The sequence below is a fragment of the Agelaius tricolor genome, unplaced genomic scaffold (genome assembly GCF_023055355.1).
Source record: "Agelaius tricolor isolate 1412-34295 unplaced genomic scaffold, bAgeTri1.0.p SCAF_9, whole genome shotgun sequence".
NCBI classification, from domain to species: Eukaryota; Metazoa; Chordata; class Aves; order Passeriformes; family Icteridae; genus Agelaius; species Agelaius tricolor.
Window position 1 is genome coordinate 5,649,562 of NW_027269269.1, and position 144,179 is coordinate 5,793,740.

The 144,179-nt window shown below is 43.5% G+C and overlaps 2 protein-coding genes across 2 annotated transcripts in view; one reads left to right on the forward strand and one right to left on the reverse strand.

Annotated features, from left to right (window-relative positions):
• The first annotated feature begins 48,451 nt into the window (after nucleotides 1–48,451).
• Nucleotides 48,452–105,154, forward strand: ARHGAP20 (Rho GTPase activating protein 20). The gene is made up of 15 exons (XM_071434118.1): nucleotides 48,452–48,767; nucleotides 58,702–58,787; nucleotides 74,539–74,709; nucleotides 79,786–79,935; nucleotides 81,765–81,806; nucleotides 82,703–82,787; nucleotides 85,406–85,483; nucleotides 88,950–89,016; nucleotides 90,941–91,123; nucleotides 95,286–95,464; nucleotides 98,390–98,551; nucleotides 99,545–99,654; nucleotides 99,894–100,083; nucleotides 100,534–100,645; nucleotides 102,244–105,154. Exons 1-15 carry the CDS (start codon nucleotides 48,468–48,470, stop codon nucleotides 103,341–103,343), a joined length of 3,015 nt encoding a protein of 1,004 aa, XP_071290219.1. The 5' UTR covers nucleotides 48,452–48,467; the 3' UTR covers nucleotides 103,344–105,154.
• Nucleotides 105,155–128,905: 23,751 nt separating this feature from the next.
• Nucleotides 128,906–144,179, reverse strand: part of FDX1 (ferredoxin 1) — a 16,118-nt gene continuing 844 nt past the window's right edge. The window contains exons 2-4 of the mRNA XM_071434120.1: nucleotides 138,568–138,692; nucleotides 135,657–135,786; nucleotides 128,906–132,123 (exon numbers count right to left, since the gene is read on the reverse strand). Coding sequence (XP_071290221.1) covers nucleotides 132,009–132,123; nucleotides 135,657–135,786; nucleotides 138,568–138,692 — 370 coding nt within the window. The 3' untranslated portion in view covers nucleotides 128,906–132,008. The remainder of the gene's footprint in view (nucleotides 132,124–135,656; nucleotides 135,787–138,567; nucleotides 138,693–144,179) is intronic.

The window sequence follows — 144,179 nt, forward strand, 5'->3', positions numbered from 1 at the left end:
AGCATGCTCTCAGCTGTCACCGCCCTGCCTCCTGCCCTCGGCTCCAAAATTCAATTGACAAATCACCACAACGAAACATATGCGGCCCGACTTGCAAAATGGAAATAATTAAGTGTCTGGATGAAGGATTGCATTAACTCTGTGATGTTCAGGGGTGTCTGAGAGTCTGTCTGCTGCACTGTGAATTTCCTGGGGACATTGGTGCTGAGTGCCGTGGTGCAAGGCTCTAATCCATCAGGCTGAACATCAGCTTGAGCATGGCTGGACTCTGGACCACCAGGTAACCAATGCAGCCTTTTATTTCAGCAACAGCTGAACACAGTCTTGGTTTCCTATTGTACCCTGCCCAAAGAAGAAGGGACAAACAACTTGGAAAAAAGGGTGGATTTCCCAAAGCTGATAATATTTATCAGAAAAATTGACTGTAAGGAAAAGTGACACAGATAAATGTGAGCAATATTTGGAAGTTAAAACCACTTTACCATGTGGTAAAAAAACCTCACGTTATCATGAGGTCCTAAAACCATTATGCCACAAACACATTAGGAACCTATAGATGTAGGTTAAAAAGCCGTGTGGTGTAAAAAAGAGGAGAAAGGGAATAAACACAGAAGGATGGAAGTTGATATACCTAATTTAGACACCTGACTCCTGGCAAATAACAGTAAAGCATCCCTTGAATCAACCTATTTCTCACTGCTAACTGAGGGAGACACATAGACACCTTTTTCAGGAGGGTTTATCCATCCACTGCAAATTAGGGGCCCCAGCTGGGCACCCAGCTGGCTCTTACAACTGGAAAAATATTCAGTGGTTAAGTAGGGAGGTTATAGAAGTGAAGATATCAGCAGTGAGGAAAACAATAAGAGAAGCAGAAGAGACCAGTGAGAAATTAGTGTCTAGTGAGGATAACAAGGAGGATGACCTCCCTTCCCACCTGAGTGGTCCTGGCATCTATCTTAAACTTAAAAATGCCTCAGTGCAGAGCTGGACATCTGGAACACAAGATCAGTAACAACTCAGGCAGGATGCACATGGTAAATAAACTCTGCTGGGCTGCATTTAGATTATATTTAGCACCATGTAGTGATAAGGAATTATTTAAACAGTAACTGCTAACAGATTAAAAATCTGTTCAGTATAGTTTATATCCAAAGGATTGAGGTGCCCTGGCACTGGTAGAGCAGATGTCACTCTTGAGTAAATCCTTGACACTAAGGCAGGTTCCAGCATACAGCCCTAAGGATGAGGCTGGAGCAGTTTTCAGAAGGGGGAGATAAATAGCCAGCCAGCTTTGCTAACACCACATGCCTCTTGTACAAAATGATGGAATACCCACCTCCTCCCTGCAGCCTTCAAGCACACAGTAAGGAACACAGAAATACCAGGGAAAATCACACAGGCAAAATAGTTTCTGTCCCAAATCATCAGCCCTATCAATCACCCAGGAGCTGTCCCCTTACTTAGCAAAACAAGGGTATATGAAATTATTACATTTTTCAGGATCTGTAGTGGATCCAAGGAATCCATAACTATTTCAGTCCTCTTGATTTCATTTGTGTTTGCTAACATGCACTATGCTATGCTGGTAGTACCATATTAGCTAAAGTGGCCTGAGTTCTGTATTTTGGAGGGTGTTCTTTCCTGGATGACCCTGATACTGACTTCTTTCCAAACATTTGTTACATCCTCCATTGTTTCTTGACTGCCTTTGTGTACGTGTGCATTTTCCACATGTTCGTATATTTGGATTCTCTTTTGTTCTTTGCATCCATTTTTAGAAAGTAAATATAATGATTAATCCAAACATTTCCATATTCTCAACAGAGACATTTTGATAGTGATTTGAACAATTTTCTCAAGAGAAAGAGCAGAGTTGAGGCTGTTTTATGTTAAAGCTTTCAAACACAGCTGTTTACCTTCTTTTAAGTGTCAGAAATTTATTCTTTAAATAAAGGAGAGCTCTGAAACCCTAATGGGAACTAGAAAAGTACTTAAGTGTATTGTTTAAATGTCACCTGTTTCCATTACACATATTGCAAGGAATCCCTGCAGGCTCTGCAGTAGCTGTGGTTTATGTCCTGTGGTGCCAGGTCCTGCTGTGACACGGGCACAGAGTGCACAGGAGTTACCACGGTGTTCTCTAGAGGCAAGGACAGAGTGTCTTCTAAATGACATGTACCTGAGGAGCACAACTGTGTGTTTCAGATAGCCTCAGCCTGAGAGCAGGCTGCTAACAAAATAAGAAGCAGAAGGTGCCTTTAAAGAACACGTATTCCAGTTTGGAATGGCTCTCAGGTGTTGCTTCGTGAACTGGAACAGGCAGGAAACAGCTTATGATAGGGACAGAATTTTCTGGATTTGCCAGTGCTTAGCCTCATGGCTGGGATCTGTTCAGTCCTAAAAGTTGTGAGACACAGGTGTGCACCAGGGAGGGAGAGACACAGGACAGACCTTCCTGAAAACCTGAAATAGGTGCCCATGGATCTGCTGGAACACCCCCAGGAATGGTTCCCCCTCTGGCTGCCCACCAACATCAAAGATGAGTAGGGAAGGCTAAAGTAATTAAACATCTAATTTCAGGTGTCCAAATTAAGTGCTTAAATGTAGGTGAGATGACTCTGGGCAAGGACAACCTTACTGCAAAATGCAGGCAGTTACCTAACTTTTTCCACCAGATATAAGGAATATTGTGATAATAAACCCCATAAGCAACAGGAAGCAGCACTTTACCTCTTTAGCTGTGAGTAGAGTACTGAGCTGGGCTGTCTGTAGGTCTTTGCTGGTCAGGGCTCCCATCTCCAGACTGGTAGGCCCTTTCACGGTCCTGATGACTTCCAGCTCATTTTGCATGGCACATTAACTTAGAAGCAGATTCTCATGCTTTTATTCTTGATGAGAGATGCCATTCTTCACACACAGCCCCATGAGTTACCTGAAATAATGTTTGTTGACATCAGCCTCAGTAAGCATATTATTTCTGCATGTGGAAACTGCAACGAAATAAGAGGATGTATATTTCTCCTGATTCTGATACAGGCATCAGCCTTGGAATCTCCATGTACCATATGATTTTTGCATTTCCTTGTTATATGCAACACTTCTTTGGCTTAGGGAAAAAGGTGCCAATCCTGATTCCTACATCCTCTTTGCTTCTGCTTGGGCCTGTGGGCTGGAGGCACACAGGTCCTGGAGAAGGGGCTGCTGGCTGTGTGTCCACCATATCATCTGCCTAATGATACAGATCAAAACCTCTTGACTTCTGTAGCATTTTACAAACTCATTCTCTCGAAGTCCTGCCCCTTGGGATGTCAAGAATGGCAGGTCAGTGACAGACTCTGTTTTTTTTTTTTCTTTTAATCTGTCAGTATTGTGATGATAAGTTATTTTAAAAACACAGATTCTGGCAAACAATAAATTTGTCAGAAAGTATGATCCCACACTATCCTGTAATTAAGCATAGAGTTAATTCATTAGAGGACTCCACTTGGAAAAATATTTGTCTGGCTAGGAACTTCTGTAATCAGAGGGCAAGGTGCCACCTTGCCTCCTGCATCCCAGGGTACATCATGTTCCTCCAAAATATGCCATCTATATTTAGTGACCCCTGCAGGGGTGAGGGATCTGAGCCCTGCCCATGGACAGCTGGCTGAGGAGTGCAAGGCAGGGAGCCCTCGGGGTGACCTGGGGTGATGTGCTTGCTCTTGGTGTGGGCAGGACCAGACCAGTGCAAGCACAAGCAGTGAGGTGTGGAACAGCTGCCCTGGTGGCCTTCAACCCCTCAGTGCAGGACAAGTGATGGGCACTGGGAACCTAATTGCTGCTCTTGGCTTTAAAGGGGTTTTATCCCACTTACACGTGTGCTTGATTGAATGGCTGCTTGATTGAATTGCTGATGGCAGCTTGGGGCCAGACAGCAGCAGCTTTGGCTGGGGGTGGGCTCCTGACAGCCTGTTTGGTACCTCCTGCACTTTGTTCCTCTCCTTCCTCAGCACTGCCTCATGCAGATGAGCTGCCTGCAGGAAGCTGCACTGGGGATGAGGGCAGCCACTGAGCAGTGCCACAGAAGGCTCTGCTCACCCAGGGTGGATGGGGCAAGCTGGCAGAGCTGTGCTTCCTTGGTGCCCTTCTCAGGGAAAAGCTTCTCTCAATTCGTCCCACAGGTTTTAATGGGCAAAGCAATGACATCCATGTTAATTAATAAATAAAATAGCTGCAGGGAGCACAGTGGGGTAAGCACAGCTGGCTGCAGTGAGTCACTTCTCACACCTGTGTGACACTGCTGACTTTCATGGAGAGCATTCAGATTTACAGCCCTGTTGGTGGAACAGAGCTAGCAAGTCTTTATTTCTTCCCCAGGTTTAATCAGCCCTAGCCACTGAAGCCTGTGCAGCAAATCCTCTGGCTGAGATGAACCATAGCTTGGTGCTGTGATGACCAGCAGTATCAGCTGATGCAACTTTTCCTATGGAAACTGATTGTACCTCCTGAATTCCCCAACCTGTTCCAAAAATAATCAAGAAAATATAAAACCTAAGCTGCTTGAATGGCAGGAAAAGCTACAAGCACACTGCCCTCCCCCTGCCTCCCCCCCAACCAAAATAAGAAACACCCGAGATCTTTGGCACACCCACAGCTGCCACCACCGAAAGAGCAGGCTTTAAACCAAACACCTTAGGCAAAACTCTCACACAAAACTGACCTAAGCAAGTGGCATAAAACCCTAAGGAACCTGCCCAAAAGAAACAAAGTTCCAGCTCTAATAACTACATAAACTTTACCTAAGCTGTTTTAAAAATCTTCCCTTTCGTTGTTTCATGAACATGGTTGGTTAAAAAGCTCACTGATACAATAATTACTGAAGGATATCCTGTTGTATTGTTGTCTAATACAGGCTGACAAACAGAAACGCACTGGAGGTGATGAAGTCACCCACAGTTGGTCACAAATGTGTCCCCCATGTTGAGCAAAGGACAACTTGGGGATCCAGCAAAATCCTCCACCCAGAGTCCACAGGGACAGGTGGTTGCCAAAATGCCAAACAGTAAAAGAGCCAGTTTCTCCCGTTCTTCAACATGACCAGGAGCACACCGTGCTCCAGGAGCAGAGATGTTCTCCCAGACCATACACTTTTTCTGTGCTGGGTAAGCACAAGCTGCTTTGAGTGAAAACAAAGACCAAGATAGGTGTGTTCTCACTAGAAAACAGTCGAGGAAGAAGCCAAGGAATGGCCTCATTTTGGTTCCAGTTTTTAGGTTTATTGAATCAAACAGGGTCCTACTATTGGGTTGCTTTGTTCCCACAGTGCCCTCATCGTGTGCATGTCATTTAAACTTACTAAGCAAAGATAAAGTCAGATGGTGAGGACCCTTTATAGAATGTGTTATATGTAACCATATCCCTAGAAATGCCTTTCTGTTCAGATCAAAGTCCTGCCTTGACCTGCAGGGCTGAATAATGAGGGACAGGGGAGTATTTTTAACTCAGCAGCTGGAGCTCTGGGTGCATCCCAGAGAGATGCCCAGAGCTACCAGTCTATAAAAGGGATGGGAGAAGCAGCCTGGCCTTGAGCTCATAGGGCTGGGGGCAGTGACCTGGGTCTGCAGGATCCCCTCAGCCCCCTCCCCAAACAGGGACACCACTGCAGGAATGGCAAGGGGACGTTAATCTTTAGACAGGAGCTGAATGAAAGACCAAAGTGAGACCCGGGAGGTGACATACATCGTCATACAGGTGACATACATTTCATTTCTGACAAAGGACACACACTTGTGTGTGATACACACTTGGAGTGGTGACTTGGGGTCCCACTGGAATCAACCAGCCATGCAGCTGGTAGCTAACAGTGACACATGCCTGAAAGACAGGTACCTAAACACAAACTTCCAATATCATATTTAAACATCTGAGCATGTCACATTTTAAGCTGCCTGTTACTAAGCATCCCAGAAAACCAATACAAATACTGTTGGTATGAACTGTGAAATTAGTGTGAATTTAAGGGTCTAATTGTTGGCACCCAAGTCATGAAAATCTAAGTTTCCTTGGTCTAATCTATAAGGGAAAATTATTCTTTTCAGCTTTTGTGAGATTTCTCTCTTGAAGTGGCTGCGTTTGAGTAGTGTCATGTATTTCACTTTAAACTGTGAGACAATTTGCAATGAGGGCTAAATGTTAGTTCCTATTAATACTAAACTGAAATGCTAGGAGCATTTAAACAATAAATGTTATGAATAGGAGAGGAGAAAACAAGGAAAAGGGGAAAGAGTGGAGGTATTTTTAACAAAGGAAAAATGGAGACAATACACTATGTACTGTATTTATTGTTAATGAGACAAATCAAATGAAATGCAGATCTGCTTTCCAAGGAGCCCACTGTGTGAGTCTAGGAGTGCTTACAAGTGCATGCATTTCTCATCCCCTGACATCCTGGAGGTTTGGGGATTGGTTGATTTATGGGCACTGACTCAAGCTGCAATTCTCTTTCATGGGTTTCATTTCAGAGATATGGGCAGCACAAAGTTCAGGGTGGTCATAAATCATGTGCTGGTAATTCAGTGACAAGTGGTGATGCTTTGTCAGCCCTCATCAGGGCTGGCATGGTCCCCACACACACTGTACCTGCAGCCCTGCCTGCACTCTCCAGCCTCACCCAGAGGGTAAAGCAAGTGTCCTGGAGAGGGACCCTGTGGTCTTCTGGAACTGGGAGGGCACAGCTGTGCTCACAACAGAGCTGGTTTTTCAAGAAGAAATGCTTGATTGCAATATTGTTCTCACTGAGCATGAGAAATGGAGATCCTCAGATGTGAGAGATAGCCTGAGCATGGTTGCCCAGCTGCCCCCAGTAAAGCAGGAGACAGCAATTTTATTCTAAGGATCTGGCTGCAGTATACATTTAAAAAGAGGATTAAGTGAATTAAAAGTCTTTCTGCCCTTAGGAAAAAGCCACAACACCTTCCTTACCATACAAACATACCCATCTACCCCCGTGCCCAATTGTTCCAGTGCCCTGTCAGAAAAATCCCTCTCTAGAATAATGACAGAGCAAATGACTATGGACAAAAGTGGGATCCCATCCAGAAAACATATCCTGAAGATATGTCAAGGACTCCATGAGGTCTGCTCACCTTTCCTGTTTAATCTCACGTGAAAGACACTCAGCTGTGACAGCAGTGGGGTTCAGGGGGAGGCAGTGATGTGTTCAAAAAATGTTGCAGGAAAGGGTGATGTAAAATGGGCCTAAGCATCAGAGGCTCAGCCTGATGAAGGTCTCTCATCCTTAGCAATCCAAAGTACACATCCCATGCCTCTTGCCCTGCTGTAATGGGCTGGTGCTGCACGTCCCCCGCACAACCCACTCATGTGAAACAGCGAGGTTTGCTCTTTGGAAATGCCTCATTATTTTGGAAATTTATATTTAAATTAATTATCTTCACATTAATTAATTAATTAATTATTTGTTTTTAAGTTGCATTTACTAAAGAGGAATGTAACTTTTTTCAGTTCACATTAGATGAGACAAATGTCCCTTGATGTGTTTAGCTCAGATAAAAATACTGCAAGCCCTAAAGAGTTAATATTTACAGTAAGCTGAGAATGAGAGGCTCTGAGACAACAATCACTGCAAAAGTTTTAAGCATGGTCACACAAAGGTACTGAGCCACAAACAGAGCATCAGACTTTCCCACTTGAGGTTGATTTGGGTTAGAAAGTTTTTAGGAGATAATCCTTCTTTTTGTCTTTGAAAAAAAAAAAGAAAGAAAAACCAACACACAACAAATTTCTTCTCTTTGATGAGATGTGAGATTACATTCCTTTCAACTTCACATTTTATGATGCACTGTCACAGCAAAGTGGTGATGAATGTCCTGTGTACAAACTATTTCCAGCTGTTGATAAAACCACACTGACCAGTAGCTTGCCCTGGCCAAATGCTGCAGGCAGCCTCTGCAGGCAGATTTAGAGCAAAGAAGCTGCTGCCTTTGTCCAGCTCAGGAGGCCAGTTTTACTGGTATCTTTGCTGGGGCACATGGAGAACTGACTGAATTCAACCTAACCCTCCAGTTTTCTGAAGCTGGGGTCCACCTAATTTTTAAGTCCAGATAGTTCACATATTTCTTTAAACACTCTTCCTTCACATCTTTCTTTGAAAGCATAAGCAAACCCAAAATGATGCCCTGCACCACCCTCTCCTGATGGCTGCTGGTACCAAAGGTCACAGAGGAGATGGTCTCACAGAGCTCACAGTGGTTTTGCAGCCACTCGTTTGATGCAACTGGAGAAGGAGGAGCAGGATGACTTCATTGCACTCCCTTGTTGCACAGGGCTGGGTGAAGGAGCTGTGGTGGGCAACACAGAGCAGTGACACCACTGTGCACAACAGGCTGTGTTGACTGGATGGTTTTCCAGGGACTGAAGTGGAGAGAACCAGCATATTGCTGACACCCTACCAAAACTTACCCCTCTGGTCGTTAGTGCTGGGAAATGCCATCATGGTTTTGCTCTGAAGAAGCTTCTCAGGCTGGAAGGGCATCCACACCCACAGGGACAGGACAAGAAGCCCTGATGCCTTGCAAGGCTTTGGGGGGCACTCTGGGTCCCCAGAGGCAGGGCCAGTGTCCAATGGCACAGGCAGGGAGCAGAGGAGTAGGCTGCCCAGGGAGACACTGGCTTGTGCGCTGCTGGAAGTATTCAACTAAACAGGTCAGAGGAATATATTGGGAGCAGTGGCTGCTCTCCTAGGGCAAGTGGGATGAACTAGCAGGAGGCAGAGCCTACAGATACCCAGAAAATATATCTCTATAAAATACCTCATGAGATCCAGAAAACAATGTTTCTAAGATCACTAATATATCTTTCTTCTCCACTGGTGCCATTGCACCAGTTACTTATTACTCAAGTAATAAGTAATTGCACCAGTGAACTTATTACTCAAGTTAATAAGTATGTTTGATTTTATTAAGGATTGCAGAACTGGAAACATGATATGAGATGTAAAGTGCTGTAGTGTCTTCAGTTTAACTCTTCCTTTAAATTGTATTGGATCCCATTTATGCTCTTAACAGGAAAAAAATACCCAATATATTATTTATTGTTCTTTGAGTCTGTCTGCCAACAGTGACACCATGTTTCTTTTCCACACTTTTGGAATGATACTCTCCTCACTTCTTGTTCTGAAGTTGTACCAACCACAGCTGTTTTTCCAGGCTGTGCAGGATTCACAGATTTCTACAAGCAGGTCACATGCATTTCAATGACTCAAGGCTCATCTCCAAAGGAGTAACTTCTGGCTGGAGACATTTAGTTTAAAGTAATAGAAATCTGAAATTCTGCAAAATATATCAGGAGCTTGAGCAAGACAAGCTAACACATAGCACAACCATAAGGCAATTCCTCCCATCACTTGGAAACCAAAGCAGGCTGTATGCTGAAATTTCTGTACTAATTCTTAAAGAATTTTTGAACAACAATCATATTTGTAGTTTTTTCCTTGCAGTTCACTAACATGTGTGCATGCATGTTGATTGTGTCCTGACCACCCTCTGGTGAGCTTGACATCTCCATTGTTGGGTGATGGAGATCTTTCACTTCTCTGTTTTGATAAATGATTTCTGACAGGGAAAATCTGAAGTCATTGTTTCCCAAACGCATTCCCCTGGGCCTCTTCTAAAGAGCAGTGGCAGAGTGGAGAGTCTGAAGTACATCTAAGTGATTGCTGCCTGCTGAAATTTATTCAGAGTTCTCTGGTCTGGAGAAGAGGTTCAATATGTCACAAGAACAAGATGTTCAGTTCTTACTGAGCTTTTGGCCTGGTCAGTAATAATTTAAAAACTCTGTCATCCTGTATATAACCTTATCTAGTCAACCTGCCAAGGCATGTGTGCTGTGCTCATTACACTCTGGTATTAGAATGCTCTGGCTGAGAAAATAATTACCAGGAGAGCCTCAGAGAGCAGGGCAGGATATATTGGAAGAGACAATACCTTCTATTAGACCTACAGATAGAAATTATGAAAAGTGGACAGGCCACCTGGAGCTGAAATGAGGACGAGGTCTTCCCATTTTTTCTCTGGTGACACCTTCTGCTCTCTCAGATCCTTTTTTTTGAGCAGCCTGACAGATCAGCATAGTCAGACTGCACCCAGAACAGTTGCTCTGGATCTGTATTGGATTTTTTGCTGTGCCAGTCCTAAAGAAAGTGCTGGTTTCTTCAAGGCTTGTCCTCTCCAACTACGTCCATCCCTGTAAGGATGGTATTAGCATTGCCTTAATTTGCCTCAGAAGAGGAAGATCCTTCAGGCCAGAGATCAGTCCAGGGCAGGAGAGGAATAGGAAATTAAAGTGACAATGTACAGCAATATGCTGTTCACTGGCTTGACCTGTTACACTGAGATTTTGCACTATGCCTCTGCTTGCAGAGCTCTTGACCTGGTAGATAGCAGCAGGCTGATTTTACTGCTGGCACAGGGCAGCCTCACCAGCAAGAGCACCCACAAGCTCCTGGGTGGGGAGCAGCCCATTGTGGGCTTCAGGATGCCCACCCCATCCTGCCTGTCCCTGAGGAATTTGTCTCGAGTCTGCAGGCAGCAGTGACAGCAGCATGCCTCCAAGGGCCATCCCACCAAGCACCCACATCTGTGGGAGCTTGCACTGGGAGTAATAAATGGGGTTATTTCAGTAACCAGGCTGTGCAAACAATTCCTTTAAGAATTCCTCTTCTTCTTGTCAGTTTTCAGGGTGTTTTTCTTACTGATGCAGACATTCACAGTTTTTCTTACTGATTCAGGCATGAGTTATTAGGAGATCAGCAGGAGCTGTATTCATGTAAATGTAATAATAAATGACACCATTATAGTGCACTGTAGTGCAGTGCACTTACACCACCATGCCAAGTAGATGCCACTAAATTGCAGATGCCACCTTCAGCCACAGCTTATCCCTGCCTGCACAGTTGTGTAGGAAAGTCTTGCCCCAGACTGATGCAGCTGAGATAGTAATGAAAATTCATACAGAGCCTGTGCAGGCAGGGTGTGCTTTGACAAAGATGAATTATTTTATCTGGGCAGAACAGGCAGCAAAGGCGGGAGAGAGTCTAGACCCACCTGCTGTAGGTGCAGCATGCATGCTGCACTAGCAGGGTGCTCTTTACAGTGCCCTGGCCAGAGAGTGATCCTCCTTTGAATGAGTTTGCTTAGAGCACTACAAAGTTACAGTTCTTTCAGAAATACTGCCTGTGGTGCAGTGATGGAGCAGTTCCCATGGGACTGTGCTAGCACCCATCACCTGGCAAGCAGCATTCATCCCACTGTTTGGGAAGCTCCAGCATGGCACAGACTCCTCCGTGAGCAGCAGAAATTACTGGAAGGACTTTGTTTTCTATGTAAATGCCCATGAAACTTCATACATGTGTGTGCATCTGATGGCAACACTTTTATTTACTGCAGTGGGTATTGCATGCCTTGCTGGTTCCTGTTACTATTCCCCTAGAGGTGAAAGTTCTGTCCAGCAGTGTTTTAGGCCAATAAAAAAGACATTGCTTTCCTATTTCTTTATCCAACTTGTCACTTTCTTTGAGCATCTGTTTCCCAAATGTACCCCTCTTGTTCTGCACTGGAAACTGGTTCAAAACTAGGTAGGAGGTTTGAGAGTTAGATTACATTCAGGGCTCTAATTTCAGGAGAAAAAAATTGAATAGAGGCTTGAAGGTGTGGGCTGCTTCTAACCAGAACAGTGTTTAGGGGAGATATGCCCAAAATCTGATGATGCCTATATCTGGGAGAGGAAGGATGGCTCCAGTGAAGCTGTGGAAGTTGTGCAAGATGGATTGCCTCTTGCACATGTGTTTTTGTAAACTTAGCAAGATGCTTTGCCTTTTCCCATCTTTACATCAGACCTTGCTGGGTAGGACTCAACACCAAACATGCATTGCCCAGATACTGCAGGGCTTTGCTCATCACTGCTGGCAAAGCACTTGGAGGAGCAAGTGTTCCAGGCATGCATAGACATATCTTGATGTCAGATGATGTTTTTGGCAGAAAGCATGAACTGCACCATCTAGGTACAACCCCTTGTGCACATTAAGTCCTGCTTCCCCTTCCACGTCCTTGCAGCCAGGCATGCCAAGACTCAGTGCAATTCTTTATGGACTGCCAAAGAAACAAATTATTATGCACTACAAAATGAAACTGGCGTTTAAAATCTAAAACACATGACATCATCATTACATGTGGAACCAGTACCATCAAATCACATGCCACCTCATAAATATTTAGGCTGGTGGTGCAAAAGAAATGAGTGGGGGATTGCTGGACAGCAAATGCTCCCCAGGGTGTACTGCTTCATAAAAGGCTTTTAAGCAATATGGGGAGTGTACATACGGCTCATTCTGGATAACCCATGAGGAGCTGACTCTACAGTGCTTGCAGATTTGCTTGGGAGGCTGTAAGAGGCACCTTTTTGCATCAGGCCCATAGGAGGGCACAAAGGCCAAGTAGCCATTAGCAGGAACAGAAGCCATTTGGCTCAAAATCCCACAGGAGACTGGGATCAGAATGCTGCATTGCTGCTCAGCATCAGTCTGCTGACCTGATGTGGAAGTGTGTGAAAGCACCTGCTTGCTACCCCTTCCCTACAGCATCCTTCAGAACATGGAGGAATTGTCCCAAAAATTGCCACTTGTGGTACTTGCTGGAAGAGAATGGGGCTTCGTGTTGGCCTTGTCAAGACCCCAGAAAACTGATGTACAAGCTGGAAACTGTGGTTTGGTTTTGTGGAATCAGCCCCTAGTGCAACCTCCTTCCAAAGCAGCTTCTAGATAATTTAAAACTAACCTGAATAAACTTAGCATTTGATTAAAATGTGATTCACCAGTTTTTATGGGCTTTTTTTTGGTAGCATTGGAAAAAAAATTAATTTTCAGAGAAAGAACTCTGAATCCAGAATTCAGAATAGCTTGGTACATTAGAAATGTAATCCTCCCATTATCTCCCTGCACAACCTTTGTGAGAAACTCTATTTAAATCCAATTTACATATTTCTAAGAATAGACTGTTCTGCTCTTAGTATCCATCCATCCTGAATTTATTATGAGTTCAACAAATATTTGCCTTTTTTTTCTGAATGTAAAAATGATTTGAATTCAGACAAATCTTACAGCATAACTGGAAGCTAAGCTTACAGAAGATTTGGAAAGCATACTTATTATAAGACACTCCAAAATTTCTCCTAAGGGCCATGACAGGGCTCTTCCAACATTTTTGATATAACCTGTAGGCTGGAAGCAATATGCTGCAGTAATAACTGTTCCCTGATTTTTATACTTTACTTGTGGAAGACTGTTCCCCCAAACTTAGAGCTGACAAATAGAGCAGAGTGCTTGGGGGAAGAGAGGATGAATTAGGTTTTCTTTCCTCCTGAAAGATCTCCATTGATCTGCTGCAAGCTGTGGAAGGGAAGGGCTCCCCTAGTTGTTCCAAGGAGAGGCATGGAGAAGATGTGTGTGTCCACTGTAAGAGGCAGGGTGCTGCAGCTGGGAACCTCACTGCAGAGACCTGGCAGAGCTGTCACAGCCACAGCACTCCCACGTTGGTTCTGTCTCCAAAGGGGAAGGCAGAAAAAGCTTTCCAAGGAGCAAAGCTGCACAGTGTCTGCAGCCCAACATCCTCACTCCAGGTAGGTGGTGTGTTTCCAACAGCTTGGATGTCGGGTGGGGGTGGAAATAGGAAAAGTTTGAGCTAAAATTTAATGTCAGAAAAAATGTTTGATTTCATCATGAATGATCTTGCTGGAATTTTGCAGACATTTTTGCTGTCTCTCTGTGCTGTTATAGGACAAGGAGTGGTGGTACTTGATTCTGCAGTGGTGGGCAGGAGACTCCTATGTGAAGCCCTGACGAGGTCTCTGGTGTCGAGATGACCCCAAGGTGTTACAAAGTCTCTTTTTCCCAGCCTCGAGACCAAAGAAGAAGATGGGATTCCTCATCTCTGGTTCTCAAGGTTGTTTATTTTTCCTTATCTATAACATTCTTACCCTGGCCTGCTGAGGTCTGTCTGGCAGGTCTGTTCACAGCACACTGACCACCCTCAGGGCAGTGTTATCTTTTTATGCTAAAAACTACATATACTTTATTTACAATAATTTTCCAATACCTATCACCTATGTTAGACAGTCTGTCTCTACTTGAAACCAGTCCAGAAGTGCCACCATCACAGCACAAGATGGAGGAAAAGAGGAGAAGGAGAAAGACTGGACATGCCCAGATCCCTCCATCTCGCCTCTTGAACCCCCATTCTAAAACCCCAAAATTGTACATTTTCACCCAGTGATGAATTCACTATCATTCTATTCAAACCCTTGTGGCTTGTACATCTTCATACAAAGTTGGTAATTGTTTCCATGGGTTAAAATCAAAGGCAGAGGTGTTTTTGATTCTGTGCCAAGGTCTCTGAGCCCCCTGCCAGGGTCTTGAGTCCTCCAGGGCAGCCAGAGGAATATCCTGGGTTCTGACAAAGCTCACTCAGCTTAGACAGGGCCTTTATGTGGTTCTGAGGGATGTGCTTGCCTGTGGAGTTAAATAAATCGGGCACCCAGCTGTAGCTGCAGGGGAAGCCATGGTGGGGTCAGTGCTCCCAGCATTGCTCCCTAAACAAGGTCCCCCAGGGCTCATTGCCAAAAAGGGCTGTAGCACACAGCAGAAGATCCCTCAGCCAGAAACACTGGGAGCATGATGTGGGAACCCAGAACATCTCTCTGGCTGTCCAGAACGGCCATGACCCCTGCCAGGGGTCTCAGAAGCCCTGGCATGGAGCCCAAAACACCTGTGGTTTTGGTTATGACCTATGGAGCAAATTACCAACCTTATATGAAGACCAGCAAGCCACAACAGTTTAGGTAGAATAATAGTGAATTTATCATGAGGTGCAAAAGCAGATTTTGGGGTTTTTAGAATGGCCGTCCAAGGGGCAAGAAGAAGGGATCTGGACGTGTCCACCCTTTTTCCTTCTTCTTCTTGGCCTCCATCTTCTGCTGTGATGTTGGCACTTTTAGATTGGTTTAGAGTAGAAGCTCACTGTCTAACATAGGTGATAGGTATTGGAAAGTAATTGTAAACATTGTAAACGTAGTTTTTAGTACAAAGACAACACTGCTCTGGAGGCAGGGAGAGTGCCTGGAACTGTCCTGCTGGACGGACCTCAGCAGGGCAGGAGAAAATTTTTTATAGATAAGAAACAATAAACAACCTTGAGACTGAGAACTGAAGAGCTCCGACTCATTCTTCAAGCAGTTGGGCTGGGAAAAGAGACTTTTAACATCTCTCGGGGTCACAGCGACCAGCAAAAGATCCCGAGAGCATGAGAGCTGGCTGTGCTGGCCCTGGGCTGGGATGTGCCCTCTCCTGCACGACCATGGCCAGGAGAATGGTGATTTTCATCTCACTTCTTACACACAGCAGATTTCCAGCTGCAGCGATTATCTGGAAAACGTGACCTGCAGAGGGTCAGACACCAGAAGGCAGGAACAAGAACCTGCTAGTCATAAGTTTTATGACACTTAGAGCCAGCCCCTGGCTGGGCAGCAGATCCATGCTGTTTGGACAGCTGGGGCTGGGAGCAGGGCACAGGGCAGCCTGCACCACCCCTGGCCCTGTGGATACTTCTGCCCCACCCCAACAGGCCCTCTGCCTTTCTAGAAATGAATATTCAGGGGCAATTAACAAAAATAAAGGATTAAGGTGCACTGCAACAAAGGACAAGCAATGAACTCATTACTAGAAATTGTAGCAGGACAAAAAATAAAGCTCTTTTCATTTAAGTTTTCACCTTTCAATTTACATTCGGTTGGCTCACAAATGCAGGAAGGGTCCCACCTCCTGAACCTTTTTTTTTAAATGAAAATCTTTTCTCCTCTTCTGCAACTGTACAACAAACCTCTGAAGAGGGAGAATGACTGTAGATACAAAGAGACAATAGATTGCTGCAAAGAGATAGAGAGGGCTGGGTGAATGCAGGAACTGGGGTGGGGGAAGCAAAATAACAAAGACTTTTACCTCTTCTTTGCCTTCATTTATTTTGAGCTACAGCTTTATTTGTGGCAAGGGACAGTGAGTACTTGTACAGGCAGAGATGCAGTAATTTTTAAATTGACAGTGCCCTTGTGAGTACCCACTTGTGTTTCTAATAAATCCATTTAGGAGAAGTCAAGAGAAAGGAGGTGACTTTTTTATAAATATGGCTTTTTTGCTATTCTCCCAGACTTCTGGGTTCTATCCTTTTCCTTGCAAGGCAAAGGGCAGAATGGTTGTCTTTTCCCCTCTCTGCTGCTAGAACAGACAGAAACTGAAACTGAAGTGGCATGTAAAGAAAAATATTAAATAGAACAGAATAATACATATTAAATGGCCATCACCTTTAACAAGCACAGGGAGGATTACAGAGGTTAATAAGGACATATTTTAGAGTGTCTCCTTATCCTGAGCTCTACTCACTGTCAGTGCAAATGTTGATTAACTCAAGCGGGAGGAGCATGGCCTTTTTTGATTGCACTTGATGAGAAGAAGCAACCAGAGAAATATAAGAAACAATAAGATATATCCTATGCCACAGTTCTGTTCAGCTGCTTTTTTGTTACTCTTTCTCATGAGCACTGACCAGCATTTGTTTCTTAAGCCACATCTTGCTTAGGAATGGCAGCTCACACCAGGACCTGGCTAGCCCTGCCCATGCATGGGGTCACAGATGAGGGGCAGGGATGATGAGCTGCAAAAATCTCCCACTTGCAACAAGGGTAGTGAAGCTCACCCAGCACTTGGGAAACATCCCTACATTGCTGCTGGAGCACAGTGAGCACCCACTGCAGGATGGTGTCTGCACACTGTCCCTGGGGAAGCTGGCAACTCCTTATCCTGCATATAAACATCATGGCTGTGCAAAGGAGCACCATCAGTCTGCCCCTCCATACAGACACCTGCACACACACACACAGAACAGTCTCTGCTGGTGAGGCTCTGTATTTCCAGGGAAACAGAGGGTGTCTCTGTGAACATCAAGGTACAGGGTGAGGCTGTGGCTTCGTGCTCTGGCTGAGTCAGTGCCGCCTGTGACAAGAGGGACAGCCTGGCCTCCCGGCCCCGTTGCAGTCTGTTCCTTGCTGTGAGAGAGGGGAGCATGGAGGAGCAGAGGAAGAAGGACTGCTGGGCTATTAACAGGTTTTATACTTCAGCATACACACATCTTGGTAACACAGCATGATGGGTACTGGTAGAATAAAGTCCACTTCTGTCTGTGGCAAAATTTACAGCAATACTTGTAATATTTCCATTTGGCAGTGACGACATCACACATACTTAGTATGGAAAATGTGCTTTTTTCCCCCGAATTATTCCATTACATACTAGTCCATGGACTGCCTGACCAATTAATACCAGTGGGAAAAGTCTGCAAGTTTCACTTATAAACTTCTTTTTTTAAGCTGCTACTAGGTTTTTAAAAAATACATAAATCTCTAGAAGTACATGTCATGTTGAATTGTCACAGCTTGAAGGGACCCACCTACCACTATCAAAGATTTAAATTATTCATACCTACTTCACGATATGTTTTTAATCACAGAATAATTTGGGTTGGAAGGAACTTTTTAAGGCCAGCTAGTCCAATCCACCCTCAATGAGCTGGAACATCTTCAGGTTGATCAGGTTCTTCAGAACCCAATCCAACCTCACCTTCAAAGTATCCAAGGATTTGGAGAAGTTTTCCAAGGATCTACAACCTCTCTGGTCTGTCTGTCACACAAGTTTTTTTCACAGAGGATGACACAAGCACGCAGTGAGCCCTTCTTTGGACACCCCTGCCTGAAACAGAGGGAACTTTGCCTTTTTGTTTTCAGAGAGAACAATTTAAAAACATGCTAGTTTGAGGTAAGAGATCCTAATGGAATTTTGATCTTGGGGATGTGTTATGTTTGTTGGGCAGCAAGAGAAACTTGTCTCTCCTGTTCCTGGAGATAAATATACTATCAGGCCCAATTCTTATGAATTACAGAATGTTTATTAGCTGGTTTTGCTTGTTTTCTTTTAATAAAAAGGGGTTTAAAAGTAAAAGATATTGGTCTGGTGGTGCGTTGCTGCTGATTCCAGTGGGTAAAAGAGAGTACCTGGGATTTAATAGCTTCATCAGGTGTTTTCCAGGTGTAAAGTCTTCTCAAAAGTGATGATGCCAACTTCACAACTTACAAGATTTCCATTCTTTCATCATCAGGGGATATATCTGCTTGTCACCTCCATGCCTCAGGGCACCAGATTAATTTTTCATGCTAGAACTGGATGTTTCACACGGGGATGTGTACAAGACAAACCTCAAAATGAACTCTAGCAATGCATGATTCATCCCAAAACATCTCATCAGTGAAATGAATAATGAGGAACTCCTGGTACACAAGAGTTCTCTTAGTGATGGCATGTTGCCTAGAAAGAGCAGTTTCCAAAACAGTTGTGAACTTAAAACTCCAGAGTATGAATGTTCCTTAGAGATGCTAAATTAACTACAAATATGATAGTCCCTGATTTTTCCCTTGATTTAGCTTCAACATTGACCTTCATTCAAGAATAAGGGACCAGATGTACAAAGGGGCGAATATTTTAATTCAGAATGAACTACTCAAAGAAAAACCATAATTTTGAAATCCTGTCATTTGGTTAATGTTGCAGAATAGAATGAATTAATATCTTAAGTTAAAGATGAATTCATCACCAAGAAAAATTAATCAAAAGCAATTTAAGCTGTTATGCAAATTTTCAAATCTCAGTTGGCTTGTGCTATTCCAAAATCAGTATGTTGCTTAGCTCCAGAGCTGGATGAAGACTCTTGGGGAATGGCATGAGCTTGTTTGGAGCTGGCTGCTTTGAGCACTTTAGAATTTCAGATTCAATTATCAGTATTTTTGGTAGCCAAGAGGCAGTCACTCTTCAAATTGTGAATTGTCTGAATCTGAAAGCTTTTCTTATTATATTGGTTTTGGTCACTAGGTATCTGGGAGTGCTGCAGAAGGTGTTATGGTACATTTTTATCCAAAGGGGCTTGCAATCCCTTAGCTTGACTTGTCAGCTGGCACACAGCAATGGGCTGAGTATTCAGAGCTCAGTGGTCTCTGCTCAGGACAATGGTTTCTTTACCCACCCGTGGTCACAGGTCATCTGGGTAGGATAATTTTTATTATGCTCTATGGTATATATGACATTTTCTTATGTCCTGTGACTCTTACTCCTTTTGCTTCTGCACAGGGCTGCTTAGCAGACCTCTCAGTCTGCATTTCTCTCTGAATTTGCCTCTGAAAGGTGCACAGGCAAGTAGCCTGCTGTCAGAAAAGACAAATCACTGCAAAGTTGATGAATAAGAAATGTGAGTCAAACCAGCTGATTTGATTTATCTGGCTTATCACAGTGGCTGCTACTTTGGGGCTGACTTCAGACGTGACTCATATTGTACTTGCAAAATAGCTGCCTTAAAAATATTTTGATAGGGAATCTCAAGTAATTGGCAGCATTTCTGTTAATGCTATATGCTGTGAGTGTCAGCCAACCTTTACAAACACAGTTCAGGGCAGGTGGAGAGGAAAAAGAGAATTTGCACTAATTTTGCCAAAGCTGAAATACACGACAGGAGCTGACACAAACCCACTGATCTGCCTGACCAGCTCCTTGTCGTGCTCCACCTTGCCAGGACATCTTGTGCTAGAGGAACCCAGTCTTGCATGAGGTGGGGGCATTTTGACAGTTAACAAATGGCTGATTAACACAAGCTACCTACCTAATTAATCATGAGCCTCAAATTAAATGACTGAGGGACTGATTCAGGTCAGGAGCTGGGAAACTAAATGAAGGTTATTGGGGTTACAGGCACTGATTTGCAGTGGAAACTGTTCATCACCAGAGGCTGGAAATCAGCCTGGTGTTTGAGATCCAAGCACATCACTTGCCAGTTAAAACAGTTTTTCCAGGCAAACAAATAAAATTTAAAAATGTGATGATGAGGATGGACTGCAAACAGTTATCACTGGTGTCCAGTGAACTGAGCTGCTGTGTCTGTGTCCCTGGAAGGATGCTGACTGGTGCTCCATCAAGATCTGATGCCCTGATCTTCAGTAATCCTCATTATCTTATTTTATAACCTCAGTTGGTGTTTTGCAGCTCCTTGAGCCTAATGAGAGAATTGTGAGGGGCTGACTGCAGGCAGCACACCCAAGGGGCACTGTGCCACGGCAGCGTGCAGGCATGGCCAGCTAGCCCACCCCTTGTGCTCCTCCCAGGCAGGTTCTTTTGCTAGTGTCTGAATTTCATAAGGGAAAAAAGGAAAATAAAATGTCTGGTCTGATATTTGCTAATCTGTTGGCCATGCAGAAAATGATGAGGAGTTGAAAACTTGTCAATATGCAGATCTTACCACAGGGTGACTGTATGGCTGGAAAACTGTTTCTGTTTTCCGTAATCATTTCCCTCAAGTGTCCTCAGCCTTCCAACATCTCAGTTGTTTGGGAATCATAACATGTGAGTTGCTTGGGCAACCAAAATCTGCCTGAACCCCTATATCCAACTGACTGGGAGACTCCACATTTCAGAACATGGATGAGTCGTGGAAAGAAACATTGGCCGAATGTGACATGGCTTCCCTGTCATGGACTCCAACAAGGCACTCACAGTAAGCTGAGAGCCTAGTTCACCAACCAGCTCTAGGTGAGGAGATGGAATTGAGCTATTCCAGTACACACTGGTTGTGGGGTTTGATACTCTTGACACTATTTGGCATCATTCCCCTGTTTAGGATGGCATGGGTCTCTGCTACAGGCATGAGGAGACTCGGGGACTGAACGAGCTACATCAGCGAGGTGTGCACTGTGGAAGGAATCGTGCTCTGGAAAGGAGCAGGAGACAACTTAGCAGAGTTCCTACCATGAGATCACTGCTCCTTCCCTCTGTTTCATTACAGCTCAGACTAACCTGCAGGAAAGGACCCACTCTGTCGTGCTGTCCAGTCCCTCTGCTTGCAGTGGTTTCAATGCATGTGGGATTTGGTCCATCCTCTTTGAGAGCTCTTCTGGACTTAGCCTGGACCTAGAGCTCTTTGTCCTGCTGCCATTGTGTGCCTGACCTCCATGCCATCCTCCACACACTTGTCTGTTCTGGTGAGGAAGCATTAGCCTCATTTGAGAAATGGGAACAGAGATCCTGTATCACCAGAGGACACTGAAAAATCTCTCAAAGGGTAGGGCACTGAGTGCAAGGAAATACTGGAGACACAGGTATGACCTAAATCATTGGACCTTTCTTGGATTCGGCTCTGCGCTCAGAAATGAGACCCTAAAGCATAGTTAGATATATCTTATACAGCAATTGCATGTTTTTGTTAATTTACATTGAATTTTAAAAGCACAGCTGGATTTGTGAAGAGAAAATCCTGCAGTGCCTACATAGGATGGTACAGTGCCAGGTGGCACTGCTGATCCTGCAGCACATCCATGTTAACACTAACACAGCTAACCTTATAATCTGTATCCCCAGATGCATCACACACCCTGCCAGACTCCTGTCTGATTATTCTGTCTCAAAATCACTGCCATTTCATTACTGATAGGTTGAATGATCAAATAAATGTGGCAGATAGTGGATAGCATTTTTTCCTGACAGATTCAAAACTAGTTGCACATGTCCTTTCCCCATAAACTGTGAGCTATCTTACAAAAAAAAAAAAAAAAAAAAAAGCAAGGAGATTAACTTTTTCCCAGGAACATTAAAAAAAATTTTTGGTAATATTTTTCTACCATGAACTGTTAGACTATAAGGAACAATGAATAGAACACTTAATCTTGGGAACAGAGGGCATGAGCAGCTCCCCTAGTGCTGGACTGGACCTTCATGGTTTTCAGGACATCTCTCCTGGTTGTTCTTTTATGTAGGTTTAGAGCTCTAAATTCTGATTTGGTGATTGTATGCTGGAAGGTTTCAGCACGTCCCCCGAAGGTACTTCACCAGAACTCTTCTCCTCTCTGTGATTTTCAGAATTGATGTCATTCTGCTCCTTCTTAATTAATCTGACCTGTTGTGCTGTGCTACTGCTTTTGCAGTTAGGGCTTTAACCACTATTAGAAGCATGATGAATCATTTATCTTTTCCTGGAAATGTACTTGACTCTGCCACAGAATTGTCTTCAGTTCATCTTGTCCCTTCCTGTCCAAAAACAGACATATGTTTCTGTTGTGTTCTTCGGCTGGAAAGTGTTGTTGAGTTCAGGACTGACTTGGTCTGAGCAGTTCTAACTGCTTATAATGCTCAGAGTTGTTATAACACAATGTTCTTTTGAAAAATAATTGTTTCCCCTGCTTTGTCTAAGAAGACATGCAGCGATACCAGGAAAAGTGTGAGCTCTTTGCTCCGGGTTCTGGTTCTCTAGTTTGTCCTGCCAGAGCGTTTCAGCCAGGCATGCTGAGGGCCCGTGGCAGCAGGTTTTGCATGAGCATGGCACAGATGGTCCTAATCCAAAGTGCTTACAAGCTAATTGCCATGTCTCTGTACTCATTAGCATGTGGGCACTTTTCCCAGCCCGCGGTGCCGGGCTGTACGTGTGCCTGGCCAGCTGATCCCCATAATCACAGCGGTACTTCCCCGCTTCCTCAGCGCAGCTGCCCGCGGTGCTGGGCTGGAGCCACCAACCTCCAGAGCCGTGTTCACAGCTCCTCCATTGTCCTGGGGTCATCTCCTGCACACAAAGCTGCCACACAGAGCTTCTCCATCCCTGACTTCTGCCAGCTTTTCCTCCTGGGACCGGTGACTCGGGCAACCACAACGATGGACTCTGCTGCACTTGTTTGACCCTGTTGCCAACAGCAAGAGGCACTTGAGGACTTACCTGACAGCATGCAGATTAACCAGGGAAACGTTCTGTGCTGTTACTGCCCCCAAAACATTCATGTTTCTTTAAGTGGTGGTAGCATCACATAATAAGTGAACACATACTTACCTAAAAAGGCACTTCTTTGCTCATTTGAGGAGAATAGCTTCCCAAGACTCACTTGCCCTCCTTTTGTGGCTTCCTCTTGCTAAGATGGCTGTCGTGTTTCTCTCTTGTTTTTCACACTTCTGATTTGCTTTCTCTGAAAAGTATCTGCAAGTAGTTAAATGGTGCTAATCTATATCCACCAAGGGATGCTGTAAAATCTTTAAATGGTGATCGGGTGCTTGGCAGGCAGAAGGTGAATTTCTCTGTCTTTCCACGATCTCACACGTTGCATAAGGGTGAACAAGGAATTTTCTAAACTGCAAAGTCCCAGTGCTGCTGTCATTCAGCAAATGTTTGAGGCACACACTGAACAGCTCCTATTTTTACTGGAAATATTTCCCTACAGCAAAAAGAAGTTGAAACCAGAATACCATCCTGTTTCTCAGCCCCAGAGGTGGAAATCTCCATGTCAGGGTTGAGCAGCTCTGGAGGATGCTATGGCTGGGGAAGTTTGCACTGCTGTGCTAGGAGGATGAAATTCACTCCTAAATACAGGAATTTTTAGGATGTAGTTAGCACCAAGGTCTTATGTCTTCCCTTTTTACTGACCTGTTCTACCCTGCAGGAACAGAAGTTATTATTCTTCAGTGCCTTCATTCTGAAAAACCATGTTAATAGTATGTAGAAATAAATAGCCTCTGTGTGTGTAGACCAGAAAGATACTGCCACACAGGCTGTGGTGCCCTTGCTGTCACCTGTGCCACTAAGTATCACAAGCTCTCTAGCCTCCCCAGGACCAATAAACGGAAAAAGTGACACACAGATAACTCTCCCAGTCTTTCCAGTTTTAGCCACTTCTGTGCAGAGTGATTTATCTTCTGTTTTCACCTGTTCTGAAATGCACTAGCAAGGAGTGAGGACAGAATGGCTGCATTTCAGTGCTTGGGCTGGAACAGCTTTATGTTGATGCTGAACACATGTTTATGTTAATAATAATGACACATAAGTCTCATTCCTACAGAGAACCATGTCCAAATAATTCCCATGCATACAAAACCGAAGGAATTACTCATCATGCATAGACCACCAAGATTATTAGAGAGATGGAGCACCTTTCCTATGAGGACAGGCTGAGAAAATTGGGGTTGTTCAGCCTGGAATAGAGAAGGCTTTGGGAAAACCTCATTGCAGCCTGCCAGTACCTAAAGGGGACCTACAAGAAAAATGGAGAGAGCTTATTTACATGGGCATGTAGTGACAGGAAAAGAGGAAATTGCTTCAAACTGAAAGAGAGTAGGTTTAGATTAGACATAAGGAAGAAATTCATTACTGTGAGAATGGTGAGGCACAGGTTGCCCAGAGAAATTGTGGATGCCCAGTCCCTGGAAGTGTTCAAGGCTGGGTTGAATGGGGCTCTGAGCAACCTGCGGAAGACGTCCCTGATCATGGCAGGGGCATTGGAACTAGACAATCTTTCAGGTCCCTTCCAACCCAAACCATTCTATGATTCTTTAAGGGCATTAAGGATGCATGTATCTGTGCAGAAGCAGGACTAGGCTGGCAGACAGCAGGACATGTTGCAGTTGCACACTGTGTGGTGATGCCAAACCCCTGCGTGCCACCCTGAGCCTGTGCAGGAGCTCCTCAGGTGTGGTTTTGCTGCACAGAGAACAACCTGCCCCAAGAGCCTCTGTGCAGGGTTTTCATCCAGCATCACAGGAGTGATGGCCCAGCCCAGCTGATCTCCCACTGGAGATGGCTACGTCCCAAAGTGCAGCTTCCCTACCACCAAAGGAGAGCTTTCACCTGCTTCCAAAAAGCTCTGTTCTGGGCCAATCTGCTACACCTTTATTGTCCCTGTGGAGCTGCACCTGCTTCAGCAGTTTCTGGAGCTGTGCAGGGCAGAAGCTGGGGCTGGGAAAGCTTTCTGAGAAACCTTTGCTTGCTGAAGTGGGGAAGGGGTGAGAAGGGGGCACAACAGACCACAGGTTAATTCCTGGGGCTTGCCTGAAAGTGATTCCTCAGAAGGAAGGAGAAAAAAAAACAAACTTGCTTTGTCCCTTTTTTTAAAAAATGTAATCTGGTACATAGCAGTCCAAGTTACCAGCATCTCATATTGTGAGTTGCTTCATCCACTCTAAATATCACCTCTTTTTGCAATCTGTCCAGACATATTTCTCTCAGATTATCTCATTTTGCTGTGTACAAATGCATCTGTGCCTTTACCTAAAATTAAAAAGGAAATATGATAAAAATGGGTTATTCATGCCAAAGCAACCAGAAAGTAAAGCTTTTCTTTAGTGTCTAAGCACAACATTCCTTGTAAGTATCTTTGGTACTAGAAAGCCAGTTTATTCAAGTTAAATATTGAATGTGGGTCACAATTCATCAAAAGACATTCTTAGCTTCCAGTCCATGACTGTCTCTATAGATGTCTAGTGAAAAACATCAGGATGTGCTGAAACCCTTCTGAAAACATGCATAATTTGGGAATAAGTGCCTTTTGTGCCCTTGCTGCTTGAGTCTAAAAAACCCAGAAAAGTGGATGGCAGTTTTTAGCTTTGGAAATCAGTTTCTGCATGGATGTCCTTAGCAGGCAGGGCAGAGAAAGCCTTGAAGGACTGGATGCAGTGGCCAGCAGCTATAGTAGTCCCACACTACACAATCTGTAGTATCACTGACACGCTCTGCCAAACCCCCACGCTGCAGCGTTTCCAAGGAGACATTAGACCATGTTAGTGTCTCGTAGGAGTTTGAAACCTGCTCCATCTGATATATTATTTAATATTTCCATTAATAGAGCTCTGTGAAACTACTAATTTCTGGTCGAGCTTCTCTCAGGTCAGAGGCCAATAGCTACCCCTGCACATGAAATGGGAGTTTTGGTGTTCACATGTGAAAAAAAGTGGGAGAAAGTAGAAAAGAGAACTTGGAAATACTTCGAGGTTAGAGAGGGAACTTGCAGTGAAATTCTCAAGCCCACTCTTTGGTTTGCAAGGGGCAGAAATGAGAGCAGAGACTGTCAGAAAACTCAGGGAAACAAATGGAAAAAATGGAAATATTTTGTGTTTTGTAACACTTCAGTAAACACGTGCTTCGGAGGAAAATGCATTAAAAGCTGAGTTTTGCTACTTAAAATTCAAATTTTTTTCTTTCTCTACAGGGACATCACATCGAATAGTCACAAGCACAGAATATATAAGTGACAAGCCCTGGGCAGACTAGAAAAGCACACTCCTCTCCTGGGCCCATGGGGAGAGATGAGTGGAGCAGCACTGCTCACCTTCATGCTCTGAGATGCTCATTTGTTTTCCCATCTATTCTTGTCCTCCAAAAAATGTGACCGTGTCAATACAGTTTCACTAGTAAGGCAGTAATGAAATACTTACTTTGGCCTGGATTTTGACCCTGAACCCCTATAAAATACCAGTGAGATCTCAGAACTCCTCTTTTCCATTGTTACATGACTTCCCTGGGGATCAGACTGGCACACAAGTGGTAGTCAGCTATATTTTGCAGCCAGAGACATTTAATTTTACAACTTTCTAATTAGAAGGATAATTAAAAATTTTTCAAGACAGGGTCAGAGAAACATCCGTCCGGGACAGTCTGGATGTCTTGCAGGCTGTCTCAGTGTGGGGTTTGGACTGTGTGATGTCCCAAGGCTCTTTGCAGGCCTCTGCTTTCACACCTTCTGGCTGGAACGGTCGGATGGCTCAGCCCGGACGCAGCACCCTGCCTCACCAGCTGTGCCGTGGGAGGCTTCTGCTGCCGGGGAAGACGGGAGCCTCTCCAGGTGTGAGAATGTTAAAAGCAAATATAATCTTGCATTTGAAGTGGCAGGGCCGAATGCCTTCCCACCCTTGCCAGAACCACTCACGTGTCACCTCACCGACATTAATTTTACTCTCACTTCATGCTGGAGAGCCAGACTGGGTTATGGATGATGGCTGAAGAATGTTACTGTCCTTAGTAAAGCATTGGAGCTGCATGCTTCTGTTTTCCAGCCTTGTGAGAGGCTCATTGTTGCTCCCCTAGGAGGGTCAGACCTGATGAATTTGCTTACTGGATTAGTGGACAAGGAGCAAACAGTGCAGTTCATCCAGCTGCCAGGGATGCATTTAATACTGCATTGCACAACAGATTGATTTGCAAGGTCAGAAAGCATGGCACAGAATAGGCAAGAAAATGCTGAAAGGGATTAAAAAATGGCTTAAGGTCAGAGAAAAGGCAAAGCCATTAATGAGGAAAATTTTAAGCAGTTATCTTTATTATTGTATGCCTGTGTGGGTTTTTTGTGCCAGTTCTCCTGAGGAAGATACTTGGAAAACAGTGAAGGGGGAGAATGGTCCAGCATGGGGGGATGGCAAAGGATGCAAATGCAGAGTTGAGGTGCCTTCCAGCATTCTCCTTTCTGTCCTCAGGAACTGGGTACCAGTTTACATCAGATTCAGACTGAACCCAAAAGCAGAAGCTGATGAGCAGAGGAGTCAGCCTGCTTCTGTGGGAACCCAGGCTCCTGCCTGCACACACAGCAGGACTGTTTTCCCTCTTTCCTTTCACATCTTCTCCCCAAGGCCACCTATTGTTTGAAAAAAACATATTTAAGTCCTGGGTTTCAATTTAGCAAACAGATAAATCTTTCTCCTGGTGATGCCCAAGAGCTGGTCTTTTGCACACTTTCATGGCCAGGCCAGGCAGTGCTGAAGTGCTGGAACATGGAGAGACCCTGCAGAATGACCCTACACGGCTCCCGATCCTCTGCTTTGTAAGAGTCTTTGAAAAATTGGTTACAACGGGTCACTTTGAACATACCTGAGCTGTAGCCCTCTTTGAGAAGTTCTGAGACCTTCTTGGCTTGAGGCAAAAAGGTGAAAGTGTAGGTTCTTGACACCACTTTCAGATTAATTTCTGCATCAAGTGATTAGGAAACATGGCTGCAATAGCATTGTGTTTGGAAACTTAGGGCCTTTTTTCCTGCTTCTTCCTGGTTTTCAGATTTAACACATTTTCTTTTTTCAGCTCTATGCTAATTAACATCAAACTGTAATGAGATAGAATAATTTAAAAAATAACTTAAATGAGCCAAGAGTTATAAAAATAACAAATCCTGTGGGTAGCATCCAAAAGACTTTCTATCATGCTGACTGATTAGAAGACTCACTGAATTGTCTGTATGGAAATTTTGTGTCACCAATCCCTGGCATTCAGAAATTTTGAGATTTTAAAATTAACAGGCTCACATCACTTCCATTTGCTTTTTGACTGATTTTGTAACCTCTATACTGCAGGCTCCTTTGTTTCGATATGAGAATTTTTTCTGAAAAAAATCAAGGAATAGAAGCTTTTTTAATTCTTAAAGGCAAGCTGAGATTCTCTGATGTTCACGGAGTTTCAAGAACAGTGGTCTTAAAATATTGCAGATGTTTGGCATGTCAAAGGCTATAAGGAACTGTAGGAGTCATTTATTTTCAATATGAAGAAAATACACAGATTTCAGTTTCAAAAATTTTCTTTTTAAGCGATAAGACATTTCCGTCAGAAACTGGACTCACTGTGGGCTGTTGGGCTTTCACTAGGCTGCTGGTGCAAGGTGGACAGCCTGGTTGGAAAAGCAGGCCACACAACATGATTTTTTGAGTTGCATCCGGGAGGATTTAAATTCTTCATTCCTAAAATGACTGGAAAGGGTCTGATTCAGGTATACCCATCACTGCTTGTCATGCACACTGGGATGGTGCCCCATTTGTCTGGGTACAAGGGGTGTTTCCACCTCCATCCCACTCCGCATCTCTTGACTCCTGCAAGCCAGGGCTGGAGTCTCTCAGCAGCTATCCCGATGGGGCCAGGAGATGGATCCCAGGGAGAGCTGGACTCCCCAGGGAGGATGACACCCTGTGGTGCCAGCAGCACTCCACTGTGGGAGCTGGACCCCACTGCAGCACTGGTTCCTGGGCAGAGGCCTGAAGCTCTGCATGGCTGATGCATGCAGAGGGGGAAAGGGATGTCAGGAGCCCTGATGCTGCAGCACACGTTCCAGGAGACCAGGTCTGCTCAGGGCCCTGCTAACTGCAACCATTACCTTGGGTATTAACTGGGAGACAGCCAGTTTATCTGCCAGCTTCTTCCCTCTGGCTGGAGACCCGTGTGGAAAGCCATGGTGAAGGGTGCTTTAGAGAAGCAGTCCCAGTAGCAGTTAAACTGGCCACAGACAAGCTTTCTTCCAAAGTTCATCCTCCCCATTTCAGAGGGTTTACTTAAGGCAGGGTCTGAGTTGAGCAGACAGGCAGTGCCTGAAAGCTCAGGAGACGAGGAGAAGTGACTCAAGAGGGACAGAGCTGCACCATCATAGCTGGTATCAAGTATGGCTGTGGCCATAGCTCAGCTTTCTGTATAATGGTGTTGTTTAAAAATTGTGCTCAGGCCAGGCGCTCCTTGATTAAGAGCAGCCAGATGGACACCATAAATCAGCTGGAAAACTCTGAGCCAAACTCCATGCTCACACTGATTCAAACAGCCCCATTTAATGTCACAAATGGGATTTGTGGAAAAGGAGCCCAAAGAAGAATTTGGCCTTTCATGTTTGTTTAGATTAAGAAATTTGGACAGTAAAAGCCCACTTATATTCTGGCTATCAGGGTGGATATCAGAGCACTCGAACAGTGGGAAGCCCAGATGGTTACATGAATCACAGAGAGGCAGGTCTGATTATCTTGATATTTTCCATGAGATAAAGTGCAGGGATGCGGTGCCATATGGTGGAATATGGCTGAGGGACTCTTAGCAGCTGGGCAGGATGTGAGCACTTTCCAAGGCAAGTGGAAGAGTTCTCAGAGGGTCAGACAAGGAAAAGGTGGCTTTCTGGGACAGCCAGGGATGCTGAGCCACAGGAGCAGCAGTGTCCTGAGAGAAGGATGAGAGAATAAAACCAGACAGGCTGGTCAGTGCAAAAGCACCACAGCATGGAGGGAAACAGGGAGGAGAAAGGTAAATGTGGGAGCATGAAGAAAGAAGGAAAGAAGTTTTGCACGGAGGAGGAGGGAAGGGAAGCCAGTGGCATTTTTGGGGCTGAGTGCCTACAGAAAGGGCAAAGGGAACAGGAGACCAGTGCTGCTGATGTTCTCTGTCTCCAGAGGCTGCTGTTGTTTTGCTGAATCTCACAGTTATTTCTTACAGGCTACCCTAAAATAGAAACAGCCTAGGATTTGCCAGTCCATCTTATCCTGAGGACTGCAGCAAAAAGGAAATTGCATAAAAGAAGTGGATTTCCACAGACATCTTAAAAAAGTGACCTTGTGCACAGTCATTTAGACTCAATTCACTTTCATGAGCTATTGGCTGGGATTGCTTGTGCAAGGCTTTCTGTTTTGCTTGTAGCAAATCTATTTGAAGAATACCCCATTTTAAAACAATATGCTACCTAAAAGCAAGGAAATTTACTCCTCTGAGGTAATCAAAGGATCTAGTGGGGGTTTTTTTTTTGAGCCCAAGAGATACAGGATGCAGTGGGTTTATTTTTTTGAGACAAGAACTCTCTGGCAGACAGCGCTTAGGGGCCTGCAGGTGCACCAGGACAGTGCCTTTCACACAGAGAGTGTCAAGAAGATGACACAGTGCCACAGGACCTACCAGAAATAGTTCTCCACATCAGTTGCAAATCCAGAGCACAGTGCTAAAAAACATACTCAAGAGGTTAAAAAGATTTTAGCTTCAACTCATTGGATAACCAAGGGTGCAAGGGGCTGACCCAAGGTCTGGATACCCAAGAGTGGAGGCAGGGACATGAGATGCAGGGAGATGTGCAGTGCTGTGTCTCAGCTTGACCACTGTTTCCCAGAGAGGATTATTTGGTTGTTTTTTTTTTTTTTTTTTCCCAGTGGCTGGCAGGCAAATCTCACGTGTTCAAATTGGGGAAGTGTCATAGATGTTGTTTGGGTCTGGTCAGGAAAATGAGGAATGAGCTTTCTTTTGTTTGGGTTCCGTGGTTTGCTTGAAGCTGGCTGCATGTTTAGCAAACCTCAGAAATAAGGGTAGATACGTCAGTGAGCAAGTGGAAAAGTACTGGGGAGGAAGTGTGCTAGGGCTGTCTGGAAGATGCCACATGGGCTGGCTGGACCAAAGACACCACATGGGCTGTCTGGATCACAGGCTGGGTGAACCAAAGCTCATGCCCTGCAGTGCTGGATCTGGCTGCAGTCACGAAACCCAGAGGACACAGCGTGTGAGCCCTGGTGACACTGCAGCAGGGGCCCCCTGCCTCCAGGCCTTCCAGCAGCAGGAGCCAGCCCAGCCTGGCAGGACAAACTGGAAAGGCAGCATTGGAGACCTCTTTAAGGGGCAAAGTATCAATAACTTGAGTAGAAAGGAAACAGCAGACTAGATGACTTGCTGGAAGTAAAATGGGACAAATAGTTTCAAACCAGGTGCCTAACTTTACTCATTCAGCATGCAGCTAGTTGCTCTGATTTATTAACATTACCTGATGTCCAGCAGTACAATTCCAGAGAGAAGCCATAATTCCCACCTTTTTTATAACTCTCAAAAAGCTACTGGGAGTACATGTGCGGGCAGTGCAGGGACAATTTTCAGAGTGAATTACATGCTGCTGTTTTATTCTAAGAATAAGAAAGGGACTGTACGTTATTTCTGTCAAGTTATTGCCCCATAGAAGGGCTGATTGTCTCTTGCATGCTGAGGAAATAGCAAATGTCTCTTTTTTTCTGTCCAAAGATCAAATAGACAGATTGCACAACAGAGGAACTGGACCCTTGTCATGGAGAAGTAACTGTGTGAAGTAAGTGACAGCCTTTTGAGTCAGCAGACAGCTTCATCAAGAAATACAGGGTATATTTGCAGGGATGTAAAAGTGCCAGTGTGTGGGCAGCCTCTTACCAGAGGCAGGTAATATGAGAGGCCCAAGGGAATGGAAGTAGTGAGGGGTAACCTTGTTATGCTCCCAAGGTGGGGCTCATGTCATGACACATGATGTGAAAAGTAGGAATGATTAACTGTGGATGTAAAAAGGCAGGATTTAGGGTGAGAAAAGGGAATTGATTTCAGATTTAGTGTCTGAGGCACTTTCACAGAATGGCTCTGGCAATTTGTTAGCCAGATCAACGTATGATTTCTTACTTCAGAAATGTTCATCTCTGCTTGACACGCCGACGCAGGGATGGATGTCAGTGGAGACAAAAAAAAGGACTGCTTTGCCTTATCTGGCCTCTTTTGCAAATGTCTTCACTTTCAGCAGTTTATAGCTTCCATCTTGTCCACATAATTCAGAAACATCTCCAGACAAATCCTGACTTCAGAGGCCAAGCCACAAAATCCCTTTCCAGTCATGACCTGGTATGCAGCAGAGCTGTGAACCGGTCCTCTGCTTCTGCTATTGCCAGCAAAGGCGCAGTGAGAGGCAGAGTTCTCCTCCCAGGAATCCTCTGAGCTCAGGGACAGGCATTTGAGGGATTTTGGCACACTCCCAGGTGATGGGGTCTTCATGCAAACCAGCTGTCTGCATGTGCTGTGTGAAGCTGAACTCTGGGCAGCAGGACTGAAACGGTTTCTTGGAAAGCAATGCGGACTTGCTACTTCCCTGGAGCTGCTCTGACTGCAGTACAACAGCATGTGTGCTCTGATCCAATGGCAATTACCCAGCCTCAAAGCAGAGGTCATGGCCATTAATGCCAGGGAGCCTTTCTGGCCACAAACAACGCAGTAAATAACAACATCCATCCAGCCCGCGAGTGGAGCACGGAAAGCACAGTCCCAGGTTTGATCTTCAGGATGCTCACCCTTACCTGGGGGCTGTAGCAGCTTTTTCCCAGTCAAGTTGCTCTCCTGCTTGTACCACCCATGTGCTGGACTTATCTGTCCTGTGAAGATAAAGTGTGTGCATTTATGAAGACCCTATAGTTAGGATTTTATGACTGCAGACATCTCCTGTCTCTCCAGCTGCAGGAGGGCAGGATACATGCTCTCTTCCCAGCTGGAAGCAGAGACCACCTGCCTGGCTCCTGTTCCAGCTCCCTGTCAACAGGCTGAGCAGGAGGAACATGCAAGGGCTTGCACACTGGGACAATGCTGTCCCACAGGTGGCCAGAGCCCTTGACTGAAAACTGCAGGATGAAACCAGAGCAGGCAGGAAAATAATGGACAGGGAAATGATGAATCCATCTAGGTGTCTGTGCACATATCTGTGTGTACATGTGGCTGAGGAAAGTGCAGAGCCAGAAATGCATAGAAGCAAACCCTCCAGGATGAGGACAGATTATAGAGCTTCTCTTTGATTTACGCTAAAGGAGACCTTCCCATTATGTCATGGGGAAAGGAAACATGTTATTACTGTTTTATGGTGATCAAGGTAAAAAATTATTGATCTGCCACTCTTTTGATCCAGAAAGCCTGAGCTGGTATAGTGTGATACTGAGTTTTGACAGATGAAAAGAGGGAAAATGAGCAATGCATGAACACACTGTGCTAAGGAGCAGTCACACCTAGAAAGGACAAGGGAAGCATTCCTTTCTTTTCTGATGGTGGGAAGTGGGAAGAGTCACTACAGACAGGCACAGACAGAGATGTCATTTGCAATCACCTTGCCCATGGATGACAACAATCATAAACAACTGGAAAATATGTATTTCATTAGGCTTACACACAATTACTGTCTATTTTCCACACAATTACTGCCTATTTTCTTTTCTACATTTGCATATACATTCCAAATTCTTTCATACACAATTTAACAGATAGAAAAGAAACCCTCCCTCAAAATTCTTTGTTTTTACATAAGAAGCTAAACTGTCAATAATAATCACCATTTCCAAAGACAGCTTAAGCAGCAGAAAACTTGTGGAAGGGCATGGAATTTACCTTTTTTGTTGTTTGCTTGAGCCATATTCCTATTTAATAAAAAATTTCTAGAGTATCAGTTTTCTAGAAATATGTTTTGGTTGTTACCTTGTGAGATTATTTCCCCCATCAGCCATCACTAAGGTGAGAAGGGGCAGACCCACAGCATCCCTAGTACGGGCTGTTCCTGCAGGTCTCCAGGGATGGTGACCACAGAGTTGCTGGGAAAGTGCAAAGGACACATGAGATTCCCATCTACTGCAGTGCTTGTGAGATGCTTTTCCAGAATACTTGATGACTTGACTCTTTCTGAATACTAGCCAAGACAATGCATCAGAAGGTGCATGGATTTTCACAGCTTCTACCCATACAGCTGCATTTTATGGTTTAGGCTGTATTTTAGTGAGATTTTTAACTAAAGTGATGTTCATAATCTGAAACATTTTAAACCTTGGCTTGTTTGAGATATTTTTTTACATCTTTAATAATTAATTGAGACAGATTTCCCTCAAACTTGAGCCTGATTATCCCCAGTTACTTCTCCTACCCTGGACATTGCCCCTTCCATTTTCAGCTGTTTCCTGTTTGGCTACCTCTGACGTTACCACATGAGCTGAGCTAATTTATCCAAGTGCTATGATTTCAGAACAGAAAATAGTATTGAGTTAATTTAGAGGCTGACTCAGCAGTTTTCTGGAGGATAACTTAATTCAGAGACAGAATCTGAATTCTCCATCCCTGAGGTACTGAAAAGTTGCATCTCTTGCACAGGTGACTCACTGCACGTCCCAGCCAAGTCCAAAGTCTGCCTGTCCAGGCATGTGGCATGGTGGTCATCAGTGTCACATCTGGCTTCTGTGAAAGTGCACCAGACTCAGTTGAAAATATCTCTGGGACAAACGTACAAAAATGCTGAACTGAAGATAGTTGCTAACCTTGCCCTCAGGACAACTGACGCAAAATACTGGTTTAGGACTTGTCTGTAGCAAAAATCCCACAATGAGGAAAAGAAACAAACTGTTTCTGTCCTGATATTTGGTATGATTATTGCTGCAATGCTCTACGACATAGCTCTCACCTTTCCTTATCAAGTGGATGCCACAAACTCTAAATCAAGTAACATTATCTCTGACATTTTGGCTATTATAATACCAGACCAAAAGATTTATATTTTGCTCAACATAAAGTAGTTACAGCTTGTCTCTGCTGAGGAGAAAGTCACAAGTGGAATTTGGTGTCATTAAAACAATTTCTTTCTCCTTAAAACAAACCCTGTTCGTTATGGTGATTTAGTTCAACCTATCTCTTGTCCTTACCACCTGCTGCTCAGAGATGCCTAATCAGCTTTTAGCTAGCAAAATAAACTTCTCTAGCAAGTCCCACCAGTGTTCTCATTCTATCAAGGCAAAAATAGAGACTCTATATGAAGAGATTCAACTTCAGACATATCAGAAATTTGAGCCACCCCCACATCTTTCATTTCCTCAAGGAAACATATCTGTAATATTTCCAAAGGCAAAAAATGTATACACATATACACCTTCAGGGTCATAGAAACCTGAAACTGTAATGTATTAACTTGTCCTTGTCAGTTCTCTATCATGTGTATATGAGCTAATTTTGAAGCCTGCTCTCCTTGCAGTCAGTAATAACCTATGCAGAGGTAGCTGACTACACCCACAGTAATCACAAAATCTGCAAAGAGAAAATTTTTCAGTAGAGATAATATATTTAAACCTCAGGAACCTCCATGCTTATGTACTCTATATTTTCAGAGATGTAAATATACATAAGAAGAGCCAGAAGGTATAAAGGTTAAGGTTGAAAATGGAGTTATCACATTTGGACTAGTCTTTTCCAATGTGTCAACATCCAAATTCTCCCTGTTTGTCACCCTTTTTTTCTTCTTGTAGGGAATATGTGAAAATAACTTAAAGAATGGAAGTAAAGGGGAAAATAGAGAGAAACCAGTGCATCAAATCTCTCCCAAATCTCTCACACATCCCCCCTTCTCACATCCCATGCATTGTGTTTTCAAATTGGCCAAGACTTGGTTTACTAATTGAAAGCTACGCCTCTCTTCTAAATGGTGATGAGCCATGGCGTGGTGGTAAACCAGCTCTGTGTACAGAAAGTTCTTGAAACCATTACTGTGTTGGCATTGTTAATGCATTTTACAAGTATTAGGTCTGCAATGCAAGTTATGAGAGAAATCTTTTTTGGTTTGGAAAGTAGTAAACATCTGGGGGAAAAGATGACCTTCTCACTGAGAACTAATGACAAAATAAACAATCAGCCTAAACCACATGGAAAAGTAACATAGCTCCCTTGCATATGTGCTCTACATTATAGGAAGTGTAAATGCATAAAAAAAGATTGGTCAGGTATGAAACAAATGTGTGTGTGTGTCCCTCCCTTCCCTCCACATTAATACAACATTAAGATTGAAAAATATGATCATGAAACATCAACAGAGCAGTGGAACTATGTGCAATAAGCCACATGTGTTTCTAAATGAAAGATCTTGCCAAACAGTCTTGATTACATTTCATGATGGCGTTTTACTAGTACTGGACAAAAGCAATGACGTAAAGGAAACATTCTGGGATTTTAGGGAGGCAAATGATAGGGTATCTCACACCAAAGAATAATAATCAAAACTGGCCTGGAAATGAACATTGTCACATGGATTAAAAACTGGCTGGAAATCTATAAACACAGAGCTATGAGGCATAACAAAACATTTCGTAGAGAAGCCTCGTGATCAGCCAGCCTTCAATTCATTTTGCAGAAAAGCAGGACAGGCTAACAGCCAGGATCAGTGGTAGCCAACCTGCAGGTCAGGGCAATGTACAGAACAAAGTCTCTGGCCTCCAGCCTGCTTTCTGCTGCCAGCTAGCCTCAATGTCCTCCAGACACAGGCAGCATGTGAGCACCACTGAGAACAAATGACTAATGCTAGCAGTTATTCAGAAAGATGAACAAACAACAAACAAGGGTGAAACAAGGGAAAACAATTTGTTTTGCGCCTGGGAAAATATCCCTTGCTGTAGGTAACTGTAGAAGGCAAAGGCGGAGAAGTGATTTTGTGGCAAGAAAATTTAAACTTTGAGATCAGACAAATGAACAGTTCTTGGAGGTTTTTGGATACCACCATCCTTGTCATCCCTCATGCAGGACAGCTAAGACACCAGTGACTTTTTATCAGCCACAATTGCTCGTCTGAGCTGCACTTCAATTCTCATTTTACTTTTATTGCCATCCTGTGAAATTTTCTACAATATTGTGGGAGTATTTTGCTCCAGTAACTCTATGGTCCCACTCATAAATGAACATTACAATTTTATTGGTAAGCATCATATGAAAATGCTGACCACAGCTGATATAATACTCCAGTTTACAGGGACTGTGTAAAATTACAGTGCTTTATGCAGAGAGCTGAGTGGCTTGTGGGCCAAGGAAGCTCCTGGTTCAGATTAATTCCCACTTGAGAACAGCAACAACTAGTAGACAAAATGATATTCACTCCAAATTGATCAATATATAGGCCAGAAAGAGAATAAGTTTTATAATGAAAATACTTCCATAATATGATTTAGATATTAATTTAGCAGCAGGGTGTTATTATTCCCTAACATGGCATTTATTTTACTGACAGATTTTATAGTATTCAAAGCCCTAAGTAAAAGAAGGAGCTCTCAGTGATGACTGTTAGCTTGCTGGTGTGACTGTCTGGAAGAGTAAATAATTTGTTATCGCCATTGCCATGCTCATAGCTCATTACCTAACGCTCTTGTGACAATTATGCTTCCATCCATATATGCCCACTAGGCAATAAAGCAGCCAAAGCCACAGTCAAGCTCACCTTATTTCCTGCAGGCTTTAAGACATGGAGCTTGAAGAAATACCCTTTTGGGTTGGGGTAAATAGCAGCTGGAGGCAGAGCTGAAAACACTCATCCTCTTTGCTGAGTGCCATTCGATCTATAGCAAGAAACACAAGGTAGCCATCCCAGAGCAGAGGGGATGGATCCAAGGGGGGACAAGGATGGAGCCTGCTGGTGTGGTGAAATACCACCAGCAGCACTCTGTTTTCAGAGGATTTGAAAGAGGAAGAGACAGGCAGCTGCAATATTCTGGAATATCTCTGTCAGGTTAATGAGTCTGTAAATGACATCAATCTGCTGGGCAGTGCGAGGGGTTGTGGTTTAAGTGACTGGTTTTTATGTCACAACTTCCAGAGCTGACGTTATACCTTCAGGTCCAGACTTAGGAGGCCCAGGGGCAGCTCCTATGCCCTGTGTGCTGCCCCACCAGTTCACAAAGCACCCACCACATTTCCCAGCAAAGTCCTGCAAGGCTGTAGCACAGCTTTGCATCGGAGCGCTGGCCTCCTCCCCCAGCCCAGCTCTGGGAAGGGGTCTTAAATGAAAGGCATCTTTCAGGGGGAGTACAAAACCTTTCACACTGCTGGGGTGGTCTGGAGGGGCTGGCAGCAGATGGGAAGCAGCAGGGCTGTGGTGCTTTGGGATCCATGTGGTGGAGCAGCCAGGGCTCCGGAATTTGCAGTGTAAACTGTGCAGGAGGTGCGATGCGGGACTTTTATTTTTCTGCCTATGGAAACTTCTGAAATAAAGAGAAAGGGAGAGCTCTTGCACGGATGTAATTCCAAGGGTTTCCACTGATAACACTGATGATTTGTAGCCACATATCAACCTCCTTTCTGGCACCAGCTCCTTCTCAGACACGGTGCTACCCCAGAGGTTTCATTAACATGAGATCACAAACCCCTGTTAAAGAAATATGATTTATGAGCATCTTGAGTGTGAATGCAGAGGTGGAGGTTTCCTGGACTGTTTTTAATGGGTTTGCATTCAGGTGCAGGAGAAGGAAAGGTAAGCTAGAAAAGTCTTGGAATGTTGATGAATTTGTGGGTGAAATAACTTTCCTCTAGCAGCTTTTTACCTTTCCTAACCAATCCAGTGAGCAAGTAAATTTAATTTTTGTAAAATTAGGGTACCCAAAGAAAATTGCAAAGCATTAAAAAAAGCACAAAGCCAGAATATATTGCAGAATAAGTGGATCATGTGATATCTGTGTCATTTCAACCTTTTGAAACCAGCAGAATTGTCCTGGGGACATAAAAATATGCGTCACAATGTCATATTGCAAAACACTGGAAATCCTGCAAAACCTAGAGTGTACATTTTTACACATTTTAATTTCAGTTCAATTGAAATGGACTTTTTGCTGCCTTGGTTACTGAAATTGGCCTGGTAAGCACAAGACTTGGCCAAACCCCATAATTCACTCATTTTTCTTGACAGGCCTCTCAGGATCAACAGTTTCCACTGACCTGTAAGTCTTCGAGCCAAGAGCAAATTTCTTCAGTGAGGAAATTAATCTGTGAACCTTGAACAGCAGCAGAATCAAACTGATAGTCCTGTGATAACTACTTCAGATTTCTTTTTAATAAATGCCATATTTATTTATTTAATAAATAAATAAGTGCTCTCCTTGACAATAATTTTAAGCTGTTTTTTTAAATTTATTTTTTATTTTCATGGTCAAGTACACATCCCCACAGGCAACTATGTTTTGACAACTGCAAATACATAAGATGTGAAGCTGGTAGGTTTACCATGCTGCCCATGGTCCATGAAGATGGTCCAGGAGCACCTAACAGTGATTATCTGTGCTACATGCTTTATTTCTCAGGAATGACATTAGCTTATATCCCAGTTACACTAAAATAATTATAAGGTGTTTCTGTGTTGAAGTTGTGTGCAAAATGTTGTAATGTGTGGCACTGCTGCATTGCTGATGCTGCCCAGCCCCATGTCAGAGAGCTCCCTTGAGAGAAAACTCCCTGTGAGAACTAGATCATCTAAGTGCAACATTTAAAAAGAGTCATGGGGGAAAAAAGCCATGCTCCTTTAAGAAAATCACAACTTTCAGTGAAGTAATTTTAAAATGCAACACCCCTGATGCCTCCATGTCCCCTCTCGCTGCATGTGGCATTTCTTGACTCAGCAGCTCTGTGGCTGCCAGCTCTGAGCCTCTTCTGCCTCCCCATCTCCCTCCACCCCTTCCAGTCCTCTTTGCTGTTACTCTGGCCTAAATCCTCTGCATTCACAGCAATGAACATTTTCACTCTTCCAGCTATCTGAAGGAATCCTTCTTCCAAAATGTGTTAACCATTTTTTCATATTTTGGTTTTCCTATTTAAAGTTTAATATTTAACAAAGTTTATGAAACAGTCTTTTGTTTTGAAGGATTTGGCATTTATGGCGGAGACATCAAAACCCAAGGACCTTTAGGGTGTCTCCCAACCCAAACTATTCTATGATTCTATGATAACAGTAACAACCTTTTCTTGTTCCTCATGCTGGAATCCTAAAATAATTCAAGCCCACTATTGTCCTGCAGTTTAGCTTCCTACCCAAATGTGTGCACCTCAGTAACCATAACCTTTCTGTTAATTTAAAAGCAATAACCATTTAGCTTTGCTTGATAACCAGGGCCCATATCCTGCTGATTCAGAAGAAATGCTGGGTCACAGCTTTCATATTGAGAAATAAGTGTGGTAGGAATATCTGCTGGAATCTCATCTAAACTTGAACTATCCAAATATTTTAATAGCTTTGTGGATATTTTCTGAGTTCAACAGTTATAATGTCACTTAAGAAATGTAAAATGAATGTATTTTACTTTGCTAAATGGCTTTCTATATCATGGAGAATAAGAAAAAAATTTTGTAAAATATTAAGGATGGACTGCCAACCTCCCCATACCTCTCCCTACATCTACACCTGTCTTCAGTTAATAAAAAAGCAGGGAAACATTTGGGTTGGAAGTGGGGTGTGAAAGGAAGAGAAACATGTGCACATCATCCTTACAAACAAAACACATCCGGCTTTGGAAATGATGATTTAGAAAGGAAACGTACCAAAATGGAAAGAATTCAGAAAACAAGATGGATTGGAGGATCAGGAATCACGGACTGCAAGGAAAGCTGGAGGATTTGGTATTGTTTAGTCTAGAAATAAGGGTTGTGGGGACATAGTGTCCAAATATGTAGAAGGTAGCTCTAAGGAGGAAAGAATAAACCCTGTTCATATCCCCTGGGGTTAGGACATGTTGTCATAGGCTTAACTGAGGAGGAGGTGGTTTCACCAGGGAAAACAGTTCCCAGCTGAGGTGACAACAAAGAGACAGGCTCACAAGGGAGGCTGCACATCCTCATAACCCCTCATTTCTAAGAACAAGTAATTGAGGAAAGACCAAGGGAAAGCTGCCTGATGATGAGGTTAACTTATCTTCTTAAGTCCTTCCTGAGTCTGCTTCTTACAATTACCGTGTTGGAGTTGGGAGCAGCTTGGATACACTCTGAAACCATTGGGGGTTTTTTTCTTAAAACATTAGGATGCTCTAAGTAGCAGTTGTGAGGCAGAGTGACTGTGGTAGGAGCCTGGCAGAGATTTTGAGCACTCTGCCTTGCTCCTGCTGGCCTCCCCTTTCCAGAAATTACACCCGCTTACACTGCAGTAAAAGTCAAACTCCATTTGGAGATCGACAGTCTTCATTGTCCAAATCAGACAGAAGATCCAGGGATTTCAGCCCTCAGTGTATTTGGTTTGTGTGGCAAGGTTTTGGTATTGTGTGTGTGGAGGCTATGGGGGTGGCCTCTGTGAGAAGCTGCCAGAAGCTTCCCCCATTTCCAACAGAACCAATGCCAGCCAGCTCCAAGACAGACCCACCACTGGCCAAGGATGAGCCCATCAGTGACAGAGAAGAGCAATGGAGTGGCTTTGTAAGCACTTAGCATCCAACCAGGGTCAACCCACCCCACTCATGTAACAGATCATTTAATCTCAAAAATGCTGCGGCTGCTGTTATGGCTGAGACAGGCAGGAGAGACAAGACCCTGCTCAATGGAATGCAGTGAAGTCTGGGCTCCCACCTTGGCTTACAGAGGCTGAAGATATGTGCATCAGCTTATATGGAGTAATTCAACACTCTTTAAGAAAAATAGAGCTGTTTCCTTTTGGATCCCAAGTGAATGGGAGGATGTCTAGTTCATTTTTTATTCATCTGAATCACTTTTGAAAGCATCCTAGTCTTGCAGTGAAACATTTTGCAGTGTGTTATGAAAGGACAACTAAAAATCTTGTCCACCATTTTTTTAAATGTCTGTCATTCTCAGCTTGCCAGTCCCACAAGCTATTAGGAAAAGGGAGTCCTCTATGGTGAATGGAAAATAGTAAATCCAGGGTGGGATCAGAAGTACAATACAATCCATCAGCACGTTAAAAACACAAACTGACAAAAAATACAGCCCTCAGGGTTCTTAAACACACTCACAGTAAAAACTGTCTGGGTTATGAATTAGAGACAGAGAAAGTGATGCCTGAAATGGATTCAGAGCAAGGAAGATAAGGTGACAATTTTTATGGATGAGTGTATGTTACACTCGAAAGGGTCCCCTGTCCATGGGAGCTTCCTTCATGTTTCCTGAAGAGCCAATGTCAACAGTCCACTTTCTACTTGCAATAAATTTAAGTCCCATCAGCCATAAAACAAAGATGCCCTGTTCTTAGTGCAACCTCAAAAACTTCCCATTCTAGTCACTGTAAACATTTCTGTTACTAATGTATAATTCTCACCAGTCCCTTGTATGCCAACCTGACTCATGTTACCTAATTTATCACTCTGTGCCTCAAAGCACTGAAGTGGGGATTTGGCTGTCTATGTGGCCAGTGCTTTGTGGAGCTCCAGGGAGTCTGTTGGCAACACCTGGCTGTAACACAAAAACCAGTGCAGGTTATTTATGACCTGTATGCTGATAACCATGTTTCTCAACTGTAATTTTGGGACAAGCATCTGAAAACACCCTCCCCCAGCAAAGTTTAGGTGATAGAATGTCTTTCTCAAAAATGTGTTGAATATGAACAGAAACAAACCCTGATGCTGAGTATCACTGTGGGTGCTGAGGACTGTGGGTTTTCCAGGTCTCAGGCAGTGTAATGGGTACCCTGAAATTCAATAAGGCTCAAGCTTATACTGAAGAGATGTGTGTTCTGCCCATATCTGAACACTTAGTAGATGTTTCCTAAGGTCAGCCTCCTTTGTCTCGATGGCACCTACCCTTGTACTCAGGATTAAGCTGCGGTTTTGGTTCTGTGTGTTCCCACCTACCCGAGAGCAAAGTTAAACGGCTCCAGGCACAAGTGCTCAGATTGAGTTTGGAAATGTTACACACAAAGGGACGAGATTAGGCCTTATCTCAAATGAAATGCTATCCTTTCATGTCTGTTACTTAGCTCTCCTGAGGTCCTTGTGGATGTATATCCCGTTACTGACTTTCCACTTTGCCTCACAATTTGCAATTGAAAGACTGAACACGGGACAAGGACACTAAGAAAATCTTCAGTGCAGAGAAACCAAAAATAAACAATTTCATGAGTGCATTAGTGTGAATGAAAGAAATAAGGCATAAAAAATGAGAAGGAAGATGCAGGAAAAACAGGGAAAATGTGCATGGTAGGAAAATTCAAATGCCACTTGCTCCTGAGAGGTGTTAATATTGGGCCATATACACATTGAGATACTTATGCCAGCCATATTTGCTCACAAGCATAGTACTGGTTTAACTACACTGATTAAAAAAATCAAACCTAATTAAATCAGAGCAATGTTTGCATGCAGGAAGCATGCAGCCCTTCAAAGGCAAACTTCCCTTTGATGTGCTGGACTGAATTTCACAGAGCATAAGGCTGAAGGGAATATTAAGAATTGGTAGAATCATTGGCTGGTTCATCCATAAGGCTGGGACATAAAAGACTTACCTGGGCATTAGGTGTAGCCATGGGAGGATGGCCCTAGATGGCCCCAGCGGTGATCCCATGTGGAGCACCCAGTCCTCAGACTCTCCCTGTAATGTGCTGTGCCTGTTCCTACAGCTGAGTTGTCAGCTGGGCTCCCCATTCAGCTCCACACTCATCCCTGCTGCTGGAAACACACCACGTGCTGTAAACTTGGACTCCACATTCACGTGGGATCACCTGTACTTCTGGGGTAGAGAGAGAGGGCAGGTCTCTGTTTATTTGACAAGCCTTGGCAGAATAGCCCAAGTGAGGTGTTTCCCAGCCCTTAAGGAGCCTTGAGGCAGAGCATCTGGCACAAAAGGCCCTGTAAACTTTACTGCTTGGGAAGGGACAGGATGGGGTGCTTCCTGTTAACGTGATACTATCTGCACAAAACATTAATAACTGCTGTGGCCTGAATCCCAGGACGTTCATGAATTCCACTTAGCAGCTACTCACATTGCATTTAGCAGTTTTATTAGCAGTTTGCTATCAAAACGAAGGGCGGGACTTGGTACCTGGGCCACCTTCACCCCAAACCCTTTGAGACCAGAGCACAGAGGATGCTCTCAGCTCACCACAACTTTTTGGGAAAGGAGCAGCAGTAAACACCATGAAGATGAGCAACGAAGGATTCACACTGCAGGGCAGATACCTGCCTCTAAAAGCTCCTGTGCTGAGTTCCAGCATCCATTCCATTCATCCTGCGTTCTTCTCCAAGTTTTCATTTCAGCTCAGCTTTTCTCCATCTGAGTAGCTCCAATCTGTCCAGGATATGGTCCTATTTTTAGCTGTTCACAATGCACGAGCAGCACAAGATTCTAGGTACTGGGATATTAAAACAGAAAGTCAATGCATCAGATCTCATTGAAATGCAACTGCCCCTGGAGATTCCAATTCAGATCAACTTCATGTCTTTAATTGCATGGGGCACTTGTGTGGTTCATAAAATTAGTTTTCAGGCAACTGTGCCCTTTTGGGGCAGATTTGATAGAACCACGGGTTTTTAGTGCAGGTTAAGTACTGTTCATTCATTTATAGCCTCACATAGTTCCTCAGATATCATAATTTTCTTGGAAGGGAATTTCTGCTAGTGCTAATGTGCTTGGAAAGCTCATAAAACCCAGAGGTAGCAGCAGCCTGTGTATCTTACATTTGCTAACAGTTCACTGTGGGTTTCTCTGATGTGGCAGATTTACAGGGGTCATATTTCCACCTGGATGAGCTTGCCCATGAATAATTCTCCCGTCTTGTGTACAAGATTTTCCTACAACACCCATATATTTCTCTGTCCCAATTCTCCCCCTGTCTCTTTGGTGTTTTTCTTCACACCACACCGTGGTCAAGGCAACAGAAAGAAAATCTTTTTATTAACATGCATGTTATTTTCTGAGCCTTCTATGTCTTTTTTGAGGGGGGTAGGGCTCAAGCAGGATTTTAGCTGGGGGTGATAATGGTGCAGTTTAAGGCTGATTAGGTGCAATTATACACCTTGTCTTTTCGTTGTTCAGACCAACTCAGGCCAGAAATACCCAGGCTGATGTTAAAACCCTGATAGCACGAGAAGCAGCACCCAGTAGGTGCCCCACAGCCTGGGCAATGTCACAGTGTGCCTGCTTTGTGCTGTGGGGTGGCAGGCACTGGGGTGCCTTAGGCAGCAACAGCCCTGTCCTCATGCCTGGCCTCACACCAGCCCATGTGGGACTTTCTTCATCCTTGGACAAAGACTGAGGGAGAGCTGGGTGATTTTCCCACTGGGAATCTCTGCACAGAGGCAGGTTAACCATCAGGCAGGGGCAGTTCTGGGGATTCTGCACAGGCTGCAATTGCATCCTGTCCCCAGCCTTGATCATGCCCCCAATTTTCAAATTTCTCTCAAATCCAAATGAAAACCAACAAAGTCCTGATCTGCCAGAAAGAAACTCTTGGGTAAACTCTGAACAGTCTTTAGGGAAAGCATATTTTTCCTGTTTCCCATTTTTGGCTGTTCTTGGCGGGTTCATTTATTTTTACCCTTTGAGATTAATCATGGTAAGGCACGAGACCCACTTGCTGCTCGTGTCACACCAGGAAAGGTGCTCCAGGCTGCCTGCCTGTAGATTGCTCCTGTACTCTGTATGCTTCCTCCTGGTCATTTCTGCTCCAGCAAGGGGCAGGGAGGCTTGTAAAACCCTGCTCCCCCTCAGTCGCTCCTGCCAGTTCACACCTCCTGCTCCAAACTTCCTGTCCACTTTTCTGGCAGAGGAGGTTAAGAAAAGGTTTGGAAACATTGGATGCACAGAAGAACTGAAGCTAACAAAAACATGTTGGCTGTATGTTTGCATATGTAAACATATTTGTGCTTTGAAGAGAAGAAAGCTTCTCCATCTTGGTCACAAAACAGCAAGATTTTGATCTATTTGCCTCTGTGAGTAGGTGAAGGAGTCAGCATTCAATGAAGAGTGTGGGAAATGTGCTCGTGGTAGTAGATAAAAGAACACCTCTGTGCACGTGCAAGCGTTTCGGAAAGCTTATGCAACATTTCCTTTCCAAATAAACAGATACATACAGCCCTGTTTCCAAAATGTCACCGAGAATATCACTTGCAAATGTCTTTGGAAAGGAGGTTGCCAAATTGCTAAATATATTCTGTGCTTGAAATAGGCATTTTGTACAGTTTCCTTTCTACCCTGATAAATCTTTTCTTAGCCCTCCCACAGAAACTCAAAGACCTGCCTGGGGACGGCATCCTGCTGGGTTGGGTGCTTGTCCCCACATTGTGGAGCTGGGTGCTGTGCCAGGGGAAGCCCATGACCCTGCTTGTGTCCCCCTTGCTGCCAATCCCTTGCAGCACCGGCACGGTGGAAGAGGATGAAGGAGGAGAAGCAGGGACATGACCAAAGGGGTGGGAGTGGAAGGGCGGGAGAAGCTGTGAGAGCGCCAGCACGAGGTCTGCACTGAGTGGGGATGGTGCTCACAGCTGGCCTGTGCCAAGGCCCAGAGGGGCAGAAATCAGCTGACACCATGGCTTTCAGAGACTCATGCTTTAAAAATTCAGAAGGCTTTTTTATATACTACTCTGCCAGTGATGAATGGCCATCTGTCTGTAAATTAGTACAGATAGCAAGAATGCATCATTTCAGGGTTTTTACCCTTCAGCTGAAGGACCTTACACATGCAAAGAGGAAATGGTACAACTAATGACACATTAGCACACATACTGCATACAAACCTCTGCCCTACCCATCCTCTGCTTTCCCAAAGATATCAGGGGCAGCCTGCTGGGCTTTCTGAAATCAGACAGTGTCATCCAAGAGCTATTTCCTGATGGTCACAGGTATCTATGAGTTTCTTTTTACTGGTCAGTCATGCAGTAGGGAGAAAAAGTCAGGTCAGATCCACAAAACCCCAGTGCTTCTGAGGAGGCAAAAGAACTCATACTGCATTCCAGACTTAAATATTTAATCTTTCCTTACTTACATGATTCCACTGACTCACAAAAACGAGGGTACAAGGAGAGGGCAGATGCCCACATCAATCTTAACAAAGAGATCACTGAAGCATTATTAGATGGAAATGCTGAGCCTAAGTAATGCATCCAGGGTAGCCACATAACATGGAACCAAATTCATCATTTACTACTATTTTAGTCATATATGGCAAGAGTCACCGCCACCAAGCTGCAGAAGCAGCACATCCATTTGTGCTTCCAAGAGGAGAACCAGCTTGGGTTCTTCAGATGTAAAGTAATCGTGTTAAAGCTGAATCTCTTCCCAATCCAATTCACCACGGGGATGTAAAAATTCATCTTGCAGAAGAAAAGCAGTGAAATGCTGCACATGAGATGGTAGGGTCTCTCTGCTTTTCCTTTTGTGATCAACGTGGGAGAAAATGCATGTAAACTCTGTAACAGCTAGAAAGGCTGGAGATAAAAATATCCCTCACAACACGTAGGAAGGGTTAGAAAGAGCCTCCTGGGTGATCAGGAGTAGCCCCTCTCTGTTGAAGACACCACGTTTAATGAAGGTATACAATAATGTACCAACACGACAGCTGTATCAAACCACCACCATTTGGAGCACTACACCTTCTGCTCCCGGCTGGCAGGGATCCTCCTCCTCTTCGGATCAGTACGATCAGGACGCTTTCTTCCCTTCTCCAGCTGAGATTTATTTATAGCCTACTTACAACCATTTGTTCTTGAGCCAACACCATCCATTAGTGGAACTAGTGGTTCCTCCTCCTTACTGCTCACGGCTTTCCGGAGCACGATGGCATCCCCTTGGCGGTGGCATCCCCTCGGCGTCCCCCAGCGCACTGGGAGCCTCTGGTGCCATGGTCGCAGGGGCCCCCACAGCTGCCCCCAGCCCACTGCTCGCTCCTCAGACGGGAGGGCTCTGGGGAGAGCCATGCCTGGCGCTGAACTGGCTGCTGCAGGGACATACGGGGCACCACAGGTCTGGCAGCACCCGCGCCACTCCCGGGACCCCACAGCAGCTCCGGGTGTTCTAACCCCGCACCGCCGGCCACAGCGCCCTGTGCCCACAACACCCGCGCCACTTCTGGGCCCCTGCAGCGCGCCCCCAGCGCTGTGACCCCCGACACGCCCGGCAGTGCTGTGTCCCTGTCACACCCGTCCCATTCCCGGGATCCCTCAGCTCCCGGCTCCCCGCCGTCCCCGCGCGCCCCCGGCCCCGCAGCGCGCGCAGGCGCGAGGCGCGGGACGCGAGCGCGCGCACCGCCGCCCACCGCCGTCCCCGTCCCCGTCCCCCCGCGCCCCCCGGAGGCCGCGCATGCGCGCTGCCGCCCTCCCGTTGCGGGACCCCCTGCCCGGAGCGGGCCCGGCGCGGAGGAGGGGGCGTGGCCTGCGAGGGCGTGTACCGAGGGGGCGTGTCCCGCGCTCGGGGGGCGTGGCGCGGCGCGGCGCGCCCTGTCCATGGTGCGGGCGGCGGCGCGGGTGTCCCCGCGGCGGGAGCGCGGCGGCGCGGGGCTGTATGGACGTGATGTCCCCGCAACAGGAGCACCTCGGCCCGGGCCGCTCGTCCTCGGTGAGCGGCGAGACCAGGGGCTTCGCCGCCGCCGACAGCAAGAAGGTGAGGCCGCCCCCGGAGACCGCACGGGAAAGCGCCCCCCGATCCTCGTCTGTGTCCCGGAGCTTCCCGCAGCGGGCACCGCCGGTCAGCGCGGCCCCACCGCGCGCTCCGCCGCGCCATCTCCCCGAGTCCTGCACGCCGCCGTCGGAACCGGGCTCGGGGGAGCCGCTGGCGGAGCCGAGGCTGTCGGCGGGAAGGGTTCGTGCACGGGCTCCCCGGGGAGCCGGGAGTGCCGCGGTGCCCGGTGCGGCCGATGGGTGGATAACCGGGCACCTCGGGGGGTGGCTGCACGCGTGTCCCGGGAGCACAGGGCGCCTGCCGGGGTGTCCGGAGCGCCGCTGCACAGCTGTCCCGGGCAGCTCGGGAAGGGTTTGCCGGGTGCTGTTCGGTGCAGGCACTGGGCTTGGCTGCATGGATCCCCCGGGAATCTGGCGCGGAGGGTGTTGCTGCACGGATGTGCTGGACCGATAAAAGGGTTTGCTACATGGATTTCGTGGGGAAACGCGAAGGACGTTTTGCTGAATGTATTTCTGGAGGTTTTGCTCGGTGGGTATCAGAGAGAGCTGGGGGATGGTTTGCAGAGCTGTTATCCAGGGGATCGAAGAGGGATCTGCTGTATGTGTGCCTGGAGAGAGCGAGGGAAGGGTTTGGTAGAGATGAGGGTGTTCGGTGGCTGCTCTCGCACGTGCTTTGTGCAAGAGGAATATTAAGAAGCTCCCTGAGGAAGCACCTTGTGCAAAGTGTATACAATTGATAGCAGAGGAACCTCATCCCATCTTCAAAACTGGTTGTAAAATCTGTTTGATGTCTCAGATTGCTTTTCAGCATTTGACATAATCAAGTGCAAAATGCTCTCTTCTGCATACAGCCAAGCACTTGTTTCTGCCTTTTACTTAGCTGTAACAAGCGAGCTGTGATAACCAGATTCTTCCTGCTGTATAAAACAGGAATTCTTTTTTTCTCTTGGGTTTAGCAAGTGCTGAAATGTTTTTCTATCCAAAGTAGAGCTGGTACCTTGCTGCCTTGCAGATTTTGCTTCACAATGACATTTAAATCTATTCACTGCCTTGTCTTTAGAGGTGCACTTCAGACGACTGCCAAATAGGCTGGCAGGATTAGAATGACTGGCCAGGTTTCAGTGTCCCTTAGTAAATCTGTCCACCTGGTGACAATTTAGGATGGTAGTAAAGTCTGAGCTTGTGTCCAATGATGTGGCTAAGCAGTCCCTGGGATTTTGCTGGCCATGGCACAGCAATGCTGATGGGTCTCTTTGGGCTAGGAGGTGATGCTGTGTGTTTCCATGGGTTGTGTCCCACCAAGCCACGTAGTGCTCCAGCCTGACTGCAGCCCTGGGGACTCCTTCTTATGGCAGCTGCTGTCAATGGTGGAATGGTTGCCTGGAGAGAGTATTGTCAAGATTTCTACTACACTTAAAGTACTGCAGTTAATACCTGATTGGTTTCTGAACTGGGCATGTGACACACCTACACAAGGTGGTGGAGTACCTTCTGCTGCCCAGCTGGGCAAAATGATGGAGTAGATACGCACCCTTTCCAAGTGCTGTGATCTAATTTGAGATGGCTACATGTTCAGCTTTGATTTTTATCAAACATTTATTTCATTTTTGCTGAAGACAGAGCACCATGTACCTTCCAACCTGGCAGAGCTCTGATGCTAGGCACCCACCTGAAATGAGAAGTTCGAGTACTGTGAAGATGAACGTTTTTATCGTGCAAGTTCCACTTCATTATTCAGCATTCTGAGGACAAATATTAATGGTAGCACTTGTGTTTCCTACTCCTGCTCCAAAGAGCCCACAGTCGAAGGAATGCAGACCTTGTTTTTGCCAACGCTGACAAGAGAGCAGGGATATTACTTTTTACGGATCTTGGCAGCCCTTTTGGAATTCCTCAGCGTGGAGGCACATGCAGCGGGGTACAAATGGAGATCCTCCTGTGGAGAAGCAGCTTGAGACCCTGGCTGGGCCCTGCAGCGTATGGCAGCTTTGTACACCATGCACAACCAACACAGGCAGCCACCAACATCCAGCCAGCAGCTCAGCTGCTTGTCCACAGTTGTGGTGCTTCCTTGAGACTGCTAGCATGTCACCTCTTTATGTCTCTCTGGGGAAGAAGCTTCCAACCTTTATCCATGTACAGGAAAGGAGTATTCCTAATTTTGCCTCAAGCTGGATCTCAGTGACAGTTCAAATATTTCTTTTATTATTTAGGTCCTTTGGACTCTATATTTACCTTTGTGTTGTCTTCTACTCAGTGCCAAAGCATCATTTTTTCACAATACAGAAAGTCTTTTTTGGTAACAGGGAGCTTACCTTGTTTGTATTGGTTGCATACAGCGAAATGGAAGAATGTGTTGGCAAGAAATCAGTTTTGATGCTGGTGACACAGCATGTCAAGTTAAACAATTTTCTTGCAAATATGTATTTAACATCAACTGTTTTGCTTTCTGGCAAAAGCTACCCCTAAATATGTGATGCTAGGTGCTAGGCGACTACTGAACCTTTCTCCCTTTTTATTATTGTGACTATGTTTGCTCAAATTAGCTGAGATTTGCTGCATTGTTCTGTGGTTTTCTGAACTCCTACTTCATCTTCCACTTGGCTGTCAAAACCAAGCTGAAGGATCCAGGTGCTTGATCCCACCACAGAACCAGAACAGGGACAGAAAATGTCTAGGGCTTTTTTCATGTATTTTATGTGACCATTTAAACTAATATCCTGGAAACGTTTCTGTGCCTATTCTTGGCATGCAAAATAATTTGCACTGCTAGCCTACCTCACAGTCTGTGGGAGGTTCTCTCTGTTAAATGCTTACAACACTCTGCTAAAAGGTGACATTGAAGTGCAGTGTTTTAGTTAATGCTTTTGGAAAATTCTGGGCGAGTTTCCCTCCTTTACTGGACTTACTGGAGTCACTGGAGTCACCATGTGTGATTGACCTACACAGAAGTTTTGTATTGACTGTTTAGCTTAGAAACCAATTCCAATAAATTGATGCAACTGAAGTGGATTGCAGTAGTATGACTAAAAGTGATTATACTGATAGAGCTTATTTCTACAAATTTGTCAAAACAAACCATGCAGCAGAGATGTCTTTTATGTAACTGTGTCAGCAGTAGCAGCTGGGTCATTTAACCATATTTATAATTTCCTGGTGTTTCACTTCTCTCTTCTCAGAGGGGCTAGATTCCAGCCAACCCTGAAGATTTTATGCAAAACAATATCTGGTAGCACAAGGAGTCAGTCCTAGGATTTTTGCTGCATCCTTGAAGATTTCAAGTAAATTCTTGAAATGTTTTGGAAGCTCAGCAATTAATATTTACATCTACAAAGTGTGCAAAAAATTAACCATTTTGAATACTAATCAAAGTAGCATTTATGGTTTGAGGTTTGAAATCTGGCAATTCCATAAATATGTGTTTCTTTGTGATTCTGGTCACAAATGCAGCAACAGTTTACTGCCAGGGAAAAGGGACTTCTAGTGTTCCTCAACAGTGTATTAAATGGACAAATTCAAGCAAATTAATGGCATTGGAAGAGTAATCATACATAATCTTCATCCCTTGTTTTACTCTGAAAAGATGAATCAAGTATGTATTTGCCATTATATTGTATGATGCCTTGATCTCATGCCAAGAGATTTATCTTTTTTAAGATAAATCTTCTTAAGCAGGGATTTCTTCTTCCTGCAAGATTCTGTCCTGGCTGAGGATCTGGTGGGTTGTTTCTAAAATCACACCTGGTAGTGCTGGAAATTTCAGACACATAGAAACACTTCTGGCACTATTTAGTGAAGTGATGAACAATTCCTATCATCCTGCAGATATATCCTGTAGCTATTTTGTCTCTGATGAGGACTGAAAAAGCTCCTACTTTAATGAAATCACCCGCAAAGTGGGTCATTAGGTTAAAATCACCTTGGTAGGATGTGCTGGCTTGTGGTAACTTCCTGTGGTGATGTGCCTCCTGGTGCTGATTTAATTACTAACTAGTATTAGCAATCCTTCATTTTTCTGTCCATGAGAGAACATGAAAATTATGCAGAAAACAATGTGTTCTAGTTCTTGAGTTTCCTATTCCTGGGTTTTTTGTTTGCCCCTCCTGGTGGCACTAGGAAAGAGAGGGGCACAATAGGTCATAGGGGATGTAACGCCCAAGAACCACAAATAACAAATTATTGCCTCTTTACTTAATGTTGCTTGAAGTATGGATGTGGAGTGAGGGGAATCTCCTCTCTCTTGTCATCTCTAAACTGCTCCTGAGAAAGTCTGTACGTACAGAAACTGGGACAGAATTTTATCCATGTGTTAACCTTCATGCTTTGTGGCAAGTTTGAAAGGAAACTTTGGGCTTCAGCAAGACCATCACAAACCCAGTCACTGATCTGAGCAGTGCACTGACTCACTGTAGGACCCACAAGCAGCATATTCAATGCTCAATGTTCCCCTCCTCTATGATGTCTTTACTGATCTTTCACATCTTCATCTAGTGATGTAGATGAGTGGAATCTTTTGAAGACATCCATATAAGTGCTTCCAAAGATTTGTATCCTTCGGGAAGTATGGTGAAACATGTTTTGTTCCTAGCTTCTTTTATCAATTTTTCTTTCTACTCTGAGATAGCCTTCAGCCTTTGCTGTGCTCTCTAGCAGCTGCTGTTCCATGAGGATGTGCTTTTGGTTCCACTGTGTTGGTAGCCCTTTTCTCTTGTGCCCCTGCAATTGTTTTCTCCACAATTATCCATCCAAAAATGGCTTTCTTTCTAGGAAGGTCCTTGTAAGTAAAAGTATTCTGCCAGCATAAACAAAAGCACATAGTTTTGTCACCTGCTCTGCCTTTATGGTAAATGGGTCTCTCTACATCTCTGCTGCTTGAGCCAGCAGTTCAAATGCAGTCATCTTCTCACCCTGTTTTTGAGGGCTCAAGAATGCTATAGGTCAGCATAGATCCATTTCTTGCTATAACAAAATATAAGAATTCTTGTTATTTTTGGCACTTTTTGACAACTCTAGTCTGTAAGTCTAACAAATACTGGATTTTAGTATGTAGGAAAATATAATCTATTGCCTCTCATAAGTGGCCCAGTGATACAGGGGTAAGAGTGATGCCCAGTTATTCTGCAAAATTAACTGCTATATGCTGAGGGTTGTTGTGATTTTTCTGATTTTCAGGCATTTAGCTGAAATTTGCCCCACAGTTTCTGGTAGGGATTTGTTGTCAGTGCTTTGGTTCATATCTAGCTAAACCAGGAGTGTGTGCCACAGATATGTTTTGTTGCTCAGACAACAGGAGCAGAGTTTGCATGGGTGAAATCCCTCACAGTTATTAACTTAAATATATTTAGAGAGTAGGATTTGTTAAAATCAGACTTCCTTTCATTAGAAAAATAAAGCAGTGAAAGGGAGAGCTTAGCCACTTGAAAGCAATCCTCAGCTCGAGGCATTGGCACATCTGAGGGTTGTCCCTGTCACCCAGTTAAATGACCCAGGCAGATGTCCCAGCCTTGACCCATTTCTGGAGTGAGCCTGTAAATCAGGAGCCTGAAATCCTTCAGTGTCTGGGGAGGCTTTAACAAGGTTATCTGCACATTGCTGAGGAGGCATTTCTGCTGTGTTTACCTGTCACTCAGGAACTAAGTAAATTTTTCAACTGTTTTGTGTGTCTGTTCTTAAACAGACATCAAGTAACATTTTCTCATCCTAAGCTCAAACCACTGCAAGAAGACAGTTCTTGCCTGAGTTACTGAGCATATACATTTTTCTGTTCCCTGTCCTTTGCTCAGATAGCAAGGAGAGGATTGATGATGATTAACTCTATTTTCTTGGTCACCTTGCTTTTCTTTTACAGTCAGTGGAGAAAAACTTCTTCAGGCAAGATGAGCCATGCCCTAAATTGTCCTTTTCTCTCTGTCAGCTCTAAAAGGAGCACAGGGCAGACAGCTCAGGTGTGTGAGTCAGAGGCTGGGGAGAGGAATCTTCCTGCATGTGTCTCACCATGGCATGGGTCAGGCAGCACAACCTGGCAATGTGGGCAGTGTGTTCCTGGGGAATCACTGCACACTGCCCCGGCTTAGCCTGCCTGCTCTGACCAGTAGCTGCAGCAGGGTATCCACTTAGTGCATAATTTTTAACTTCTCTAGACACTTGAAAATATTATAAACACTCTATATGCATTACTTAAGTTACTTGCCATCACAAAATAAATAGTAAGTACCATTCATTTTTTTTCATACATTCTTTATTTAATTCACACTCTGCCATTCTCTTTAGAAGCATGATATAGTAAAGTGATACATGTAAAGTGCAGGAACAGTTCCAGTTTTTTTGGTCTTACCATGTGTTACCTTTTCCACAGTGGAAAGCAATATTGTAACTTGGCAATATATTGATTTATATAAATTTCAAATAGTGCCATCATCCACTTCAACTCTGAGGCAAAATTAGTTGAATACTGGCATCCAGGAATACATTTTTCCCCAAGCTGATGACTTGGGAGATACTTGTGCAAGTTTTACTGTAATCCATAGGGGTTCTGATTCTTGAGGAGAGGCAGCATATTTTCAGTGATGTTTTGTAAGCTTTCTGTCTTCAGCACGGTGGGCTGGTCTGCTCATAAACCGCCTACCATCACAGTTTACAAAACAGTGTGTCAGATTGTAGGTCTGATCGATATCTGGTGTAAATTCATTCTTCTCCAGTCTACAGGCCTATGAATTTTTTATACCAAATGAGAAACTGGCCAAATACTACCACCAGTCCAACAACTGAAATTGCAAAACCTTTTTGTTTCTGTTAAGAAGTCAAGACAACCACAACCAGAAATGCAGAAAGTATGAAGTTAAACCTGAATCGGAGGGGAAGGGGCAGCAACTCCAGCTTTTGGATGTGAGGAAGACAGAAGTAACTCTAGTTTGTCCTGACTGACACAAGATTATCATCTTTGCATCTAAATGCACACTGTAAACACTCATTATCGATACTGATTTTATGATACATTTCACATGGGTGTGACTCAGCCAGCAAGTATGAGAATTTCTGTCTGTGTTGACCTTTCTAATATTTACATGAAAAAATGGGAGGTAATGATGTGGGACACATGTTGAGAAATGCTTCTCTGTGTCCCATGCTTAAATAATTGGTCAGTGCATCTCCTTTTCCTCCCAAACATCTGCTCTCACAACAGCTGTTCAGGATATATCTCCTCTTCTCCACATTGCCATCCTTGCACATAATAAAAGCAATAAAAATGAGGATAGCAGGCAACTGGATCCAAGTTAAGAAAAAGTGAATTTATCTTCTCCCTTCTCAAAGTGAATCAATTCAAATTGTCATGACTTATTTTCTCTTCCCAAACTCTGTACGTAGCAAAACAGAAATAAAACACCCCTTTCTGTCTGTAATCAATGTCTCTGTGTAATGTGTTTATTTGCATACAGCTGACCCGACTCACTTGAGTGCTGTGAAAATTTTCCTTTTCTCATCAGTGATCTTTTTATGTTTTGAGGCTATTTTTTTTTTTCTGTTAAGATATGCTTAGTAGCTGTGCTAAGAGTTTGCCCAGAGAGGCTGTGGAATCTCATCCTTGGAGGTAGCACAGACCTGCACTGGAGGTAGCCCAGAGTAGCCTGCTTGAATGGGTCTTGCTGTCAGCAGGTTCAGAGAGGTGGATCACAGACCTCTGGGATCCCCCTAACCAAGATAATCTCTGCCAGTTATTTGAGCTCTTCCTAAATTTGTGTAGTCTACACTTTACTTTGGTCTTCAGACATTTGAGTCAAGACTAGAATCTCAGTGGCACAGGTGCTATTCAGCACTGCTAACCCAAGCATGAAAAATAATGCTGTAATTGCTATAGATTTTAAAATACTGCAGGTTTTTTCCCAGCAGCTTTCTTTTCAGACCTGAAGATCTCTTGAAAATGTAACCAAACTTCGACTGCATTTGCAGGAGCTGAGATGCTCCAGTTCTTATCCTCTCAAAAGCCACCTGCCCAGTAATGTGTAAATTGCAGTAAATTTCCCACTGGGAGGTGATGCTTTATATTAACTTCTGAAATCTGCCTGTTGTGTGACATATGTGGCTGGTCTTCTGTAGCATGTTACACTGCATTGTTACACAGATCTCTTTTTGTCTTTGTATTTGCAGGTGTGCTACTTTTAAAACCTCTAACAGCTTTTCAGATTAGCTAGCAGTAAGACAAACAGATTTAATTCACTAGAACAATTTATCTTATTTATTTATTTAAAAAAACTATTAAAAATGGGCATCTCTTTTATTAGTAATCTTTTATTATGCAGTTATAGTCCAATTGGAGACAGCTAAATGTTCCAAGACTTAATTTATCAGTCTTGAGAAGGTTATTTTTTGATAAAATAGGGAGGAGGGGATAATTTTTAAAGGCAAATTGAAATTACGCAGTTGAATTTATAACAATTGCTGCACAATAGCTGTAACTGAGTGACAAAACAAACAAGTCTGCTCTACATCAATAAAGAGAGAACCAAAAAACTGACACAATAACAGATGGACTGCAGTGAGTAAAATAAATGCACTTGTCACAAGCAAGTAAAATATGCAGAGTTTCTCCGAGGGGAGCACACTGTGCACCTGCCCAAACAGAATGAATGCCACGTCCAGCACATACATTGGCAGAGGAATCAGTTGTTCCCACTGTCCTGACATATTTGTCCTGGTAGTCAGAGGTTATTTCTGGTATGAAGGAAGAGAGTCATGCTTTTTGATTAGCTGAGAGCAGGGATTTCATGGCTGTCAGAGGTTCACCTGTTTGTGGGCTCTCAGTGGTGCTGTAAGGTACCACTGCATCATTGGATATTCTCCTGTCAGGGTCTCAGGAGGAGTTTGACCCTGGTTCTTTTGTTCCCCAGTTTATTCTGAAAAGTATTTGAGCTAAATAAGGTAACAGTCACCCTTCTGGTGGAGGGTCAGTGAGAGGAGAGGTCATGCACCTTGGCAGCAGGCTGTACAACTGGTTCAAGACAGCCCTCCAGGGTCAGGGCCAGGACTACTCTGCTAGTCCTGCTTCTGGCTGCAGGAGGGAGACTGAATGCATTGTGGTTCAGGAAAATGTGTATTTTTGTCTCCTGTGGGTGCTTTTGAAAATTTCTACCTCTGGGGAAAACTGTGGTATTTATTTGCTCGGTATTTTTATTGTAGTGTTCAACTTCACTAACTGGAAATCCATCCTCTCTTGTTAGCTACTGACATTTTCATCTCTTCCTTGTGCTTTCTTTTTTTTTCCCTGTGGTGTTCTCTGTCTTTGAGTGTCTCCTTTTTCCCATTCTCTTTCTACTTCAGTGCTAACAACTGTCCTGTCTCTCCCCATTTTATATTTCTCATGCATAATCAGCAACGAAAAAATGTCATTGTTGGCTACAAGATATGCTCCAGACTGAGTAGTAGGGAAGGAAAATGCTCTCATCTCTAAAGATTTGTTAAAAAGGGGTAGCCTAATAAAATGTTTAAGGTCAGGTGAGTAGAATACAAACCTTAATAATGGTAGATGTCAGATGTGACACAGAAATGTATGAAGTATTTGAAATTTAAACCACCACCTGGATATTTGATAAATATATCTTACTAAGGACAAAAAAGTGGTCAAGGACTAGCTCTAGGTGTTTATTTCATGTGTGCAAGGTATCTCAAGTATCTGTGTATAGACACTACTTTTTAGCTATTCTTTACACTGGCTTTCTTGTAATGCTCCTGCTTTTCTTACCTCATTTTCCCCCTCCAGGGGGAATTTCCCTGTGATATTTTCCCCCTCAAGGGTTGCTGAGGGCAATAACAGCCTTTTTCCCATGGCCTGAAATTGGAGTCTGGCTGTGCTCAGTTTGTATGCGTGCAGTTACTGTTCCAAATCTCACCTGTGATTTCATTTTGTTTCTCTTTCCAATCAGAAGATGAAGAGTTTGGCCCAAAGACGTCAGTCTGCACCATCTTTGATCTTTGTCAAAGCACTCAGCAGATCTAGATCGGCCTCCAGGTGAGTCAGTGACTTTTGCTGGCTGTGTTGTTTTGCAGTTTCTCAGCCCAAAACTTGAAATGTTTTTGAACTATTGTCCACACCAGCTTGTTGAACACAGTTCAGGCTCCTCGGTAGCTGCACAGCTATAAAGGCTGCTGAAAGATGTGACAGAACCAGCCCAGGCACCAGGTGGTCTCCTAGAAGGGGTTTCCCCAGTGCTGCCCCACTGAGTTGTTTGTACCTGGCCGGGTGGGCAGGGCTGCTCTGCAGTTTGTAACCAGGCATGTGACATTTGGGCTGCTCAGCTGTGAACAGTTTGTGACTGGCTTGGATTGCATCCTGTGGAGATGGCATGGGCAGAAGAAGATGAGTGCTTGTTGCCTTGGACACTTCCACAGTGTCAGGTGTAACTCCGGATTGTTCACTGTAGAATTGCACACTTTAATTTGAGCTGAGTTTCTTCGGTCATTGCCTGTTGCGTGGTACAGGCTCTCTAGGGCTCTGGAAGCACCTGCTGATTCAGGACAATGCTGTGGGCCAGGATTTGGTGATCACAACCTTCCCCTGTCCAGTATTAGCGCTTGTGGGGCTGAATTTGTGGGTGTTAAGCATTCAGCCTTTTTTGTCCTTGTCTTCTGCCAGAATTGGCCATCCTTCCTCCCTCCCTCCTCCCATGTAAAGCTGCCATAGAAATGGAAGTTTCTGTGGAGCTAGTCCCCTGTCCAGCCCCAGCCCTGACCTGCCATTTGAACCACTCTGCATACATAACTTTTTTTCTCCCTGCACTACAGTTCATTAGACTTTAAACTTACAAAACATGTTTATCGAGAAGTGAACCATCTGGTCGGCTGTTAATGCTTCCAGCTGTGTATTGCTCCTTATGAAGAAATGTTATGGAGGGAAATAAAAGTATGGCTTTGTAAGGAATATTTTTTCCTACTCTGTGGTGCGTTAAGTAATCAGTACGTGAGCTTTGGAAAGTTTTCTGTCTTTGATCTAATTAATATCTGGTTTGCATAATTTAGAATTCCACAGTATTTCAGAAACCTGTGAAAGTATTCTGTGAAAAAATCAGAGTTGCAAAATAGGAAAGTCAAAATTCATTTACCTGCTGGTATTCAGGCAATATTCTTCTTTAATTCTGCTTTTTAAATTTACTTTATTGCCTGCTCCATAAGTATCAGAAATCAAAAATAGCTGGAGAGACACCGAGTGTAATACATTTTCACCTAAGAATTTTGTGCTTTCTGAAGTGTCTTGCTTGTATAGTCCAGATCAGAATTATTTCCAAATCTACTGAGTGAAAGGATTCTCTCGTAAGGCCAGTTGGCAGAAGCTGTGTGGTGGAGAGGACCAAAGAGGGGAATGCATTTCCTTGTTCTGCAGCAAGCCATGCTTATCCTACACAACAACTGATGGGTGCTGCCTCAGTCATGTCTGTCCTCTGCCTGTGGCATGGAACAATTTAGCTGCTTCTGTTGTTTCCAGAAGTCTGTGGCCTTTGTGAGAGGTATTGGGTGAAGTCTGAGGTCTCTGAAGTCAGAGCAGGCGATTTTGTAGCTTCAGAGTCTTTCAGTTTAGAGTGTAACACTTTGGATGGTGTTTATTATTGTTCTCAGGAGCAACAATTCTCACCTGTGCCTGACTTCCTTGTTTGGCTGTGAAAAGTACATTCCTCTTCATCACCAAACTGATGGATGAGTTTGATCTTTCCACTCGGTTTGTTGTGTAAATGCTTAACTCTGGTGAAGTGCTTTCTCTGAAGGAGAGCTGAAGAGCAACAAAATGACTTCTCATGTTTTCTAATCTCCTCCAAATGTTTTACCTCAGACCTGTCTCTGCTCTTAGTTCTTATAGACACAGCCAGCCTGCAAAATCTATCATTCTTCTCTGGCAGTGAACCTTAATACTGGGACTCCATAACACTTACTTGTTAATGGTTGATTAATGATTTGTAGATAATAAAGCTCCTATCTGAAGTTAACAAACATCTGTGAGGGATTTATTTGAATACTCTCACCTCAGCAGCTGGCTCACCTCAATATTTGTTGAAATTAATGAACAAGTGCAAAGTTTAAAAGGGCAGGAAATACTTAGAAGCCGAGTCAGTTTGTATTTTTATACCACTTTATATGTCAGGTGTCCCTGGTTTATATACAGGGCACTTTCATAAAATGTAGTGGCACTTTGGACAGACTTACTCTGGGGCATTTTAAAGTTTATTAATGCTATTTATTCAAAGAAACCATTGTGACATCTGGAGATGGCTATTTAGCATTCAGAGGACTAAGGTTTTCAATGGCAGTGTTATGGTAGCTGTGATGACCCAAGCATGGGAGCAAGACAAGATGATCTAGTTGGAAAAACCAGTGCTTGTTTGTGCCATTGTCCTCTTACCAGTCCTGAAAGAGAAGCAAGTCTGAAAGTCTTGTGTGCTTAAAAGCTTGTCATCTTTTTCTCCTGCTGTGTCATGGTTTCATGAACATTCAGCTTTCATTACAAATCTTTCCTTGCCTTGTCAATCATATAGAAGGAGTCACATGATACTCGGCCTATGGAAGAATTCTGGGATGGCTGTACGGCATGGTGGTGCACAGAAGGGAAACCTTGCTATAATCCATACCTCACTTGACTTGTACCTGCAGGCAGAAGAGAAACATAGTAAATAGTACAGATATAACAGTGGAATTTGGGCCCTTACATCCAAGAGATGAAGATATGCAGGCCACCGTTGCCACATTGTTCTTGTTTTTCTTCCTTTTTCCGCTCTACAGCTACTTTGTCATCATAAAATTTGTGATGAATAGCCATGTAGAGACTCTTCACATCATCAGATGTACTCTTCAGAAGCACTTTGAGCAAGGTTATTGTAGAAATACATTGGAAAAGTAAGCTTTTGGTATTTTTCTTGGCTCATATTCAGGTGCAGAAAAAAATACATTTGATTGTTAACTCTGTTAATGTGTATGAAATCAGCAAAGGATTTGGGTTAGTTATGTTTGTCCACAGACTTGTTCCACAGTTGTAATCTTCCTCTTACTTTTTCTTGGTGTCTTTTAGTGAAACCTGCTCAACTTAATGATACAGTTCAGTGCAATACAAATTACATGCTTGAAACAGAAATGTGTGAGGCCTGGATTTAAAGCATTGGGTATTGTCATCTCAAATAATTGACACAGAATAATAAAGACTTGTTTCAAGTAAAATTTTTGGCTTTTGTTCTGCTGTTGCTCAAAACAATTTTCACATGTGACAAAACCCAAGTTTTTGCTCTGCATTGGTGGTCTTCTGCTTGCATCTCTAATATTTCACAGGGACAGCCAAAGTCTGTGCTGCAGCTGCCAGCAGCTTCCCCTTTTCTATTGCACACCTCAACAGATCTTTGAAGGTGATATTTTTACATGCTGAAACCAAGTAATATAATCTCACAATTTCTAAGTCTGGAAGACCATTTATAGATCTGTGTGTCCACACATTAAAGGTGTTAAAATACTAAAAATGTAACAACTCTTTTTTACAGTATGAAGAGTTTTATGATATTATTTTGGTGTAAGCTGGAAGCACAGACTGTTTAAAAAAAAAATCCCAAAGGATATTTTTTTAGAAAGTTTTATGAATAAATCCCTAAAGAACCTGAAAATGAAGTTCCTAAAATGTTACCTCTACTCAGTTTTGTTATGTGGCTCTTATGGTTGGAGAAGGGGAAGGTAAAAGCTGGAGATTCGACAAGTTTCCAAGGTGTTTCCTCCACTTATTTACATAGAAGTAATGTTATGCCATTCACAGAGAGGCTGTTCTTCCTTCTTCCAGTGCACAGTAAGTGATTCTGGCATGTCATCTTCTAGGGGTCCTGTGCCAAAGGCTAAATATCCCAGATAACGAAGATCATATGTGTAATCTAGTAATACATTCCACTTGGCGCGAGGCAAATACAGAGTGTTCCCAGAGCCTTGGACATTGTGTTTTCAGGGTTTTACTCAGAAGAAATGTGAATGATCCAAGCTATGGGACTAGAAGAAGACAAAAAAATAGAGACTTTTAATAAATGTAAATTGCCAGAAGGTCTTAACTGTCTCTTTTTCATGGGGAAGATGAGTAGTTGGTGTTTCAGGCAAAACTGACGGCAGGGACGAAGGGGACGAAAGTTCATTTCGAGTAACCAGCTTGTTATATAGATATTCCAGCTGTGATAATTTTGCTCGTTCTTCAGTGATTTCCATGCTGGTGAATAACTTTGCCTTGCAATGGAATCTCTGTGAGGCAGGTTTGGCTGGTGAGGCAATGGAGGGGCAGCGCGGGCCCTTGGGCCATGGGCCGCGGCCATTTTTACCTGCTGGCACAGGATGAGGCCCTGATGCAGAAGCTCTCCTGCCTGTGCCGAGGTGGGTGTTGCTCTTGCACAGCCCTCAGGCACCATGGCAGCATTTGCTGGAGCCTGGGCTGTGGATGGCACCTCCTTAGCAGAGGCCGCCCGTGCCAGGCGGAGGAGCGGCACCCTGGGCCAGGACCACCACGGCCTGGCCGGCCGATGGTGCCGCTGCTGGGGAGGGCATGGCTTGGGCAGTGCCTCGCCAGGGAGTTTGCGGAGCTGAGAGGGGCAAAGGCCGTGCTACGTGTGCCTGCCAGTTTCCAGGTGTGCCTTCCACGTGTGGTCAGTGGGGATTTACCTCTGGAGCAGCTGCACGCCGCCAGCAGGGCTCAAAAGCAGAGCGGGAGTTGGCATGGACAGGTACGATCCCGGCTGGCTCCAGCCAGTCGTCTAAACTGAGTCTCCTGTTCCTAGAGACTCCGTCACCAAAGCAAAGGAAGGCGTGTCTTTGCTTTTGGGTCTAATTCTTGGATTTAATTCAGCCTCGAAAAACTTGATTGGGATTTTTTTTCTGAGGTTTTTTATTTAATGAAAAGTTTTGATGTTTTAACATTTTGTGCGGAAATCTCTGTATGAGAGCTGCCCTGGATTTCTCCCCTCAATATGTCATGTTTCCCTATGTAAGGTAAACATATATGAATTTGTAGAAAAATAGTAATTTTTTAAAATTTTCTTTTTTGTATTTAATGCTCTTCCTTTTTAATGGAATTATAATTAAAACAGCTTGTGATGATATTCTACAAGTTGTCAGTTTCTAGTATATCTAATTCATGCTTGATTAAAGCTAATTATAACACTGGAGTATTGCTTCCTTAAACCATGTGTTTGAACACAAAAGTTACTTTTACATAATAATAGCTGAGGATAAAATTTTATTAGCTGTTAACAAGGTGAACTTTCTGAGGCCTCAGATGGCCTTTTAACTCAGATTGGCAATCCTGCCCCTCTGCTGTGTTTTTGTATTTTGTTTTGTGTGAGTGTATGTGTGCATATGTTTGTTTTTGATAAAACCCCTCAGTTCTTCATTTACGACCTACAAACTGGCTTTTAGTGATGTTTGTACATCTGGAGATGGAAATGAGCTGCGGCTTTCAGAGATATGCTGCTTTTTTATTAAAAGGAAAGGACTAGAGGTAAGAATGAAGGCTTGGAATCAGGGTTTTGGAGGGATTGGAGTTTAAATAGGAGATTAATTTTACAATAAATGGCTAATAGTTTAACACCAGTGCCTTAAGCCAATTCGCTTTTGGAGAGAATTGTGGCAGTATGAAGACAGTGAGGGGCAGTGCTCGTCAGGATGAGTGCAGGGCTCTGCTTGTCCAGATGTCTCAGTGTCCACATGTGTTTTTGGCTGCAGCCCATTTAAAGAACTTTTTGGATTAGGCCTTGAGGTCTGGAAGAATGCAGCTGTTGTCCAGCCATTGTGTATCGCTGATTTTAGACAATAAAATCTCTGCCAAGTGATAGTCTGGCCAAGCAGTTTGGGCAACAGCATACCTGAGGAAATCACAGACCAACATGCTCAGTCTGCTTTGTGATCATTTATCTTGTGTAAACAAGCAGAAAGGCTCTAATGATGTGCAGGCTGATGTGCAGCTCGTGGTGCTCCCACCTCTGACAAGGGCCAGCGTTAAATACCCTTTGGTCTCTCCGTGGCATTGTTTCTCCTGGTCCAGCTGTGTCCTCGTGGTGCACAAAGCTGCTGGTGAGGGGTTTTTAATCACATCCTGGGAGTAACAGTCTGTATTTAGGTATTTTCTCTGCCCACTCTTTAATGTTTGAGTACTGGGGGCTAGATCAAATAACGGATAATAAGCCTTGGGGGCAAGACTCTAAACCCATGACAGAAAGACATCATCTCAGAGGCTTCCTGACCTCTCAAGTGCCTCTGTTGTTTAGACACTGTCCTGCTGACCAGACAGCTTACCAAACACCTGGAGTTTTGCTTTTGCACATGCCAGTACAGCATAGCTGTTGGCAGCACTGAACAGGTAATTATCATCAAAAGGCACAGAGATGTGGGCGATCCTCTAACAGCTTTTCTCCCCAGCTCAGATCACTTGTGGAGTAGGAACCTCTGACTAATCTGCCTGAGTAGCTCTGTGAAAAACTTGTTGAATAAATAGGTGGGCAGTGAGTTATGGGAGAGCAAACAGGTGCATGTGGCTCCATGAATGTTCATAAGGAATCTGGGTCACTACACTTGCCATAGCTGGCAGCAACAGGCATATTAAGTAATCTCTTCACTGTAATAGGATAATTCCTGTGCTGTAGTACAAGTATCAAAATATAATTCAAAGCCTTGGAGGCAAAGCAAAGCCAGATTTGTTCCTGTTACAACTGGACAGGTGAAGTGACAGTCCTGTCTTCCATGTTGGCACCCATATTGGTCATCTCTCTTAGAGAAGTGGTTCTTACACACTGCAGCCAGTACAGGGGCTGAGCACGTCCTCTTTTCATGTCTGTTCTGGGGCTTTGTGGAGTTCACCCCACTGTGTCCCACAGTTCACAGACTCTAGGATGGCTTGTGTTGGAAGAGACCTTGAAATCATCTACTTCTAAGCTCTTTGCCATGGAAAGGGACACTTTCCACTAGACCAGGTTGCTCAGGGCCCCATCAAGCCTGGCCTTGGACACTGCCAGGGATGGGGTAACTGCAGCTTCTCTGGACAGCCTGTGCCAGTGCCCAACCACAATCACAGTATAGAATTCTTCCTAAGATATAATCCAAACCTACCTATCTGAATTGCTTCTTCAATAATGGGAAAATCAGACTCTAAAGGGGAGGGGCTATTGGGCAGTGAAACTCTGAGAGACCATGAGCAGCCTCACTGGTATTACCCAATGATTGAGTGGGGTGACTGACAGGAAGTAAACCCAGGCAGTCAACTAGAAAATGCCATTTCCCTGTTGAAAGGACATGGTCACACCAGTGTCCTACTCTTGCCCATCTGCAGCCTGTGTGACACAGAGCTGGACATGTTAGGGTCAGCAGAAACATGTAGGCTCACTGACAGCCATTCATGTTGGTCCAGAAGGGATTTCTAAAGATGTCTACACCAGTTTTTTTACCTCATGTGCACATCAGCTTTAAATTACCTGTTTCTGTAGAGATCTGCAGAATGTCCCAGCTATTTTTGGTCACCAAGAATTCCTGACTGTTACATGACCTGTGCTGAACTCTTGTAATGCACTTTACAAGAAGATATATGAAAACACCTTTTGAATAAAAGATCAGTTTCATCTATGAGGTAAGTCAAAGTCAATGGAGTTGAGCCAGGCTTTTAAATGTTCCAGTTGTGATTAAGTAGGATTAATTCTCCTCATTGAAATTACTACTTCTCAAAAAAGTTAAGGTAGGACAAAAACTGTATCTCTTCAGCCAACTAAAATAATACTGGATCTCCTCGTGGGACTGAGATCCCAGAGTGCTCCTCTGTATGTCTCCTCAGAATGGGTAGGAAGGAGTTTCGTTGGTAGGAGTAAAGGTAGCCTGTGCATCCAGGCTTCTTGTGGGCCATGAGAAGCTCCAAAAGCCCAGACATCCATGGTGCAGAACTGTAGAGCTGGGTTGTTAGGTTTTGGGCTTTTCTTTTGCCTCAGTTCATCCTACTTTTTTTTTTTTTTTTTTTTTTTTTTTTTTTTTTTTTTTCTTTATTATCTTTGTTTTCTTTATTTTTCCCCACAAAGGTCACTTTTTTGTGACCTTTTTTTTTTGGTATGAACAATAAGATCTCTGTTTGGGTAGACAGTGCCTGGAATGGCATTTCCCTGGTGCAACTGCAAAGAGAGAGTAACTCAAGGTGGTGCTGCTATGTCGGTCAGTAAAAGTGAGTGGGAACTGCAGTAGGGAACAGAGGATTGATTCTTCCAAAGGCCAAAAAGCTTTTATTGACTTCTGCATGTGAATGTGTCCTCTCCCAAACGTCTCACTTGCTCAGGGGGCCATAGACCAAAACCCCTTGAACTTGCTGACTGACTGGAGAACACCCACACTGCAAGAGCTTTTCAACAGGATTTACATCACTTGCCCTAAATTGTTTTCTGGTGGAAATAGGCAAAATATGACCAAAACGTGTGGTGCTAATTTATAGCAATAGAAAATTTTGCCCTTGTGTTAAATTTTCAGAGTAAACACCTTGCAGCTGTTTATTAAAATAAAACAAAAAGCCTTGGAAGCAAACCAAACCACAAGTGTGTTTCCTGTCTCTAGCCTCCACGCTGTGGTGCATGCTTGCTCTGCAGAGGATTGTGTCCTTTTGGCTATGTAAAAATTACTTAAGTGCAGCTTTGTTTACAGTTAAGCTGCCAAGCTTCCAGCCTGAAAAGTGTGAGGATTTTGTTTTAATGATGCATTTTACCCTACAGCTATGTGATATTTTACTGCCAGATTACAGAAAAGTAGTCTGTTATGTGCCTCAGCACCTGGAACATTTAGTGCAAACCACCACCTTATTCTCTATAGTAATTTTTATTATGTTTCATAAGGTTTTGACATCATGCAGAGATGATACAAGACAATTTTTAGAATCCTATTATAATTTAAGTTGGAATATTTTTCTCAATAAATACTGCATTAAAATGTGCACACTGAGTTTTAGAAGCAGAGGAGTCATATCCAATTTCATAAATATGAGTTTTAACCTTGATTTCTGCCCTAAAATGTAAATTAGTCAATTTATCTGAGTAAAGCTTGCTCCCAGTCCCAATTAACATATATCTTCCTTCCATTGTCCAGGCTTGTGCTTGCCCTGCCAGTGCTGAGAGTGGTTTGCAGCACATTTTGGTGGGAAGTCTTTGTGGCCCTGCTGGGACTCACTGCTTGATCTTGGGTATAATTTTCTGGAGTCCAGCTGCTTGCCTGCATAGAGTGAGGACAGTCCTGTGCTGGAGGCTGTGAACTGAGGCTGATACTTGCCCAGGTCAGAGGAGTCCCTATGAGATCCAGTGGCACAGTCCATAAGGGAAAATGCAGGGGTGAGGGGTGACTGCCCTGTATTTGTTCAAACACATTACTTGTAAAAAAGAAGCTGCAACCAGTAAAAAACACTTGTAAAGTAGAATCAGGCATTGTAAAACTTAGCAACTAATGCTCTTTGAAAAACCAAGCAGATATCACTTGTTTCATGGTACAAAAGCTACTGTACCCACAATGGTGATGGCCTAGGGGACTTTAAAGGAGTGCTGCAGAAAATAGACTTGCTATTTCTGGAATGCTGCACTGTTTTCACAAAGTGCTGCTTCAACTGCATAAAATTTACCAAAGATAACAGCATGCAAACATGCCCAGCATCCTCAGAACGAAGCTCCCTTGGCATAGCAGGGATCAATTGACAGCAGATTTTCAGAAATGGATTGGCAGCCCATGTGATTAAGAGAGTTTCATGCTTGTTTATTAAAGTCCCTTCTATAAATAGTCCGTGTAAGTTTACAACTGCATACTAGCTTTGTACTGGCCCACATCTTACCTACCACCTTCCTGGAAAACACTCCTACCCTCCAAGCCCATATTTTTTGTGCTTTCTTTCGCCCTCCAAGTCTAATTATTATTTATTACAATAAAGTGCCATACAAATGTAGATGAAGTGCATATTCAGGATCACAGAGATTTGAAGTGGGCAGATCCTGAGCACGTGGGTGACTCACTGAGGGCACTGGTTGTGGTTCAGAGGCAGTGACAGAAAGGAGCAGTTAGCACCTTTAAAAATGCAGAGGATTTTAAATCTCTATCTCTATATATATCTATAGCTATATATATCAGCCTAAGTAGGGCTCTGAGCTGCAGATTGCTCCGTGTGGGTGAGCCTTGTCTGTGTTACCTCGTTCGTGGCAATGGGGGCCGTGAATGCTCGTCCCTGAGACTGGCAGGGCTTTGTGTGGTTGTGCAGAACAGGCAGTGGAGATGGGACAGGCTGGACTGAGCAAGTCATGGGAAATGGGCATGGCTGTTGACATCCCTGTTTTCAGCACCCTTTTCCATCTATAGATGGTTTGTGCCAAGCCAGAACTGTCACAAGGACATCTCCAGATAGATAGTGTTATTGAGGAGTACCGTGTTGTATCTCCCTTTTCCATCTACAGCTGGGAATGATCAAGAACTTGATCAAGAACTTTCCATCTACAGCTCAATGATCAAGAACATTTGAGGGAATGTTCAAGAACTTACACAGGGCTTTGCTTGTTCCTCAGCTGTTTTTCAAAGACAAAGCTCCTTGCTGACAGATTTTGGAGGTAGGTCTGCAAATGGGTGTAGTGCAGTTGTAGCCTCCTTTCTCTTCACAGCTGTTCTAGCCTGAGGAGTGATTCTTCAAGCCATGTGCTTTAATAAGCTGCCAGCATGATACAAACTAAATTCGTCAGGAGCATGAGCAGGACTATCTCCATTGCCCTGTGTTCAGGCCCGAGCATGGGCAGTTGTTTTCAGTGTACAAGAAAGGCTCTTCTTTCATTTAGTTTCTCACTCTTCTCCTTTAGCATACAGAACACAATGATCTGTTTTGTGTGATTATTTTGTCAAAGTCTGGGATGAGTTTTTCAAGTTGGCTATAATGCAGTTCAAGTCACATCCAGATTGCCATTTATGATGAAATTCATTGTGTATTGAAGTTCTGAAACCTTAACATTGCCCTTTGGTGCACTATAAGGAGGGCTGCAGTGTGAGTCAATACTCACTGCTGAGTTACAGATTTGGTTGTGTTTTTTGTTCCACCTTATCTCACCTTATTTGGTGAGCTCTTGCACACCAAATTGGACCTGTTTGCTTTTGGTTACTTAAATAATTGTTCTCACTACCTTAGTAAGTTAATTATCTTGAATGTAAAACACCCTCTAGCCACAGGATAGATAACATGTCTGAGTGTTTACTGATTTCCAGCAGTAAACCATCTTGCCTTCCAAGCTCCATTAGCAGGTCCTGAATCATTAGTAAAAAAACAAGGAAACCATCTATTAAGCTCCTGTTGAAATTCCTTCTCACAGGACTGTTTAGGAGCTTAAGGGTCAGAGTAGGAGGCACAGAAAAAAAGTGCAAATACTGTTACCTCATTTCCAATATAAGCTCTGTTAAGAAAGTGGAGGAACTTACCTTCTAGATCTTGCTTGCTTTTGGGGGTATCTCTGCTGGTCACAAATGACATGTTTTCCCTGACTGGTAATCCATTTTGGCAAAAATACATAATGTGGGCTGAACTGTAGGCATTAGGGTGCAGATAGCTGCTGTTTTCACTAGCCTTGAAAGGATGTGGGTAGCTCCTGCTTCTCTCAGTGCGCTGCTCTAGCCCAAAGCTGTGATTCAGTGATCGTAAAGTACTTGACTGAGAGACACTGAAGTTGATTCATTTGCTTTATTATTCCTAAAGGATAAATTGCTTATTCTTTGGAGCCATGCAAAACTGGCCTTTGAGGTATACAAAGTAAGTCTGATATCTCTGAACATGGTGAGGAAGGTTAGCAGATGCTCTGCTTGGTGGCTTCTCTGGCCTGTGGCCAAAGCAAGGTTAGATTTATGCTGCAAGCTGCAAGCTCTACACCTGTAGGCAGATCCTCTTCACTGTCTTCACAAATGACTTGGACACAGGACCTGAAGGTACCCTTACATCATTTTGCTGATGACACCAAACTGGGAGGAACTGTTGCCTCCCTGGAAGGCAGAGGGGCCCTGCAGAGAGACGTAGGCAAATTAAAGACATGGGCAGTTACCAACTGCATGAAGTGTAACATGGGCAAGCACTGGATTCTGCACCTGGGATGGGGCAGCTGTGGATGTATGGATTGACTGGGAAGTGAGACACTGGGAAGTTCCAGGAGAAAGGGATCTGGGAGTCCTGGTCAATGACAAGTTGAATATGAGTCAGCAGTGCCGTGGCAGCCAGGAGGGCCAGGCATGTTCTGGGGTGCATCAAAAGCAGCGTGGGCAGCAGGTTGAGGAAGGGGATTCTCCTCCTCTACTCCACTCTGGTGAGATCCCACCTGGAGTTCTGTGTCCAGTTCTGGGGTCCTCAGCACAGAAAGAACATGAACGTATTGGAGCCAGGAGAGGAAAGCCATGAAGATTACTAGAAGGATGGAACACCTCTCCTAAGAGGAAAGGCTGACAATTGGAACTCTTCAGCCTGGAGAAGAGCTCTGTGGAGACCTTAGAGCAGCCTTCCAGTACCTAAAGGTGGCATGTAAAAGAGGATTCCTTAAGGGGTGTTAAGATACCCCATGCCTGGAAAGATTCAATGTCCGGTTGGTCAGGGTTCTGAGCAACCTGATGTAGAGGAAGCTGTCCCTGCTGTTTGCAGGGGTGTTGGACTAGATAACCTTTACATGTCCCTTCCAACCCAGGCTATTCTGTGATTCTGTGATGGAATGATTCTTGTGGGTCCCTTCCATGTCAGGACATTCTATGTTTCTGTGATTGATTGTATGAAAACTGGAAAGAACTTCTGGTCTTTACTTGAGCTTCAGCACCAGTGGAGGCATGCAGGATTTTATACCTACTGTACATATTTGTGAAATGATTTCAAAGAATCAGTATTTATGTATTTAGCACTTTTTCAGAATTAGAACCATTTAATGGCCCGAAAAATCATTGAGCCATTAAAAACTGAACTGCAAAAATACTTCTCTCATATAAATCCCTGTGCCCGAGGATATTGCTGATCTGCATTTTCAATGTAACAATACTTGGGTTTCATTCATGTCTTGTAACAAAGGAACATTAATTGAGAGGATCAAAAGCCTGCTTTCCAAAAGACATTTTTGTCGCTGCTGACACAAATTTCCTCCATGTTCCTTGTTCCTGGGGTGTTAGAATATTCTGGCTAAATTAATGGCTTTGATTTTTTTTCCACTTTGAAGAAAATATTGGCACTTCTTTTTTTTTTCTTTTTAATAAGGCTTATCAGGTAAGGTCTAACATTAGTGTATGTAGGACTGCTTATTAGAGTTCAGCTGACAGATGTGCTTGAAAGGCACTGGCTCAAAAGACAGTTCAATTCACTTGATCCTTCTGGCAGTACTAAACCTACTACACCTTCATTTGTGTACCAACATGGCAAAGATTTTGCTTAGTTTAATTTGAGAGGCTCCTGGGCTTGAATCATGATGTAGAAAACATACAAATAGGAATAATCAAACAGAATTGCCTATATGGAGACATAAAAGCCAGACCTTATGATTGTAAGAATGCATCCAGCAGTGTAACATGAAAAGGGTTTTCCTCACATTTGTTGTTACTGGGTTCAAGTACAGGTGAGTGTATTCCTGATTTAATCTTTCAGGTAAAAGCCATGCATGGCTTTTATACAGGTGGACTCATCAGCATTCCTGAATTCTGCTTGAGTTCCTGTGCCAAGTGCTGCTAGGGAGTTAATGAATTGGAGTCCAGTTACCTAACACTCATTGATGAACTGGTGGGCTGGCAGTTTCTAGTCCTGTGGGGGTGGCAGGGTAGGAGAGGTGCTTGTTGTTCCCCTGGCTCCTGTTGCTGGCCACACAGTGTGTATCCCTGTTATGGTGGACCAAAATTCCTCCCTCTGCTTTAACCTCCACACTCCTGGACACCCCTTCTGCATAGGAATGACCAAATAACTTAGGTTTGCATTTTTCATTCTGTAAGTCATTCCTCTTCTTTCTCTCTTACCTGAAGGGGTAGGTAATGAAAGACAAGATTAAGACACAGTTTAAGACAAAATAAGTTGAGGAATTCTTTTAAAAATTGAAGACTTCCAACCATAAAGGGGAATCCAAGGCCCTTCACAGCAGGTAGGGATCCTTGCCAGCTCTTTATACATCAGTGAAAGTGTGTCCTGCTAATGTAGGCCAATCTTGGAGCTTATCCTTTCTCTCCCAGCTGTCAGGATTTCCTAAATAACTTTCTGCATAATCCAGCCACAAGTATCAAGGAGAGGAGGGTCGTGAGTCATCCAGGCTCTAACATAGGTACAAGGTTTATGACCTTATTTGAAGGTTTCCTGTGCTTGCTCTTGTTTTCTTTCATTTCCCCCCACGTTTGTTTTGTGACTTGCACCTTATAAGCTCCATTTCTTCTCCCAGAAAAGTCTTTAGGTGTTTGTCATCCATTCCAATGGGACCAAGAATAAACTGGAATTGCAAAGTTGTTTGTTTCAGCCTGCCCTTGCCAAGCTGATCCTGCCAAGTGTTTGTTAAATTTTTTTAACAAGAAGAAAACAAGTAAATTATATTTGAATAAAAATTGAACTGATTTGTTTTGCCAGAGGGAAATGGTTCATTTGGAGGTATCTCTTGGGAAAGCAAATAATTGCAAAGTTGGATTTTAAAATCATGAGTAAAGATACTGATGGTACCTGGATTTAATCCAGAAATGCATTATTTAAGGTACACCAGGGTATAGGAGACTCAGGTTCAGTTCTCTTAGCTTAGTATGAGAACTTGAAGCCATGCCTCTGGCTTTCCAGACCTGCTACAAGCTTCTAGGGAACCCTAGAGAAAGAGTATCCTCCTCTCAGACCCTCACATTCATTTGGTTTGGCTCCATATAAATGGGCATTTGTTACAGCAAGGCTCAGAAGGTAGGGATATCCTGGCTGGGTGAGTAAGCTGACCATCATGCTAGAGAAAATCTATTTCTGCTTCAATAACTATTTATGTAGAACAGTTAGATCAGGAGAGTTTGAGAGAATCATGTCTCCACCCTGTGCTGCAACTTACTCAATACCTCCTTTGAAAAGATCAGTGTCTTCTAGGAGAGAGCCTGGTATTTCCCCCACAGGCTTGGGTTTGGATACCCAGCAGCCTCAGATGAGCATTGCTGTGCTCCAGCCACACAACCAAACCCTGTAGCAGGAGCTTATTCAGTGCTTCTGGGTTGTGTGCTGGGAGAGAGAAAGGCTGAGCCACCTTCTCATGTTGATCTAATATGTGGTGTGTCTCTAGCAAGGTTCAGTAACACCTTATATTTGTCTTTGTTTCTCAGTAATTTCTGTAAATGGCTTTTAACCCTGAGTATGAGTCCTATTCTGATCAAGGTGGGTGTGCAGTTCACTGTTCATCGTGCATTATGTGTCCTCTCTCTATTTGGAGAGCCTACAGGAGATGAAATATTTTCTCCAAGACTTCAGTACAAAGGGAAACAAATACAAATAGCAGAAATGGGGAGTCTATATTATTGTCCTTTGCTAAATGCTACTCATGCTAAATGCTACAGCTTTTACAGATTGGGCTCTAAAGGTTCAGTGAGGACAGTCCCTAACAGATTTTGTGTCAGAATCTGACTGCTGAATTATCCTGTAAGTGCCTCTCACCTTTCACTGAAATGGGGTCAAATAAATTACTTTTTGGCAGCAGGTATGGGAAGTCACTGCCTGATTCTCACTCTCAGGCAAGTAGCTGATTTGCTTTCCTTTATTCCATTTATTTTATGTCCTTTTGCAGGGAAGGCTGCTTGTCCCCCATCAGCCCAGAGTCATGGCCCCTTGTGCAGTCTTTCATATGCCACAACCGAGTGCTCATTCTGGACGGCCACGTGCAGCTGAAGACGAGTCTGCAAACCCAGGAGCGACACCTTTTCCTCTTCACAGACCTTCTGGTTGTTGCCAAGTCCAAGTGAGTAAGGCCCCTCAGGTACTGCTCCTGCAGAGCAGACTTTTTCTTCAGTGGAACATAGCATGGATTTCCAGAATGCTTTTATAGTAGCAAATCTTCCCAAATCATAAGGAAACATTTTATTTTGACCTCTCCAGGGACCTTTGAAAGCCTCATAGCCATAGAGGAATTTCAAGATGCAACATTTTATGGAAGTATCAGATGTTCTTTCATATATTTCTTGTTTTTTGTCATCTTCTCCACTTTGGGAGTGCAGTGTTACAAAAGACTCATTGGCACTCAGCTATGTCCAATGTGCTACCTTCAACTTCTTGTTTTAGACAGGTCATCTTCATCCTGTGGGGTTTGGATAACACCAGTGGTTGTGTTGTAGAGGGATTAGAGGTTTTAACCCTTACCTGGAAGCTGCTTTGATACACACCAGGCATGAGCAGCTGTATAAAAATAGAGATTGCAGGCAGCATTGCCGTGTCTGTCTCTGTAGGTTGTCCTGTGCCAGAAGGAAGGAGTATGGGGAAGGGGAAGCCATGCTGAGCAGTCTGGGTAGTGTTCATGTGTAATCAGGCTTGCTGTTGAGCTCTGATTATTCACTCTACCATTCACAATTAAATCACATTTACAAGCTGTGTCGAGCATGCCAGCTTCATGCGGCATTTGTGGTTTAAGGCAGTTTTATAGGGTGCTTTCACTTGTTGTTATGGGTTATGGAGAAATAATAATAAAAAATCCTGATGTGGCTTCACTCTCTGTTAGGCACTGTGTTGTGGTTTCACAGGGTGGGCAGTCTCAATGTGAATCCTGGGCTTTCGCAACGTGTCATTTTGCTTAAGCAATTGTTTCAGGGGCTTCTGGGAAAAGCCAGAAGTCTGTGTTTTCTGTAGAAATCCGAGCTGTGTCTGTTTGAATCACACATAGTAAACATAAGCCCCCCAGCTGAACTCCCTCACTTGATGTGCTGTGACAACACAGAGGATATTTTACACAAAACACGTTTCGCTATGGGTGGGTGGAGAACATAAGGATGTTATGGGGAAATCTTGGTGTTCTACCAGCACCAGCAGTAGCAGCATTGTTACTGTACTGATTTTTGTTTGTTGCTGGTTTAGGGTGGAATTCACCTCACCTAATTTCAGCTGTAAAGTGAAGTACTTGCAACTTACACACATTTCTGGGTTCCTCTTACAGTCACTGAGGCAAAACCAGCTCCTGACTGTGGCAAACTCACCTGTGCTGAAAGAGCATTGATGGGTGAGGGGAGTGCTCTTGGGAGTCTCTCTCTCTGTCCACTGGCTATTCAGTGGGCATGGTCCACTAGCTTAGCTCCTTAATTGTAGAGTAGTACAGTCAGGAGGGATAAAGCCCCCTTCCCTGGTCAGCCTGCTGAGCAAGCTGTGTTACAGCCCCTGAGCTGCACATTACTGCAGGTTTGGCTGGGTCCCAGTGGGACTATTTGCATAGGAAAGCACTAGTTGGTGTAACCGCACAAAAATCTGGTCCCCAGGGAGTAATAACAGCTCCTACAGCATGTGATTTAATGTGGTGAAGAGAAACAATGTTAAAAAAGGTGGAAGAGAACAATTTGTGCTTTTGCATGTGAAAAAGAGGGGGGGAGCAAGTCTTTGCTAGAAATGGCAAAAATAGTATTTTGAGTGATTTTACTTCATGTATTTTGAAGAACTAATTGGGATGTTCTCTCTACAGCTGCCCTGTCAGCAATTAAAGCATCAGAGCTGTCACTAATGAATACTACTTAAAAATCAGCATTTTTAAAGCTATCTCACACTAAAATGCCAATGCTGATTCCTAGAAGGAAAACCCAAGTGTGTGTATTGCTATGTAGCCGTGACTCTTGACTGCCATTGCCTTTTTAATAGCTGGTACAGAGTCAAAGCAGTAAGACTAGCACAGAATTAGTGATACAGTTGAATCTGACTTAACTTCAGAATTATTCCTTGTGAATAATTCTGTCTTAGTAGTTTTTCAGCTTGGGGCATATGAACCCCTAAGGTATCTTTTTGGTCCAGCTGGGCCCATGCAGGTGGGAGCTCAGCTGCAGGTGACCAGGCACTGCACAAATGGAGCTCACATACAATCAGGCTTTGGAAGGCCAGCAAATGGGGACAAGTTTTTGCTAAAGAGAACAAATATCTTGTGTCCTCTGAGCTTGCTGAGTAAACTTCTTGTACAGGACTGAGCTCCTGCTTAAAGGCAACAAATTGGCATTGCTCCCATTGAAATTTGTCCATAACTGGTCCATGTATGACTTGGGACAAGGGGCCTGGGGGTTCATTTTTTGCTGCTTTCTAATAATATCTGAAATACAAACCGCTACGGTTTCCTGTGATGCATTAGACTAGTTTATAAAAAATAAGAATGGTACTCACATGCTGTGCTCCTCTGCTGCCCTGTCCATCACTACCTTCATGTGAGAGTTAAGTCACAAATGAATTTATTGAAAGAGTTTTTATAACTAAACCAAAGTCAAGTATGTAAAATGTTATACTCTTTTTTATGTATTGATTAGATTTCTTACAGAGAGTGTATGTCTTTATTTGGCAGAGTAAATATTACAAGGATCTGTTAGTTCAGTAATGAAGGTGTCTCACATGTGTTTTTGTGTGAGAGACACAGAGAAATTGTTTTCTTTTTCTCCTTTGTGATGTGCACCTGCATACATATACGTGCCTTTTAAGGGTATTTTCCTGAAGTGGCTGGACATAGAAATGAATGGCTGAGTTCATACATGGAATTATGGCAGCAGTCTCACAGTAGATCCATAAATGCTTTTGTCAGAGAATTCAGTTAAGGAGATTAGCAAATCTGGAGAGAAATTAATCTCCCATCTGTTATCGGCTGCAAGGTATCCAGTTGTAAGCGAAAGGAACTGTGTGTACTCTGCAGAGGTGGCATAACTTGGGGTGTGCCAGTATCTACAGCATGGTCTTCATGATTGTTCTACTGATTTCAGTTGATTTGGAATCTGCCTGATATTCACAGTAACATTTGCTAGGGGACTTGCTTAAAAAATATACAATAGTCATTAGATTCTTACTGTACCCATTTTTTAAATGTTCTGTCAAGTTGCTTCCTTAGTCAGCAATATATTCATTTCTAAAGGTAATGCTTTGGCATTTAAATAGAAGGCACATTATCCATGGCCATGGATTGCATAAAGGACATGGCAGATAGGGATAAAATTATACTTCAGGCTCTTTAGATGTTAATGGAGGCTACTGTTTCAGCACCTCTGGAAACCAGGCCACTTGAATACTGATAATAGCTGAAAGCTGTGACTAGGCATGGCAAACAGGGAAGAATATACATCAAGCATGACTGGAGAATATCCTTGTGTTTCTGCCAACACCCTGCTGACACCTGCTACTGGCACTGTAGGGATCTGGCTTTATGGACTGTAAATATTAAAAAATGAAACAGCATGTAGAGTGTTCAATGTACTGGGTAATGGCAAAAAGAAGTTGAGGAGAAAGGGAGGGTCAGCAGGTTGATTTAGTGGAGTCGGACCAGGCACCCATTTAATAATATCTACATTAGAATTCACAGCTGTATTTTTTTTGTAAATCTATATTTTCACAATTTATTCAATGGTCAGTCAGAATACAGTTATTTTTGTATTCTTGACAGACCTTACTTGTTGCATCATAAACTCATTTATTTTCTAACAAGCATGTTGAAGTATGCTCCTGTTCTTCAAGTTTCTCTTTAATTGGGTAGCACAATGTAATAAAGAGAGGTGAAATGTTCAGCTGACCAGGAGACACCATAGCCTTAGGTTTGATAAGTACTGGTGGTTCTTTCTTGACCTTCCTCTGAATGTGCTGCTCTGTCCCACCACACCTGTTAGCACAGTGTCAGCTGGAAAACTCAGACCAGCCAGGTTCATCTATGTCCTCTTTAAAGCCACAAGGGTCAGGTGCTTTCGTGTTTCAGACTGTGTTAGTTCAGTCTGTCCCAAATCAAATACCTTGTAAATGAGGCTAATCTCAGAGAAGGTAGTCCATGTGTGCCAAAGCCCTAAGAAACTGCTTACCTGGCATATTTATTTATAGAGCACTAATCACCATGGTGCCCAGCACTGTCCCTGTCCACATTTGCAACACAGTGGTGAGCTGATGTGCTCTTGGTTTCAGGGAGGGGACACTTCTCCTCCAGCCTTTCCCTGCTGGGCCGTGAGAACCATAGCTCAGGTAATTCTGCAGGGCTGGAAGTGAGTGGCTCTAGCAGTGCTACAGAGCTGGATTGACTTCGGGAGTTTTTACTTGTTTCTCACATAGCACTACCACTCACTAATCCTACAAAGGAAGGACACTTATAAACAGAAATCTATTGGAAGAGTTGAAGTTAAAATGTGAAATTCTGTAAATTTGACCTGTACTCAATTGTTAAGTTGCATAAAACATAGGAAGGGCCACGTTTTTAAAAATTGGGCAGATTATGTCTCTTCCTTGTAGATGAGTAAATTTTTTGAGAATGCTCAAGGTCATGGCTCATTCTCCAAGTGATATGTTCCTAAAGCTACCATGTAGGAAGTTTGTGAAGGCTGTGTGGTGACCTGTGCTATAGTTAACACAAATAGCAATTTTCTGCTTGTTTTTTCTTCAGGTTTGCTTCATTTGCCCTGGCCTGGTATTCACTACCTAAACTCATCATCATTTTTGACCCTGAGACTAAGCAATAGAACTGTATTGTGAACTCCTCAATGGCATTAAAGTCACTGAAAGGAGAGTCAAATACAAGTGGCAACCTTTGCCTCATAGCAAGATTTGAAGAGCAACTCTAGACATGGACAGCTTTCCCCCAAGAAGGGGGATGTCCAGGGATGCCAGAAGCAATCTGTTTATGCCACAAATAAGAGATTTGTTGATCCCATTTAAATGAAAAATTGGTATGTTTTTACATGCAACCCAATAAAACAGTTTCTTCAACTGAAGCAGAAGTGCTTCTTCTATCAGCTCCAGTACAAGCCTCACATGTGCCTGAAGGAAGAAGAACTCTTGCTGTTTAATCTGCTGTCTGTGTTTTCATGTGTGTCACACACCTGTGAATTTCCACCTGCAGGTCACACTCTCATTTCAAGCTGAAGTGCCAAGCACGTCTCTGTGAGATGTGGACAGCATTTTGTACAGAAGAAGTGTGTGAAGGCAGCACAGACCCAGAGAGGTCCTTTGTTTTGGGCTGGCCCACCACAAACTGTGTGGCAAACTTCAGGTAAGAATTGAGATAGGTTTTGTTTAACAAGTTATGTAAATGTTTCTAGGCTGACAGGTCATGAGACTATCAAAGATTCATTTCAGCACCAGTGAATGTGGGGAGCAGGAACTTACTGATTCTCAAACCAATTCCTTCTACTGCTCTGAGCAAGCTGCCCTCCATACCTCATCTTCCATCTCACTTATCATTTTAAAATTTGAGAAAATACATCATTTGAGAAAGCACTTTCTGTGCTACAAACTTGCTCAGTGGAAATTACCTTTTTTTGCTATAACTCGGCAAATACCTTGGCTAATTAATAAGATGAACTACAAATATTAAACAGCCAAGCTAATGAAAGGATCAAAGACACTCTTGTATGACAATTTTAAACAGGAGGCCATGTATTGGAAGTAGCAGAAAACTTACAGTGAAATAATGACCTTTGTCCTATTTCTCTTTTTTGATTTAATTGTGCCAGAGAAAATGTAAAAATTCCTCTTAAAGCAGAATCTCTGAATTTTTATATCAAGAAAATAATTTTGGCTGTCTTTGCAGCATTGACTGTAAGACACATAAGGGCTGTAGAGGTAATTTTAGTGATTAGGATAATTTTAGTCTCAGCAGGAGGGCTCTTTCATTGCTTTGGATAAGGGAGGGCACCATCCCCCTGAAATCCCAGCTGCTTTGCCTGAGTCTCAGGAATCACATTTTCTTCTTTATCAACACAGAGCAAAAGCCAGAGTATCTGGCTTAATTTCTATGTCCCATTGTCCATATCTAAGGACAATGTTGTCTACAAATTGCACTCTCCTGAGCTGGTTGTGCTGTTTGTTTTTTACACGTAATAGTCCCGAAGCAGAGATGAAATTTTCTGTTGATTTTCAATTGAAGTCTTGCCAGGATTTCAGGAGCTCTGCTCTAAAGGCAGTATGTGATCCTTTATAGATAACTGAAAGTAGTTGAATAAGAAAGCAATAGCGTCAGTCAAAAACAGCTAGAGATTTACAGAAGTGAAATTATTTGATGTCTGGAGGTACAAAGAAAAATCTAAAGGGCCATGCATGAGTGCATAGATGTCTGTCCAGCAGAACTGAAACAACCAAATCAGAATAATTTTTTTAACGTTATAAAGTGCATTTCCCTCACAGCATCATTGAGTAGGTTTGTAGTTCCCTAAATGCCTGCTGTGTAAATTTGGAAAACTAGATTTGCAAAAGCAGCGGTGGAAATAGCAGTTACATTTGGGCTGGGATTTAAATCAAGAAAGTTGAAGCAAAATTAGGTTAGATTCCTTGAACTGTCATATTATTAGCTATATTTTACTGGACTGCTTTTTATCCTTCCAAGTATACACATGAGATAAAGAGAAATGAGATAAGCCTGGAAATGTCCAAAGTCAAACCCTACTAAGTACAGTGGGCTTTTATGTACTTTGTGATGTGCTGATAAAACAAGTAATAAATAGGAATTAGTGTGGAAAGAAATCTGTGTACCTGAGGAAATACCTTTAAACTTTTGAATTAAGCCTTTTTTTTCAAAGTGCCCTCCTCTTCTATTTGGACATTACTTTCAGAGTTCAACACATTTCCTGCAAAATTCACTGGTGAAGCTTTACCTTCTGTGGCAAAAATGGTAACTTGTGCTTTGGATCTCCCTGGCAGGCTTTTCAGCTGACTTTGCAGGGAAGCAGACTTTTCATTCAAATCTGGATAAACCTTTTAGTTTTTGTAGGTATTTATGAAATTGCTATCAAGAGAAGGTGCATTCCATTGTGGTTTGTAGAAGGACTGTTTTGGTTTTAGAATGATGGCTGATTTGTCCTGTTTTTCTTTTAATTCTTTCAGGTCTGCAGAACAAAAGGAAACATGGCTGTCTGTTTTGCAAAGGTACTTTATTATATGGTCTTTAAAGACATTGGGAAGAGTCCTGGTCTAGACCAGTGATTCCATAAGCTGTGGTGCTTATGCCATCATGATAGATAATATTAAGAAAAATAAAATTTCAAATGTTAAGAAAAAAAAAATCACGTCTCCTCCCTCAGAAGATGTGTGCTTTATGCAACAATCCCTGTGCAAGGAGGGAATTGATTCTCTGTGCTCAGCAGAAAACTGAAGCAATTCCTATCACACATTGTTCCTTCCCAACACAGCAGGAGGAGCCTCTGCCACCATGGCTCAAGTTGAGCCTGGAGCTCTTTCCATGGTGGTGGCATTCAGGCAAGCCCAGCTCAGAAACCTCTGCTCTAACCTGTCTGCTGCTCAAGGCTGGCTGTGTTTTGTTCTGAAAAAACATGCCCAGTGCTGGAGGGTTCTGTTTTCTGGTTGCCCAGTTCTTCTGGTTGAGGCTTGTGTCTTTACCTGATTCTTCAGAGTACCTGGGTTGTTTAAATCATCCTTGCTGGGACGATTTCCAGTTCACTGTTTTCCTGTTCAGTCCTTTGAACTAGTCTGTACTGATGGAACTGATTCCAGTAGGAGTCTGTAGTGCAGACTCAGGCATCACAATGATGGGTAGTTTAGATTTTTTTCCCATTTCTTTCTCTGCTGCTTACTCTGATTTCTGCAATGAATTTCAGTGCAAGAGGGCATTACTGGGGGCCACAGTCAGCCTCCCTTCCAGACACTGCTGGATGCTCCCTTGTCCTCAGAGATCTTTTTATTGCAGTACATCTGCAAATGATCTCCTTCTTACCAAGTTACTGCTTGATTGCTGTATAAATCTATGTCTTGCTATTTATGTGTGCAATATTAAAAATTTACTTGTTTTGTACTTGTTTTGTCAGTCGGATAAGAGAAGAGAAGGAAAAGGACAATCCTAAAAGCATTCGCCTGACGATAATTGCAAAGGACGTGGGGACTTGTGCATACGTAAGTGTTCTTGAGCTAAACTGGGCTCCAAATCCACATCACCTAGAAGTGCTAGTCACCTGCAAATCCTTTGGATATTGAGAGGTTTCCTTTGGGTTGCAATCTCCTTTAAGGATTCAGCCCCGTGAAAAGTCTTTGCATAGACAGCCCTGAAATGTCTGTTCCCTGTCTTTTATACACAATTTCTGTTTTAAGGGCAGTGTGCTTGGTAAGAAATACTGGTTCTGGCAAATGAGCTAAAGACAACAGTGTGAAGTCCCAAGAAACACCTCTAGTAGAATTTATGCATAAGCATCTCCAGAAATGTCAGTTACAGTTGTTTTATTGTTTATAATAATCTTAAGTCAGTAAATCAGTGTATAAGAGCACCCTGAAATTGCCTTAAGTGTGTTAATCAAATAATTGATTTTTGGTGAATTTATAAGCAAAGACTAGATGGTAAAGGAAGGCCATCCATAATGTGATTTGTACCTTTTTGACTATATAACTTTTAACCTATTTAAGCTAAATTCTTGTATGTAGCCAGTTCCATAGAGATACCCTAGCATTCAGTGATAATCAAACCATTCTTCCTCTGCTTTTTGTCATTTCTTTCTAACTGCTTGTGACATCTGTATTTCAAGCTCAGAATCCTAAGGAGCATGGACAAGGGCATAAGAAATTTTCGCAGAAGTTAGATTCCACTGTAAGTCTTTGCCCAGTAATGACTCTCCACTTAGAATTCTATATTTGCATCAATGTAAGCATAAAGGAGTCTCCCTTTTTCTTTTTTTCCCCCTAGAAAATCATTATTAAGGTAAACAATGACAGAATTGCCAGGTTGCCAAGACAAAAGTTAATAAGCAATACTAATAATTGTGACAGTTCAAATGCAGGACTACAGATCAAGGTCTGCTCAGGTGTAAAAGTCTATAAATCATACATGCACTCAGGTGTTGCAGTCTTGTGCCAGGGTTTGTTGGGGCTTTCTGCAGTGTCTTTTCTCCTTAGCTATAATTAGGAGACCATGTGCCATATATGGTCTCCTGATACTGACAGTCCTAGGAACGACACCCTGTAGTCTAGATATTATCAGTAATAAAACAGTAGAGGAACAGATGGAAATGTTGTGATGCACATAGTTCTTATGGTGCTGTGGTTCCTGTGCTACAGCAGCTGGAGACACCCAAGAATTATTTCATTTTTGGACAGTAGGGAAGGCTGAACACAAGGCACAAACTGTATTCTAGCCAAGAGCAAAACTATGCAAATGTGCTGACCTACTCCTGAGAGCCAGATGTCATTGCTTCAGGCAAATGTTAAATTTTTTATGGTATGAGCGTTCAGATCTGTCCTGAAGCAAGATACACAGTATTCTCACTAATTTCCTTTCATTGCAGTGGCAGCTTGTTACTGCCAGGGTCTTACACAAAGGTACAGCTCAGATCTTTTTTAAATGCAAACTGTCAGGGGTTTGTTTCACCTGAACATCTTATGGCCAGCATAAAACTGATGTGCTACAGGGTATTGCAGACTCTCTTGGGACTGGCAGTAAACATCTACATCCCAGCTCTGCTACCTTCTGTTCTTTAAGGTGCGCCTGGGTGGTTTGTTGCAGTGGGCTTGCCTTGGTTCTGCCAAGGCTTTAGTCTGGCCATGAACCAGCTGCAGTCTGCAAGCTGTGTAGTCCTGGTGGCAGAGCCAAGCCAGCCTCTAACAGGGGCTCAGTGACCTGTGCCTGGTGTGTGGGAGCTGGCTGGGAGGCCAGGCCAGCCTGGTTGTGGTGCTGCAAGCATTGGAGCAGCCCATGGAGCTGAGGTACAGAGAGCACTGCCCAGCAGGACAGGAGCCGTGCTGGTGCCAGGCAGCAGGTGCTGAAATCTCCCTCTGGAAAGACGGCTGTGGAAGGTGGCACTTTGGCTGACACAAAGCTTGGCACTTTGTGCTGGTCACTGTGGCTGGTTAGAAAGTGGGGTCTCTGCTGCTCTGTGCTTTTCCAAACTGCCTATCTGCAGATTCTGGAGGATGCTGGAAAGGTCTTGTTTTAACTGGATGGAATATTTCCAAGAGGAAGTGCTTCTGGTACTAAGCCAAATCTAGCTTTGGGAAATCTATATAGAATGTGGGAAAGGTTATGGGGATGAACAGCCTGTGTACAATTCTTTCTTACCGCAGAGATCTTCAGTTGTAAAGGACAGAAATTAACAATTGATATTTCACTGAAAAAAACTCCTTGAAATGTTTCATTTTTCAAAGGAAACTTCCATGCTTTTAAATTAATCAAACCATTATGTTTCCCTTATGCAGTGTGTAAAAGTGCAGTTAGTGGTTCTGACTTCTTGCATATTTTAATGTGGAAGTCATGTCCCAGTAATTGTAATACTCTCTGCTGATTGAGCTGTTGGGGAAGCAGGAAGCAAATATGGAAAGTGTATGACAAAGCAGAGGAATCAAACCTTGGTTTCAGACAGCTGGACCTTTATCTATGCAGTATAATTTATTTATCAAGTAAAATTTTAACAGGATATTCTCATTTTTTCTAACAATGAATTATGCAGAGCTACTGCACTACTCAGATACTCTTTGCAAATCCAAAATTTTAATGCCACTTTCCCCTTCTCTTTTTTTTCTGTTCACAGTCAAAAACACTAAATGTAACCAATGTTGATACAGCAAATGATGTAATTCTGATGGCCTTGCAGCAGCTGGGAATTAATGTAAGTCCTTGCATCAGTTTTAATGAGTCTTTCTTTGTAGTTACTTTTAACAATCAGATCTTCCCCTTCACTTTTTCCAAGTTTTAGGATATGAACATTAATTAAATCCTTTAACATAGTAGTCCAGAGTTGTTGAAATGCAGCAGAAGTATCTTGTTAACATAAAGACCTCCAGAGATTATCAATTGCCTTAAAAGTTTTGAGTAAGCCTCTCATCCCTGTAAGGGATCAGTCATATTTCAAGTTGCTTTTAAATCTCTTTTGCTGATGCCTAAGAGAAGATATCTTGACCCAAGAAGTGAGATTTTGATAGAGCTCCTTTTGCATGCCTCTGTGTGAACAGGAAGCCTGCTGGTCTGCCTGTTAGCTGGTTTCAGAGTGTGCAGACACAGCATGATCAGCTGTGTCTCCAGATTGCACTGCTCCCAAGTGTCCCAGTCAGGTACTCTGAATATCCATGGACCTTTGGAGTTATGTGATACACAAATGTAACTAAGTGATTGCCTGGAATCTGAATGCACCCAATTTAAACAGTGTCCTGAAAATGTTTTGGAAAAAGGCTTTTGCAAAACTTATAATAATGCAGGGTAGTGTACCAGATAGATGCAGTGATCCCTGCTAGAACAAGTCCTGCCTCAGCTGGCTTCCTTTGCCCTAACCCAGACTAGGTGGTGCCTCAGGTGTGGTAGAGGATCAGTGCCAGGGACAAGAATTCTGGCTTCTCACTCTGTTTCACAGCGTTGCTCCAACCATATAGAAGCTCCTGGTGACAGCTTTTTAGCTGGTTTATCAGCTTGCTGTTTGGGTAACAGGATTTTTTAAAATGTTTTACTCATGATGCATACATTGATCTCATTGCATGGAATCTGACAAGTCTTTCCTTACCACAGCCCTGAGTGTGAAGAGTCAAATATGAAGAGCAAAATGCCACTGTTATGCATCCCTGGGGCTTCTGGAGACTCACAGCAAAAGTTGGAGTAACCTCAGAATTTCCCTTCCCCAGCATCCATTATCCCTAATTTACACAGGCTTTTAATGCAGGAGTCTATTCTGCTGGCTTGGCATTTCCCAGGCACAGCAATTTGTGTCTGCCCATCTTGTTATGGCTCAGACATCTCATTTACACCAGGGCTGGGGCCCTGGCTCAGAATCCAGTAGTCCATTTAATTAAGGAATCTCTGGAGTCGATAGAGGGATTGCAAGGTGAAAAGTATGAAAGGTGAATTAAAATTAGGATTTTAATTGCACATTGTCTCCCCTGCTCTGCACCAAAAATCAGGAGACTAAGTGCTATTACAGCTGCAAGACTTTATTGTAATGTGCTTTATTTTTACCCATTTTATGGGTGTCATTTGCGCTTCCTCACTTTGTGTACAGAAAAAGCAGGAAAATGGTAATATTTAAAGAGAATACTTGGAGATTAGCAGGACAAGGAGCTGGTTGGGTTTCAGCATTGTGTTCTTTTGTATGTATCACAATCAACCTTTTCCTCCTCTTTATGTTTTTATTTCAAGTAGAAAAAGAATGAAAGCCATATGAAAGATGTAAAACCTTGCCTGCAGAATTATTTGCCCTGCTAATATACTACATTTTTTACTGCTTCTTTAGAGCAGAAAGCCTTTTTTTTTCATTAGAGGCGTATCATAAGATTAGCAATAAAATCAAACAAGCTAAATAAATTAAGCTGTTGCCTGCATATCAATCAAACACCCAGCCCCCTGGTAGGATTGTTCTGGCCCTAAGGAAGCTCTGCCTTACGTGCTGTATCAAGGTTTTTTATTTCTGTCCACAGAGAACCACTTGAAAGGAGCTCCATGACTTTTCAATGGCACTTATAAAAACTACATTTCACATATTGTGTGATTAATGGGGCTATTACTTTGGCTGAGTTCACTCTGGTTTAACACATCAGGGTTTTTTCCTCTGTGGTTTCTCTGGTAAAATGACAGCTAGCTCGTGCAAAATGGCATTGATCATCTGTTCCAAATTATCAAGTGGGGCAGAAGGAAGGGCCTTGGGTTTCTCAGCTTTGTAAGTACACTTGCTGACTTTTCTGGGACAGTCACATTTATCCTGACAAATGGCCTCATAAAGCTGTAAAGGACAGCATTTGCAGTCAGAGATGAGCAGTCTGCCTCCTGCAACCACGCTTAACTGGCCCTTCCCTTCCCTGCTTCCCCTTCACAGCAACAAACCCTTTCATATATGTCTGTGAAAGGAAAAGCAAATACCCTTTCTTGTGCTCTTCAGCTGTATTTATTTGCTCCTGGCTGCTTGCCCCGAGGCATCAGAGATGTCTCCAAAGCCTATTTATTTTCCTTCTGCCCCCTGCTAGCTGACTTAACAGCAGTGCTAATATGGGCCAGAAAGCTCTGTCAGTCAGGGAGCAAACTGCAAAGGCTTTGTTGGGCATATCAGCATTACATCAGGTGCATGCAGCAAGTAGGAAGAGTCTCAAAAGCCTTAGGAACACTGGGTGGAGGTCCAGAAAATGCAGGGTAGTAGGCAAGTCTGTTTGAAAGGAGGTAGGAATTAACTTTGGATCTAAGTAAATGCTGTCATGAGGTGTTTATTGCTTTTTATAGCCAGAAAACTTTTATATTTTTAACTATCCTGATTTAGTAGTCTCACCAAAAAGGGATTTAAGGTAAAATAGATCACTTTTAATGCAGTGTATTTATCCACTTTTTCTTTGGTACATTTATGCTACAGGCAATATTTAGAATTCGCTTTAATTTGATTTGATTTAAATGAGAGGTTTTCACAGCTTTTCCCAAAAAGATCACATTCCCCAGTCTTTTGAAAATTGTCTCTTTTGATGTAAATTTATCCTCTCTGCTGTACACTTAAAAGAGGGCTCAGTAGTCTTAAAACACCGTCCAGCAGTCCCAAGCCCTTCCACACACAAGGGCTGCACAAAAAGGCTGCCAGGAGCCCTACAACACAATTTTGGGGCAGCACTGAGTGCCAGGAGCCTGGAGCTGCCATCCTTGCCTTGGCATCATTAGGCTGGGCTCAGGTGAAGGTGCTCCTGCCCTGTGCTCCAGTGTCAGTCACAGGGTGCTTTTGGCTCTCCAGCCATAGCTCCTCCTGCTTAGAGATGTAGGGAAGCTTGGAGAGGGTGGAGCAGAGTAGTGAGGTGGGCTCTGACATCCATCCCTCTGCTGCCAGGAGGCACTCCAGTCTGAGGGAAAGAACTGGGGGCAAATCTCCCCCTTTTTCTTCAGAAATGATGGGCTCCAGCACCTCTCACTGCTCAGAGCTGAGCCCAGGTCACATAAACCACACTACACATGACAGACACACTGCAGGAATTTTGCTGGTGGCAGACTTGGGCACTGCAAAAGTAAAGGGGATTCCTGGGACCCTGCTGGCAAGGTGCAGATTATCCTTATATTGTAAGAAACTTTATCTGAGAACCTGTCCTTAATGGCTGACAAACTGATTCTTAATTTTGGTTTTAAAGGGCTCTGAAAAAGACTACAAGCTATGGGTGATTTCAGGAAGAGAACATGCTCCTTACCCTCTTATTGGTAAGTTGTTGACATTGTTTGGTTTTCAATATTCACTCAGTTACTACTGCTGTAGGAAGCAAGAAATAGAGAGAAGACTGAAGTTCAGTTTCCTCTTTTGTCTTGTTTTTCTTGTTTTTTCTCTTACTTCCCTATCACATGAGTTTGCCTCTCTGGAGTTAGGGAAATGGTGATCTTTTGTTTTGAAGAGCAGATGTCTGCTTGTGTCACTAAGAGGTTGAAGAAGTTCCTTTATTTCTGCCCAGTTTTGCTGTATGAGCCCCAGAGTTTCTGCAGAGTTGGCCTCTCCAGTCACCTCCTCTTCTGGAGGTTATCCAGCTTTCCCATATTTCTTCCTACACCTCCATAGCATTGTCCCCTCCTCAGCAAAACTCAGCAGAATTTTGAGAAATGATTTTTCCTTCCACAACTCAAGTTAACTGATGCAATCCTCTCCAATCCTGTATTTCTCATTCTAGCTGACAGCTCCCCTCTGATTAGGAGCAAATTAGTGCTTACTAATTTCTAAAATGCTTTTCAAAACATTTCAGGACCAGGAATCAACACAAATCTCAGAAGTGATTGGATGGAGTGATTTGATTTTGGCCCATGATTCACTGAGAACAAATCCCTTTCCATTAGTAAGAACATTTCCCTGTAGAAGCCCAGCATTACTTGTGCTGCATGAGTTTGCAGATGATTAGAACAAGAAAAACTTGTGGATTTTCTATTTTTTTCTCCTGCAAATCTAATCCCAGTAAATCTTAGCATTCCTTCTCAAAGTAACCTTAGCTACAAATGCTTCACTGGAGTCAGACAACATTAATATTTATAAAATGTCTAACTTGTGCACCTTATAGAGAGTGCAAACTGTTTTGCCTTTGAAACATACCAGACTTTGGGTTTCTGACCATTACTGTGTATCTTCTTCAGATCAAATCACATCCATGGCTTTAAACATAGAACCAGAGAATTCAGAAATGGAAAAGGCCTTTCTAATTGACTGACTCTCACTGCAAATTCAAGTTGCAATCCTTGGAAAAGAAGAATCTGACATGAAAGTGATGCTTTTCTTGATACTTATGCAAAGGTTTATTAGATAAGGCAAACTTTTATTACAGGTGCACATCAGAAGCAGAATTTTCCTGTGCCATAACTTCATACTATAATCTCAAATAACACCTCTTCCATTCTCTTAGTGTTCAAGTCTAACTGCAAGCTAACTAAAACATCTTAGCATTGCATCCACATTTCATATATTTAATCCACCAGGTCTTTAGACAAGTTGGAAAAGCATCTTTCCGGTGGCATTTGTGAAAGCTCCTCCAGAAATGAATTGCCTCTGTGTAGTCCCCAAAGATGCTGGTTAAAGCCAAGCACAGCTCATTTGCATCAGCCCTGTGATTAACGTTTCCTTCCTGTTTCAGCCTCAGACAGGAACCATAATTGTGTCTCATTTGGCTGAGCTGATGGCTGTTGGACTTAACATGCTAAGGGAGGGAAGATCACTTCCATACTGGAATTTTTTGGTTTTGCATGCTCAGCAGAAATTTGACATGTCTGATCCCAAAATCTCATTTCCCTCCAGAATGATGTGAGCAAGCAGTACCTAACTTTCAGTGCCACAATAAAAGCAGTAGAAAGAGTAAACACTGAACTCAGAAATAGTCACTTTTATTTTTTTCTGATGGGCTTTTTTATGTGATACAGCTGTAATAGATCCGATTTTACTTTTACATCTGTTTAACTACACCAAACACGGTAACTCCCTCTCTGCCCGTGTATGATTTATGCCCGTGCAAATATGGAGAAAAGCAGCAATTCTTAGATTACTGAGAAAGTGCTGCGGGCCAGCAAGCCAAATCTGCTTTTCCTCCAGGGCAGATGGAGTTTTGCAAGTCTCCAGTCAATCCAACAGAGATTATTTCCATTTCTCTTTGAACAGGCCACGAGTATCCCTTTGGAATTACAATGAGCCACATTCGTGACGCCATGCCCCACGGATCAAAGCCCTGTGCCTGCCCCAGGCAGCTCCAGGGCCCTTTCTTGCCGGAGCAGCTGCCCCAGGAGCTGCAGTGCCAGTTTGTGCTGAAGCCCAGCCAGGTGGCCGTGTGCCAGCAGCTGAACGGTACGTTGTCCCCTCTGCCCAGATCTGTCCCCACACACAGCTTGGCCACCTGGCTCTGCTGCACAAGGCACATGTGCCGGGCCGGGGGCGCGGTGGGAAGCGCAGAGGAGCGTGCAGGTGTATCTTCCAGCTGCTCTGGGGGGGTTTGCACTCTAGCTCTCCCTGATCTGAGTGTGCTGCTGTATATGTGTCACCTTTGGAAGTTACATTTTGACAAGCTGCCTGTCAAGTGATTGTTCTAAAGTCAGCAAAAGAAAGACAGAATCTCTCTCTCCCCTGCAATTTTTTTGAGTCTGTTAGCTGAGCTTCTCTCTGCAGCCCTTGCTGTGCTCTGTAACAAGGCAGGGTGGTTTCACGGTTCAAGAGTCGAGGCTTTGGCACAGAATTCCCATCCAACATTTGGGAAATCCTTCATCTTATAAAGTACTTAGGACAACACTCTGCCTCACTGGGACCCTCAAGTGGCAAAGTCTAGGCAGGTACCTGGGTACCTAGATGAGGTAGAGTCAATAGAACTGAGCGAATAGAACTTTATTTCAGTGCTCTTTGACTAAAATAAGGAAGGTAATATTTCTTCTGCCTTTGGCCTTGATGCTGCAAAAATAGGAGCACCTGCTCTCTGTTTTGCACTCTGTTGTCAATGACAAAATGACTGTGCTCTGCTCATGATAAAACAAATAAGGAGATAGTGACAGGAATAGGAAATTAGACTTAGGGCAAGGATACATCCCATAGTGTGTTTTTGTTGTTCTCAACACACTAGCATTCTCAGCTCAATTAGGAACTCTACCCTACTTCCCCATTAATAAACCATATCATAGAAAAAAAACCATTCACACTGTTATCTTGGGCACTCCCCAATACTTAAGATCTCCCACAATATATGAATATATGAATATAATCCTTTTGTAATGGTTTTAGAAATTAAATACAGTGAAGCTATACCAGAGTCCACTACAAATTATTCTGAAAATTGATTATATTTTATATAAATTAATTTCCTTTCCACATGCACTCATCCACCCCCCTCCCAGTAATTTGTATCATATATTACTTCATGGCATATTTTAAGAATGAGGCAATCTAGCAAAGGGGTGTAATTAGGTTTACAGGCCCTGCTTTGGCAGCTGATGTTGACTGGCAAAAGAAAATAGAAATGCAAATCAGGCCTGTAGAGTTCTAATGCAGATGTGTTATCATCAGTGCTGTGCAAGCTGCAGGAGTGGAGTGAGCCTGGCTTGGGGCAGCAGAAGCCTGGGGCAGCCTTCAGGTCATGCACAGGGACTGTGCTAATGGGAGAAAGAGCCTTTTAGTCCATTCACCTTTCCTTCTTTCATCAGACAAAACCTGTTGAAGTGATGTATAGGTGTAGCTGCTTGCAAAGCAGGTTATCTCACATACAGCACTGCTCCTTGTGCTTTTTCTGACTGTTTTGGGTTTGGAAAATGGCAAAAATTACCTGCATGCAAGCCAAGGCTATGGTTTGGCTTTTGAGCTTCAAATCAGCAAGCCAAAATCTGGGTTGGGTACTCACTGGACACATTGCCACACAGAGTGAATATACAGAGTAAATTCAGTATCTGTAACCCCACACTTCACTGCCACATGCTGTGCTGCCCTCCCTGCCATCACTTCCCTGCAGTGGGACACCACTGTGCAGGACATGCTGTCCCTGCTGGAGGCAGCAAGGAGCAGCTGCCAGCTCCAGCAGTGTGCACCAGGGTGGGACAGCAGTGCAGGTGCTGACAGGCTGGTGTGACTGACAGCTGCCCTCACGTCATGTAAGTGGCTCTGTGGACACCAAATTGCATCAACTGTCCTGGCAGGATGGTTAAGACAGTACAGGAGAGTTTTCTATGTGGAAGAAATAGGGTGTTTCTGTTGCCTCTTCTGTAGCCTTTCAGCACGTAACAGGAATGGTCACCTACCAGTTAAACATAGCCATTAAATTATGCTGATGAGCACATTGTTAAATAGAGCTGAAGATTTATTTAGGAGTTTCTGATTAGTTTCAAGGAGAGGAAATGCCATTTCCATGGCTAGGACATTAACTATGACTAGACATTCCCTTCATGTAAAATATGAGCAAGAAGAGGTGGTTGCTGTGAGCTCTGACCAAAATTTTCCAACAAACTGGTACTACTTTTTTCTGATTCTGGCTTAGAATAATCCACCAGAGCAAGGCCATGAGGTCTTTGTGTGGAAGTACTTCTGCAGAGCAATAATTGGCAGCTGTCTTGGCTGAGAGGAGTCTGGCTTTGTCCTAGTATTATAACTTTGCACAGGTTCAAGGAAAGAAAGTGAACACTCACCCCTTCTCGTGTCCTCTTCAGCTTAAGACTTATGAACACCCTTAAAAAGGGGGTATGAAAAGGATGAGTTTTCCTGTTTTTCAGTGAATGTTAGTTTTTAAGGCACAGGGCATTTCATTGCCACACATCAGTTGTTGGTTTCTGCCCTGGTGTGCTGAAGAGAACTGGCTAAGATTTCCTTTCTGTCCCAGGAGAGAGCTGCAGTTCCTTGCAATGACCCCTTCTTCACATTCTCAGTTTGAGACATGGCTGTTAAGGGGGAACAATCAGTAAGAGACTGAGAAGAGTTCCTAATTTTACAACTCTTTTTTTTTCTTCACTTCTGCTATTCCTTGTTCTCCAAAATAACATCATACTTTTTGCTTCCACTGAGATCTACAGGGTTTACAGAAAAAACCACCAGTATGTATTTGCTGTTGTGTCACTAGAACACTGGCAAACCTTCGTTTGTGAAGCAAATCTTATTCACGTGTTAATATCTAGCTCATCTGAAGGAAAAATTATCATTTTTCAAAGTTACAGGTCAGTTATGGTCTCCCAAAACATAATGTTAGACACTGCCAGACTTACATTCCTTGAAGCTTTGGACTGCTTAAAATGTATGTCCTCATTATTTTTTATGAAAAGCATTTTTCTTCAGGCTTTCACATTCATATGTTCACATTTTGAGTTAAACTGTAACTTTTCATCCTGTAAGCATCTAATGAAAAGACTTCCACCCATTCCCAAAGGGAGCATGATCTGGTATGGAATGACCTATAATGGAAATCACTCTTTAAGCTAAAAACCAAATTCTAATAAGGTATAGAAGAGAATAAAGTATTGGAGAGAAAAATCTGGTATTGTACTACAATCCTTAATTCTGCAAGACTTGGTTCTGGCCTCTACAACAGCAGAAAGTAAAATGTTTGGGAGGACCAGCTAATTAAAATGTCTATGGGGTAGGCAAGCAACTAAATCAATGCTGATTGGTTTTGAAAACATCTCAGAAAGGAAAAATATATCAGATTAAGTTTTTCCCAGTTAGCACTTCTGTCATAAACAGTCCACACTCCTTTTCCCTTTAGCAGTAACCCATGCTGTTAAGAAGATTTCACAGTGGCTGATGTAGAGAAAGGTCATATAAAAACCCCTTTTTTGTGTCCCAATACCAGTATTTCCTTCTCTCCACACTCCAGACAGGAGTTTCAGGTAGTTGATGTCTGATGAGGTGTGTTACAGTGGAGACAAGCAGAGCCCATTGGTGTGCTGGCAGCGTGCTGCAGTGCCATCTGGAAGGCAGTGATTAAAGGGCAGGCACCATCCCTGGGCCACAGTCAGCAAATGCTTGGAGTGAGGACACTGATGATACTCCTGCTTTGTGGAGAAGAGAGCAAAGGCAGTGCCTTTTCCTGGTCTGAAAATGCCCCATCCCATTAGTTGATTCTCTGGTGGTATTTGTGGGGAGAGTCTCCCACATGGTCAGGAGAGCTAGGATCACCCTGGACAGCATGCTGGGGTGAGGGCAGTGGATTTGCCCCCGTGGGTGGAAAATGAGTTATTTAGCAGAGTGCAGCTGTGTGAAGTCAGCAGGCTGAGGTTTTCCATCCTGCACGTGGTGGAGAGTGCTGACATTGCTCCAGCAGTGCAGGGCAGATCCTGGTGATCCCCTTCAGGGCATGAGTGAGGCAACACATTCTACACACACACACACAGAGCTGGTGCATGGTGGATTAGGCTTAGCTGGATGCAAGGAGCTGGTTGAGTTCATGACATTTTTTCCTTTGAAACCATAGCAACCACCAAAACCCAAATACTGGAACTAGAATTGAAATGCATTTCTCATAATAAACACCTTTCTCTTTCCCCAGACTTAAGCCAAAAGTCATTTAAAAGGAAAAGATCTATCATAAATTGGGCTTTTTGGCGTGGCCCAGGCACTCACTTGGACAATGCACCCCTCTCCTCAACATCTGCTGCTCCTGGGAAGCTCTTTGGCCTCTTACTAACAACCATCTGTGAGGATGACAACCTGCCCAAACCCCTCTTGGTGAGTCCCAGGCTCAGGGTTGGGTCTTACAGCAGTGGAATTTCTCTTTGTGGTAAATGAGGATATGTTTGTAAATGGGACATTGAAATTACCCAAGCAAAGAAACCAGAAAGGTTTCCATAGGGAAACCTCATTTGTGATTCCCAGCAAGAACTTTGGTTTTGAACATATTCTGTGGTCAGGCCCAGTTAATAACAGCTTGAGAAATGCATGTGATCAGTCTGCTGCTCTGGGCTATTTCTCCTTTATAGCCCATGCTATAAGGCTGGTTCCCCAATCCTCACTCACACAGTGTAAATAAATGCCACATTCACACATATTTTTTAAACCACTCCCAGGATCTCTGTAAAATCCCCACATCCATAAATGTCTCATCCACTGTCCCATATAGGCAGCCCACGCATGCATAAAAATGCCACCTGCCCATAACCAGGCAATTTCAGAGCCTTTCTTGAAGTCATTCCAGGGCAGGCAAGCATCCTGAGTCCTCAATTTTGGTCTGACAGCACCACTGCAAATAATAGGTGGCAATGTGGAGGCTACAGTAGCATCTTTTCATCCTGTCTTGAGGGAGCTCTGGTGCTGTGGGTGCTCTCAAAACCAACCTAGGAGCATGAAAAAGGTTGTCCTAGAGCCCATTCCTAGGCATAATTAAGGCATGTATGTGGCATTTTTGGTCATTAGAAGGCCCTGTTGTCAGTACAGCAGATGAAGTATTTACAAAGTGGGAATGAGCCCTGCAGGACTGGGCTCTTCATCCTGACTTCTGGCTGGAAGAAATTACCAGAACCCCACTGAAATCAGTGGGTCACACCAGTTTACAAGAGGAGGTGTTCTGTCTCCTAAGCTGGTGCTTGCTTTATCACTGCCTGAATAGTGAATCATACCAGGATGTTCCAGGTCTTTTAGGAGTGTTTTCTTTTGAAGAAGTGTGCATTTTTATTATTTAGGTTATTTAAATAAGCCCTCCAGAGATGGACTCTGTGTGGCTATGATCACCTGATCTCTCCTTCTCTCTGTTTAAGAGATGAGCCAATGCTGCACTTCAGAAATTTCTCCAACACATAAATAATAGTAAATTTTTATTTGAAAAAAATCCCCAAAGTTGCTAAGCATAGAATCACAGCTTGGTAGACTTCGTGCTTTGAATTTTAAACACTGTATTTATACCACAAAATAGAACTTCTGAATTCATGCAGCATCTCTGGAGAATAGAATACTGGGGAACTGAATGGGATTTACTTGCAAGAGAAAAAATAGCAGGGATGAATGCTGCAGGCATGCTGGATAACTGCTTCAGAGCTTGCAGCTTGCTTTCACAGCTGAAGGGCTCTCTTTTAGCCATTGCCACACTGAATTGTCTTGCACCATAGCTTCATTCATGCAATTTCATCTGGGTTTGTCAGTTTAATAGGGGCTTCCCATTTTTATCTTGTGAATATTTTGTTCGAAATGTATTTTGAAAGGGCTTGTTCATGTCCTAACATCCTGTGCTGTGGGTCTCAGCCTGTTTTGATGGGAGAGCTCTAAATTCCTGCAAAGAGAATGAAAATGCTGACATGAGTCCTGCTGCCATGAAGGTGCTCCTCCAAAGCATCTGCACTTCCATTAATTCTTGATCTTGGACTTCTGCAAGAGTGAGAAAGAAACATGAAAGAATAAAATCAAAAGTAATAGCTTCCATTAGACTTGCTGTGCTGTGTGGCAAGAGGACCTACATTACAGCCCAGACTAGGAAAGTCCCCAAACTCCATTCCTTATCCATTGCTGTTCACTAATTCAGTTTAATGATGATGGAACAGTGTCCCAGGACTCCCACTCCTTGTCCCTTCTCTTTGCTGTCATTTTTGATAACTTGGTCCTCAGGCCACTGTGTGCATACAGATATCCCAGAGTCTGTCTGCATGTGTTTCCCCTTTCAAAGGGATAACCATGACAGATTCTCCATGGCATGGAGCAGGCCTGCAAGAGTTCACCTGCATGTCTGAGGGATGGCCCTCAGGAGACTGCAGAGAACTGAGCATCAAACTAAGCATCTGGCAAATATCCTGAACACGTTATCTCAGGAGAAGTTTCTGCATTTCTTTTTCTCTTTGTTTTCCTCATACTATTTAACAAAAAATATCAGTCCCTCCTGTTATTTTAAAAGCTAGGCAGGAATCTGCTTGTTTTCCTTTCTCTGTAATAAGCTGTCCACTTGTTTAATCCTGTGCAGCCTCACTGGCTTCAGGGGAGCCACAAGCTGAGCTTTATCCCCCTTGGAGTGACCTCCCAAGCACAGGAGCACCTTGCCTCAGAGATGGTTCTGCTGACAGCCCTGAGCTGCTTGCAGGGTCTGATACTGCTCACAAGCAGCAAAGGGGTAAAAATCTGACTCTGATCTGCTGTAGAAGTGCAGATATATATTAACAAACAAGGCACTTTCTAGTTTAGATAAAAATCTCTTTTTTTTCAGATATCAACAGTGAAACAGAATTCTATCTGTGGCTGGTGATAATATTAACTACAGTGATGAGCAGTGAGGGTCTCATACCTTTCTGCAAAGCAATTTATGGCTGAGGCCACTGTCAAATGCAAAGCTTTGAATTAGATAGACCATTCTTTTCCCATACCACAGCATTTGTATGTTTAAATGACTTGGCTGAAACTTGCACAGGTCCTGGAAGGTCATGAAGAAGGTTAGTGCTCAGCAGTGGCAGCACAGTATTTCTGAGGGCATGTTTTCAAAATGAGAGCCCCAAATCACAGCTTTGCTATGCAGTTTGGCAAGATTTGGAGAGTGAGCCTAGATTGTGTTTGATTTCTGATATGTTTTAGGATGAAACGGTTTTCATCTGTGGCAAAAATGGCAAAACTACATTTTAGTGGCACTGGACAATAAAATATATTTATGGGAAATCCTCTTGGCCTTTTTAATTTTTTTAGGACATGCTTTCCCTCCTTTACCAAGAGGGGCCTTCCACCAAGGGTATTTTCAGACGCTCTGGAAGTGCAAAAACATTCAAAGAGCTAAAGGAGAAGCTTGATTCAGGCACTGAAGTGGACCTGGCCCGTGAATCCATATTTGTGACAGCATCTTTGTTTAAGGTATGTGAAGACTGTTCCTGTCTCTCTTTTTGGGTGAGAACAGCACACATCCTGTGCTCAGCCAGGGAGGGCTTTTCTCCAGGGACAGGCCCAAAGAGGAATGAATTAACAAGAATGGGTGGCACATTAACCTTGTGAGGATCTCCACAGGAGGATACCACTGAATTAGGATGAGGAAGAGGAGTAGCCAGCTTGTTTTGCTGACAGCTTTCCTGAGGTCTGTGCTACAGCCTGGTCCTGTTACCCTCTGCATATGAAATACTAAAAGGCATGTTTGCAGACCTGTCTCTTTACACATCAGTACTACCCTACACTGCAGATCCTAGTGAGTTTATAGTGTTGCCATAAGTATTTTGATTATTTTCTCCATGCATTATACAGTCTTGTATGTCAAAACCGATGTTCCTTGTGCAAAAAAAGCATCACAGCTTCCCTCAGCCTATCTATTTGGGGAAGCTAGGATTTGGCCTTCTTCCTAAACTGCAACAATTTCCATGCTCACGATTGAAGTGTTAGGAAAGAGGAATAGCAGAACAATCAATGATCAGTTTAAGTACTCCATTGATTAGGGGAAGGAGGGTTTTGATGCCTTGGAGTGCGTATGGGAGGTATTTGAACTTGTCAGCTCAGGAGAAGAAACAGGGACTACAGATGAAGTGAAGTGATAAGTAAAGACAGACATTATGCAACATCAAAATAACTGGTCTCACTGCAGATTTTTTAGTTCAGCAATATCAGATGAAGCATTCAAATACCTCTATTTTGACAGGAAAAGGTAGAGAAAGGCTGGGAAATAATCACTTTAAGTATAATCTAAAGTGCCTCTATCTCAGATGATTTTCTTCTGGTTTTGGTGGTTGTGTGTAGCAATATACTTGCCAGCAAGTGCTGTCCTATTGATACATCCTCTTGTATCTGTGTATCTTATTCCTACTCCCTCACATGCCCCAGAACAGCTGCTCATGTGTTTTGTTCTTCTTTTCTCTTGATAAGGATTTTCTTCGCAACATCCCAGGCAGTATTTTATCATCCCAGCTGTGTGATAAGTGGGTCTCTGTGCTGGATCAAGGAAATAATGAAGAGAAGATAAAAAGCATCCAAAGGTAGTTATTTATGTTCTCTACATTCTTTTCCTATAAATGTATATCCCAGAATGCAGAATCACAAATACTCAACTTAATTTTTTTTTTTTTTAACAAGAACAAGAACATCTCTTTGACGTTCTCCCTGGTTTAATTAGTGGACCATATTGCCCTGTTTCTGCATTTCCATTATCTTGACTTGTGCATATCCATAGAAAGTGGTCACTAATGTGAAGAATTCTGTTTTTCTATGTTTTCAGGTTACTAGAGCATCTCCCCAGAGCTAATGTTGTTCTCCTGCGTTACATCTTTGGAGTGCTGCATGGGATAGAAATGCGATCTGAAGAGAACCAGATGAATGCCTTTAATCTAGCTGTCTGCATTGCACCTAGCCTGCTCTGGCCTCCTGTATCCTCCACTCCTGATATAGAAAGTGAATTTATTAAAAAGGTGAGAAACACTTTGGTGTAGCAGAAAACCCAACCAACCTTCATCCCATTCAACCAGGCTGTTGGTTGCAAACATGAGAACACTCAGTACCTCTTCAAATCAGGACTTGTCCTCTTATCAGGGCTCCAGAAACATTCATCAGTCCATTCTCATAACCTTCCTGGAAGAAGGGGAGAGAGATCATAAAGCAATGCCCAGTGCGTCAGCAAAATGCTTCTCTCTTCAAGAGGATCTGTGGTTGTGGTGACCTCAGAACAGGACAGAGTAGAATGGAAAAGATGTTTGCAAGGATGTTTACCACAACAGTTTATCAGGCCCAGGAGACTGAGAGAGTAGTTCCTGGCTGCCTTCATGGATGACAGTCTGCTCCTGTTCCTCATCTGTGTGGTGAGCTTGTCCTGAGTTGAGTAAGAGAAGGTCTGACATCTCTCTCCCTTTGCTTTGTTGCAGATTTCTAGTCTGGTACAGTTCCTCATTGAGAATTGCTGCAGGATTTTTGGAGATGAAATTGCCTCCCTCTTTGGAGAAATACTGATGACATGTAAGAGAGAGAACAGCTCAGGTAATGCAGATTGATGTTTTGATCCCATTAAGACAGATAAACTCAGCCAGGCAAAATATTGGTATTTTCCATGGAAGAATGCTGTTCCTTCTTCATGGGGTGTTCCCAGATACTGCTGTTCTCTTTCCATTCAATTGCCCAAAGAATTGGTCATAATCACTGATTCAACTTACCATAGACCTGGATCATGTCACAAAATGCTTTCACAAAGACTCTTGTTCCTATACTGGTCATCTGAACCACTACAGTTAAAAAAGAAGGGAGGGGAAACAAAGAAAATAAAAAAAGAAAAAATTCAATGAAGGTTTCCTTTCAAATCTATAATTTTTGCCTCAGCCTGTGTCTTCCCAAAATATCAGGTGGTCAGTGATCAACAGTGGTCATACTACAGCTGTCACACCATTACGTTACGGTTGAGAGTGTCTGTTCATTATTAAAAGAGAGAGATCTCCAGAGTTTCAATGGGACATCCAGATTTTGGTGCTAGCACAGAAAAATCATGGAACTGATGACTGAAAGTGTTTGGCAAGCTAGTTGACAGAGTTTTCCAGATTATCATTAATGCTATTTTTCTCTCCAACACTCTGATTCTGACTGGAGTTTTGTGTCTCTCTTTGAAGTATTTCTAAAGCAGCATTTTTGTAAAATGAATTTTGTCACAGGTGGCCTGTACTGAAAGTAGGTAATGACAATTGTGTCAGCATGTCTGACTGACTCAGTGTGGCTGTTTCAAACTCCCCAAGCTCTGCCTCCAGAGAGATTGGGTGAAATTTGGCCTGCCCCCTCCCTGGGAGTGAAGCACATGGAATCTGCTGTGCTGGGATGTGCTGGCAGCAAGAGCTCAGACCCACGACAGCAGGGTCACAGAAACTGAATGAGCTTTCAGGCAGGCACTGAGGCATGGTGACTGCCCGTGCATGAACTGTGTCTGCTGCAAATGTGAGATAAGACAGCTTAGCCTAACCCAGAGCAAAAGAAATTTAATGTAATTCCAATTATTGCAGGTGCAGGATAGGGTCCAGGTGTGCACTGCTCATTGCAAATGAGGTAGCTGTTTAAGCTGAGCCTAAAACTTCACAGTGTTGCTCTTAAAAATATTGTATTTTCTGGAAGAAGTAGAGGTAAGAAGTATACCCTGTTCTCTTCATTTGTCTAAAAGAAGGATAGGAAGATTAAATGTTGCTTTCAATGTCCAACAATGAAAAGAAAAAATAAATAAATTACCGATATATGTATACCATATATGTATCTATGTTATAAATTATTGTTTACAGCTGGATTAGCTTCTATCCATTTAAAAAAACCAAACCAAAGCAAAATCACAACAAAATCCCCCCAACCCTTATCTGTGCCATTATCTTGTATTTCTTGACTGAATAGTAGCTTAGTACTCACTTTAGCTTCTCCAGTTCAAAATTAAGGGAGCAATTTTTAATGAAATTATTAGTACTTTTGCTTGAAGAATTTTTAAAGGGCAAATGCTCCTGAAAGTAAAGGATACTTGCCAGGAAAAAAAAAAAAAAGAAAAAAAAAAGAAAGCTTCTTGTCAAGAGGGCGGTTCAGTCACTGATGTGTTAACGCTTGGTTTGTCCTTGCAGATGTTGCTTCTCTCCATCAGAACGACTCTTCCTATGACAGCCTGGAAAATGAGGCGAATGATGAAGCTGACTCTTCTTCCAGTGACTGGATTAAAACCTGTGATCAGGATTACAGAAGCAGGGAGTCTGTCTTCACTCTGAGCGACGGCGATTCGGAGCAGACGGAGGTGGACGAAATCCAAAGCCAAACCAAACTGAAGCAGTTGGAAATTTCTGACGACGCGCACCCGAAGTTTTCCTTGCAAGAAAACTCAAGCAAGTCTCCCTACTCCAGTGGGTTCCCCTCAGCAGCTCCCTCGGGTGCTGCCAAGGCTGTGCGGAGGCAGCGGCGCTCCTCCGAGCCCGCGGTTGGCCTGCAGGGCTGCGGTTCCGGCCGCACCGAGGATGCCGCGCCACGTGAGAAGGCCACGCGCAAAGCCAGCTGTGACGTGGTCCTGCCTCACGGAGATGAGGAGTGTCTCTGCCAGCGCCGGTCGCTGCAGGTGGAGAGGCAAAAGCTCAGCAATCAGAGCTTGCTTGTAGGGATTGATGTTGGTAGAAGAGACAACACAAACAAAAACGTTGAAAGGAAAGACCTGTCTCATTTTCTCCTGCCTCCAACGCCAGAGGGATTAAATACTTGCTCAGGATTTAGCTCTTTTAGCCAGTCTTCTTCTGGAACTTCTCCATCTGTGTCATCAATTTGCTCCCTGGACAGTGCTTTCTCCCAGTTTTCAGACCAGGCTCTGTTTACCTTCAGTGAAACCTCCTCCCCTTTCGACAGCACTTTCCAGTTGCTAAAGAAACATGAGGACGCTGCTGCTGCTGCTGCTGTGGCTGATGACTGTTTCCTTCCATCCACCACAGTGCCACCATCTCCACAACCTACTGACACTGGGGCTGAGAGGGGCTTGGTGGGGCCCAGCAGCAGGTCAGCACCCCTGAAACCTACTGATGGAGGCGATGGCTGTTGCATTAAGCCTGACCTTCAGCCATTGCCTCTGAAAGTCACTGGGAGAGACGGACTTCATGAGCAAAGAGGTGGTCTAGAAAAGCATTACAGCAATCCAAAGTTTGAAGAGACTGACCAAAGCTTTTTGCAGAGGAATTTTAATGCTTAAAATAAACACCATAAAGAAAATGCCTTTGGTGTTGATGTGTGTTCATTTTAAGTTTAACATCCAGATTGTTCAAATTTAATTGAGCAGTCCCTGGACTCACAGGTTTTCTTTTTTTAGGAAACTGAGTAATGTTCCAATATGAAGCTTTGCAGGAACATTGCAGGAATAATAAAAATTGCTGAAAAGCAAGCAAACAGAAATCTCCTGAAAATCTGGAAGGGACCCAGGAGGTAACTAAGGCCAGTGTCCTGTTCCCTGACCCTGCAAGGGCAGCGGGCTGCCTGCTGGACCTCTGTCCTTGAGCACTCGAGTGTTGAGCCTTGCAGATGTGAGTCCCAGTCCTTTGTGCTTTTGATGTAGCGTGCAAAGTCAGCATAGCTTCCATAACTGTGGTACTATACTACTGTTCTGAAACTGATAAATATGACCTTCATTGTCCTCCAAGGAGTGTGTTGTTTTCTGTATGTTTATACAGTATGTTCAATAGGTGTAGTTATTTCTTTCACGCTGCAAAAGAAAGAAAAAGTAAGCCCAAAACTATGTAAAGGGAAATGCTGAATCTTGTAACTAACACCTTGCAACTCTATGTTTCATTTATTGTGCTTTGTTGGCTGTTCTGTTCATGTTTAAGTTGTGAATAGTTTCTTAACATTGCTGTAAATGGCATTATGTATTATTGCAAGCAGAACACATGTAATTTTATTATGCAACCTCTAAAACATAAAACCACAGAATGGATTGGGTTGGAAAGGACCTTAAAGAGCATCCAGTTCCAACCTCCTGCCATAGAGACAGAGATACCTCCCACTAGACCAGGTTGCTCAGAGCCCCATCCAACCCAGCCTTGAATACTTCCAGGGATGGGGCATCCATAACTTCTTGGGGCAACCTGCTCTAGTGCTTCACCACTCTCTGCGTAGAATTTCTTCCTAATCTAATCCTGCTCTCTTTTAGTTTAAAACATTGCCCCTTGTCCTGCTGCTATCTGCCCACATAAAAAGCCACCTCCCTTCTTTTTATAAGCCCCCTTAAGGTAGTGGAAGGCCTAAGTGAGGTCTTCCCACAGCCTACATTTCCTCACAGAGGAGATTTTCCATTTCTCTAATGTTCTTTATGGTCCTTCTCGGTACCAACTCCAGCAGGTCCCTGTCCTCCCCGTGCTGGTGCCCCAGGGCTGGTGCAGCCCTGCAGGTGGGCTCTGAGCAGAGCAGAGGGGCAGAATCCCCTCCCTGGCCCTGCTGCCCACCATGGATGCAGCCCAGGACACGTTTGGCTCTCTGGGCTGTGGGAGCACATTGACAGCTCATGGCCAGCCTCTCATCCTCCAGCATCCCCAAGTCCTTCTCAGCAGGGCTGCTCTCAGTGAGTTCCTCTCCCAGTCTGGGCTTGTCCTGACCCAGGACAAGGTGCAGCACCTTGCACTTAGACTTGTTGAACCTCCTGAGGTTCTCATGGGCCCACTTCTCAAGTTTGTCCAGGTCCCTCTGGGTGACATCCCGTCCTTCTGTTGTGTCAGCTGCACCTCTCAGCATCCTGTCACCTACCAACCCGCCGAGGGTGCGCTCGGTCTCACTGTCTGTGTCCTACATCATATAATATATTGGAGTAATGCATTATCTAAATGCTTTGAGTTTGTATAATATATCCTGTTAAATTTTGCTATTATATATGTTCGGAAAAAATGTGTATTTTTGTACTTGCAAAAAACTGCTGCTAATTTTACAAGTTCTGTTTTGTTGTTACGGCACTGGTATTGATGTGTATGCATTCAATGCTATATATTAAATATTATTTGTTATGTCATAAATTCAGTTTATATTCCGTGGATTTTTTTATGTGTCAGTTCTACAAGCTATTGCTGAAGCAGAATTCCCAATGATAGCACTGCAAATCTTGTGTGAGAAAGGACTGAAGCATTTTTCTTCCACTTTGGGTGGCATCATTCCCACTGCATATCATCATCCTGTTGATTTTTACAAATTCTAGTAATTCTCAAGCAAGAATTCCTACTCTTTCTCTTCATCTAGTGGTAGGAGGATGTTTTCAGGTAATGGGATTCAGTCAACAATATAGAGGTGAAGAGAGATCTCATGGGATAATGCCTATTAGGATTGGGAGCAAGGAGAGGAGGGGAGTAAACCAATGAATGAGAGCAAGATTTATTCTTTAATATTAGCTGGTTCTTCTTTTTCATATTCAGCTGTTTTAATGAAAACAGCAGTATGCAGAATCTGATCTGTAACAGTCACCTTCCAAAGGTAAAATACTTGGTATGCATTTTGAGACCTGTCATCTAACAGCCCTACATATACACCTCCTTCAAAACAAACAAAGAAAAGACTGATTGATGTGATGCTATTTTGAAATAAAACAGCTACTCTGCATTTCCATTTCTTTTCAAAACAGTAAAAAGCATATTGCCATGCTGCCAAGATTACATTGAGTAGCAAATACTGATTCATTGCATCAATAATAAAGCTTTAGAAAATCTCTAGTCTCTGCAACATAATTTTTCTGTCCTGCAAATGGTATCTTCCTACAAGTCATTTATCCCTGCTGTCTGAAGAAAGGGTATATCAAAGTATGCTTCCATGTAAAGTGAGTTATGTGTCCTTTTGAGCTGTAGCTAATGCTGGAGTGATTTCAGCTTTAAATGCATGGCAGACAAGCTGGATGTAGACCCAGCACAATTTGAAATGCACTCCTGTCTTACAAGACATACACCCTGCTGCTGCATGAGGCGTGTTCTGTGACAATCACAAAAAGAGCACTAATGGGGAAAATCACTGTCTGCAATACCTCTGGGCTGGGAGCACACAGTGAAGGAATTAAATGCTGCTCAGACCCAAAATGGATCGTACTGAACCTTTTTAGAGTGTCAGATGCAGCTCTGAGCACTGCAGTAAGCATCCTCTGGCTCTGCTGTGGGTCTCCTCCAAGGGCTGCAGGTGGATCTGTGCATCCCCATGGATCTCTGTGGGCTGCAGGGGCACTGCTGCCTCCCCATGGGCTGCTCCAAGGGCTGCAGGGGGATCTGTGCATCCCCATGGATCTCCATGGGCTGCAGGGGCACAGCTGCCTCCCCATGGGCTGCTCCAAGGGCAGCAGGGGAATCACAGCTCTGGTACCTGGAGCATCTCCTGCCCCTCCTCTGCACCAAGCTGGGTGCCTGCAGAGCCATCCCTTTCACATATTCTCACTCCTCTCTCCAGCTGCCATTGTGCATTTTTTGGCCTTTCTTTAACTCTGTTATTCCAGCTGCTGGGCTCAGCCATGGCCAGCAGTGGGACCATCTTGGAGCGGGCTGGCATTGGCTCTGTTGGATACAGGGAAGCTTCTGACAGCATCTCCCACACACATTCTTCTGTAGGGCCCCACTACCAAAACCCTGCTGTGTACATCCAATACACTCTGTGAGAAGGTGGTGGGCTAGAGGTGGCCCCGAGCACTGAGCCCCCTCTCCTGCCCTGGCTCCAGCTGAGTGTCCCCCACACATCCTGCTCACTGTGGGTCACCTGTCTCCATAAACTCCATGTAAGCTTGTCTCCATAAACAAGGGTGGCTGCTTTGGAGGAGCTGCTCAAGTTATTTTTACAAATGGTAGGTGAGATGTTTCCCAAATGCTTACTTCTTTAGTGAAGTACCAAAACCTAACAGAGAAAACATACAATAAAAATATGACTGAGTTAGGGAAGAAACAGTGGCTGTGAGTTCTCATTTACTGCTGTCAAAGACAGAAAAGGAAGCAAACTGACAAATTACCTCACTACTTGGACTTTCTGTCCCACAGGGGTTAATGTTCTCATTGTTAATGAGCATCCTGCCTCTGTTTCACAAGTGCTAGCCATCATTCCTTTCAGGTAATTTGAGAGATTACTATAACGTAAATTTAGAGCAATTTGTTCTCAGCCTGCTTTGAAGGTTTTTTGAGGGTTTTTTTATGGGCTCTTCCATTCTTCTTCATGAATCTCATAAATTATATTGTTTCATCCCTGCAAGTTTTATCTCTCTAGCATAGCCCAATTTAGGAAGCAGGAAGACACGTACCATCTAATGCTTGTCTAAACAAGTTTGTAGAGTTGCAGCAAAATGGATTATAGATCCAGGAAATGAAGCACGACCTTTAAACTGAAGGTGTCTCTCTATCCAAAACTCCAAATCAGTGGATTTCTGTTAATAGCTGCTCTTTCACACCCTTTTTTGTTCTGGGGACATACGTGGTCCCAGGACCTAGTAGTTGACATCTCATTTCTAGCTCTGCTCATGATCTACTCTATGATATTTGGCAAATTTGTTTGCCTCCTCTGCTGCCTGTTTTGCACCACTTGTCTTTTCCCTGAGTATCCTGGTGTGCTGGGTCATGGTGGTGGTTGGTGTTTTCTCCCATCCTAAACATAGCTGTCCACCCCTGCACAAGCAGGCTGGGGGGCTAGGAGTGGCTGCTGCTTTTGGGGACCACATGCACAAGTGCAATCACACACATATGCACACGGTGAGGTTGCCATAACCCATGCAAACAGATTTGTTTCATGTCTTGCAGATGAACCTGTGCATCTGCAAAACATCCCAAACAATCTCACTGAGTTGGGCCTATCAAACTCCTCTCATTTTTATCCATAAAGCACTGGGGAATTGGGGAATTCAGGCTGCAAGAGACCTTGGGAGTTGTCTGGTTCAACCTCTTGCTTGCACATCCATGTATAATCATAGAATCATAGAATTGTTTAGGTTGAAAAAACCTTTAAGATCATCATGTCCACTGCTAAACCATCTAAACACCACATCTACACACCTTTTATGTACTTCCAGGGATGGACTCCAACACTTCCCTGGACAGCCTATTCCAGAGCTTGACAGCCCTTTATGTTTTCCTAATATCCAGTCTAAAACTCCCCTGGTGCAACTTGATGCCATTTTCTCTTATCCTATTTTTATTTGAGGGAAGAAGCTGAGCTCCACCTGGCTGCACCCTCCTGTCAGGCAGCTGCAGAGAGTGATGAGGTCCCCCTGAGCCTCCTTTTCTCCAGGCTGAACACCCCCAGCTCCCTCAGCTGCTCCTCACAGCACTTGTGCTCCAGAGCCTTCCCCAGCTCCGTTGCCCTTCCCTGGACACGCTCCAGCCCCTCAATGTCTCTCTTGCACTGAGGGGCCCAGAACTGAGCACAGCATTGGAGCTGTGGCCTCAGCAGTGCTGGGTACAGGGGGACGGTCACTGCCCTGCTCCTGCTGGCCACACCTGGCTGATCCAGGCCAGGATGCCATCGGCCTTCTTGGCCACCTGGGCACACTCTGGATCGTGTTCAGCTGCTGTTGACCAGCACCCCCGGGTCCTTTTCCACCAGACAGCTTCCCAGGCACTGCCCCCAGCCTGCAGCACTGCCTGGGGCTGTTGTGACCCCAGTGCAGGACCTGGACTTGGCCTTGCTGAACATCATGCAATTGGCCCTGGCCCTGTGATTCAGCCTGTCCAGATCCCTCTGCAGAGCCTTCCTGCCCTCCAGCAAATCAACACTCCCGCCCATCTTGGTGTCATCTGTGAATTTACTGAGGCAGGTCTCAATTCCTTCACCTAGATCATTGATAAAGATATTAAACAGAGCTGACTGCAAAACTGATCCCTAGGGAACATCACTTGTGACCAGCCACCTGTTGGATTTATCTCTATTCCCCTCCACTCTCTGGCCCCACACATCCAGCCAGCAAAGAGTTCTCACTCAGCAGAGTTCACCTGCCCAAGCCATGAGCAGACTGTTTGCTCCAGGTGAATGCTTCAGGTGGCAGCATTGAAGGCTTGTGTCAAAGACATGTAGCTCATGTCCTGATGAGAGACAGCAATGTTCATCACAGCTGGAGAAATTTAGTTAAAAGCAGCTGCCTCAGACAATTAAATAAACACAATGTTTTGGAACAATGATTACAGAATCAAGTATCACAAAATATGCTGATTTGGAAGAGACCCACAAGAATCAACGAGTCCAACTCCTGACCCTGCACAGCACCATCCCTAAGAGTCACACCATGTGCCCAAGAGTATTGATGGTGATGTCTTAAATAACCCAGAAAAGGTCTAAGAAACCAGCAAAAGCTGTAGTCTTACATCCAATCTTCAGGTTATCCCAACAAACATATATTAGGAGCAGGGACTAAGATACATTTTCCCTCAGTATTTAGCATCTCTCCATATCCTGTGTTTGGAATCCCTGAAGATGCCTAAGGACATTGCCTCAGTCCAGACACCAGTGGCCATGCTCAAGCACTCACATCTGGAGGGAGACCCAAGGCACCAGCCACACCGGGGGCTTTTCCCTCTCCAGGGTCTGGTGTGGGAAGAGGCCGAGCAAGGGGCCGTGGCTGCACTGAGCCTCATTGGCATTTGTGCATGGCCACTTCTGCCTGGAAGAGTCCTTGGCTCCTGCCAAGTGTGAGAGGCACTGGAGCATGATGTCTGCCAGCTGAGCAGAGCCTCACATCAACTTCAGGGGAGGGAGCCAGCTCTCCCTTTCACAGACCTGCTTGCATGATTTCACTTGCTCCCAGGATTAGTTACCAACATCCCTGCGTTGAGGCCACTGTCAAGCTAAACTGATTGACCCCCTGGTGTCCAAAGGGGAAGATTCTTTGGTTAAAGGTGTTGAATATTTCTGTTAAAGCATGGTTGCCACACAAGGCCTAAAGGTTTTGGATATCATTTGTGTTTTATAAATATGTACAATGCAGTCTGTGCTGTCATTTTTCCTTGATAGTAGGTTTGCTCCAGGCCCTGTTTTGTCGGTTTCGTTGTGGCTTCACTGCAAATGTCAGCAGTTCCTCCAGGACAAGTACTCGGTAGCTGCTGCCAGTTTCATTACGTTAAATATTTCAGAATTTAGCCATTCTGTGACCCTGCATGGGAGAGGTGTTTCCAGTACAGAAATTATTTCTCTTCACTTGATTCTTATGTCACAAACTATTTCTGTCAATGTGCTACAAATCCGCTCTCAGGCTCAGCAATAATTCTGATATAACTATTGAAGGCAAGGCTCTCCTGCTCCTCCTCCTTCTCCTCCTCTTGGCTTTTTAGAGTTTCCACAGGGTTCCCTGCTGCCCCAGAGGCTGGGATGGGTGAGGGGGGCTGGGTGGTCTGCCATCCAGGGAGGGAAGGGACAGGAATGTGCTGCCAGTGAGCACAGCTGAGGCTCCACCATCCCAGCTGAGAGTTCAGACAATGATCTGACAGTAAGGGCTGATAAAGACAGACTGACCTGTCCTTAAAGAAGAAAGTGGAGAGTGACCCACTGGTGGCTGAAGCCTGGACTCAAAAGGATCCCCACAGGAGTCAAAGGGCAATCTGGCTGTAGGATCCCAGTCACTCCTCCTACACCAAGGGGCCCCATCCCATTCTCTTGGACTGTCAGAGGAGAGTGGGCAGCTCAGGGCTCCTGCGTGAACCCCACCAAGGCATTAGTGGCACCCTGCAGGAACATGAGCTCATGGGGGGCTGTGGGGGAGAAGTGTTTGAGGATGCTGCATGGACAGCCTCTTAGGAGGTGTTCCAAGTGGGCTGTAGCACTGTGCCAGGCTCATTGTGGGATGTTTAGGGTAAGGATCAAAGGCAGGGACAGGGAGGGATTAAGATGGACAGGGGAGGAACCAGCACAAAAAAATAGAGGGGAAAAGGGATCAAAGGGGCTGGTGTGGGTGACAGCTGGCTGGTCAGAACACAATCCTCCGACTGAGCCCTCATGGCCACAGCCTGCCATACTCTCCCTAAATATTCAGAGGTAATGATGTAACTAATTACATATTTCTAATAATAATCACTGCTTCATTCTCTCAGTTGCCTTTCTGAGTGAGCACACCCTCTACTCTGAGTCCATGTGAGACACCAGCACCAGCCTTCAAGCTGGACAAATGGGCAGCTGCAACTGAGCCAAGTGCCAGCAGCTGGAATGAGACCACAAACCTCAGATTGGAGGGTGCAGTGCTAGCAGCTGGGGGAACTGGGGCCAGCTCTGGGGCACACTGAGTACCAATGCCAGACACTGGAGAGACCCATTTTCCATGTGTGTGTGCATATTTGCCTGGTGGACAATCCTGATGAGCTGGAAGGAGCAGTACCTGCCACGTGTGCTGCTCACATGTGTGCAAGTGTCTGCCTTGCAACAGAGAGAGCAGCTTTGAACAAGAAGGGGGGTTTAAAATCTAAAGTGCTCCATGGACAGCTTGCACAGCTGTAGTGTAAATTGCTTTGAAACAAGCTAGTGCAGGAGACAGATGAAATCCCTCCCCAAATCCAGTCAAAGCCACCAAGGGGTCACTCACCATTTGCTGCAGGGAGCAGCTCATGCACAGCCTGACCTTGACAAGGCAGCAGCAGGTCTGTTAATGTTACAACTTAAATGTTTTCCCTGCAGAAATGGTTTTTACCTGAAACACCACTGAAAGCACCATTGGAAGTTCCCTTAGCAGAGCTGGGGCCTGACTGGGTGGGGGTGGCAGGAACGAGGCAGGGCTGAACTTAATGGTTTTATTGGCACAACTGCTCAGGAAAGGAACATCTGTCACCACAGGTGTCATGACTTGAGTCCACAGGTGTCCATGACTTGAGGAACCTGAGGTGGCCAGGCAGACAAGGAAGTTCATGGCCCAAAGTCATCTTTCCAAGAAGGACTTGGTCTCCACAGATGGCTGTCATTGAAAGATGGTCTTCGTTGCCCAGGCCCAACTGAATACCCCCATGGCATTGCTATCCCTCTGCTGAATGTCCAAATACTTGCAGAAATGTGCAGCATCTAAATGATGTCACGCTTTTCATCCAGAGACAGATGAGGAGTCTGGAAGGTCACCTTTAGCAGAGTTTCTGGGCTTGGGCTTAGCTTCTATGTGTAAATAGTCCCAGAGAAATCCAATAAAATTGCTTATGCACCTAAATTCCTTACTGGGCTGGAGCCATGCCTATTTTCTAAATGAATTAGAAACCATACCAGACGTTCCTGTTTTATTGAAAAGAAATTATTCCTATGAAGCTTCCATTTAAAATTTTAATTCATATCACAGAGGTCTATCTATTATTTGATAAAGTAGAGACTTCCAAAATATTCTTTTATGGTGTAAGAAATAATAAAAAGTATTCAATACTTATGCATCCTGTCTAGATATAACAATAAAATTTTAAAAAGAGAAGGATTTGTCCAATAAAATGTTTGGCAAAGCCAAAGTCTGAATTTTTTCCTTTTTTTTTTTTACCTTGGGATATGAATTTACTGTCGACTTGTCTGAAGTATGTAAATTCAACATACAAAGTAATTGGTTTACTACACAGAAACTGAAGGCTTGGACTTTGCCAAGAATTTTTACTGTGTAAATTCTTCACTTTCCTCACATTCAAAAAGGCCATAAAAGCCATAATTCTGAAAACAGGTCTCAGTGAACAAAATCTCAGCCCTGCCTCAGGGTGAGGAGACCCACACGATGTGGGTGCAGAGCAGGTCCCACTATAAATTGGGGTGTTCCAAGGTATTTATGGCCTTTACACAGTCCCCATACTTCCCTTTCTGTTAGGAATGCTTAGACTCCCATCTCATATAAAGATGAGTGCTCTCAAATCTGATTTTCTTCTGTGGCTGATGCAAAAGCAGGCCCCTATTTATTTTATAACAAATTAATTTTATTTGGGTTTATTGCAATGAATGGGAGAAGGTGGGATTGGCTGCCAAACTTCCAAAAGCAGGGTACAACACCTCTCTGCTCTTCAGATCTGTGTCACCAGTTGGCTGTGAAATACCTTCTGAGGAGGGAGAGGGAAAGGACAGTCCTCCGGAGCAGGACAGGGACAGAGGTGGCCGGGAACACCTGGAATCTGGATTCAGGCCCAGAACAAACCTTCATCTGCTTCTCTGTCCTTGAAGCATCCCAGGAGATGTTTTGCTGCTTGTTTCCAAGAGAAGTGATTCAGAAACATCTTCTAAATTGTTTTCTGAAAAAAAACCAAGGTAATGGGGCTTGCATGGCCAGACCTGTCTCCTGACTGCACTTTAGGTGTCCATGCAGGACATAAGAGGGAACTATCTACTCTACCCCAGACTGGTAAACTGGTGACAATGGACAAGGACAAGGCTGAGGTACTCAACAACTCTTTTTTGCCTCGTTCTTCAATGGCAGCCTCTCTTCCCACACCTCTCACACGGGTGGACTGCAAGATGGGGACTGGGGCAGCAAACAGATTCCCACTGTAAGAGAAGATCAGGTTCATGACCACCTGAGGAGCCTGAATGTACATAAATCTGTGAAACCTTATGAGGTGCATCCCCTCATGAGGGAATTGGCTGATATAGTTGCCAAGACACTCTCCATGATATTCAAGAAGTCATAGCAGTCAGGTGAAATCCCAGGTAACTGGAAAAAGAAAAACATTGTACCCATCTTTAAAGACAGTAGAAAGGAGGACTCTGGGAATTGTCAACCTGTGTGAGAGACTAGATCCCGTCCTTGAAGAGAAAAGCTGTCTCTTGACATGTGGATCATTTAGCTCATAGAAGAGAGAGTTCATCACACCTGCAGTCATCTGATAACAGCAGTGTAAACCACCAGATCCTGATGCTCCTTGTATGCCCAGTGACAATGTGGCTCCAGTAACACGCTTGTCACCCCCGCTGGAAGAACTCACCATCATTCTGTTGTTGCAAGCCCAAGCTCCTTTGTTTCTGCCAATCTCTTTGATCTCCTCTCCAGGTGGCACTGGAACAACTGAAGTCCCCAGCATGGAATGTATCAGACCCAGCAGGTCAGGGCTCAACTCCAGCAGGGGAGCCCTTGGAGAGGAGGAGATATTTTACCATGGATTTCCATACATTTGGAAGTCAAAATGAAAACATCCTACATGGATCAACTGAAAAGGGAATGCAGGAATGGAGCACATTTGGGAAGTCCATTCCTGGCATGGAGAATCCTTGCTCTTGTCATCCCTTGAGTATCACGTCCCCACTGAGCCCAGCCCAGGTGTCTGAGTTCTCCTCACTCAGTGCTTGGAGGGCCTTTGGGTGATCACCCAACAAACCCAAAATAACCCATCAGGTTTGAGGCAGGATTACTTTAATTTATTTTCCTGACAGTAAATATGATTACAAAACATCAGCCCGACAATTACAGATTCAGCCCGTTCCCTTGCTGATTTCAGCTTTTTTTAGGTGCATGCTATTGATTATAAGGAACTGACAAAAACATGCACCTATGATTTCTTTTTCTTTTTTTTTTTTTTTTGGCTTAGCTATTTCCAAAGGGAAAGAATTTGTACAGAATGATCTTTTTAAAGAAAAACCCAAATAGTTCACACAAAGGTGAGCTTAGTTTTTAAAAGAAATAGGCAAAACAGCAAAAACCAGCAAGCAGATATTTTTAAGTTAAAAGCTTGGAAATCATGATTTTCAGTCATGTATTTATTTACCACAATACCACACTAAACCTGGAGGTTTAGTGGCACTTTGCCCAGGGTTTCAACTGTTGATTTGGGAATATCCATGTCCAGCCCAGCTCCTAACAGGGAGCCTCCTGGAGAGGCTCCCCAGTGGCCACCAGATCTGGGTGGCTCACTGCTCAAGAACACCCAGACACACGTCAAATACTGAAGTAGCCAATGCTCTTGACAAAATTGCCCAAAGCAGCACCTGCTTCTGGAGGTGGGAAGATAAGGACAGGGCAGCCCCATGCATCTGCTCCATGATGGGATATCCATGTGGGAAGAGCCTCTCTGCCACACTGGAGCTGGTGCCAGCACTGGCTCTGCCCGCCTCCTCCCTCCTTGGTGGCAGGCAGTGAGGACATGGGAGAGGAACACCAGCTGTGGTGGTGGCTTTGCCTCCTTGCTCAGGTGATGCCTGCACATTTCCATGCAGGGGAATGCTGCAAAAAGCTTTTGGGGTCCACATCAGATTTTGGCATCTTGGACTTGCTGTAGCAGTGAGTTCAAGGCTGAGCTCTGCCTGCATGAGAAAGGTCTTTTGTTCCAAAGCTGCTGCCTGCAACAAAATGCTCATGAAGGGTTGGCTAAAACCACAACCAAAGTTTCAAACCTGCCCCCTCCCCATGCCTAGGGCATCCCAAAGGCCCTGGGATCCAAAAGTGGACAGGCCTGAAGCTGTGTGCTGCAAGACCTTGCAGGACCTCGAGCAGTCAGGTCACACACAGCCTGCTGCTCTCCTGGAGCAATGGAGCTCACACTCTTTGAGCAATCAGAGCTTTTCACTGGCTGAGGGTGCAGGGGTGAGGTTTTTATTTGCCTGGATATCAGGGAGTGGACAAGTTCTGTGTCAGCATCTTTAGCTTGTCAGAGTGACCCCAAGAAGAGTTAGAAAGTCCCTTTTCCCAGCCCAGTGCTTGAAGATGGAGTCAGGGCTCTTCATTTCTTGGTGTCAAGGTTGTTTATTGTTTCTTATCTATAAAAAATTTTCTCCTGCCCTGCCGAGGTCCATCCAGCAGGACAGTTCCAGGCACTCTCCCTGCCCTTGGGGCAGTGTTATGTCTTTATACTAAAAAGTATGTGTACGTTATTTACAATTACTTTCCAATACCTATCACCTAGGTGAGCTTCTACTCTAAACCAATCTAAAAGTGCCAACATCACAGCAGAAGATGGAGGCCAAGAAGAAGAAGGAGAAAGGATGGACACATCCAGATTCCTTCATCTTGCCCCCTGAACCCCCATTCTCATAACCCCAAAATCTGCTTTTGCACCTTCTGATAAATTCACTATCATTCTACTTAATTTGTCATGGCTTGCAGATCTTCATCTAACGCTGGTAACTTGCTCCAGAGGTCATAATCAAAACCACAGTCATTTTGGGCTCTGTGCCAGGGTCTCTGAGACCCCTGGCAGGGGTCTTGGCCATCCTGGACAGCCAGAGGGATGTTCTGAGTTCCTGCAGATTTGTATATAACATTGAGCTTTATACCAAAAATCAGCCCAGAAGGATGGTGACTGAACCCCTTATTTGCCGATTTACCACACGAAATTGGTCTGAAATGGAGTCTGGGCACTTGGTGAGAAAATGCATACAAAAAGCTCCATCTGCATGTGCGTGTATCCATCTGCGTGGGCAGAGGAGCAGCGTGCTCAGCACTGCTCATTGCCCCCCTCGCCCTCCGGAGGCCGGCTCGGGGCAGGAGCAGCGCCGGGGAGGTGCCGCTCGTCCCGGGGCGGGCACAGGGCCCTCCCGCAATGGGCCAGCGGCACCGAGCCAGCCTGCGCGGCGGGACAGCGGCTCCAATGGCTGCAGAGACAGCGCTGGCTGCGGAAAAGGGCATCAAAGAGAGCGGGCTGGGCTCGCAGGCAGCGAAAAACAGGACTGTATTCTTCAGATAATTTATTTGCAATGAATAATTCAGCTAGCTGTAGCTGGGAAGCTGGATTAAATACAGAGCATTAGGCACGCTGAGAGCCCCCAATAAAGGGCGCTATTCACTCCTAGCACAAAGGAATATTATTTACTATCATTAATTAACTTCCACACAAAGCCACAGCCATTTCCTTGGTTCTGAGAAAGAATAAGAGGAGAATGTGAGCACAGAGCTGCTGCAATTTCCCTTCGGTTTCCTCTCTGCAGACGCACACTGGCTGCAGGTTCAGCTTTGCTCTCCAGGGCATTTTTGGCAGCGCTGTCCCTGTGCTGGAGCACGGGCAGGTCGCTCCTTGTGGAGCGATGGATGAGCGGAATCTGTGGGGCTGTGCTGGGGGTCCTGTCCGGCGCCGGGCTTGGGGCTGCCCCATCCATCCATCCATCCATCCATCCATCCATCCATCCATCCATCCATCCATCCATCCCTCCTTGTCCCCCAGGCTGCCCCATCCATCCCTCCTGTCCCCCGGCTGCCCAGCGTGGCTGCAGAAGCCCGGCACATGATATAAACCCACATTCCCGATGCTCCTGCAGCTCGGGGACTCGGACTGCTAAAAACCCAAGGAGGCAGGGAGGCATTTGCCTTTGGGAAATGGGTTAAGAGTCTGGATGCTCCATCCAGAGCATGTTTTAGATTTAATGAAGCGCTGTGCTAATTAGTTCTCTGAAGTGTCTGCTTTGAAATACCAAGCTTTAGGATAAGTAGAAATGCAAATTCTTGGCAATTATTATTACTGCTGCAGTAGTGACTAGAGAGCAGCAGCTCTTTGCAAGCAGAAAGGGAGACAGGCAGCTTGTGCCGGCTGGTTACAGAGCTTGTTTTCATCTGTCACATTGTGCTCTTGGCAGGTGATGCTGTAGATCACACAAAAGGCTGGGTGGAGATTCTTGGTCAAAATATTTTTCTGTTGGAAGAGAAGAATTTAAGTTATATTGGAATATTTCATAAATACACATTGATTTTTAAATTACTTTTTCTGTTTTAGTGCTGAAGCCCTGTTCTCTTTATCCACGAAAGTCCACATTTTCCTCTGAGATTTTAGATGAAAAAGGCAAAATGAAATTCTATGTCAGATCTTGCTTCAATGAATGACATACTTTTGGAAACGTCAAGAAAAGAAGTCAGAAAATTAAGTCTCAAATGGAATTAGAGGTTCCATTTGATTCCATATGATTTCCCTCTACTTTTTTTATTTGCTGAGAAATCTGGAGGGCTTTGCAGCCCAAGCATTCTGCTGGGAGAAGGATGTGGAGTGGCTGAGCAAGGAACAGATCTGCCAGCAATCCCTCAGTGCTGCACCAACCAGCTCAGGCTGAGCCTGGAGACAGACCCCTGGCAGAGGGCAGGTGTGGGGTGGAACTAATTGTCTTCATAGTGGCTGATATGGGGTTGTGGTTTGGATTTGTGCTGAACAGAGGGCTGATAACACAGAGATGCTTTTGTTATTGCTGAGCAGGGCTCACACAGAGCCAAGGCCTTTTCTGCTTTTGTACTGCCATGCTGGGGAGGGGGCTGGGGTGCTTGGGAAGCTGGGAGGGGACACAGCCAGGACAGGTGACCCCAAGTGACCAAAGGACATTCCAGACCATCTGACATCATGCTCTGTGCTTAAAGTGGGGGAAAAGAGGAAGAGGGGGACACTTGCAGTGATGGCTTTTGTCTTCCCAAGTTGCCATTACACGTGGTGGGTCCCTGCTCTCCTGGGCATGGCTGAACACTGCCTGCCCATGGGAAGCAGTGAATTCCTTGTTCTGCTTTGCTTGTGTGCATGGCTTCTGCTTTGCCTATCAAAATGTCTTTGTCTCAACCCATGAGTTTTTCCATCTTTCACCCTTGTGATTCTCTCCCTGCTCCCCTGTTGGGGCAGTGACTGAGTGGCAACGTGGGGCCTGGCTGCTGGCTGGGGTTACACCATGGCAGAGACGTGGCACAGGTGTCGTGCCACACAGGTCTAGGCAGGAGCCTAAGTGTTTCTCTAGGATTTAGGTGCCTTCAGGTGGATTTAGGTTAAATCCCACTGTAGGTAGGATTTAGATGGACCAGCTCTAGCCATTGCTACCTCTATTTTACCATGTGAAGTGCACTGACAGGCAGCCCCAAACCTGCTAGACGTGCCCTCGGTGTGGTGGGGTGATGTGGGAGGGGGTTTGTGCACTGCCCATCCCAGAGGCTGCCTGAAGCCAGAGGTGCCTTTGGCAGAAGCCCTGCATCCCCCCCTCTGGCAGCAGCAGCCAGCACTCACCACGTGCCCACTGCTTAGGGCTGCCAAGGGGGCTGCTCTGGGTGCATGGCACCTTTGGACCCCTCCAGCTGCCCTTCTCTGGTCTGGCAGAGGTAAGAGCAAGGTGTGGTAAGGAGAGGGAATTTTCACAGAGAAATCTGGCACAAAGCAGGAGTTGAGTTTTCTCATCTTGGTCCTTTCTGTTCCCATACAAGAGCTCCATCGTCCCACCGAGCTGCTGAGACAGGGAACAAGCTGTGATCTTTAAAAGTAATTGCCTGTGGGAGATATTAATTCTATTTTTATCCTTCCCTGTAACAAAAGCTTTCCAATAATGTCCTCGCTACTCATCAGCATTACCCACTACATACATTTAAATAACACAGTTTCTGTACTATCCTTTTAACTCCCTGCTTGCCTCTTCATATTTGGCCCAAGAAATAAATGCCACATTTCTGTTTCCAACACTATTGTACTTAGACACTCTCAGGACACCTTCCAAAGATCATTTCTTAAGACAGAAAGGTACTCTGTTGTGAAGGGGACTATCCTAACCTGGAAAACAAGAAAGTAGCACATACACACTCAACTCAGAGATCAATTGAAAATGCACATGGTAAAAAAGAAGAGCTTACGAGTCCATCTGAGCTTCATATTTCATTTGAACAACAAAGGTAGAGAGGATTAATGAAGCCACTTGCTTGCACAGTCCCTGATAAAACTGGGATTAGCAAATATTTTGAGCATAGAACTTCATTAAGTATAAAATATAGACCCACCCTAAACCACACACAGGCACAGCAAACACACAGTGAGCAGGAAGATCTGTCATAAAACACTGGGCTGGACTTGAGGTGACTGTCAACCTTCATCAAAACTTCCCAAACAATTTAAAAAAACAAACCAAAAAGCCTGCCTGCAGAGATTAAGGGGAAAGAAATGAGCAATAAATACTCCTCAGATCACCCCTTATCCTTGTCACTGTTAGGGACTTTGCCTTGGCTGTCACAGGGCTGTGAGTGTGCCCTAGCACTGTCCCTGAGCCAGGGGCTCCCACAAGGGGCCAGCGAGGCAGGGAGTGGGCACACAGCCCTGGGAGCAGAGGTGCACCACATCGACCCCCTTCATACTAAACCTGCCCAAGGTCCACAAATGGAGAGATTAAAAGTCAACCTTTCAGCAGGGGGAAATGGACCTAAGGGTTTGCACCTTCTGAGGCACAGCATAGAAGTTCCTTGCCCGTGATGAAGATGAATCACAAAAATACCCCTTGGATGCAGAGCCAGGGGTGATTAAAACTGTCTCTAATCCTCCCACTCTAAGTTCCTTAATTTCCCAAGAGAAATGATAGCATCTGGGTATTTACATACTCTGTGCAGACTGACGGGAAAACAAAAAAATCCACCCAAGATCACAGAGATTTCTCCTTCCTCTGGGTATATCTCAAAAATAATTACAACCTAGTTGGAAGACCATGCTTAAAAATAACTTTTCTTAGACCTATGTTGGGTTTTTTTACCCACAACCTCTCTGGCCCTCCAGGCACCTCCCACCCACTCCAGTCTCATCACCAGAAGCGAGATATGTAAGATTAGAAATTATCTGGGTAAAAACTAAGTGACCATTAGTCACCACACCTGACTGATAAAGCTCTCAGCTTCTGATTCTCAAGGGATCCAGCTGCTTTCAAAAGGTAAAACTTCAAAGAGAAATTCGTGATTACTTCAGATATGAAAAATTATGTCTATTTTTCCAGCTGAGTGACTTCCTAACAATTATCATTTTTCCTTCTCAGCCTTGATCTCTGAAGAGCTTTCTCTGGATTTTTTTTTTTTATTTTGCTAGGAGAACAGTTTTGTCTTCTAAAGCCACTTATTCCTATGGTGGTTACTCAACTCATGCCAGAGTAGGACACATTGGGTTCACATATGTCACAGCAGAAGCTCTACACTAAGAATAACCTTTGAACTAACTCTTCAACTTAATCCTTATTCCTATTTATATTTATGGATTTATATTTATGAAAATATTTTGGGATTTATATTTATGAAAAACAGCAATAAAACCGCTTTTAAAGCCCATTGAGAAAATGTCTTGGGCAGTACTCCTGGTATCCTGGAGTATTTTTTTTTACTTCTGGAGTAAAAAAAATTGTTAAGGAGAACTGCTTTATAATGTACCACAAATTATTTAACATATTAAACCAATAAAGTCTGTGAAAATGTACCAAATTTCAGTAATCAATTTCCTCAAAAAAGTCAGGACAAGTTCAGCAATACACTTATCAGATAAACTGGAAATTTTATGCAACAAACTTACCAGATGCACAAAGTTTATGCAGTTGCCTAATCAAGTGCACTGGGGTCTGAAATTGGAGATATCTGAACATTCCTTCCAGCCCAAACTCTTCTGAGATTGTGTGACTCCCCAGACAGATAGCAGGGGTTTCTACCCTTCTGTCCATCATTTTGAGAAATAATGCAACATTAGAAAAGACCTGTTAGATCCTGTGCTGCAGAGAGATAATTTCAGTACTTACCAGATTTGGATGTTGGAATCCTGGATGCTGAGAATTTTAAACTTTCTGTGCTGAAAGGCACAGACCCACGAGAGAGCGCTGCATTTGACCTGAGGCTGTGGAGAAATCCTCCAAAATTGATTAATAGCACTGGGATTGTAGGTGTGTAGTTGGTTAGAAGTGTGTAAAATCACAGGGTGGAAAACTTAAGAGTTTGGGGTTTTAGAATATAGAAATAAACATGAAGCAAGATGGAGGTTTTAGGGAGGAGGCAGGTTCTTCTTTACCTTCTTCTTCCTTCTATTCCATGGGTTTGGGTGATGTTTTGTAATTGGACAGAAAAATCCTCATTGCAGGCTTCGAGGGATCAGTTATTGGGTTAAAAGGCAAATAATCCAGGTGTCATTTCCTAATTGGATAGTTTAGTCTTAAAGACCTTGTAACAAGAGATAGTGAGCCATTTTGGGCCTTTGTAATGAAAGGGTGCAGAACTCATAGTTGTGAGGCTGTTTCACTGATAAGAAATAATAAACACCTGAGTCCAAACATGAACTACTGCCTCAAGTGCCTTCAATCCAGACCCAGAGAAACCAACACTTGGAAAACATTATGAATACACTTACCAGAATTAAATGGTATCATGTGCTAGCCAGAATTGATTTTCTGCACACACATTCTAAATTTACTGCTTCACTGAAGAGCATGTGTGAAGAGCAATACAAAAAGAAAAATTCCACATTCAGATTCCACATTTTTTTTCCCCAAGGAAAAAAAAAAGAATTAGAAAAAAAGAATTAGAAAATTTCAGCAGTTAATTTACATTTTCCACAAGAAGATAAAAATGATAATTGTGAAAATACTGTAGCCTGAAATTCAGTTTGGAAGGCAAAAAAGCTCCCAGACAGGACCTCCAGAGGTTGTTAGCAAAGAGATCTTTTTCAAAATCCCTACTACCAAGGCTATGAAATTAAAAAAGAGTACTTTGACATTATAGATGGCCTCAGAGCCATGGATAACCTGGGAGAAAGTAGAGAAGTAGGTCCAGACTTCTGCTGCTTCATCTTTTCAGAAGAAATGATGGTAATGTTTCTAAGGAGCACATCCAAGCCAGCAGCATGAGCAGAGAGCTGTGCCTGGCAGAGGCAGTGTATGGAGGCTGTGGGGCTGGATGGAGCTGTTTGGATGTGGCTTTTTTGTGCCATCACCAATTAAATTGTCTCCAGCTCTCTGCCCAGCCACCCAATGCAGCTCCAGCACTTCCAGCAGAAGCTTTGGCAGAAGCCAGGCAGCAGAGACCTGAGGTTTTCTGGCTTTGCATGGCTCTGGGAGTGTCTGCTCCACAATTCCTTTGGGCAGCTCCTCCAATGCTGAGCTGTGCAGCAGTGTCATGCTGGGGTCAAAGCCTGGGTTCCTCCTGCAGCTCCTGGGCATGGAACAGGGGACACAGGCAGTGATACAGCACTGCAGCCTGGAGCTGCTCCTGCACCCCTTCCATGCTTCCTCTGGCAGCTCCTGCAGAGCTTGTACATCTACCAGCATTTACCCCACTGGGATTCCAGGCATCAGGGTTCTCTTACTTGGAAAGTAAGACAAAGCTGAAGATTTTCATTATTGGAATGAGCAGAGCTCACTTTCAATGCAAATATTGACTTGTGTGGTATAAAGAAAATTTTTGCAGCACACCTGATGTCTCTCTGACAAAGGAACACCATAAAAAGGACATAAATTGAGCAGAAGGAAAACCTAACAGATGTACCCTCTGAGTGAGTGGAAGTCACGAGAAGCTGCAGGCAATGGAGTGGGAGGGAACAATCAATAAATCACAGGCTCTCCTGCAGAATCAGTGTAGGAAGGAACAGCAGAGAAGGCTGGGAGCTCAGTGCATGCCCAGTGGGGCCTGGCCAGGTGGGCTTTTTTGATATCTAAATATTCAGTGGGCTCTTGAAGGAATATTGTGGTTTTCACTCTTGAAACAGTACCGTGACTTGTATCAAATGCAATTTGTTTAAACACTTTTGCTAAACCAAAATATACCAGCCTGTTTATTTTGGAGAGATGAGGAGCAAGTGGCAAAGATTGGCAAAAGGTCTTTTCCTTCCCTCAGTGGAGTTGGGTCAAGTGTTTACAGATTCACACATGCTGTCAGAGCAGCATCCACCCAAATTTCTGGCAGGAATGAGCTCCTTAATTAACGTGGGTCTCCATCCGGGCTTGAAGGTGACCATCAGTTTACAGCAAAAGGACCTCCCTGTGTATTTTTGAGTGCACTCCAGACTTGAAGGAGCTAAAAATCCCTATTGGTCTGGTAAACAGCACCTCATTGCAGAAAACACAAACTGCTGCCTGTGCCTGCATTGAGCAGTACATCAGGTCCTGGGTCAGCTGCACTTGCACAGGTTACACAGCAGCTCAAGCTGAGCTGATTTTTCACTCACTGGCTAAAAGATTTGGGGAAATTATTTTGCAAGAGAGTAAGAACTTCTAGTACCTGTCCCTCAGGGGAATGCTAATGTTACAAATTTCCTGTGATTAGAGCCATTATGGAGACTCTTCAGCTGGAAGGAAGTAGAAATGGATTAAAAGTATTATATATGGTGGCTTTATGGTAAACCAGGAGCAGCCCAGTGCTGGGCAGTTGGCAGCACTGATTAACCAGTTATATAAGCAGTGAAACATCACAGCAAATATCTGGTGGTTACTCTGTACTTTTACTCTAAGAATTAACTCCTGTTCCCCAGTAATTGGCTTTCCCCTTCATTTCTGTGTGCTGCTGTAAAAATCTCTAGTGTCTTGTGCCCCCTTTAAGCATTTTTACCTCCAAAAGAAAGTCCTATAACAGACAACTCAGAAGCTAGGTATCTCCCAACCTTTGTAACCAAATATTTGATAAAAGGCAAAATAGTAGAGAATGAAAGACCAGTGATGAGGTGTCTAATGAAAGTAATATTTAATGTGAAGCTCACATTGAATGCTCAGACACAAGCTCTTCAAGCTGTAAAAACATTTTTTGTATACAGCACTCAGCAGAGGGAGACCCCAGATTCCTGAGCTTCCCTACCAGGACAACATTCACCCCCAGGGCAGCTCTGCTCTGCTCCCCAGACCTCTGCCTCAGAGACTCCTGTTGCTGCCCTCCTCCTTGAAGTTTCAAGCCCCAGAAGGGCAGGAAACTTCAAGACACGGGACACTGATTGCTTTTATTTCTCCATGCCAGGACAAAACATGTTTTTCCTGGTTTTCTGATTCCAAAATTCCAAAAGCTGTGATGATCATAACAACTCAATTAGGCTGGAAGAAAAAACCAAAAAGTGCTGAAATCTGAAGCAGAGACTCTCCTGCTCCAGCCATCCCCTGCTGCACTCCCTCCTGACAGTCATCATTCCCTGGAATGGAACCACAGCCTGAACGAGCTTCCCTGTCACTCTGAGCTACCATATTCCTTGTCTCTGTGACACCGTTTGTTTTCTTCTATAGCTGTTTTCATCTGTTGCTAAACATTCCTCTGAAATGACACCTTCTCCTTTAATCTGCAGCCAAAACCCATTGCTTGCTCCCTGGGTGGGACATGTCTGCCTCCCTCCTGGATCTGAGAAGCTGCAGCTGCATCACTGTGATCTTGTGTCCCGTCTCTTTCTCTTTCTCCCCTCCAGTCAGAGTTTTCTAGAAAGGGAATGCCCTTCTTCTTCCAAGCCATTCCCAACAAAGCCTGTGAGCACTCCCCATATCAAAAGCTAGTGCTAGCTCACCTGTGCAAAGCAGGGCTGCTCCTTGAAGAAGAGTAAAATGAAAAGGAGCTGCTAACCTGCCCCTGAGTCTGCTCAGATGCACTTGGATGGAGTAAGAACATCCAACTCATCTGGATATTTGTTTGATCCAAAACTGGATGTTGCTACAGGACACGAAACAACACAACGCATGCACACCGCTGCTCTCAAGGTGAAGAAAAAGGAAGTTTATTTTCTGACTCCAACATTTATAGTTTTTCAAAAGTGACAGTGGGTTGGAGGGTGAAAGTGCCACCTCTCCAATGACACTGGACAAACCAACAGTCCATCAAATTTCTCCTCCTCCATAAAAGAATGCAAAACAGTAAGTTATTTACAGAAAGTGTGTGAGAAATTTAGTTACAAGAATGAAAATATCAGAAGGCTTAGAAAATCTGAAAAAATCAGGGCTACAACTGGATCCTTAAGAAGAGGCATTTTTCATCAAACACATCCTGAAGGAGGAATGCTGTCTGTGGCCTGGTATCTCCTTCAGTGACTTCTCCAAACCCAGGGATTTCAGCCCCCCAGCTGCCAGTGGCAGTTTGCTGCCAACAGGAGGAGAACCGGATCAGCCATAGCTGGCAGCAGGTACAGCTGCCACAGGTGCCTGCAGACTGCTCTGGAGCATCTGGAAGGGATTACTTGACATGGCACCAGCATCCCCGGTTGTTACCACTTCTCACATGTAATATACTACTACTACTACTACTACTACTACTACTACTACTACTACTACTAATAATAATAATAATAATAACAACAACAACAACAACAACAACATAGTGCTGGAGAAACCAGGAGCACAAATGTCCCACGCTGAGCAGTGTTGGGTTATGTGATTGATGGATCAGTGCCACCAAGACATGGAAGCAGACACACTGACAAGCAGGGGAACCCCATGGCGGCCGCCTGAGCCCGTGCTGGGGCTGCTCCCAGGGCTGTCCTGGGAAGGCAGCAGTGTAAGATCCGTGTCTGGGCGGGCTGTTCAGGTCTAGTCCGGCTAGCTATGGACCCTAGCCCACACGATCTTACATGGACGAAAGCAAAAGACCAGAAGCACTCTTCTCCACGTTGAGAACGAATGTCCTCCGTTCATTGCCTTGAGAACCACCACAGGGAAAAACCCACATGGAAAGAGGCCGGCTAGCTTCCTCTAGGGGGACTTTACACCCGGGGAAGGGGGGCGGAGGAAGAGGACCACAAGCAATGGGATACAAGTGGGGAGAGACGGGGGGAGGGACTGACCAGGGGAGAGACTACCAGGGGCTATTGGGGAGAAGAGTGGGTGAGGGAAAAACCATGTGATAAGAGAGGGGAAGAACAAGCCATGTGATACAACATAAACTATTCATGCAATATAAAGACTAATCAGTGCAAATCTCCGATCACCCAGTGCAAAACAACAACTAAATAAACTGTTTAGTGCAATATAACACACCAGTCCCACACCAGCTCCCCGGCAGCTCACGGCCGAAGGTGCGGCTGCCTGCGGGGCTGGGGCTCACGGGGCACAGGGCGGGCCGCGCGTTCCGTGTGCGTGTCACCGATGGCTGTGTGACCGATGGCTGTGTGTCCGTGCAGCCGTATGTCTCCTATCAGCTGTGGCTGATTTGGCACACACGCCAAGCCTTGCCGCAGCCCGGCCTGAAGCAGCAATGGCGCTTTTCCAGTGCTATCCCCGCGTTCCCGGCACTGCCCGGACCTCCCTCCAGGAGGGAGCTGGGGGGGAGCTGAGCGGGGCTGTCCCGCACGGCTGCTCTGTTCCCATATGGAGTTTTAATCCCTGGAGCGCTGTGCTGCAGGGATGTACCGCCTGGGGTCAGCACCAGCCGAGGCAATGCCGGGAACACACGCTCTCTGAAAGAGCCACAGACGGGAGGGCTCCGCTGTACCTGAGCGGACCCAAAGAAGGCGGCACCGAGTCTGTTCAGAGCCCGTTCCAGAATTTCTCATCTCTCGCAGATGCCCTAGAGCCGGCTCGGGGAGGGGGCGCCGCGCTATGGAAGGGGGTAGGGGCAGGGAACGGGATGCCGGCTGGACCTGGGCACATGGAAGCACAGGGGCAGTGTAAATGCACGGAATAGCCTTTTCCTGGCCAAGCTGGAGTCGAGGGAATGAACTTCAAAGGAACCTTCCAGAACTATGAAGGGCAGCCCCAGAGACGCTTGGCCGAGCACAATAAGCCAACAGCTTTTTGATGAAGAGTTGAAGCTGCAAATGCTAAACCACTGCCGGCTACAAATGCCTTTTTGAAGACATTTTGAAATGTGGACTACTGCACATCAAAAACCTCTGCTTAACTCCATAAAAAGCAAGTGGTGGCCAGTGGATTAGAAAGTAAATCTCAGGGTTACTTTTAATGCCATTGTTTATACTTTTAATGCCTGTTTGCTTATGGATGGACCGTGCCTCTTGTCACTGTCCAGGCAGCACAACAGGGAGAGAAAGCACCAGGGCACTGCAGCCCAGAGCAGGACATGGGGCTGCATGGCCACCCTGGGAGCCACAGCCCCGGCCACCATGCAGGAAATTCCCACTCTCACATCTTTTCAGGGCACTTGAGGAGAAATCATCCCAAGCAGCTGCACTCTTCCTAATGTTTTCTACTATTTGGTAACTCACTGATTCGGCTTGAGCATCTCTTCTCCTCCTTTAAAGATTTATTTCTCCTTTTTTCTCCCATGAAATAAGGATTTTTTTGTATGCCCTATCTTTGCATACCATATTGTTCATTGCAAGGGCAAAATATAGGCTGTAGGAAATCTCCTCCACACTCTAGCCTGGACCTGTGAGAAGGGCAAGCGCTGCATCTTCCCTGCAGCTTTTTTGGACACGGCCTTTTCAACTTGCCCCCAACTGGGATGTGAATTAGGTTTGAACACAGCTGTCTTAAATCCTCCAGAGCCCCATAGCCAAAAAAATGAACTTTCAAGATTTAATTTTTGTCTGAGAAGTCACAAACTGCCTACAGAACTTGCCTTTTTCACTCTCCCAACAGCCTGCAGTCCAGATAAATGGGAACTTCTGACAGATGAAGATGTGGTGGTGTGGGAATGATGCAAGGCACACCCTTCTTCCCCCTTCAGACACCACACAAACATGCCACAAAATGTCACAGACTCTGCTGGCTTGGGCCAGACTGCTGATTAGGGCAGTAGAGGGAAGGGACAGTCTAGAGCCACAGACAAGTTCCCCCACACTCCTGAAAAGGCAGAGGGATGGTTTTGGCCTGACTTTCTCACAAACACAACCCAAGCCAAAGGACCTACTTACCCACCAGCAACAGACAACACTGCAACTCACCACTCCCTCAAAGCTTGTGAAGTAAAGATCTGTGCCAGCCCTAGACTTTGAGTATGCTTCTAAAGTTTAGTTTACAACACAAAGGAAACAGTCGGTTTTGATTTGCTCCTCATTTTTGAGGGGGGAGAGACAGAAGAAACCCACTGACCCCATCTTTTAACAAAGGAAATGGTTTTAGAAAGCAAATTACCTGTAATCTTTATTTGAACAGGGAAATAAACATGTATTCTACTAATTTTGATGCTATAATTGTGTGTCACTACACAAAATTTCATACTTACACTTTAAAGTGCACCATTAATGGGTAAGTTCCATTTTCCCCCCAGAAATACATTCAATAGCTTAGAGAAGAAGGAAAGAAAAATCCACAAAACAAGAGGTGTCAGAAAGAGGTTAAAAATAAGATTTATTTGCAAGTAATTTTGACAATAAACTAGTATCTCTGAGCTGTGCATTTTGGGGACTACAATCAGTTCCTTTGTGTTCTGAGATTTCCATTTGCATGCAGTATGGGATACCTCTAGAATTCAAAATGAACTTCGAAGTGTCCTTTTTTTGCCTTGCTGTGATGAGTTTATTCCACAGGCACACTGTAGGAGAGTCAAAGTCTTTGTAATGAGAAACTGTCACAGGAAACACACAATGAAACCACCTTGGCTTAGAAAGAAAACTCACTTGGGAGCTGTTCCACATTTGTTAATACAGTGTTAAGCACTTCAAGATACCCACAAGAAGTACCTGGTGCTGTATGAAAAAAACCCCAAATAATCCAATGGAAAAAAAAAATCAAAAACTTAAAACCAAACCAAAAACACAAGACAAGCCCAAAACTCAATAAATATCAACATCTACCCCTAAACTTTACAGGTATACTGAAACCTCATATTTCTGATATACAAATGCACAACACATCTGGTCATGATCCAGTTCCCCCTCTTGGAAGCTGATGAGCTGTCTCATGTAAAAAACCCAAAACCTCAAGATTTAATAGTAATAACTGTATATAAATGAGCTCAGGACAAAGGCAATACAAGGTGAGATTTACCTTAAGGTCTGACTGTGTGAGGGCAACCTCTCAGTCATGGTTAGTGTCACAGCAGCAGAAAAAGAAGACAGCAGCATCTTTGGAACATTTCTTCAACCTACGCCCACCCTTCTCCCTAACCTTCCTCTCTCTGTCCTTCATAAAAGCCTGGAAATTTTAACTCTGAAGTCTCCGTTTGAATCAGATTACATCAGAATTGTATTCTGAAACCCCTACATGATTAAGTTTCGAGCAGACCACAATTAGTATACCTTGCATTAGAACAAAGTTGAAAGGTAACAGAAGGAAACAAGGCAACTAAGAGAGGAAATAAAAGAATCTAACTCACAACTATTTTCAATACAGTTCTAGAAAATATTCATTCTTACAATGAAGAGGAACTTTTTTTCCTCTTTACAAATCTCAAAATAATCCCAATATTTGACACTGGAAAAATATTTTTTCTCTCCTCCATACATACAATAATACAAGAAAAGATGCCCAGATGGCATTGTTACCAGTTCAAACCATTAATGAATGTACTATATCATCCAAATGTAAACAAACATGGTTGTTTATATATATATATATATATAAATGCCCAAAAAATTAGAAGTTAGTAACTCCTGGTGATAACCAGTTCACATCAGTATTTATGCAAAGTTGGCAATAATAGCAGTCTTAGAAACATTAATTTTATTTGGGCTACTTTAGAAAGACTCAACCAATATTCAACTGGAAGTTCTTCATCATCAATGCAGACAAATCTCAACATGAGGGTTTCCCTACACCTTCTGGTGGTTCCCCTAGGTTCTGAGGAACCTAGGCCATTTTTATGAAACAAATAAACCTAGGGAAATAACCTAAGGAACACCTCCTAAATAACCTAGGGAACACCTCCTAAGTAACCTAGGTTCTGGGGAATCTAGGCCATTTTTATGAAACAAATCAACTTGGTCATTTCACATCAGCCATAACTGAAACGATCCTGTGAGCAAGGCCCAGAATCAAGCAATTTCTTCAAGCTGAACACCCTAGCTAACGTCAGACTGCCTCCTGCACAAGCTCAAAACTAAAAAGGAATAAAGATTTCAGAACAAATCTGATATTGACAAACATTGCCCTGTTCAATCCCAACTCAGCTATATTCAGAGAACAATAAGAGTTTGTGATGGGTAAATTGTAATTCCACTGGGCATGTTCTCCCATTACACAGCTCCAAGGATTCATTCTTAGCCTGGTCTACCACAGTATTTGTGGTGTAGTCAAATTGTAAATATTACTGAGATTTACTGACATCTTATTTGGGCCAGGGTTAAGCTGCAGGTGCCAACATCCTGCATCAGTCTGTCCTGGTTTCACCTGGGAGAGAGCTCATTTTCATCCCAGTAGCTGGTACAGTGCTGCTTTGGATGTAGAATCAGAATAATGGTGATAACCCACTGGTGTTTTAATGTAAACACAGCTTAGCAACAACTCAGTCAAAGCCTTTTGAGATTCTCACCTCACCTCGTGGGGGTGCACAAAGCCTGGACTGCTGACCCCAAGTGACCAGTGGGAGGTCCCACACTCTAGGGTGTCATGCTCAAAATATCAAATGGGGCAAAAGCTGGCTGGGGGTCACTGCCCAGAAACTGGCTGGGCATCAGTCATCAGGTGGTGGGCAATCGTGTTGTGCCTCACTAGTTTTATGTATTTTATTTGTCATCATCACTGTTGTTTTCCTTTCTGTTTCTGTCCTATTAAACTGTCTTTATCTCAACATATCAATGTTACTGTTTCCATCCAAGTCTATCCCCTCCATCCCATTTGGAAGGGAGGGATGGCTGGGCAGTGGTGGGGTGGAATTGAATGGCTGTGTGGCATTTAGCTGCCTACTGGGTTAAACTGTAACACAGCTCCTAGAACTCATGGGTTTAGCAGTATTTTCACAAGACAACATTTGCCATATCTCATTAAGACTCCAAAGTCTGGAAAATTCCTATCCTGATAATTTACTATTTGCTGAGGAAGTATCATATTTACTGAGAATTTTAACTAGTTCTGAGCACAACATCTTTAATGGCAACACTTCAAAAAGACCCCATGCAGTCCTACAAGTTCTTTTCTCTTACACATTCAGGTCTGACACCTAAAAATGCTCAGAGTTTGTTTTAGGAGAGTCCTGTACAAGTGATTCAGTTTTTAAATGTCATTAAATGTTTTGGCAGAATAATGTTGTATGAAATCTGTAATACACTTGCTAATGTTTATAATCCAATGATTACTTATAAGAAGTATTATTGCATTTTAAGCGTAAAAATATAAGAGGTTCTATAAAGAAAATTAAAATAGCATTAATCTAATATTGATAGTCATATAAAATAACTCACAATTATGTAAGTTTCCATATTTAATTACACATTTAAAAATAAGTTATAAAAATAATTAAGCTTCTTTAAAACCCCTAGGATATTTTCTTTTAGGAGTTTTTACTCATATCTACTGATTGTCTAGCATCAGCCACAGCTTCTGGTACTCGAACAGTCATATCATTCATTGATTTCTTCAAGCAGATTTGGCAGCCTAAACGTGATCTGTGGGGAAACAGGACATTAGTGTTAGTTCTAGCCCAGCAATCTAACAGCATTTACCCCCTTACATCTCCAACACTCAGCCACCCCAAACAGACCATGAACTAGGAACAGCCACTCTTGCGCAGGGCCTTAGTCCAGCACAGAGTGAACCACGTGCATCAGCACAAGGATCTGTGTGGCAATAGCCAGGATTTATGGCCAGAAGAGAGCTCAGCACACTGGAAAGTCCCACAACTGAATACTTCCTGCTCACTGGACAATGCAGGATATGGGTGACCCTTCCCTTTTCAGTGGGTCACTAAGAGGTCAGTCCAGTGCAGGGAGTGATGCTTGATCTCCCAAGGGACATCTGGTACCTCTGAAGAGATAAAGGCAATGATTCTGAATGAAAGCCTCAGAAAAAACAAAGCCTAGCCCCTCCATCCAGAATTCAATGTTCTTAAACTAAAAAACTCAAGACTGGGTGTAAGCCAGAAAAGTAAGAGTGAAAAGACAAGAAATATAGGAAGAAGGATAAAACACTCAGGGCACCAGAGGAGATGTCGTCCTTCATTTCTATACCTATCATTCAGCACAAGAAAACCAGATGTTGCACACAGGCAATTAAAACCAGAAGATTTAATACTACAACAAAATTCTGCAGACATCACAAGCTACTTTTATTGCTGGGATAACTTTAATTCAATGTCCATGTGTCAGTATTTAAGTATAGAATACTAAAGACATCAGCAAGGATGGGCAATGTTCCGTAGGACCAGTCCCTGGCAAGACATTAACTAGCTGACAGCCTGTCTCAAGAATGTAGAGTTCCCAGTCTTTTATCCACCTCTCCATATGCATTTATCTGCACTTGCCTTTTAACTCCAAATGTCATTTCCTATTGCTCAAGAGCATAAAATCCTCTTGCTTGTTTTCACAGGCCGGTGACATTACCACAGCAAAGTAAACAACCCTTACTCTGCACTGTGTTTTCCTAGGTCTTTCACAAGGATGCTCACACTAATTAAAACCTAGCACCAATGACTTTTACATCATGCTGTTGATCACATACTTCTACCAGGCATCTTAATACTTCTTAATAAAAGACTGGGGGCGGGGGGGGGGGGAATTTAACCAATTACTTAGCCTTTACAGGGCCTTTGTTCTTATGCTGTTGCACCTCAAAATTTAGTAAACAATCTCTAGACCTAAGTAAACTGCATGAACTGCAAGATCTTTCTTCATCTCAGTGACTTATATGAATAAGCAATTTTTATTTTTTTAATTATTATGAGTAATACTATATCTATGGACACATTAGTTTGAAAGAAGATCAGAGAATATACCAGGACACCCTTTGCAAAGAAACCTTCCAGTACATGGACAGCCCATAAAACCTCTAGAGATAAAAGTCAAGTTTCTTTTGCATTATGTTATCTCTTTCTATTTTATGTTCACCTTCTACATCACCCATTGGCTCAGCACGTAGACGAAGTTCCCTGTTGCTGATAGGTTAGAAACAAAAGTATTTACCTACTTTTTGCAAGCTGTTTCTCATCTTATTTTTTGCTTTAGTATTTTAACTTTCCAGGGTTTGCACTCCCCTATCTTACTACTTTCTACTGTTCCACAGTTGATCAAAAGAATTTCATTTTAACCAATTAATCCTTCATTTTAAAAAACATGAACTTTCACGGCAGTTGCTGGCTGAAACATTCTCAAATACAGAGTCACTGACAAGAATAAGCTTCTATGCTTATACCTGTGACAGAACATAGAAGTACATCTCCATTACACAAATTTACATCAGCACAGGAGTCCAGGTAACCTGCAGCAAATACCAACCACTTAGAGCTCCACCTTTCAGAGGAGTCATCTTCCCATATAAATGGAAGGTCCCTGGCCATAGAAAGAACATGTGATGCTAGGAAAACCTAATAGAAGTGCCAAAAACCTTCAGAGGTGTAAAGCTTCATTTCATATGAAGAACTTAGGGGAGAAAATAGAAACACTTAAAGAGCTCTGGTTTGCTACTGTTTTCCAATTCCTCAGGAAAATCTCCTTGCTTTAAACCTTTACGAAAAAGGTAGCCAAAGAAAAAAGGTTTTTATTAGATCATATGCCTCCAGAGCTATTCAGGAATTATTTTGGCCCTGACCCTAAAAATTACTCTTTTTATTATGGTAGGTGGCAGGCTTAATAGGCTTATGGATTTTTTTTCAAAACTGAAAATGGGTTTTTGTGAGACAGGAAAAATGATAAAACAAAAGAAGCTACAAGTTTCTCATAGCTTGACTTCTTTGCCCTTCCAACCTCACATAAATGCTAAAATTTGGCTTAAGTGAGAAAGTGTCATGTAGAAATGATGAGTTGAGGATTCCTTTTACTGATATAAGGAGATAGACAAGTTAATTCAGAGTACTTCTTTGCAGAGACAAACTCTATGCTATACAGACCAGGTATAAAGCCTCTGACATCATTGGAAAGATTCTCAAAAACTTCAACAAGTAGTTCTGTTGAAACACGAAGGAATGGGCTTATGAAACCTCAAAAGGCACAGCTGCCTACTGTTTGTGTGAGCCTGTTCTGTGGTAAAGAACATGCTCACACAAACAGCGTGAGCATGTACTTTACCGCAGTACCATGTACTTGTGCACCAGCAAGTACAACAGCCCACCAGGAATGGGTCTGTGATGAGGATTAACACCCTAACTACAAGATGTGTGATGGTGGGGGTGATGCAGAACAGAGGCTTACTTTGGAGCACCACTAGTCTAATCCTAATGCCTCTGAGCAGTCAGAGCACACTTCAGGATCAGTTTCTCCCAAAAGGGAATGTGGTTTGTGTGCACAAGGATCACTATGATAGGAGTCAAAGCATAACAAGTATGGACACTGACACATCTCTACACTGTTTGTCCTAGAGAAGGCTTGGAGGAAGGATCTTAGCAAACCTTGGTACATAAATACCACAGAGGTTGGACAAGGTGGGGTCTCCATCCTTGGATATATTCAAAAGTTGTCTGGACATGGTGCTGGGCATCGGATCTAGGTGGTCCTGCTTGAGCAGTGGGTTGGACCAGTTGACCTCAAGAGGTCTCCTCCAACCTCTACGTTCTGTGACTCTGAAAAGAAGATCTGACCAAAACCTAAAACACTGACATAAACACATTAATAAAATATATTAACTAGCTACAGACTAACAAGGGAGAGGAAATAGAAGGGCGGAGAAACAAGAGTAAGAAAATCCACACACAGGACAGCAGTGGCAAAGCTTTCAAGGAAGGAACTGGGTTTCCCATCATACTTTAGCACTAACATTTCTGCACCAGACCCCTCTGAAGACCTTTTCAGTCACAGGAACAATACTGACATCTTCTTAATACTAATTCAGACAAACAACGTTTAAACTTGGCAGTCCCATTTGTGTAACAAAATCCATCTATTCATTAAAAGCTGATTAAGGTGCTCCAAGAATATTGGATTGCCCCATCTGCAAACCTTTCTTCCCATTCTTTGAAGAAGTAATGTAGGGAAGTGTTATGGTGCCTTACGTTTCTGTGAGGCCATAAGCCAGGTCCAGCATGTCCATCTCTTCATCAGTAATTGCATCTAGTTTCTCAAATATGTGGTCTTCAAATATTAAATGACAAGTTGAACAGGCTAGCGTTCCTTCACAAGCACCTAAAGAAAAATAAATCAAGATAATAGAAAACCCAGTTTCAAATTGCAGCTGAATTTCAGAAGAAATACTACATGTGTTTCTTTCATACAAGAAGTCTCAGTTGATTAGCAAAATTAATGTTCTGTATATTCCCACATTCATATACCTACTCTGCATTCAACTATTAATAGCATTTCTACAGTTACTATAGCACTAAGATTTACTTAAATGCTAAGTAATCAGTTAAAAAATGCTATGTAATCAGTTAAAATACTTAACTAATTTCCTTTCCATTATTTAAAGAAAGAATAGCTTTCTACTATGAGAATGCAAAAGCAGACAATGCTGTCAATCAACACTACTTCATTTATTTCCAATACTGATCCTTCTTATCTCTCTCTTTCCCAAGGTTTTCTCTAGAAGTTCAACAGCAGACACCTGCTACACAAAAACAATTCTTTAGAAGTACAGGGAGGAGGGATTTTATACTTATTTCTTCTCACTCACCACAACACTAAATGACAACAACAAAGGCAGTCAGGCTAGAGAGAGATGGCCTACATGGATTATGAAGTGCTCCAGTAGGAGTCAAGGACCTAACAAGTTGCTGGGCAGAGCAGCACAAGCACCAACTCCACCTACCTGCTACAGCAATTAGGACACCACAGCACAGTACAAGTTTGAACTGCAACAAATTTGTCTCTGTCACTGTATTGGTCTGTGTCTTGGGCTAGCACCAAGTTGAAAAAGAAATATGCAAATCAAGAAGAGTGGGACAGCTAAATACTGTGGAGATTACAAACCTCAGGCTCTGATTTGAATTGATAGAAGAGAATCAGATAACACATTAGCCAATCTTCACTTGTTTACTTATTTCTAGGGAGAGCAGGACAAAATCTACTGTGACCACATCACCTTTGTAATCATGGAAATAAGAGAAGCAAGGCTGTATGTATAACCATTGCTATGAAAAGAAATAGTGGAACTCATCATTAGACCTTGAGAACCACACAGAAAGCACCATGCTGCTACAGAACCAAAAGTATGTATTCAAGGTGAGCATGACACTGTAATACAACATTTGATTTTTAAATTATATCATGTCTTCAAATACACATGAAAAAGCGGAGCTTAATTAAAATGCCAAACATAAAATTTGTCCTATCAGCAGCTTAAGGATCATTTATGTTGGGGAAGTAAGGGAAGGGGTGAGGGGGGAAGGAAAGAACGCTGACCAGTCTCTTTGAACAGTGGAAGGTCTTTCCACAAACATAAAGCCATAAAACTGGCAATAACAAATTGAGTACAGCTGAATCTTTCAAAAAATCTGTAAGCCTTTATAAAAAGATATATCTATTATTGTTAATGCACATGGGATGCCCCCTAGTGACAGAAGCAAATAAGCAGGATTACATTTTACTTTTCCTTTATTACTTTGTTCTTAAACACAGAACCTACATTTTTGTTACATTATTTCTCTGCCCTAGTACAATGTTTCATTAGCAAGCAGTTATTGAAATGGGAATAGCTCATATTATAATTAAAGACTGTAACAGTATTCTAAATTTTCAGTTTGACTTCCTTTTATTGACAGCATTGCTTTTTGCCACTTTACCACAATGCTCTAACACAGCTGATATTGACAAGAGAACACTTGCTGTAGAATGCAATAAACCTAAATGAGTAATAATTGATACATAAAGCCAGTTGCATTACAAATTTTTGAGACAGTTTTTCTTCCCCAGATATATGCAACTCCAGACATAAAAGATATCTCAGATATTACGTATAAAATTTTAAATCTTACCAAAGATTTTATCACTAGCAGTAAAATTTATCTGCACTTAACGAAAACACACATCAAATTTCAAACTGTGCTACAGTACTCTGCTGCCTTTTTTTTTCCTACCAATTGCTCCACATTATGCATTCAGTTCTGAAAATTGTACTACCACTTTCTGCTTTAGGTCTGTTCATTTTTCAGCTCATGTTCATATAAATACCTTCCCAAGGTATTTAATTGCAATTACCTAATACCTTTGAGCAATGTGGTCTTGTGGTTTGAGCAACAAGGGCAGGTGGAAGATGAACATGGCAGGGGGGTTTGGAACTGAACAATCTTCAAGGTCCCTTCAAGCCCAAACCATCCTATGAGTCTAACTATGGAAAGTGCAAAATTCTGCAGAAATAGAGAGAAGCTGTAACTTCCTCCTGTTTTGATTTTAAACAGAACTTGTACCAAGTTAGAATTCCACAAGGTCTCCTTTACCCCAGTTCTTTAATAAGAATTAAACTCCTTGCTCTTCCCTGCTAACTCACACGGATTTGGCTGTTTCTTTCACTTTGCACTCCTCTGCTACAGATATGGAGGTGCTACAGAAAGCCTGATAATAAATTGAGACAGTCTGGCACTACAGAAGTAACCAGACACTGTTAGAAATACACCAGCTCTGTGCTGCCTGCAGAACAGAACCTTTGAGCTCAGGAGAGGTCTGCAAGTGGCAAGTTTCAGACTCCACTTTGACGGCACTCTGGGCATATTCCCCTCTTTAGTACTCAAGCCCAGATCACCCCAAATATTTTTTAAAACTTGAACCAAAATATTCTATGCACCTGCAGGAGGAAAAAAAGGGGAGAAAACCCAAGTGAAGTACAGCTAGGTTTTATATATAAAATATTCATTTACAGTGGGACTCAATGATGTTGAGGGTCTATGCATAAATATTTACAGTATAATTTAGATTGCAAAAAAGAGAAACAATTTCTAGACACTGAATAAAATACTCAGTGAATCTACTTACCAAAACCATCTATGTCTAGATTATTGTCAACAACAACATCCAGCAGTGAATCCCCAGGTTTTCCCTTGGCTGTCAGTTTGTCACCATCACGGTTTATGAAGTGAACAGTTATTTTATCTTCTGAGCTGAAAAATAAAATTATATAATACAATTAAAGAATGCTAGAATCTTTAGCACTTTGGAATTGATTGACTACTTCTAAAATAATAGTTGATACTACTACTATCAACTCCAAGAAAAGAGAAATCTAAGTTATTGGCTTTTAAAAGCTTTAACATGTACAGGCTTTTACTGTTGTACATTGAACAAAGACCATGAAAAATAAAAAAAAAACAACCTTGGTGTTTGTTTTGTCACTACAAGACATATGGGATCCAGATGTTTTGCCTTTCACCAAAGACAGACAGTTTATTTTAGGCACAATATTTGTATTTTTAACAAATAAATGAGCTTCTTTTAAATGTTTCTCTCACCACCTTTCTGTAAACTCTTGCTTTGGATTTATGAATTTTCTGTTGTTCTCATAATTATAATTTAAAATAAATTCTAAATTTTGCCATTTCTGCTTAGAGTTTTAGATAGTTTGCTTTATTAATTCCAAAATTTAATTCTTCTTTCTTCCCACAAATGGCAATAGTCCAATAACATTCTGCTGTTTTTAGGCACAGATTCTCTGAGGAGTTCATCTTGTAAATATTAATTCTAGTGAAGTACAAAGTTTTTATGCTGGTTTCAAGGAAAGAAGGTTTTGCATTTTTCTGCCTTTTCTTTCCAGACAATTGTTTATTTAATACAAAATTCAGTCTGCTCAAAAATGTCTTAAGATTAGAGCATTTAACATGAAAAAAAAATTTTTTTTTTGCATTCCATATTATTTTATTTCATACACAAATTATAGGAAAGCTTTAAATATACTAATAACAAACAGTATGTTCAATTTTAAATAGATTATTTTCTTTCCTACAGTAAGTAAGCAAAACAAAAACTTGTTGGATAGACAGTGAAGAAATCTACCAAGAGATGACTGATAAGAATAGAACAACTAAAAAGCCAATTCAAAAATTTATGTTTCCATGTGAAATCCCTGTTTAAGAACCACACATTTCATATTACCCATAGTCTTCTTAACTGTGGGACTTGAGTGATTTATGACATAAGACAAGACAAAAATCAAGTCACCCCCTGGAAAACTCTAGCCTGTATATCTGAATATTAAAGAAAAATTTTGAAAATGGCCATGCTAAAAAAATCAGTGAACGAATTTCTTTTGTAACTGGCTGTAAAATAAGGTGTTTTTAGCAATCTGAGTCCTGGCTTGTTATGAAACAACAACAAATGTTTGTTGCTATAGACTTCATGCACTTCCCACAACTCTTAAGTTCCACTGGCACCAGTGTGCTCTGTGATTATTTATTATGATGTCACGTTCAATTCTGTCACAGACATCTTTTATGAAAAATCCTTTCCTTAGGATTTTTTCTCCTGAGAAGCTGAGAGGCCTCAGGAACAAAATGTAAACAATGGTTATCTGCTGCTGTGGAATGCAACAGGTGCATCTGTGATTGGTCTCATGCCATTGTTTCTAATTAATGGCCAATCACAGTCAGCTTTGTTACTATCCTTTTTTACTCGTTCCTTTTTTTTTCTATTCTTAGCTAGCCTTCTGATGAAATCCTTTCTTCTATTCTTTTAGTATAGTTTTAATATAATATATATCATAAAATAATAAATCAAGCCTTCTGAAACACAGAGTCAGATCCTCATCTCTTCCCTCATCCTTGGACCCCTGCAAACACAGTCACACAATTCTTCTCCTATCATCCCTCAGTGCACCCTCCAGAAGGCAGCCACAAGCTCCTATTAACTATAAATTCATTCTAAAACTATAACTGATAATGAAAGGTTGACCTTCTGACCTGCAGAATGCAATTGAAGCATGTACTATTAAAAAAACTCAGAAATTTTAAAGACACATCTTTACAAAATATGATTTATGTTGCACAGTCACCTGTGATGTCCAAGGATCACCAGCAAACCATTCTGTGGGGGTTTAAGAAAGCACGCTGCTTTTCATTTTGTTCCTCAGCTATGTTAACACCTCCCACAGCAGAACCAAGGAGACAAGCACCCACTTAGACAAACTAGTACAAAATTCACCGCCTCCTCTGGGAGTTTAGCACAGATGGGTTTAAACTGCATCTGGAAAGGTACAGATCCACATTCTGAGAGCCTAAGCTAACATCTGACAGTGTAATTCTAAACTGCCTCAAAAAGCCCTTCCAGACCTCAAAGTACACTCTCCTTTGCTGAAATATTTCTGTCAACGTGACAACAACGCTGACAGGAGACACAATGCAATATGTACTTGCATTTCTGGGTATGCTCTGCCAAGGTATAGACATGGCAAGTACTAAATATTGATTCCAATATCCTAAACATATGCTTTATTCTAGGATTAGGCACTCACAAGTACCATGGACCAAACAGTGAGATGTCTGGGCATCCATTAGATCCCTGCAACTTCTGTAAATGACAAGTGAACTCCCTCCCAGTTTTCAAAACACACTTGAAACTGTCTTCACTTGAATCTGATAAAACATCAGGGCGCCAGAAGAGGAACAGTCCCGCCCCGCTCCTTTGTTCCTCATCTCTCCAGCGCTCACATTGTCCTGCAGTAACCTCCGTTTGGGAATGCACTGGCTGAAAGCCAAGGTCAATAACCCCACAGATGTCAGAACCAGCAGAGTCAGATCTGACCCTTGGATGAAATTTACACCAGTTTACAATGGCTGTGTTACTGCAACTTTATGCTGCAATGGCACAATCAGGGTTTCATGATCAGATTAACCAATCTCTTTACAGTATAAAAATGTGGGTTTGGGTGATCCCCACTCCAAATCACCCTGCCATTATCCTTACACCAGTATTACAAGTCAACTCCTTTTGCTCATGTAGATGAAAATCAACCACAAAAACAAAGACTCAACTGGACCAGAAAACAAAACTGACAAAAGTGCCACTGCCCACAGCAAAAAAAGAAGCAGCAGTGGGATCCCCTTGTCAATAGGGGCAATCTGGTATCTGCTTCAGCCAGCTGGGACCTGCACTGTGGCTGTGCGTGCCTCGTGGTGTGGCATGCAGCAAGGGGACAGATAGAAGTACCACCACCAGGTCACTGATTTTTGGTAAAAACTGACACAGACCTTAAACTTTTGACAGGACCTAATCCACCCTGATTTATAACTGAAACTAAAACTTATTTATTTGTGTAAAGTTTGATATAGACTTCTTAAGTCTTTCAGTAGATCTGGTTTTTTGCTACAGCCACCTTCTATCGCTCTTCACTTAGCCAAAATATTCAAAACATCTCTGGTGCTTTACTTGGTGAAAATACTTTCAGAAGTGCGCGTATGCAATAATCAGGCTAGTCGGACAATCAAAACATACACTGAGCCAATCTTCTCAATGACTGGGGGATACCATTAAAAATATAAAAATCTCACCCACATGAAACAATATTTAGGCTTACAAATTTCAAGTAACATGGGGTTGTCCACTCAGACATAGTTTGCATCAAGATAAACAACTATTCAAATACCCACATGCTGGGAACCAGTCACAGGCAATCAACACGAAACATGAGCCAGGTCAATGCAAGTATGAACAGCCTCAGGATTATCAGGAAAAACACAATTTATTTTGCGTTATCCACATGAAGCATAAATATCCCAATCCATGCTCAGATAAACGCTTTTCACCAGATGTAAAATACAATTAATTTCTTCACATGTTTGCCACAGTCCTATCAACATTTTCTATCCAGCTTGACAAGGATACCCTAAATCAGGCATACTACAAAGGCACAGAGGAGCACCAGAGAGCTGTAAATGCTGTTTGTTGTTCCTCTCGTGCAAATAATAGTAAATACTGCAAAAGTCTCAAGAACTACTTCTTACCCCTTAAAAGAATTAGCCTTTTGAATCTTCAGCTATTAATTCCAAGTCATGAATCACTTCTTACATTCCTCCAAACAAAACATAACTTTAATCTGGTATTGCACATGGTAAAACCAGCTCTGTTATTCTTAGATCTTTTAATAAACAGCAAATCCAACAGCCCTAATTGCCTGAGGAGTTCCATTAATTAAACTATTATACAGGCCTCAATCAACAGAAGTTGTAAATCTGAACTAATCTTTAAAGCATGCAATTATTATGCTGTGGACCAAAAACAATGCACAGATAACTGGACTGGTATAAAAAGAATTCTGAAATAACTACTGTTCACCATGAAAAGGAAGGATAAGGACAAAAAAGGAGCAAGAGAAAGGAGGAAATGTAAATGAAAACATAATGCCTGATGCTCCACTGAAACCCATGGAAACCTCTGCTCACAGGAACCACCCCAGGTAATGTTTTGTATAGTGATGTCTTCATCCTCTAGACAAAAATATAGCTAATTTCACACATCCAAACAATGATGTATGTTTTTTACTGAAATAACACTGGTGGATTATAAAAAAGTCAGGAACTGGGTCTCAAATACGGTGCCCAGAGAAAGTAACTCATGCATAAATGGAGGAAACAATAATATACAAGAACTTTCCTTTTCTCCCAACTCACTCAGCCAGGTTAAGACACTGAGTATATAAACAACATTGGAAACACTTGTTTGCATAAGCTTTTTTTGCTGGTGTGCTTGCAAAATGAATGTAAATAAATGCCATTCTGTATTCAGCCTGTTTGTGAAAGACATGAGGGGATTACAGGTCTTACATTACTATTATGTAAGGAAATTCCTTCCCTTTATAGGCTTATTTTTTCAATTATTTTAATACCTTTTAAAAAAACTTGTCAACATGTCACATCTTTAATTTTTGTAATTAAAAACTGCAAATTAGGGACCTCAAAATCAACTGATCACCAGTAGGATCCCTCAGAGAGGAGATCTGACTAGTGACTTATTCATCTCATATGGTAGTCCTAGGCTAGAAAAGTTAAGTCTCTCTCTCTCCACATTAAAATATCTGCTGCAACAAAGATCGCCTGCAAAAGAGTTCAAAAGCAAACTCTTGAGACAGCTTTGATGTCGAGGGCACTTAATCTCAATCTTCTGGAAACAGGCCAGGCTACACCCCTGATGCTGGGCTGCTGATTGTGAGTCCTGTTCCAAGTCTAGGAAACTTCTCTGGCAACCAAGTACATCAGGTTTTAAAACTTCTGCTTTTTAAATACTGAAAGTTAGCTGTAGACCTGACTGATCTTTGAATATACAAACAACAAGCCAGAAGGCAGTGCATAAACAATCTGTGACTACCTGTAATAAGCATCAAAACTACAGCTGTGGACTGTGTAATATTACATGCCCACAGATGTAATGCATTCTGAAATACCTACTCATACATACCGGTGGGGAGAGGAGAAGCTCTGCACCTTTAGATCGGACCACAGAATCAATTAGGTTGGAAAAGACCTCTGAGATCATCAAGTCCAAGCTATCACCAGATATGACCATGTCACCTAAATCATGGCACTAAGTGTCACATACCATCCTTCCACGAAGAAAGATGCAAAAGTGCTCTTCAGCACAGAAAAACTATACCAAAGGCAGAA

Bases quoted from the DNA above. Each gene is read 5' to 3' on its own strand.
- ARHGAP20 (XM_071434118.1), top strand. From the start codon at position 48,468: ATGCGCGCTGCCGCCCTCCCGTTGCGGGACCCCCTGCCCGGAGCGGGC. The intron at 81,807-82,702 runs GTACTTTATTAT...TTGTTTTGTCAG, and splicing joins TGGCTGTCTGTTTTGCAAAG to TCGGATAAGAGAAGAGAAGG. The intron at 99,655-99,893 runs GTAGTTATTTAT...CTATGTTTTCAG, and splicing joins AAGATAAAAAGCATCCAAAG to GTTACTAGAGCATCTCCCCA.